Here is a 144,179-nt window from a genome sequence, read left to right as displayed (position 1 = left end):
CCCTGGTGTTCTGTACCAGGGGTCCTCTCTAAATGCTTGGGCAATACTTGCTGCCTGCAGACATCACATGCTAATGGCACACACATGATGCTTTGCCACCCAGCTGACTGGGCATGGGCAGACATCACCTTGAAGAAGAGTCTAAGAGTTCTTGGACATCACTGGCAGCTTGCCCCTTTGCTACCTCCTGAGAAAAGCCCCTAAGGCTGACCATGTGGATGGTCTTCAAACATAACAACATAACAGTCCAAGTGCAGGGTCCTGCATCTGGGTTGAGGCAATCCCAAGCACAAATCCAGGCTGGGCAGGGTCTGGCTGGAGAGCAGCCCTGAGGAGAGGGACTTGGGGGTGCTGGGGGATGAGAAGCTCAGCAGGAGCCAGCAGTGAGCACTTGCAGCCCAGAAAGCCAAGCAGAGCCTGGGCTGCAGCAGGAGAAGTGTGGCCAGCAGGGCCAGGGAGGGGATTCTCCCCCTCTGCTCCACTCTGCTGAGACCACACCTGGAGTACTGCATCCAGTTCTGGAGCCTCTGTTTCAAGAGGGCTATGGACATGCTGGAAGGTGTCCAGAGAAGGGCCACCAGGATGAGCAGAGGGCTGGAGCTGCTCTCCTATGAGGACAAACTGAGAGAGTTGGGGTTGTGCAGTATGGAGAAGAGAAGGCTCTGAGGTGACCTTCTGGTGGCCTTCCAGGATCTGAAGGGCACTACAAGAAAGCTGGGGAGGGACTTTTTAGGCTATCAGGGAGTGACAGGACTGGGGGGAATGGAATAAAGCTGGAAGTGGGGAGATTCAGACTGGATGTGAGGAAGAAGTTCTTCCCCATGAGAGTGGTGAGAGCCTGGAATGGGTTGTCCAGGGAGGTGGTTGAGGCCCCATCCCTGGAAGGTGTTTAAGGCCAGGCTGGATGAGGCTCTGGCCAGCCTGATGTAGTGTGAGGTGTCCCTGCCCATGGCAGGGGCGTTGGAACTGGATGATCCTTGTGGTCCCTTCCAACCCTGACTGATTCTATGATTCTAAGTCCAAGTGTCTGCTGAGGTCAGTTGGTAGCAATTGCCACACCTGTGAATGCTGGAACTCTTCCAGGTTTGGCACAGCAGGTGCACTGAACAGCAGCACACACCAGGAGAAACAGCTTAAAACCCATCGCCTGGAGCCTGTGCAGCTGGGCACAGACTGTGGCTGTGCTTGGGAGAAGGTCAGACACTGGAAACACTCCTGTGGACAGCTTCTCCTCAAGATCCCACAGCCTTTGCCTGTGCTGATGACAGAGGAAAAGACTTGGAGACAGAATCACAGAATCACTATGGTTAGAAAAGACCTTTCAGATCATAGAATCACAGATACATTTGAGTTGGAAAAGACCTTTTAGATCATAGAATCACAGATCCATTTGGGTTGGAAAAGACCTTTCAGATCATAGAATCACTGATCCATTTGGGTTGGAAAAGACCTTTTAGATCATAGAATCACAGATCCATTTGGGTTGGAAAAGACCTTTCAGATCATAGAATCACAGATCCTTTTGGGTTGGAAAAGACCTTTCAGATCATAGAATCACAGATCCATTTGGGTTGGAAAAGACCTTTCAGATCATAGAATCACAGATCCTTTTGGGTTGGAAAAGACCTTTTAGATCATAGAATCACAGATCCATTTGAGTTGGAAAAGACCTTTCAGATCACAGAATCACAGATCCATTTGGGTTGGAAAAGACCTTTTAGATCATAGAATCACAGATCCTTTTGGGTTGGAAAAGACCTTTCAGATCATAGAATCACAGATCCATTTGGGTTGGAAAAGACCTTTCAGATCATAGAATCACAGATCCATTTGGGTTGGAAAAGACCTTTCAGATCATAGAATCACAGATCTATTTGGGTTGGAAAAGACCTTTCAGATCACAGAATCACAGATCCATTTGGGTTGGAAAAGACCTTTCAGATCACAGAATCAGATCCATTTGGGTTGGAAAAGACCTTTCAGAACATAGAATCACAGATCCATTTGGGTTGGAAAAGACCTTTCAGATCATAGAATCACAGATCCATTTGGGTTGGAAAAGACCTTTCAGATCACAGAATCACAGATCCATTTGGGTTGGAAAAGACCTTTCAGATCACAGAATCAGATCCATTTGGGTTGGAAAAGACCTTTCAGAGCATAGAATCACAGATCCATTTGGGTTGGAAAAGACCTTTCAGATCACAGAATCATAGATCCATTTGGGTTGGAAAAGACCTTTCAGATCATAGAATCAGATCCATTTGGGTTGGAAAAGACCTTTCAGATCATCAGGGGAGAGGAGACCTCTTTGCCCTCTACAACTCCCTCAAGGGAGGTTGGAGTGAGGAGCAGGCAGCCTCTTTTTTGTGAGAAGTGACAAGACTGGAGGAAATGTTTTCAACCTGTGCCAGGGGAGGTTCAGGCTGGATATTAGGAAATATTTCTTCCCTGAAAGGGTTCTCAGGCATTGGAATGGTCTGCCCAGGGCAGTGGTGGAGTCACCATCCCTGGGGGTGTTCAAGCAGCTGTGGACCTGGTGCTTAGAGACATGGTTCAGTGTTGACCCTTCAGTGCTGGGTCAAGGGTTGGACTGGATGAGCTTGGAGGTCCCTTCCAACCAGATACAGTCTGTGATTCTGTGATTCTGTGACCAGGTCCAACCATTACCTAACTCTACCTTTGGCTTCAGAGCCCTGACATCTAGATTCAAGAGGTTTACTTCTTCCAAGGAGCTCAGCTGCTTTATGAAGCACACTTCAAATGCCTAACCTCAGTTCTGGGCACAAGGACTCAGAGTGCATCATCTTGTCATTTGAATAATTTACCTCTGCTTATCCTGACTTCTCCTTGCAGCACAACATTGCAGCTTTGTTTTCGTGCCTTAGTTTGACTGAGTAGCAGCAGGAACAGCAGAAAAATGAAAGAGATCTCATTTTCTAACAGAAATTAGTTGCTACCAATTAGCAACAGCAGCTCCTGCTTCTCTTAGGAGACTGGTTTGCACCTGGATTTTGACAGAAGCTCTGAGGGTCATGGAGAGAATGTTCTGAGGGACTACCTGAGATGATAAATGGAAGAAAACATCCTAAAACACAGTGTAATTCCTCCTGCAAAATACTTAATGTGAGCTACTGCTTGCTGTGAAGTGCCTTTGGAAGTGTCCACTTTCATCCTCTTTATTTCACCACCTATCTTTTTAAAGCAAATTTTATTCTTAACACAAATGTTTCTCCCACAGTCTCTTTGAATTTATGTTAGCAGGGTCACATTGCATGGAGCACACCAGCACCATCTCTGCTGCAGCATCTCTGGCTATTTATATCAACAATTGTCTGAGACAGCTTCCAGGCCACCTGAGGCCACCTCTTATTATGCAGACCAAGACTTCTGGAGGTGGTTAAAAGAGGCAGAGATGTGGTGCTGAAGAACATGGTTTAGCACCAGGCTTGGCAGAGCCAGAGGGTGGTTGGACTCCATTATCTTCTTCCAGTACCTGAAAGTTGGGGAGGGACTTTAGTGATAGGATGAGGGACAATGGATTGAAGCTGGAAGAGGGGAGATTGAGACTGGAGATTAGGAAGAAATTCTTTCCAGTGAGGGTGGTGAGACACTGGAACAGGTTGCCCAGGGAGGTTGTGGATACCCCCTGCCTGGAGGTGTTCAAGGCCAGGTTGGATGAGGCCTTGAGCAAGCTGGGCTGGGGGAAGGTGTCCCTGCCTAAGGCAGGGGGTTGGAGCAAGATGGTCTTTGAGGCCCTTTGCAACCTGAACCATTCTATGAATCTATGACCCAGAGGTCTTTTCCAACCAGAATGATTCTATGATTTTGGTATTAAGGGATCCAACCCCATCCAGAAGTTTTTCCAACTCCCTTGCACTCTGCTTCTCACTGCTGTAAGAAGCATAACCACCCTAACCCTCCAAGAGCACTTAATCCCTGAGTCATTCCCAGTGGAGATACTTCACATGCTTCATTTGTCACACAGCCATAGTATCATTAAAAAGAAAGGGCTAATGCAAGTGTCTAGCAGCTCATTATTGGTAAGATCCTAGAATCATAGAATTGGTTTGGTTGGACAAGAACTAACACCACCATGGTGATAGAACGAGAGGAAATGGCCTGAAATTGTGCCAGGGGAGGGTTAGGTTGGAGATGAGGAAAATTTTCTTGACTGAAAGAGTGGACAGGGATTGGAACAGGCTGCCCAGGGAGGTGGTGGAGTCCCCATCCCTGGAGGTGTTCAAGAAACCTGTGGCCATGGCACTTGGGGACATGGTCATGGTGGTGGGTTGAGATTTTGACTCAGTCTTTGAGGTTGTTTCCAGCTGAAATTGTTTCTATGTTTGAGGATTCAACCTGTAGAAAAAAGGTAAAATAAAGAGTGGACAACTTCAAAGAGAGTCCTGCAAGAAGAAAAAAGACCAATCTCCCCCCACCCCCTCTAAAAACCAAAACAAAGCTCCAAACACACAAAGCAATTTTTCTAACTGGGGAGGAAATGAAATCGTTTTGCTTTGGCCTTTTCCTCACCACTCAGACACAAGAGCAAGAGCTGCTGTACATAAACCTCAGATGCTCTTCAGCTGCACTCAACCAAAGGGTATTTATCTGAACTCAAGAGTCCAGTGGTGAAAGAAGCTGGGGGATGATATGTCAGTTGCACAGGGATAAATTAATCTATGGATCGCTTCCCTAAGGAATGGCTCAGATGCAGGGGGATCCAGAGGGACTTTTTGCCCTCCTTTGCTACAGCTCCCTCCGTGCTGTTTGCTGGGCTTCTTCAAAGTGAGAAGTTTGGAGGACACTGTGATGGCTTTAAGACTGTCTTTAATTTTTCTTCTCACAAAGTTTGAGCAGAGAAAATGCAAGAATGTAAATAAATCCCTATGGGGTGTAAGAAAGCAAAATACTGATTATTCTGCATAGTTCCATTGGAGAGAGAGAAATGTTTAAGAATCACTACTCAAAACAAAGTCACTCAGTCCCAGCTTGCTTGGCTTCTGTCTGCTGCTTCTCTCTCCTGGCTGAAGATAACACCCTGACCTTGACAAGCTAACAGCCTCTCAGCTTCTTGGCTCTCTTTGCCTTCTGCCAGGGGGCTCTGGGAGTGGGGAGGAAAAGAAGCACACCCTCTCCTTTCCCACTCTCTCTTTTGGGGGGCCCAGGGGGCTTGGTTGTGTTTTTCTGTGGATTGTACATATTGTAAAAGCTGTGAATAGTCTATTTGTACATATTCATTGCCTTTCATCATAGATTGTAGCTTTGCCTGTAAATACAGCTTGCATTTGCTTCCAGACTGGGCTAGCCTGGTCATTGGCAGTGTGGGAAGGGGATTTCAGCTCTCACACTCTCACAGACACAAAGCTTTATTCTCCCATTTTCAGTCTTGAGGCTAGAGAGGCTTCTGTATTTATGCCCCAGCAATGCTTGCCTCCAGTAACTCTGAAGTGTGCTGGGCAGCTGTGGAAGGAGGGAGGGGAAACAACAGAGCCCTTGTGTCTGAACCATTTGTGTTTGTGTGCATCCTGCCCTTGCAGCTGGTCTGACTCAGCTCCGAGGAGATGCTGTGCAGCTGTTTCTCTGGAGAGAGGGCTCTGGGCAAACAGCAGCAGAGTCCAACATCTCTGTGCATCTTCTTGATCTCCAGAGTTCATTTGCTCCCTACTCTGTCATCTCTAATCACCAAGCATCAGGCTGCTTCTTGCTGGGTATTCATGTGCATGTGTTCAGAACTCACAGGTCCAATCGACCATTGTCTCTCTTCTCCTACTGATGAATTTGGGTTTTTGTTGGTTTTTTTTTTTTTTTTTTTCTTCTTTGCAAATCAGAGCCCAGGGACTTGCCACAAGCCCAAATTCCAGCTTTTCAGAATTGATTACTTCTTTGCTGGGACACTGTTTACTGCAGTTGTCTAAGACTGGGATCAGCTGGTGCAAAACAACTTCATCTGAAGCTAAGGCAGGATGTAGTACAGCTCTAGACACCCAGGGCAGATGAGATGCCCTCCTCTGGGGCAATTCTGCTGCTGCTGCCTAGAAAAGTGTCCCCAGGTCCAAAGCAGGCAGCAGCAGCTTGAAGAAGCTCAGAGAAGGAGGCTCTAGAGACTAAACCATCTCATTCCAGCTCTGATGAGCTCATTCAGCTGGAAAGGCAGGGAATAAAGCAAAGCAAAACAAAATGAGCATGCATTCTAGTCTGAAATGGGAACACTAGGCAGCTGGGCACTGAGATTCCAGGCAAATGGAAATAATTAGGCACTGGGACAGGAGAGTGGAGATATCACTGGAGTTTCCAAAGGGATTTTTTGAGGAAAAATGGATGAATCACAGAATCATAGAATCACAGAATGGTTTGGGGGTTTGGGTTGGAAAGGACCTTAAAGATCATCCAGTTCCAACCCCTCTGCTGTGGGCAGAGACAACTTCCACAAGCCCAGGTTGCTCAAGGCCTCATCCAACCTGGCCTTGAACACCTCTAGGGATGGGGCATCCACAAATTGCCTGGGCATCCTGTTCCATTGTCTCCCCACCCTCACTGGAAAGAATTTCTTCCTCATCTCCAGCCTAAATCTACCCTCCTCAAACTTAAACCCTATGCCCCTCATCCTATCACTACAAGCCCTTGTAAATCTCCAATGCTCTGAGATTTGCTGTTCCAAAGTGAAGCAACAATCCCCACAGAACAGCTAGGGCTAATCCTAAGTAAAGTGGGATAATGGCAGAGTATTTCTCATGCTAGAAGGTTCCAAAGTGTGTAAGGTGATCAATTCTGAAATGGTTTGAGTGCCTTATGGTAAATGAACCTTGGGAGGAAGAGCAGCAGAACCCAATTTCCTCCATGGTAGTAGGAGCCAGCTGTGACCACTCTTCAAGCTGAAAGCTCAGAAATAAGTGGAAATAAATGACCAAGTCATTAGGACCCCAGTGGGTCAGGCAGCAATCTCAAGTGGCAGCTGATCTCCCATGGCTCTACTCATTGCTAGGAAGAGGAAAATCCAACAGCTGTGCAAAGTTGTGCATCTCTCTGTGTGTTTCACATGTGTGTGCCAACATAGAGCCCATCACTGTGAACTAGCAGAGATACTGTGAGTGAGTCCCAGAGCTTTTTATGGAGATATTGTGAGTCCCAGAGCTGTTTATGGAGATTCATAACAAAAGGGAAGTAGGGATGGAACATCAAATGAAGGTCATGGCTGTGAGTGGGTGGAGAAGAGAGGCTGGGAGCTCTGCTTGCCAGGCACACCTGCAGAAAGCCTCTGACTCTCCTCACACAATCATAGAATCATAAAGGTTGGAAAGGACCTCTGAGATCAAGTCCACCTCTCAACCCAACACCACCATACCCACTAAACCATGTCCCCACGTGCCATGTCTACACATTTTTTGAACACCTCCATGAATGGTGGCTCCACCACTTCCCTGGGCAGCCTGTTCAATGTTTCAGAACCCTTTCAGTGAAGGATTTTCTCCTAATTTCCAACCTAAACCTCTCCTGGTACAACTTGAGGCCATTTCATCTTGTCTTATCACTTGTTCCTTGGGAGAAGAGACCAACACCCACCTCACTGCAACCTCCTTTCAGGGACTTACAAAGAGCAATGAGGTCTCCCCTCAGCCATCTCTTCTCCAGACTGAACAATCCCATGTTTGTCAGCTGCTCCTCACCAGCCCTGTTCTCCAGACCCTTCCCCAGCTTTGTTGCCCTTCTCTGGACCTGCTTCAGCCTCTCAATGTCCTTCTTGGAGTGAGGGGCCCAGAACTGAACCCAGTACCTCAAGGTGTGGCCTCAATCCCATCCCTGGTCCTGCTGGTCACACTATTGTTGACCCGGGCCAGGATGCTGGTGACCTTCTTTGCCACCTAAGCACACACTGCCTTGTGTTCCAGCACCCCCAGGTCTTTCTCTGCTGGGCAGTTTCCAGCCACTCTGCCCCAATCCTGGAGCATTCATGAGGTTGTTGTGACCCAAGTGCTGGACCCAGCACTTGGCCTTGTTGGACTTGATACAATTGACCTCATCCCATCAAGCCAACCTGGCCAGGTCCATCACACATGGCAAAGTGAGAGACAAATAATAAAAGCTCTTTTCACCTTTCAAAATCCTCTCGTGATAGCTTCTTTAGCTGGATTATGCCACAGCCTTTGCACTTGTCAGGATTTCTTTTCTAAGGAGGCAAGGAAGGTCAGCAGAAATGAAGAGCCAAGATAAGAGTTATCAGGCAGATATAAATAAAGCAGCTTATAATGTCTGCAGTGTCCCACACTGTTTGTTCAACATCTTTATCAATGACCTGTCTGAGGGCATTGAGTGCACCCTCAGCAAGTTCTGATGATCCCAAACTGGGGGGGTTGGCTGACACCCCTCAGGCTGTGCTGCCATCCAACATGAGCTGGACAGGCTGAGAGCTGGCTGCAGACAAACCTCATGGAGTTCAATAAGGACAAGTGCAGGGTCCTGCATCTGGGGAGGAATAACAACAGCACCAGGACAGGTTAGAGGCTGCCCTGCTGGAAAGCAGCTCCACAGAGACAGACCTTGGAGTGCTGGTGGGCAGCAAGTTCTGCATGGAACAGCAATGTGCTCTGGTGGCCAAGAGAGCCAATGGGATCCTGGGATGGATCAAGAAAGGTGTCCAGCAGGGCTGGGGAAGTTCTTCTACCCCTCTGCTCTGTCCTGCTGAGACCACAGCTGCAATCCTGTGTCCACTTTTGGGCTCCCCAATTCAAGAGAGACAGAGACCTGCTGGAGAGAATCCAACAGAGAGCCAGGAGGATGCTTAGGGGACTTGAACATCTCCCCTGTGAAGAGAGACTGAGAGCCCTGGGGCTGTTTAGTCTGGAGAAGAGAAGGCTGAGAGGGATCTGATCAATGTCTATCAATAGCTGAGGGGTGGGGGTCAAGTGGAGGGGGCCAGGTTCTTTTGGGTGATTCACAGAGATAAGACAAGGAACAGTGGGTTCAAAGTTGGACAGAGAAGATTTCAGCTCAACATGAGGAGAAACTTCCTCACAGTGAGGATGACAGAGCACTGAAACAGGATGCCCAGGGGGGGTTGTGGAGTCTCCTTCTCTGGAGCCTTTCCAAACCCAGCTGGATGCATTCCTGTGCAGACTACCCTAAGTGATGCTGCTCTGGCAGGGGGGTTGGACCTGATGATCTCTTGGGGTCCCTTCCAACCTCTGATAGACTGTGATACAATCTGCAACAGATAGAGGAGGCTGAAGCCAAAGGAGAGTTTAAAAGGAAGCTGATGCTGGCAACATTTACACTCTGAAGTTCTCTTTGTAAGCAGATGTCTGGGCCATAGTTGTCCCTGCTGAAGCCACTGTCACCACTGAAGCTTAGAGTAAGGCCACCACTCTCCCAGCATGTGGCTCAGCCTCTCCTATCCATGGCTCAGAGGTGATCCACAACCCTACAGCTACGTCCTCATACAGCAGGGACCACGTTTTAACCCCATGATACCCCAGTGCCAGCAGCCCCTGGGTAAGTGGCACACCACAGGGGTCTCCTTGCCCACACTGTTGCTTTCCTGTTCTTTCCATGGCCCTTCTTTGTTTTAACTCTGCAGGCAGCTGCATCACTCCTCCTTTGACTTTCTAACTATCCTGACACTTAGATTCCTAGATTCCTGGTTTAATTTGGAAGAGATTTTGAGGATGATCCACTTCCAAACCCCCTGCCATAGGCAAGGACACCTTCCACTAGCCCAAGTTGCTCAAAGCCTCATCCAAACTGGCCTTGAACATCCCCAGGGAGAAGGCATCCACCACCTTCCTGGGCAACCTGTTCCAGTGTCTCACCACCCTCACTGTCAAGAATTTCTTCCTAATCTCCAGTGTAAATCTACACTTCTCAAGCTTCAATCCATTCCCTCTCATTCTGTAACTCCCAGCCCTTGTGAAAAGTCCCTCCCCAGGTCTCCTGTAGCCTCCTTCAGGTACTAGAAGGCTGCTCTAAGGTTTCCCTTGGAGCCTTCTCTCCTCCAGACTGACCAGCCCCAATTCTTTCAGCCTGTCTTCATAGCAGAGGTGCTCTAGCCCTCTGATCATCCTTGTGGCCCTCCTCTGGAGCTGCTCCAGCAGGTCCATCTCTCTTTGTTGGGATTCCCAGAGCTGGATGTAGTACTCCAGATGAGGTCTCCCCAGAGCAGGGCAGAGGGGCAGGATCCTCTCTCTCCATCTCTGGCCACACTGCTTTGGATGCAGCCCAGGCTGCCATTGGCCTTCTGTGCTGCAGGTGTCCATTGCTAGGCTCATGTCCAGCTTCTCATCCACCAGCACCCCCAAGTCCTTTTCTGCAGGGCTGCTCTCAACCTCATCATGCCCCAGTCTGTGTTGATATCCAGGACTGCCCTGACCTAGGTGCAGGACCTTGCACTTGGCCTGACTGAACCTCAGGAGATTCTCCTCAGCTCACCTCTCTAGCATGCCCAGGTCCCTCTGGATGGCACCCATCCCATCCCTCAGACTTACCAACCATACCACTCAGTTTGTTGCCATCTGGAGACTTGCTGAGGGTGCCCCAGCCTTGCTGTCTGTATCACTGATGAAGATATTGAGCAGCACTGCTCCCAGTACAGCCCCCTGAGGGACATCACTTGTCACCCATCTCTATGTTGGCATCAAGCCATTGACCACAACCCTGCTCAATGCTTTGTTCTTTATATTTTAGTCCTGAGCTTTAGTATCCTCAAAAGCTTCCAGTGACCACAGGATGCCTTTTTTTCTTTTTTTTTTTTTTTAACAGATAATTTATTTAATGTGAGATACATCAGAACACAAGTGGGAAGCAGGAAATTAGGGATTATTTCAGAGGGTATTTTTCCAGTAGATTATTCCAAATGTTACAAATGGAAATGTTCAGTCCTCTAACATTAGTCCTGATACATGGTGGCTAAGCATTTTAACAATAAGCAGTTTTGTGGAAAAAAAAAATAAAGGAACAAAAAAAAAAAAAATCCATGTTCATTGCTTGCTTTACCTTATTTGTCCTAAGTGACAGACTGCAACAGTATGACTTAGATCACATCACAAATAGCTCAGTCTCTATTTGCATCTTGCCAGTTCAGTAAGTCCTTGAGAAGCTTCAAGATACACACAGGTTGATCAGAGACACAGAAAAGCTGTGCACGGTGCTTCCACCTTGGAAAGCAAAGTTCCCAAGGTGAAGGCTCACGTTTTATGTAGGTTGCAAATATCTGGATGGTGTAAAAATATCCTGAATGTGGCACACAGTCTCACAGTCTCACAGTATATCAGAGGATGGAAGGAACCTCCAGAGATCATCAGGTCCAACCCCCCCTGCCAGAGCAGCATCACTTAGGGTAGTCTGCACAGGAATGCATCCAGCTGGGTTTGGAAAGGCTCCAGAGAAGGAGACTCCACAACCCCCTGGGCAGCTGTTCCAGGGCTCTGTCACCCTCACTGTACAGAAGTTTCTCCTCGTGTTGAGCTGAAATCTTCTATGTTCAAGTTTGAACTCATTGTTCCTTGTCTTACCACTGTGCACCACCCAAAAGAGCCTGGCCCCCTCCACTTGACCCCCACCCCTCAGCTATTGATAGACATTGATCAGATCCCCTCTCAGCCTTCTCTTCTCCAGACTAAACAGCCCCAGGGCTCTCAGTCTCTCTTCACAGGGGAGATGCTCAAGTCCCCTAAGCATCCTCGTGGCTCTCTGTTGGACTCTCTCCAGCAGGTCTCTGGCTGCAGCCAAAAGCTTGCAAACTGCTCTGCCACCAAACAGTAGAAAAGGTGGGAACTGAAGGCCACCTAGCTCTCTAAGCAGAGAGGGTGGCAATTATTCTCATTAACAAGCAGCAACAGAAGCACATTTTGCAAAGCTCCTGTGCACGTGACAAGCCTAAGCTCCACATCAGATGAGTCTTGCTCCTGCTTCCATGGAATAAAATGAAGGATGCAGCTCCCAAATACTTCAACAGGAGAAGGGTTATGATGACAACTCAAATGCTGCAGGGATTTCTTTTTCCATTTATTTATTTATTTATTTATTTATTAATCTCCTGAGAATGGAATTGAGCTGAGAAGCTCCTCCAGAGTTCATGCAACCCAAAAAGGTGTTCGTGTGCCTCAGTGGTGTTATCTTCCAGCCTTTCTTTTCTGAATCCCAGGAATCAATGTTTGTTGAAGTGCAAATACAGCATGGCAACCATGCCACCATGGAGGAGGGAGACACTTTATCCATGGGCTTTTTAGGACCCTAGTCTGGCAGACCTCCTGTGAGATCCATCCACCACCATAAATTCTTTCCAGTGAGGGTGGTGAGACTCTGGAACAGGTTGTGCAAGGAGGTTGTGGATGTCCCCTCCCTGGAGGTGTTCAAATCCAGGTTGGATGAGTCCTTGAGCAACCTGGGCTGGTGGGAAGTGTCCCTGCCCATGGCAGAGGGGTTGGATCCTCACGATCTTTAAGGTCCCTTCCAGCCCAAACCATTCTAGGATTCTATGAACAAAACATTCAACATGTCCCACCCTGGCCAATAAATACTTTAAGGGGACACCAAGGTATGTTTTGAGACACAGTTTAGATGCTCAAGGCCTTTAGAACATAGATCTCACTCAAGCAACATTAAAGTAGACATTTTAAAAACACATAAAAACAAAACCAGTTCCAATCAAGACAAAGATCAGGCTAGTTGTTATTTAACCAAGTGTGACTCTTGTACAGTGATGGCAGCACTGCACCACAACTTTGAGAAGCACACAGCCCTGTAGGTCAAAGCTAAATCCAGTCCTAAGGGATGCTCAAGAGTGACATTGCCTCACACGAACAGTGATCTCTTGTGGTGGGCCAGAACCAGCTGTGATGACAGCCACCCCAAAGGGTTTATTTTAGGGTGGCTCAGAAACCTGAAGTTGAAATCAATCTCCTTCCAGAATTAGGTATCCTGCTGAAAGACTATGCTAATGGAAAAACCACAGGAAGTGCATGGAAGAAAGCCATCAGGAGCCAAAAAGCTATGGTAGAAACAATCCTGAGCTCAGTGACAAAGTCCTCCATGAGCCTGGGTTTGTGGGAGCAGGAGCAGACCTACTACATCTTGCTTTCCTGGTGATGCCCAAGGCATGGCAACATCCTTCACTCTCTAGTGCTCTTCATTTTAGCTTCCCTTCTGTCTCCTCATCTTTGCAGGAGTCTCAGTACCTCACCTCCAATATTCTCCTCAAGTGAGGAGCTCTTCTGGGGCTGGTTCTGAGTATCTCCCACATTGCATTGGTACAGATAGTTGCAAGGAAAAGGAAAAAACCAAAATCCTCCTAAGTGAGGTGGCTGCTGCTGCTCTGCTCATGTTCTGCTCACCTTAGCAGCAGAATCAGCCTGGCTGAGGGAAAATATGCACCAAGCCATTTGTGTAAAGGACCCTTAAGCACAAAACAAATCAGAGCTTATTTGAATAACACAGTACCATGCAAAATTCACAAATGCAGAGCTTTTAAGGAGTGCCTTGGAATAAAATAATAAAATAAAGTAAAATAAAATAAAATAGAATAGAATAAAATAAAAGTAAAATAAAATAAAATAAAAGTAAAATAAAGTAAAATAAAGTAAAATAAAATAAAATAGAATAAAATAAAATAAAGTAAAATAAAATAGAATAAAATAAAATAAAGTAAAATAAAATAGAATAGAATAAAATAAAATAAAGTAAAATAAAATAGAATAGAATAAAATAAAATAAAATAAAGTAAAATAAAATAGAATAGAATAAAATAAAATAAAATAAAATAAAGTAAAATAAAATAGAATAAAATAAAATAAAATAAAATAAAGTAAAATAAAATAAAATAAAATAGAATAACATAAAATAAAATAAAGTAAAATAAAATAAAGTAAAACAAAATAAAATAAAATAAATTAAAATAAAATAAAATAAAATAAATTTTTTGAAAAGCAAACCTTTGCTTAAAAATCCACCAGTGCTACGTAGATTACTCTTTGCTTTGCCTGTTTAAGCCATGCAAAAGCTTTAATCAAAGTGTCCCTTTAACAAATACAGCATTTGAAGGAATAAAGAAGAAAAAAAAAAAAAGGGGGGTGAAGCCAGAACAAATGCTTAGACAAAAAGAAAACCCAACAACCCACAAGTCTGGATCTTTCTCACTGAGTCTACTCAGCACAGTATTTATCCACCTGAGCAGAGGTACGCAAGGGTCTGAACACCACACCTGTGTTGCCCTTCCCTGGGAGGCTTAGTCCTTGGTGTGGGATAAGCTCTTATCTGCAGTTTGACATTGTCCCTTGCAGGTCCCCAAGCACGCTCATGCCCTTGGACTGTGACCCTGTGTGAGGACACAGCCAAGGACAAGTGTCAGCTCGTCTCTGGCTCCACTCTGCGATGCTGCAAGGGGGATGTGATGTGCAGCGTGGCTGGAGGCAGGGAGGGCTCACAGGCTGGCAGTGGGGCTGGCACTGGGTCACCCCAGGAGAGCTCTGTCCTGTGTATGCCACATGCTGTGCCTGGGGGGCTGAAGGGCAGAGATCATGGTCCAACTGTAAATGCATGAAGGAGGCATGAATCCCCTGCTTGCCACAGGGAGCCTGTGCCACACTCTTAACAGTGTTGAAGGCAAGAAGGGAGCCTAGAAGAAGGCTGGAGAGGAAAAAAACAAACCCCTTTTCCTAAGGGTACCCAGCGATAGGACAGGGGGGAATGGTTTGAAGCTGAGGAAGAGTAGGTTTAGACTGGATCTTAGGAAGAAGTTCTTCAGTACAAGGGTGGTAGGACGCTGGAATAGGCTGCCCAGGGAGACTGGGGATGTCCCCTGCCTTGGGATGTTCAAGGCCAGGTTGGATGAGGAGCAATCCAGTCTAGCTGAGACGCAACCCTGCCCTTGGCAGGGAGGTTGGAGTAGAGGATCTCTGAGGTCCCTTCCAACCTGAGCCATTCTATGAAAACAGGAAAATGAGTGTGGCAGGACATCCTGGGGCTACAAGGTGCTGAAAGCTGGGGGTAGAAGAACTGCCTCTGGACCACAGTGCACAGATTTGGGTGTAGCAGTGGTTTATGACCTAATTAGAAGCATCTAATTCCCTGTAACAAAGATTGCATGTAGAGGATGTCAAAGAGCAGACAAGGTTTTCACAGCCCATAGTCAGGACTAAAATTTTTTCCCTCTTATTACTGAACAGGCAGAAGTAGCTTTTCAATTCCAAAAAAAGCCCCCAAAAAAGCGACACAATTACAGTAACAATGCCAGGCTCCTGCCTGCTCTGCAGCTGCATGCTGGAAAACTCAAAGCCACACGGATCAGAGACAAAAGCAGTAAGTCAATAACAGAGCAGAAGTGTTCTGCTGGGGCCATTCTGTCAAAACACTTCTAAAAGGGCAAGACTGATCACTGAGCATCTTCCATGTTCCCTTCCCCTTCCAAAGCCCTGCAAGTGCTTGCATCTTTTCCTAACAGCAGCTAAAGAAACCTTTGCCAGAGGTGTAATTAAGACTCTAAGAACATTGGAAGAAGCACAGATCCTGTTCAAACAGGCACCAGTGACAACAACAAAAAAACCAAGCCAGAAGCAGTCATATTCTTATCATGTTATAAAAAATGTTTCCCAATCAGTGTTTCAATACAGTTAAAAGTTAAAACCCCTCTACATTACTAATAAATTAAAAAAAATCATACCTCCAACCATCTTGTAAGAAAGGTTAAGTGATTTAAACCTTTAGTTCACAGAAATTAGCACAGAAAGGTGTGGATCTGAACAAGTGCACTGAAAACAGATATGCCTTCTTTTCTTCTGATAGCTCTTATCAGAGTTGTTAAGTAACAGGAGAGCCTTTCCATTCTTTGCATGACCTTGAGAGTCTGCTAACACAGAACTGGTCAACAGTCAAACCCCAGGAGAATGTTTCACCAGATAGACAATGACAGGAGGGAGCACGAAGGTGCAGTCAAATGCTTTTAGAGCAGGCTTCAACATTCCATTTCTCACATTTACTCTCAGGAAGGGATGAAGGAAATTTACTTAGGCTGCAAATCAGGAGTGAAATCTGATGGGCTGAAGGAATTTGGTGATTTTATTTTCAACCTAGCACGGGGCATTTTTTTTTTTTCAGAGGTAGTTTGCAAGGCAGCAGTGATGTACAGGAGTGGCAACAACACTCCTGTGCTTGTCTGGGGAGAAAACTCTTTAAATACTGTTGGTGCTGTCCCTGCACCTCATGAAGAACACTTAATGGATGAGATGTTCTAATCAGAGCTGACAACAGCCAATTAAGTGTCAGAAGAACAATCTGATAAGTAGGTCTTGGTGTCTATAGGCATTTCCTGGTACGTCTTAACTGTCAATCTGAATGTTCCACATCTCTATCTTCATCTCATTATTGACTGATTTTATTAAAGGAGAATGCTTTCACCTCTTTTTTTTTTTTTTTATTTGGGGGGAAAAAATGGGAAGGAAAATACTAGGAACAGCTCCTAATTTGGAGTAACAGATGGGGAATCCTAATTATAGCCAAGTCCTAATCTTCCAACTGAGTCAGAAGTATGGTTTGGTGACACCACTACCACACAGCTGCCCACACCATACCTTTTAAGAGCTGGCAGAAGCTCAGTTTAGAGGAGATCTGTTTCTTTAATAGGTGGAAGGACATCTGTGGACGTGCTAGCAGGCTGCTCTCTGCTTTCAGTGCTTCTTGCTAGTCATACAGAAGACAACACCTCGCTGGATGGATCTCTTCCCTTCTTGTCCTCACCCCTGTCAATATCAATCACATGAACTAGGCCAGGCTTGAGGATCAGGTCCTCAGTCTCCACGTGGCTCCTGCTGTCATCCACCTCGATGTACTTCCCTTTGGATGGCTGAGTGGCCTTGCTGAAGACGTCTTTGAAGCGGCGCTTCAGCTCCACGTCCGGGCAGTAGACGTACTCGTAGAGAGCACCAGCAAGGACTGCTCCTATGATTGGTCCCACCCAATACACCTGCAAATAAAGACAAGCAGCAAGCTCCAGAGCAAAGGAATTAACCAGAGGAAAGCATGGCACCACAGACCTCGCTGGTGAGGTCACACCTTGAGGATTGGGTCCAGGTTTGGGCACCTCGATACGAGAGAGATGTGGAGGTGCTGGAGCCAGTGCAGAGGAGGGCAGGGAAGCTGAGGAAGAGCCTGGAGAATAAATCTGATGAAGAGAGACTGAAGGAGCTGGGGATGGTTAGTGTGAAACAGAGGAGGAGGCTGAGGGAGACCTCATTGCTGCCTACAACTACCTGAAAGGAGGTTGTGGAGAGGTTGGTGCTGGTCTCTTCTCACAGGTAAGAGAACAAGAGGGAATGGGCTCAATCTGCAACTGGGTAGGTTTAGACTGGACAGTAGGAAGAAGTTCTTCACAGTAAGAGTGGTCAGGGATTGGAATGTGCTGCCCAGGGAGATGGTGGAGTCCCCAACCCTGGAGGTGTTTAAAGGTGGTTTGGATGTGGTGCTTGGGGCTATGGTTTAGGGGTGACCCTTGTAGAGTAGGGTTCTGGGTTGGACTTGGTGATCCTGAGGGGCTTTTCCAACCTGAATGTTTCTGTGATTCTGTGACTTCATCCAGAAAAGCTTCTGCAGAATGCCCTGGCCCAGTTGTCAAAACCAGCTCTCCAGTAATGCACGGTCACATAAATTCCAGGCTGGCATGAATTGGCACTGGGACTGGGAAAAGAAGTAAATTCCACATTCCCATTGTGAGAAGAACTGTTAGAGTAAGTACCTACCCCTAGACTCCTCCCTGCTGCAAGACAAGTAACTCTTTACTACAGCCTTCTGCAGGTTGTGGTGTGCTTCTGGTGAAAGGCTTGGCACCCACCCAGCTGGGTGGGGCTGGCTGAGGTGGAGATCATTTTCTTCATAAAACCCCATCTGAAATGAGGTTACAGTGTTGGGTGATCAGGGGAGAGAAACTGGAGGCATCTGCCTGGACTTGTGTAAAGCACTGAACGCTGTCCCCCATGACATCCTTGTGTCTGAAGTGGAGAGACATGGATTTGGTGGGTAAGGAACTGGCTGGCTGGTTGCACTCACAGAATTGTGCTCAGTGGCTGGATGTCCAAGTGGAGCCCAACGATGAGCAGTGGTCCTCAGTGGTCAGTACTGGGACCAGTGCTGTTTAACAGCTGTCAGTGCTGTGGACAGTGGGATCAAGGCACTCTCAGTAGGTTTGTCAATGATGCCAAGCTGTGTGGTGTGGTTGATGTGCTGGAGGGAAGAGATGTCACCCAGAGGGACCTGGACAGGCTGGAGAGGTGGCCCAGGGCCAGCCTCATGAAGTTCAAAAAGGCCAAGTGCAGGCTCCTGCACCTGGGTCAGGGCAATCCCAAGCATAAATCCAGGCTGGGTGGAGAATGGACAGAGAGCAGTGCTGAGAAGGACCTGGAGGTGCTGGGTGCTGCGAAGCTCAACATCAGCCAGCACTGTGCACTCCCAGCCCAGACCCAGCTGTGTCCTGGGCTGATCCCCAGCAGAGTGGGCAGCAGGTGGAGGGAGGGGATCCTGCCCCTCTGCTCCACTCTGCTGAGACAACATCTGCAGTGCTGGGGCCAGCTCTGGAGTCCAAAACACAGGAAGAACATGGACCTGTTAGAGCAGGTGCAGAGGAGACCACCAAGATGATCAAAGGGCTAGAGCACCTCTGCTATGAAGACAAGCTGAGAGAGTTGGGGCTGTTCAGTCTGGAGAAGGCTCCAGGGAGACCTCAGAGCAGCCTTCCAGGACCTGAAAGAGGCTACAGGAGAGCTGGGGAGGGACTTTTCACAAGGGCTGGGAGTTACAGAATGAGAGGGAATGGATTGAAGCTTGAGAAGTGTAGATTTACACTGGAGATTAGGAAGAAATTCTTGACAGTGAGGGTGGTGAGACACTGGAACAGGTTGCCCAGGGAGGCTGTGGAAGAAATTCTCTGGTCTAAGGGTGGTGAGGCACTGCTCCTGGTAAAACAAAGAAGTTTCCCCCCTCCATCTTTACAGGAGATTTAGCTATTTGGTTTTTAAACCGTGTCCAGTAAGACCAAAGCACAGGTCCATCATCCTTACTTGGATCAACCATAGCTATAGCTCTTGAGACCAAAAAGGCCACAGATCCTGGCAAAGTCCCTTGTGACCACTCAAACACAGCTCTGTAGGCACACGTAACATCTAGCTGCTTTGGTACAGCTTTGCTTTTAGCAGGGGGAAGGTGATGGAGAAGCATTTCCAACAGAAATAGTTTGGTCAAGTTTTATTGATTCACCTCAAAATTTTCATTGCTCACTGCCAGCTGGTAGACAACCCCAGAATCACAGAATGTTAGGGGTTGGAAGGGACCTCCAGAGATCACTGGGTCAAGAGACTGTTTGCAAGATGACCCACAAGAGACCCAGTAGTGCAGGAAACTGATTTTCTGTCTGCATTTTCATCCTCAGTGACAATGAAGTCAGAAGCAAACCTTTCCTAGCGAACACACAGACAGTTCCACTTTGGTGTTTCAGAGTCACATTTCCAAAACAATCCAAATTTGGCTTCTGATCCCACAGAATCCAACAGGCATGCAGCCAGATGAGCATCTAATAAGCAAATATAAGTGAAGTACACAACTGTGCAGGGTACCTACTGCAGCAGGACAGGCACCAGATCTGTAATGTCAGTAGGTGCAGAAGCCCACTGGCTCCTGGCAATGCCAATGTCACTGCTCTGGAGGAAAAGGATGTCTCAAGTGACCAGAACAGTAGCTAAGCTTCTCCCTCATGTTTCTCCATGGTGCATTTGTTTATGGTTTATAGCTTTAGTTACAAATTACAGGCTCCCTTGGAGTATGGATAATTAACCTCCTGACAAACGACAGCAGTTTGGGGCAGGAACAAGCCAGCCCCTGATAAGTGGGGAAAAAAAGATCTGCCTCAATAGGATAACTCTTGGGAACCAAGTTACACATGGTATGATGTTTGCAGAATTGGAGCCTTAGGGCCTGATGACAGTGCTGCTTCTGCTGGTAGCTGCAGTGAGAGCAACGTGGGATTCAGGCTTTCAAAGTCAAGGAAATCCTTACATGCACTGCACTACGCAGCTCCTCGTTAGCAAGTGTCCCTAGAAGTGCTTTCCCTGCCTGTAATTACAGATTCACAGATTGCATTGGGTTGGAAGAGACCCTCAAAGGTCATTTTGTCCAACCCCACTGCACCTCAGCAGGGACACCTCCAACTAGATCAGGCTGCCCAGGGCCACATCCAGTCTGATCTTGAATGTCTCCAGGGATGGGGCCTCAAGCACATCTCTGGATATCCTGTTCCAGTATTTCACCACTCTCATTGTGCAAAACTTCCTCCTGATGTCCAACCTAAATCTCCCCTTGTGTTTCAAAGCACTGCCCCTTGTCCCACCACCACAGGCCTTCTAAACAGTCCCTCCCCAGCCTTCCTGTATGTCCCCTTCAGATATTAAAATGCAGGCTCAAGGTCTCCCTGGAGCCTCCAGGCTGACAGCCCCAACTCCCTCAGCCTGCCTTCACAAGAGAGGTGATCCAGCCCTCTGATCATCTTTGTGGCCCTCCTCTGGACCCACTCCATCAGGTCCACATGTCTCTTGCACTGGGGTTCCCAGAGCACTCCAGGTGAGGTCTCACCAGAGCAGAGTGGCACAATCAGCTCTCTCAACCTGCTGGCCATGCTTCTTTTGATGCAGCCCCAGGTGGGGATCCAGAGCTGCAGTCCATCCTTCCTCTTTAAAATGTGAATTGTTCTTTCATCAGTTTCATAGAGGGATGCCACAACAAATGACTGCATCATTCCCAATCTGTTCATCCAGTTTGTTTCCTGCACAAATACTCCTAGTTAAGCTGAGGCTTTCAAATTGGAGCAGGTAACATCTGGTCTGGTCTGCAAAGACCAGACTGCAACCCCCTTCATCTCTTACTGCAGGCATTTGCTGAGGCAGGTTCTCCCCTGGGAAGCAGATCACAGAGGGTCTCTGCTCTCATTTCCTAGGCTTGCCCCAGTTTGCTGCAGAACCAGGTGAAACGTGAAGCTGACAGAATTACTTCCACAGCTCCTCACCAGCATGACTGGGGGGCTGCAATCTGCCTCAGAGGATTTTTCTTTCTAGCAGTTCAAGTCTCTCAGTCTCTCTGGATTGCTCTTTTTGGTTTGAACTTTTTGTATGATTTCCTTTCCACCCCAGCTACAACTTCCACAAAACACCAAAATGCTGTTCCAATGTGCTGGAAACTGTACTGCAGTCCTTGGCAAGGAGCTTTATACCAAGGTTTTGGCAGGCCAGTGCTTTTCCTCCCCTGTGATGGCCTCTATCACACAATCTTAGCATCATTAAGGCTGGAAAAGACTTCCCAAGATCATGAAGTCCAACCATTAACCTAGCACCACCCGGTCACCACTAAGCCATGTTCCTCAGCACCACATGGAATCACATAATGGTAGGGGTTGGAAGGCACCTCTGGAAATCAAGTACAACCCCCATGCCAAAGCAGGATCACCCAGGGCAGGCCACACAGGAATGCATCCAGGTGAGTCTTGAAAGTCTCCAGAGAAGGAGACTCCACAACCTCTCTGGACAGCCTGCCCCAGGGCTCCAACACCCTCACAATAAAGCTTCTCCTCATGTTGAGGTGAAACTTCCTGGGCTCCAGTTTGTATCCATTGTTCCTTGTACTATCACTGGGCACCACTGCAAAGAACCTGTCCTTGAACCTCCTTCTTGACACCCACCCCTCAGCTATTGATAGACATTGATCAGATCCCTCTCAGCCTTCTCTTCTCCACACTAAACAGCCCCAGGGCTCTTAGCCTTTCTTCATAGAGAGAGATGTTCAAGTCCCCTAAGCATCCTCGTGGCTCTCCCTTGGATTCTCTCCAGCAGGTCTCTGTCTCTCTTGAATTGGGGAGCCCAAAACTGGACACAGGATTGCAGCTGTGGTCTCAGTAGGGCAGAGTAGAGGGGCAGGAGAACCTCCTTAGCCCTGCTGGCCACACTTCAAACACCTCCAGTTTGAACTGATCTGTGGGACATACTGGGACAGACAGCTAGCAGCCAGTGATGTATGCTGTATGATGTATATCACTATGGTGAAGGAAGCATGAAAGCAGAGTTACCCATTGGTTCTCCCATCTGCCCATGATGACAGCAGGTCCAAAGGATCGAGCAGGGTTCATGCTGGCCCCGGTGTAATTGATCTAAAGCAAAGACAAGATGTTACCTCTTATTAGAAGTCTTGGAGATGGTTATTCAATGTCTGCTAGTCCCTGGTTTTGCATGGCTTCTCATCTTGACAGCAAATGTCATCACCCTCCTGGGTCTTCTCACAACATTAACAGAGTCATCACATAAACAGGCAGAAAACCTCTAATGCAACAACCTGCCCAAAGGTTTGGTTACCTAACCTCACCCTTCTGCTACTCTAAAGGGTTTTGGTGAGGATCCATAAAGAATACAGCAGCCATATCCTTCCAGTGTTTGAAGGGGGCTGGAGAAGGACTTTTGACAAAGGCCTGGAGTGACAGAATGAGGGGTGATGGCTTCAAGCTGGAAGAAGCTGGATTTAGATGAGACATGAGGATGAAATCCTTCCCCATGAGGGTGGTGAGGTAGTGGAACAGGAGGACTAGAAAAAAATTGTAGAGGCTCCTTTGGAAAGTGTTCAAAGCCAGGCTGGTTTAGTAGGAGGTGTCCCTGACCATGGCAAGGGGGTTGGAAGTGGATCATCTTTAAGGTCCCTTTCAACCCTAACCACTCTATGACTCTATGATACAGCTATAAAGGCCACAGAAGTTTCCAAGCAGTCATAAAGGGACAAGGGATTCTGTTTTTCCAAGAGAAGCCATTGACTTACAGCAAATAAATGTCCAATTGCAACCGAAAATCCAATCGCTAAAGCTACTGAACCGGTGACATCACTGCGCTTCGAGTCACAGCTGGCAAAAATAGTGAAAACCAGCTGGAATGTAATTATCAACTCCACCAGGAGTCCATGGCCAGCAGAGAGATCCCCATGTACCTGGAAGGAGGGAAATGAAAACACCAGAGATGAACCAAAGGTGATTTGGTAGCTCAGAGAGCCACCCCTGGTACTGTTTGAAGGGGGAGCTTTAGCCTAGTCCCTGACTGCAAAGACTGAAAGGAAAATTATTACCATTGGATACAAAAGAAAAATCATGCTAAGGTCTAGAAAATGCATTGGCTTGCTAATGGGGACATAGAGAAGAGGCATAAACAGTTCTCTCTCTTTTCTTCTTCTGTCACTTCTGCTTGCAACTTCTCTCTTCCACAGCCTTGCCAAGGGATCTCTGTTTCGACTGCTGTGTGAGGTAATGGGAAGGAGGGAGGGAGTAGGGGAGGAGAATGGCCCCCCTGGATCCATCCAGGGGAGTCTGAGGAGTTTGTGTGTTGTATATAAATTGCAGATGTATCTATATTGTCCACATATTGGATATTTTGTACATATTGATTGCATTTCATATTTCTAGATTGTAGTTTGTTTGTACAGAGAGCTTCGTTTGCTTCATCCCAAACTCAGCTGGTCTGGAAATTTATTTTGGGGGTAGTTCTCCAAATGATTTGGGGAGGTGTGTGTAATTTCAACCCACCACACACCACCTACATCAACTATGCTTCAGTGAAAGCTCTTTCTAAATGGGACATAGTGAAAACCAACAAGGAAATATAGGTCCCCCCCAAACTTTTCTCCCCTCTTTTTTTCAGATTTTTTTTTTTTAATCTATTTTGAGATCCATGGAAAATTACCTCTGGACTGAGACCAGAAGACTCCACAGTACCATCCAGCAAGAACTTCAAAGTTAGACTGCAGAAGTCTTAGCTTATATTTACACAAGGATTTGCAAATGCTGCACTTCCCCTTCACCATTTTATCATTTATTTCCCCCCACCCCTTATTCTTGGGAGCACTGTGATTTACTATTCAATTATAAATTCATTAATTAGCCCTGACTTAATTAATTTAAATTTCAATTAAAAATTAAGCAGTGTGCAGCTCAAGTGCATTTTTAATAAGTCCTGCAACAGGGCTAACTGATGGCATTCCTTCATGAGTTTGGAACAAAGCTGAAATCTAAGCCACAATCTATTTCAAAAGTATGTCATTTTAAATGGATGTTTTTTTCAACCCCCAACATAATGACCAGAGAATTAATTTCCTCCTCCCCAGCCCACAGAAAAATGGCATTTCACCCATGTGTTATTTAAATGTTGGGATGCAAATGAACACTACCTGCTGACATCAGAGCTGGGGAAGTCCTAGGAAAGAGAACTTCTATAGAAAAGCAGCCACAGATGCTACACTGCATAAACCCATCCTAAGGAGAGCTTTAAGCCTTGCCTGGATAAACCAGCAAGCTGTTAAAAAATCTCTGTTTGAGCTCTCTCTGACACTCATTACATTTGCTTAGGCTCTAAGCTAGTCCAGTGCAAGAGCTGGAGGAGGAGTGATTACCGCAGTGACTCCCAGCCCTCCCACCACGCTGGGTGGTGTGACCAGGTAAAGGATGCCAGCACCCACGATGGCTCCCAGGCACTGGGCAACGATGTAGAAGACGGACTTGGCAAGGCTGATCTTCCTCGTGCAGACCATGGCCACGGTCACAGCAGGGTTAATGTGGCCTCCACTGATGTGTCCGAAGCACTGCACCATGGTCGCGATGCTCAGTCCAAAGCAGAGGGAGATAAGGACCATGTCCACGGGCAGGGGTTTCTCTGCTCCACCCCAGTTGATCGTGGAGCCGAGGCTGAGCAGGACAAAGATGAGCATGGCCAAAAATTCGGCCGAAACAGCCTTCCAGAAGGGCTGAGTCCAGACTCCTTTGAAGGCCACCATGATGCTCTCACACTGACACAGACGTCCACACTTACTGAAATGGAAAACAAAGCTTCGTGAGATGTCACCAGACAAGCCTTGTGCTCTCCTGTTAGGGAACTGCTATCATCCAGCAGACTTTGGAGAGAAGGCAGCAATGCTGAGGATCCAAGGGCTGGGACAACCACAGAGCAGAGTGCCCTTAAAGCATGAGCAGTGTTGGAGCGCCTGCAGGACACAGGGTCACCAATCACCCCCTGCAGTAAGTCTGTCTGTATAGCCTCAGCTCACAAAAAGCAGCCTCTCTGGCTGTTGTGGCATGGAAATAAGTCTGTCCTACACTTCTTGACTTCTGCCTGACTTAGAGCCTGTGCAGCCCTACCACTTCCAGCAGCCTGCTGACCTTCAGAGAATCATAGAATCGTTCTGGTTGGAAAAGACCTTTAAGAGCATTGAGTCCAACCATTCTCCAGCTCTACCAGGGCTGGGGCTAAACCATGGCTCTCAGCACCACATCTCTGCCTCTTTGAAAACACCTCCAGGGGTGGGAATTCAACCACCTCCCTGGGCAGCCTGTTCCAGTGTTTGAGAACCCTTTCAGGGGAGGTTCTTGCTGCTCATTGAATCACTGGGTATCCTCTTGCTGTAATCCAATCTGTACTTCTCACACAGCAGGCATGATAACTCAATAAAAGGCCTATTTTCAGTCAAATCCTAATGGTTTTGGTAACAGTGTAGTACTGGGAGTTTGCCCTAGGAGCTGTAAGAGAAAGTCTATTTGTTTGAACACTCCCAGAGACCAATACTCCAATTTGTATGTATGCAAAGAGCAGTTTCTTCAGCGTGGATGTAGGGCAAAAATTGAATTCAGCCAGGAGAACAGCTGCAATCCTAAATCCTGACCTTTACATCCATCACACAATCAATCAAGTGCATTATTTTGGGCTAAGGGGGCCAAGTAAGCTGTGGAATAGAGCAATGTTTTCTGTAGGTGTGGTGTGGAGACCTCTGTGTGGCAAAGAAAGAAAAGTGCTTTGCTTTTCCTCTCTGTCTGGAGATGCTATTTATTAGTCTACACTGCCTTCCTGATGAGCTGCAATTTTGCTTGCTGTTCAGATACCTATGAAAGTGGGTCACCAAAGAAAAAGTTATTTGTGGTATTAATAAATTAGGAGAATAAGCCAAAAGGGAAGCATTTTAATGAGTTTCTAAGGAATGCTAGCAAGACTCTTCTCTACAAACAAAAGCAAAAAAAAAAAAAAAAGCCCACAAAAAAACACCAAACAAAAACCACAACCAAAACTCCAACCCCTCCAAAAAGTAGAAAACAAAAGAGAGCATTCAGCTGCTACGTTTGGGAACAGAATTTTAAGTGGAAGATGGATGAATTTATGCTCAGTTATCTAAGGTAGCTGAGCTACAATGCATATTTAATACCACTTGCATCAGAAAGCAGAAGAGGCATGTCTGCCCTTTTCAAGTTCTTGCAAGAGGAATGGCCCATGAATTTCTCAAGAGTTACAGTGAGTTAGGGAAAGGCAATTTAAGCCTCTGACTGGAGCAAAAATTTGTTTCTCTGCCTCATTTCTTATGCTAATTTACTGTGTGTTTTGCACAGGTCATTTGAGCTCTATCTTAGCTCTCCAGACTCTCAGATGAGAACAGAAATGACATTATCTCCTGCAAATGGCTGTTGTAAAGTGCTTGGGAAGTGATCACAGAGATTTGGGTGGGACTTAGAATTATAAAATCATAGATGGCTCAGGTTAGAAGGGACCTTAGAGATCATCTACTCCAACCTCCCTGCCATGGGCAGAGATGCCTCCCAACTTGACTTGGTTGCTCAAGGTCTTATTCAATTTGGTTTTGAACACCTCCAGGGAGGGGGGGTCCACAGCCTCTCTAGGCAACCTGTTCCAGTGTCTCACCATCCTGATAGTGAAGAACTTCCTAAGCTCCAGCCTAACCCTGCACTCCCTCAGTTTCAAACTATTCCTCCTAGTCCCATTGCTAGACATCCTCATGAAAAGTCCTTCCGCAGCCTTCTGCAGGATTCCTTCAGGTACTGGAAGGCAGCTCTAAGGTCCAACTGGAGTCTTCTCCAAGCTGAACAACCCCAACTCCCTCAGCTTGTCCTCATAGCAGAGGTGCTCCAGCCCTTGGATCATCTTTGTGGTCGAGAACCCTTTCATGGAAGAAGCTTCTACTAAACCTCCTCTGGTGCAACTTGAGGCCAATTGCTTTCATCCTGTCACTTGCTACTAGGGAGAAGAGACCAAAACCCACCTGGCTCCAACCTCTTTTCAGGGTAGTTGTAGAGAGTGAGAAGGTCTCCCCTCAGCCTCCTTTTCTCCAGACCAAACTACCCCAGCTCCCTCACACCAGCAAGAGCTACAGTACAAAAGCCAGATGGTATTTCTAAAACTCTAATTTCTAACTGTGATTTGCAGGAGCCTGGCCGTGGGCTGGCAACCAGCCCCTGCACAGGACCGCACGGCGGCACAGCAGCTGGGTGCGTGCGGCAGCTTTTTCCAGGGGCTGCTATTGGCAGCGGCACCCTCGCAGCGCACCAGGGCACCCCCGATCTGTGCTGGCACCGCCGCCGCGGCTCAAATGGGCTTTGGGCACCCACCTGCCAGCGCTGGGGGGAGGAGGGGGCCAGGCTGCGGCTGCAAAACAAATTCACTGTCGCAGGGCTCGTTTGAACCGTTTTGCCCCATTCCCCAGCGCGCTGTAGGTGGTTACCTGCGGGAGGTGGGGAGGGGGGACTGGGCAGTCCAGTCCCGACGCTTTTTGGCAGTGGGAGAGCTGGGCTTGCCGCACACACGGCTCTCTCCCCGTCGCCAAGTGGCGAAGGTAACAAAGTTTTAGGGTCCGGAGAAGCACTGTGTGCGGGGGGGCTGTTTGCAACTCTCTGCCCCACTCCGGTGTCACAACACAAGGGCGACCGAAAGGCTCTGCTACAGCCGTCGGGGAGGGGGGAGCCCGCCGCCCCGGGAGCAAAAAACGGGGGTGAAAACCCCAGGCCCAAACCCCCGCTGTGGCAGAGAAGGCTGCCCGGCTGCGCTCTCCTCCCGGCTTTGGACAACTTTGGATGCGGGGTCCCGGTCCCCGCGGGCGCGGAAAAGGGGCCGCCGCGCACCCACCTCACGCACTCCCCTGGTCCTCCGGTCCCTTCAGCTTCCCCATAGAGTCAGCTTGGGTTTGGGTGAGTCACCCCTGGGCCACCCCCTCTCCTCCTCCCTCTCTGCTTCCCACCTTCTCACTCACCCGCGGCGCGGAGCGGCCGCTCCGTCGCTCATTCCTCCCCGGCGGGCGCGGAGCCGCGGCGGGCGAGCGGCGCTGGCCGGGGTGGACCCGGGGCGCGGGGCGGGGGGGCGGCGGCGCGGCGGAGCCCGACCATGCGGCTGCCGGCACGACGCTGCCCGACCTGCTGCTGCCGGCGGGCCCGGGACACTGGCGGGGCCAGGGCTGCGGTCATGTGGGTATGCAGATGGACTGGGGGCTCTGGGCTGGCTGGAGAGGGGCGGCCGGGCTGCAGCGAGCCCCGCTGTGCCTCGGGGTGGGGGGGGTGCCAGGGCAGGTTAGGTTTGACATTAGAAGAAACTTTTCCCCTGAAATGGTTCTGAAATACTGGAACAGGCTGCTCAGGCAGGTGGTTGAATCCCCGTCCCTCGAGGTGCTTAAAACCGCAGAGACGTGGTGCTGAGGGACATGGTTTAGCAGCAGCCTTGCTAGAGTTAGAGAATGGCTGGGCTCAATGAGCTTAAAGAGCTTTTCCATCCAAAACAGTTCTACGATTCTGCAGCATGGGCTACACACTGTTGAGAAAGGCTCAAGAGGTTCTCAGTTTCTTCTTTGCCACTTGTTGTATTAAAGTAAGAAAAAGTCTAAGCAACTCTGAAGCCAGGGACCTTTTTTGCATATAAAACCCACCAGTACCTACAAGAACTCTACTGGTTACAAAAGAGGCAAAGTTGTGGAGTCACCTCTTGAGACTAAAAAAACATCTGAATGTTCCTGTGCAACCTGATCTAGGCAACTCTGCTTTAGCAGGGGGTTTGGACTAGATGATCTACAGAAGTCCCTTCCAACCCCCACCATTCTATGCTGCTGGAAGCTACCAAATTCAACAAAGCTTCGCCTGGTGTGGAAAGCCTGTGAAGGTCACTGAGGCTAACTGTTGAAATTAGACCATAATGCTGCTGAGGAAGTTCAGATGATCCTCACTTTGTGAAGGACCCATTGAATCTACAGCATGAATGGACAACCCAATGGACAGAGAGCCCTTGACATAATAAGAATAAAATAAGCATCACCTAGGTTGCCAGGTATGCTTATTTTGTTAGAGAACTCATTAATACCTTCACTCAAAGGAGGAGGGGGTGAAAACAGAGCAAAGTATCTAGAAAATTCTTTATTCCTCTCCCCCCCACTGCCCCCTCACCCCCCCCCAGTAACTTCACCGGAATCACAGGATGTTAGGGGTTGGAAGGGTCCTCCAAAGATCCTTGAGTCCAACCCCCCCTGCCAGAGCAGGACCAGGACTCCAGGTCTAAGCAGGACTCGGACCTTTGCATGCAGTAAAAGAATCTGTGCTTAAGCTCTGTACAAAACATTTTAAGGGACAGGTTGTTCAAGTGTTAAATCAGGTTAAAATGACATGTGTGGGGGGAAAGTACGTTTACTGCCCAGGCATCCCTGCAGCCACAGAGAAAGGATCAAAATTTGGCATGTACTGGACACACTGGACCAGATAATCTTTCTGAATATGAGAAAACAGTACAAAAGCTGAAGATCTTCTTTGGGAGTAGAAGCCATGGGCAGAAAGCAATTTCTTAGTATTTGCTAGGAGGTTGTAGGTAATAATTGACACCAGTGGAAAGCAGGTATAATGTGTAACACTACCAATTCAGGGGGTGCTGGGCACTTCTGTACACACAGCAATCAGAGAAGTCATGCCTGTGTGCTGAATACTCACTGAGCACAGTGTGTGGCAAATGCAAGGTGATCCTGGAGTACAAGTGTAGGTGTTTCTCTCACGTTTGCCTGCTCTCCCCCTAAAGACATGTCATAAAGAGGCATTCACAGCTTGAGGGCAAAAGAAAAGATGATCAGAGGGCTGCAGCACCTCGGCTGAGAAGAAAGGCTGAGAGAGTTGGTGTTGTTCAGCCTGGAGAAGAGAAGGCTCCAGGGAGACCTTCGAGCAGGCTTCCAGAACCTGAAGGGGGCTACAGGAGAGCTGGGGAGGGACTTTCAACAAAGGAATGGAGTAACAGGAGAGGGGGTAATGGCTTAAAACTGGAAGAAGCTGGGTTTAGATGAGCCATTAGGAAGAAATTCTTCTCCATGAGGGTGGTGCTCAGAAAATTTGTGGGGGCTGAAATCTTGGAAGTGTTGAAAGCCAGGTTGCATAGATCCTTGAGCAACTTGGTCTAGTAAGAGGTGATAGAACTAGGTGATTGTTAAGATCCCTTCCAAACCAAACCACTCTATGATTCTGTGATGCTATGATTCTCCATTTCTGTTATTCTTTGTTTGCTTTTCTTGTTCTCAGGCGTTGCTTTATTTGCTTATATGTTAAGCATAGTCTAGAGTTGGTGCAGTCATCATTACACAGCTCTGCTCTTTCCTGTGGTGTGTTTGGTTTCTCAGTTTATTCCCTTCACAACCTGCTGTGGTGATGCCAGAAGCTTCAAGTCCTGACACTGTCACACTGATGCTTAACACCCACCCTACACTTCCTATACTCACCACCTGGCTTTTTATGTTGAGGCTGCAGGAGGAGTTCCTCACAGTGAAAAGATTTCAGTTAGGATGTTCCTCTGCAGAAGATCTTTTGTTCTCCTGTTTACTTCCCCCCCCCCTTTTCAGTGCTCTTTTTCAAACACCTGTGGCCTCCCTCTATGTGACTGCAGTGTGCCACATCTTTCCTCACCTGCAGCTGGCAAAATCCTTGTCTGCTTATTTCAGCCTTTTACACCAGGGCCACTTCTGTCACATGAATCCTTTCCTCTGTTGTTCCAACAGCTATAAAAGGCACCTGTATAAGCCTCAAATTTACATTCCACTTTTGGATCTGGCTGCTTCAAATCAGGGCTGACTTTGCTTTTATAGCTTTGCCCTGACAACGCACTTGTTCTTTGGCACCTTGTGGACCCTGCTCCTGCTGCCTGTTTGTTTGCTCACAAACAAAATCCACGTAGCAAAACCAATCATGGCTTTCCCCCTTTGCTTGCAGATAGCATGCATCTGCTCTTTTTGATCTGCAGAGCAGATCAACTGCCACATGGAGAAGCCAGAACATTAATAGCTTCTGTCACTGCTACCATTCTCGCTGCGATAGATCTTCTGGAGGATTAGACAAAGGTTGTGGCCACATAAACAGAGGAAGGCAATGCCTTGGGCAGAAACCTGGAGCAAACTGCACTGTGCCAGCTCTGATCAAACAGACAGACTATGTTCTGTTGAAAGCACAGAAGGCAAGGAAAACATCCCTTGAGATGGCACTGAAGAACAGAGGAAAGCTGCCCCAGTTTGTCCAGGAGTAAATTTGTCAGCGTTGGGAGTTGAGGCAACATCAGTTCTTTTTTTTTTTTGCCTTTCTTCTTTCTTTTCTTTTCTTCTTCTTCTCCCCCCCCCCCCCCGCCTTTTTTTTTTTTCCTTCCCCCCCCCCCCCTTTTTTTTTCTTTTTTCTTTTTTTTTTTCTTATGTATTTTCCTCTTTATAAAACCCAGGACGACTCATTTTGGATTTCTGCTCAAGGGTGAAATACTCCTTCTCAACACAGTTTAAGAAATAAATTACAGAAGAATAGATATGAACATTTTATAAATGGTGTCAAAGCTCAGTCCATGTTTTTTTTTTTTGGGGGGGGACACAAAAATGTGCAGTGGAATCTTGCTGTGCCTTTACTTCTCCTTCACTGAGCATCAAATCTGAGTTTCTACAGTCATTTTTAGGGCATCATGAATTAAAGATCTCCATAGGAACATAAGCCATGGAGAGGAGATGCCTCAACACGTAAGGCACATCCCTGTGCTGAACAAGGGCTGCCCAGACAGCTGACACGTGCTGGGGCTGGGATTTCATTTTGGTCTGCTATGGAGGAGAGGGCACACTGCCAAAGTCGGGGAGGAATGTGCAAACTGCTAATTCCAGCTGAAATAATATGAGGGAGAGAGGCAGAAAAACTCCCAGCGCTGGATTCTGTCACCTCACTGAGCAGCAGTGTGGGGAGGGTCTCTTTGCTCCTGTGGTGAGCCTCATAAATACCAGTCCTGGGCAACTCTGTCAGACCATGGGGTTTGTCAGACAGGACTGAAGCAGAGAAGAGAAAGACCAAACCCCCCCACAAAGGACATCATTTAGAACCTCTGTGTGTTTTCTCAGTGCCACTGTACCCACTGGATGTGGACTGTTCTCCTTCATGTTACTGTTAAGCTCCTCAGCTCACTTGGTTTCTCTCTCAGCACCACCTCAGGCTTTTAGTTCCCAAAAGCAATGAGGCTTACATGCATGTGCTCTGTCTCCCTCCTCTCTTTCTCTGGGAATGTCTGTCCTTTCCAACAGATCTTGGACCCCACCAGCCCGTTTCAGCTACAGCTAGTGGAGGATCAGAAGTCCCAAACCAGTTGAAGCTCCTGGAAGCCCATGAGCGGCTGCAGGTAAGGGCAGTGAAGGAGACACTCGCTGGTGCTGGCAGAAGAAGGCTCCAGGATTTTTAGAAGTGCCTGAGTGATGGGGAGACTTAGCTGCTGTTTTCAAAGTGGTGCAGACTCCTAGGAGACTAAATTCCTTTGACCTTCCTTGGCCCCTGTCAACAAGAGCATTTGAGAGCAGGCTGTAAGCCTTTCAGAAACCATCGATGCTTGCAGAAACTCAAGACTTTTCTTTTCTGACTGATTGAAAGCTTCATTCTGCTGCCACTAATAAATCCCTCTCCCTGCACCAATTTATGTTTTATAAGTTGGGTTTGAGCTTTGTCTACTAAAAGGATCTTACATAAACCCTCCCCACTTACTGCAATGTGATCTTTGCACATTTCTCAAGTTTTAATTTTCCTGCAGTGTAATCTTGTTACTTAGGTCATTCATTTTGTCACGCCTTGGTATCACTCTGGTCCAGGTTTGGCTGCAGGGCTATGTTCTCCCTGACATTTAGAGCAAGAATTCCCTGGGAAATCAGTCAAGAGATTTGACATTGCTGCTGGCCAAGCTCCAGCGGGTTTAGTTTTACTCTCCTTCTCTATTTATTGTGGAATCTGTCTGTCCAAAGCTGCACATTGAGTTCTGTGCTGGAGAAGGAGAACTGAAAGGGACAAAATGGCCTTTCATTTAGGGGGGCTTCATTCAGGCTTTTCAGAAGGCTTTTACAAGAAGCTAAGTGCTCAGATGACTGCTGAGCTTCCTTAGCCCTGCTCTGTTCCCTCCCTCAACTGGGATTGACTGCTTTTTTCTTTGCTCTCTTCTCCCACCTCAATAGGCAGCAATTACAGCTGGAAAAGCAAAATTAAGATATAGGGAGTGCAGGCACCATCTGGAGGCTTTATGTCTTTAGAAGCAGGGTCATTGCAACATGCAGGGAGAGGCTCCTTGCTGGTAACATGGGAAAAAACATCAGATTCTCTACCTACCTGCCCCATACTGCCACAACTCCCATTGCAAAAAGCTGCCTTGCTGGCAGAGGCAGCCAGGATTTGATGAACTGCAGGGGAGGAGCAGTGGGAGCAGCCCTGAGCATTCATGGGGCTCCAGGAGAGTCAGGGGAAGGATCCCAGGTCAACTGGGAATGAGGGAAGTTGTCTTGCGAGTCAGAGAGTGGAATCATAGAATTGTCAGGGTTGGAAGAGACCTTAAAGATCATCCAGTTCCAACCCCACTGCCATGGGCAGGGACACCTCACACTAGATCAGGCTGCTCAAGGCCCTGTCCAGCCTGGCCTTGAACGTGTCCAGGGAAGAGGGGAAATGACATGCAGCAGAGCATAGGGAAGGGTCTGGAGAACAGGGCTGGGGGGGAGCAGCTGAGTGATCTGGGGGTGTTTAGTCTGGAGATGAGGAGGCTGAGGGGAGACCTCATTGCTCTCTGCAGCTCCCTGAATGGAGGTTGGAGCCAGGTGGATGCTGACTTCTTCTTCCTAGTGTCAAGTGATAGGAGGAGAGGAAATGGCCTGAAATTGTGCCAGGGGAGGTTTAGGTTGGATATTGGGAAAACCTTTGCTGCAGGAGTGGTCAGGGATTGGAAAAGGCTGTCCAGGGAGGTGGTGGAGGCACCATCCTTAGAAGTGTTCAAGAAACCTGTGGCCATGGCACTCTGGGACATAGTTTAGTGGCCATGGTGGTGTTGGGTCAATGATTGGACTAGATGATCTTAGAGGTCTTTTCCAACCAAAACAATTCTGTGACTCTATAAATATATTTTACAAAGAGAATCCTTCTTGATTTGAAAACTCAAGGGATAGCAAACCCGCTTGTTCCCTTGGTACCTTATTCCCAAGACTAATCATTTTCATCACCAAAAATGGTCTTTGTCTCTAAACTGAGTTTGTATGAATTCAGCTGCCACAGAGTGCTTCTTATTATGCTGTTCTCTCCCTGATTGAAAAGCCTCTTCTACTTCTACTGTCTCCCCTTGAGGATAGTTACATAATGTGAGCAAGTCATCTCTTCATCATCCTTTTGATAAGCCAAGCAGAATGAGCTCTCAAAGTCTCTCACTCCAAAGAACTCTCCCTAACATTCTTTTTCAGCCCCTGTTTGTGCCTTCACCACTTTTCCAACATGCTTTTGGAAATGCATTTTTAATATCAGACTCCCAGCAGGCATATTCTGAAGTAAAAACCATTTTTTGGTAGCACATCTAGGAACTGAAGTAGGCCTTCTCCCAGCAGCATCACACTGAGGAGACATTCTTCCTTGCATCTCCACCACAGCTCCTCAGACCTTCTCAGGATATAGTCCTCCTTCTGGAGATAGGTTTGTTTCACTCAGGACATGATGTTATGGAGATGTTCTGTCTGATCAAGGATCACACTAGAGAACAGTCCAGTCTGCTGTGCTTCATATATCAGCTGGACTTAGAATCATAGAATCAGCCAGCAGTGTGCCCAGGTGGTCAGCAGAGCCAATGGCATCCTGGCCTGGATCAGGAATAGTGTGGCCAGCAGGACAAGGGAGGTTATTCTTGCCCTGTACTCAGCACTGGTCAGGCCACACCTTGAGTCCTGTGTCCAGTTCTGAGCTCCTCAGTTCAAGAGAGATGTTGAGGTGCTGGAAGGTGTCCAGAAAAGGGCAGCAAGGCTGGGGAGGGGTCTGGAGCACAGCCCTGTGAGGAGAGGCTGAGGGAGCTGGGGGTGTTTAGCCTGGAGAAGAGGAGGCTCAGGGCAGACCTCATTGCTCTCTACAACTACCTGAAGGGAGGTTGTAGCCAGGTGGGGGTTGGGCTCTTCTCCCAGGCAAGCAGCACCAGAACAAGAGGACACAGTCTCAAGCTGTGCCAGGGGAGGTCTAGGCTGGGTGCTAGGAGGAAGTTCTTCACAGAGAGAGAGATTTGCCATTGGAATGTGCTGCCCAGGGAGGTGGTGGAGTCCCCATCCCTGGAGATGTTCAAGAGGAGCCTGGATGAGGCACTTAGTGCCATGGTCTGGGTGATTGGATAGGGCTGGGTGCTAGGTTGGACTGGAGGATCTTGGAGGTCTCTTCCAACCTGGTTGATTCTATGATTCTAAGTCCAACTGATATGAAGCACAGCAGACTGGACTGTTCTCTAGTGTTATCCTTGATCAGACAGAACATCTCCATAACACCAGGCCAGAGAAGTGAAGATGATTTCTGTTTCTGTGTGAAGGTTCACCTTGCATCGAGAAGCCCTGGGGATATTTACAAGGCCAAGCTCTGTTGTCCATAAGCTTCTAAAAAGAAACAAAAAAAGAAAAATAAATCTGTCTGCATGTTTTGCTTGAAATGCTTTGTAGAACACCAGGTTCATTTCTGACAGTTTATTGAGTTTGCAGCTTGAAAACAAAATGAATACATGAAGCCTAATAGCTAACAACTTGTGATAGAGGTGCCACGATTTTACTGGGCTAGGAGAAAGGTTTGAAACTTGGAGGTGACAACTGGAGTTACTCAGACTCCTTTGTGACAGAAGCTGTGCTGCTTGGGAGATTTTTGAAGTGGAGATTAGGAAGAAATTCTTTACAGTGAGGCTGGTGAGGCACTGGAACAGGTTGCCCAGGGAGGTTGTGGATGCCCCCTGCCTGGAGATGGTCAAGTCCAGGTTGGATGAGGCCTTGAGCAAGCTGAGCTGGTGGGAGGTGTCCCTGCCCATGGCAGGGGGTTGGAACTAAATGATCTTTAAGGTCCTTTCCAACCCAAACCATTCTGTGATTTCATGATTCTATGGTTCTTGTGCTGGCTCAGTTGTCAACAAAACTATTAATTCCAATTAATTCCAAGAAACCAACCCCTCTTGCTGCCATGCTCAGCTTTACTGATGCCAGCTGATAGCTCCATCATGAAGGGATGGAGGGTTGGTTGCTGAACTTGTGAGAACTGACCAGTGGACAAAGTTTTGTCTTCAGCTACACAACTCCAGTGAAATTGCTCTGGGAGCACACGCAGCTGTAAAAAAGTCTTCTGAAACTCATAGCTCCAGTCCTATATTTGCCCATACTGGCACCCCACAGGGATGGAGGGTGAGTGGGGGGTGGATTGCCACATATTAACTGGATTATTAAGATTATATATGGTGGTTGGATGCAGTTATTGGGTATACCGGTGCCCATACGGCATGGGCGCTTTGTTAGGTGTGGTACTCCGGTTCTGTCGGGTGTGGGCATACGGCCTTATGGCATGGTTTTGGCAGTGGTGCACGGGTTACGGCGGGGGGGGGGGAGTGGGGACGGGGGTGGGGAGGGGGGGGGGGGGGAGGGGAGAGAGGGGATAAGGGAGAAGGCAGGGAAAGGAAGGGAGACAGGAAGGGAAAGGAAGGGAGCAAGGAAGGGAAAGGAAGGGAGAAAGGGACAGGAAAGGAAAGGACAGGAAAGGAAAGGCCGGAACGGAAAGGAACGGACAGGAAAGGAAGGAAAGGAAAGGAACGGAAAGGCAGGCAAGGCAAGGAACGGACAAGGAAAGGAACGGCACGGCCAGGAACGGCAAGGAAAGGAAAGGACAGGAAAGGAAAGGAAGGCAAGGACAGGAACGGACAGGACTGGACACGGCAACGGCAAGGCACAGGAAAGGACGGCCAGGTACGGCACAAGGCACCGGACATGGCAAGTGCCACGGTACCAGGACAGGCCGGTCAGGACACGGCCCTGGCCCTGGCCCGGTCCCGGACCTGTCCCGGCACCGGACCTGTCCCTTCCCTTCCCTTCCCTTCACCTGCCCTTCCCTTCCCTTCCCTTCCCTTCCCTTCCCTTCCCTTCCCTTCCCTTCCCTTCCCTTCCCTTCCCTTCCCTTCCCTTCCCTTCCCTTCCCTTCCCTTCTCCCTTCCCTTCTCCTTCCCTTTCCCTTCCCTTCCCTTCCCTTCCCTTCCCTTCCCTTCCCTTCCCTTCCCTTCCCTTCCCTTCCCTTCCCTTCCCTTCCCTTCCCTTCCCTTCCCTTCCCTTCCCTTCCCTTCCTTCCCTTCCCTTTCCCTTCCCTTCCCTTCCCTTCCCTTCCCTTCCCTTCCCTTCCCTTCCTTCCCTTCCCTTCCCTTCCCTTCCCTTCCCTTCCCTTCCCTTCCCTTCCCTTCCCTTCCCTTCCCTTCCCTTCCCTTCCCTTCCCTTCCCTTCCCTTCCCTTCCCTTCCCTTCCCTTCCCTTTCTCCCTTCCCTTCCCTTCTCTTCCCTTCCCTTCCCTTCCCTTCCCTTCCCTTCCCTTCCCTTCCCTTCCCTTCCCTTCCCTTCCCTTCCCTTCCCTTCCCTTCCCTTCCCTTCCCTTCCCTTCCCTTCCCTTCCCTTCCCTTCCCTTCCCTTCCCTTCCCTTCCCTTCCCTTCCCTTCCCTTCCCTTCCCTTTTTTGCCTTGCCTTTCCCTTTTATTTTATTCTTTCATTTTATCCTCTTTTGTTTTATCCCATTTATTTTATTTTCTTTTAATTGTATATATTTATTTATTTAACTATGTTTTTACTTTGTTGGTTTTTGTTTTTTTTTTTACTCCAGCAGGGCTGCTGAAGTGGAACAAAGTTCAAGTGTTGGGGAAGGTAAACCTTAATTTAGAGGCAAGTTTAATTTATTGGAGAATATAGGCCACGTACAGGAGAAATAAAAGTGAATGCAGAGCAACAGGCATCATAGTGCAGCCCAAACAGCAAACAATTAGACAAATATGTCAGAGATTTCTATTGTGACCCAGAGGAAGGAATTTTTAGCCAGGGTTCTGTCATGATTAAATGATGAATAAATCAAATACGCATTGTCCCCCACTGTGTCTTTGTGTGTAGAAGCTTACTGAAAGTCCTAGACCATTTCAGAAGGTTGGGCACACCATTGATTCCCTTGGGTTTTGTGACAAAGCCAAGAAGAGAAAAATAAATTTAAAAAAAAGAGCCTGGGAAACCCTATAACTGTCCAGTCTCAATGGTTTTGTTCCTGTGCCAAAATAGGAGGTCAGGGCATAATAGCACCAGCAAAGCTGCCTTGCTGGAGATTTTACATAACGAGTTCCCAGCTTCTTTCATTCAGCCTGTGCCTTGTTCTGCGACCAGGACTGCACAGAGAGCAGAATTCAGCTATAAAGATGCCAGTGGGAGGACTTGCTTGCTTTTGGTAAACTGCAAGAAGTTGAAGAAATGCCCTGGGTGTTTGCAGGAGGAGGAGGGTGGAAAAGCAAAACCGAAAATGCTAATCTCTCAAAATGTCCTGAGTTACACACAGAATCAATAAGGTTGGAAAAGACCTCAAGGATCATCCAAGTCCAACCTGTCACCCAAGACCTCATGACTACTAAACCATGGCACCAAGTGCCACGTCCAATCCCCTCTTGAACACCTCCAGGGATGGTGACTCCACCACCTCCCTGGGCAGCCCATTCCAATGGCCAACCACTCTCTCTGTGAAGAACTTTCTCCTTACCTCGAGCCTAAACCTCCCCTGGCACAGCTTGAGACTGTGTCCTCTTGTTCTGGTGCTGGTTGCCTGGGAGAAGAGACCAACCCCCTCCTGGCTACAACCTCCCTTCAGGTAGTTGTAGACAGCAATGAGGTCACCCCTGAGTGTCCTTCTCAGGAAGGTATGGGTTGGGCAAAGTAGCCTCAGTGCTGCCAGTTAAAGTCTGGTTAGAGAGATCATTTTATCCTAGGAAGCTGTTAGGGACAGTTTGCTAAGACTGAGGTTCTCCAGCCACGCTCAGGAGTCACCCTTAGGGCCACCTGCTCTTCAGAGGTGGCTCTGGCAGCTCCTGTTGGTGTGCCTGGCAGCAACAGTTTGCTCAGCCCTGGAAAGGTTTGCCTGCTTCCTCCAGCGGCTGGCTTGAGGACTGGGTAGCCTAATGTGTAGCAGCTTCAGCTGGAAAGTTCAGTCTTAGCATCACTTTCAAGTGAATCAAGGCAGAAAATGGAGAGCCACATTCTGCCTGGCAGCAGCGTTTCCATTAGGGCAGCTTCTGTGGGCAGAGGCAGGGCAGTGTCCTGGACCTGAGCAGCCACTTGGCTGGAGAAAGCTGAAAACAGCCAGGGAGAGGGGGGAGAAGGGAATTTGCTGGCAGCATGGCTGAGGCAGAATCATTCTGTCTAACTTTGGTTCTGTGGTTGTGGTTTTCCTGCTTTTCAGGATGACCTGCAGGGATCATGAGGAGTTTGAGAACCACCATCCTCCCTTGGAGCTGAGCTTTTGTTGTGTTGCACTCTTAGTGTTACTTACATCAGAGAGACAACAGCAAAACAGCAATTTTGTCTTGTGCACTGTCACCTCCAGCCACAATTAACATTTCCCCTTCTCATTAGAGGTTTTCCTTCTGGCTCTTTTTTGGTTTACTTTGTTTAGGAGCATAGCAGAAGTCAGAGCAAAGGGGGCAGCTGGTGTCTATGGCTTGGAGTGCAGTCTAGGTGGTAACATCACAACTTCCTTCAAAGCAGAGATGCTGCAAACCCTTGCCCACTTCTCCCTCCCTACCAAGTTTACCAGGGAACCTTCCCCTAAGACTTGTAGCTATAGCAGGTGCAGCTTCCCAACCTGCAGACCTATGGACCTGGAAGCACCCTGTCCCAGGCAAGCTAAAGAAGGGGAAAGGAAACTTGTGCAAGAGGTAAACTTCCAGTCCCTGCAAGCAGCTTGGGTTCACCTGGAATGACACTGTGGCTCAGCAAGATGCTGCTGGAGTGCTGAGGCATCCATATAGATGATAGCCTCTGCATGGACAAGGCTACCATGTAGCCAGAGGTGAAAACGGAGTTAATCTGAGTTCTGTCTGTACATGCTGAGCAATGGGAACTCTGGATTTCTAGAAAGTCTGTATCATAGAGTCATTAGGGTTGGAAAAGCCCTCTAAGATCAACTGCTGACCTTACACCACCATGGCCACTAAACCATGTCCCAAAGTGCCATATCTACATGTTTCTTGAACACCTCCAGGCATGGTGACTCCAACACTTCCCTGGGCAGCCCATTCCAGATCATAGAATCTTCAGATTGTTTTGGTTGGAAAAGCCTTCTAAGATCATTGAGTCCAACTGCTGACCTTACACCACCATGGCCATTGAATCATGTCCCAAAAGTTCCATGTCTACATGTTTCTTGAACACCTCCAGGGATGGTGACTCCAACACTTCCCTGGGCAGCTCATTCCAGATCATCAAATCTTCAGATTGTTTTGGTTGGGAAAGATCACTGAGTTCAGGCACTGAGCTAACACCAACATGGCACACAAGTCTTATGAGGAGCAGCTGAGGGAACTGGGGTTGTTTAGCCTGGAGAAGAGGAGGCTGAGGGGAGACCTCGTTGCTCTCTACAGCTCACTGAAAGGAGGCTGGATTGAAGTGGGGCTTGGTCTCTTCTCCCTAGTCTAAGGTGATAGAAGGAGAGGAAATGGCCTGGAATTGTGCCAGGGGAGGTTAGGGAAGTTTTCTTTGCTGCAAGAGTGGCCAGGGATTGGAACAGGCTGCCCAGGAAGGTGATGGAGTCCCCATCCCTGGAGGTGTTCAAGAAACCTGTGGCCATGGCACTTTGGGACATGGTTTAATGGCCATGGTGGTGACAGAATGAGAGGAGCTGGCCACGGGTTGGGCAAAGGGAGGTTTTTGTTGGAGATGAATGCACATTTAAGATCTTGAAAGGCAAACGCAGAACTTAATTAATTAACTACCATTGTTGAGAACCATGTGGCTGGATGCTGTGAGACTCACATGTATATATTGAGGGTGTGCACATAGAAAACATCTGCTGCATTCAAACCTGCCTTTGTGCTGGTTTGCTGTGGCATTGAACTCAGCTCTCTGAACACACACTCTCTCAGATGAATTGTAGCTCATTTTCACAACCAGCAGGTCCAGGGAGGGAATTCTGCCCATCTGCTCTACTGAGACCCCAACTGCAGTGCTGGGTCCAGGTCTGGAGGCCCCAACACAAGAAGGGCATAGAACTGTTAGAGCAGGTCCACAGAAAGCCACAAAGATGATCTGAGGGCTGGAGCAACTTGGCTGTGAGAACACACTGAGAGAATTGAGGTTATTCAGCCTGGAGAAATGAATGCCCTGGGGAGACCTTAGAGCAGCCTTCCAGTACCTGAAGGGGGCTACAGGAGACATGGAGAGGGACTTTTGACAAAGGCTTGGAGTGACAGGATGAGTAACATCTTCAAACTGGAAGAAGTTGGATTTAAATGAGATATTAGAAAGAGATTCTTCCCCATGAGGGTGGTGAGGCACTGGAACAGGTTGCCCAGAGAAGCTGTGGAGGCTGCAACCCTGGAAGTCTTACAAGCTTGTAAGATTCTCACCCTGCCTCTGTCTGCTCTTCTCTGTACAAAAGGAACTGCAGGGACACTTTTCCCTGGTCAGACAACCTGGCACTGGTTTCATGCTGAAGCAGTGCCTGGACAGGCTGGAGAGTGCTTTGAGACAGAGCTTGCATTCTTAAGGCTGCCAAGTGCCCAGAACAGAGCTGAATGATGCACTTTTTGACTGGAACAAAGCTGGGAAGTCCCTGGCTTCCTCCAAGCCACTGGAAACAGAACATAAATGAACATCCAAGGAGTAAAATTCCATACTAATACCTAATTTCTAACCTCAACTGTTTATTCATAGAGCTCAGTGGTTTTAGGAGGACTCACATCCACTTGCAGAACTTTACCAGTGGTGAAACTCAGACAGAGAACAGTTCACATTTGTCCAACACGTCCATGAAGTTACAGAACTTGGAGAAAGATCCAAATCTCTCAAGTCCAAGCCACAAGCAGAGCCACATCTAACACACAAGAAATCTGTGGGACTCACTGCAGCTTGCTACAACACCAAGAGCTCAGCAGTGCTCCCCAAAAGAGATATTTCCATGAAGACCAAGTTTCATTTAAGACAATCTCATCAAGCTAAATAATGTGACTGCTTCCTCCACCCAGCCAGCCACATGTACACATTGCAGAAGGCAAATCAATCCCAGTTACCTGGCAGATTATTGGCAGATATCAGTTATTGGCAGATTCCTTTTGCTGAGTCAGTTAATATCCAGGTTTTGCTGGATCCCAGGCCAGCCATGAGCTGCAGGACATCAGCAGCTCTGAGTCAACAAGGAGCTGACTGGAGGTGGCTGCTGGTGTGACCCAGGCCATCAGCATCACACTCAGTATAAAGGGGAGGGAATGAGGGTAGAGGAGCTTCCTGCTTGGGCTTTCTCCCTTCCTTTCTCCTTAGGACTGCTGTACATTTGCTGGGCTGTGTAGACTTTAATATCCTTCATATTGACATTGGGAACAGTTTTGTGGTTACATTAAATTTGTTTTCATTTCAGACTTTGGGTCTCCTTGCATTTTCCCAGTCCCCCTTCTCTGCTGGGGAAGGGTCACTGGGTAATGCTCTTGTACTCAGCTCTGGGGAGGCTACACCTCGACTGTTGTGTCCAGTTTTGGGCACCTCAATCCAAGAGAGATGTAGAGGTGCTGGAGCCAGTGCAGAGGAGGGCAAGGAAGCTGTGAAGGGTCTGGAGAATAAATCTGACGGAGAGCAACTGAAGAAGCTGGGGATGGTTAGTGTGAAACAGAGGAGGCTGAGGGGGAGACCTCGTGGCTGTCTGTAGAGCTACCTGAAAGGAGGTTGTGGAGAGGTTGGTGCTGGTCTCTTCTCACAGAGAACAAGTCTCTTCTCACAGTGACAGAACAAGAGGGAACAGCCTCAAGCTGCAGCAGGGCAGGGTCAGACTGGACAGGAGGAAGAATTGTTCCCCACCAAGAGTGGTCAGGGATGGAATGTGCTGGGCAGGGAGATGGTGGAGTCACCAACTCTGGAGGTGTTTAAAGGTGGTTTGGATGTGATGCTTGGGGCTATGGTTTAGGGGTGACCCTTGTGGAGTAGGGTTAATGGTTGGACTTGGTGATCCTGAGGGTCTCTTCCAACCTGAATGGTTCTGTGTTTCTGTAATAGAGCAACTGCTAGAGTTTAGCCCCAGCTATGGCTAGACATAGCCAACCAGTTACACCTCCCAGTTCCTGCCCTCTGAACTCTCCATGACTTGGCTGATCTAGGGCAGGCACATGCTTTATTTGTTTATTTATTTATTAATTTGCCCTTCAGGTTCTGAGGCTGAATTATTTGGGTTCTGAAAGCATCACAGCAGGTTATCCAGCTGACAAACTGGTATTAAGAATTCCAGTTAAGGAGCCTTATCTGATGCACTCCTAGCCTGAAGGCACCCATGACAAAGACTTTCCTCTATAACCTACATCCACAGCACAAAGCTTCAGTCAACTCTTTCCCTCTCAGCCTTCTGCAGAGTGCCACAGTGTAATTTTCATTTAAATTTCAGCTACAGTTACAATTAAAGCAGCCCTCTCCAATGACACATCACCAGGATAGAACAGCCCCAGGCCAGAGCAGCTCCAATAAATCTGGCCTTTTGGGGGAGTTACACCAGAGGACATCTCAAGATGAAGTGTCATGGTTGATTGTGTGGTGGCTGCACACCTCTGACTTCCAGCAAGCAACAGTTTGCTAGCAGTGGTAGAAGAGGGAAGTGGAATGGCTGAGTCTGAGCTCTGCCAGCCAAGTCCTACCTGGAAGAATGAAGCTGCCTTACCTTGGTAAATGTGTCAGGACCTCAGGGTGCATCTCTCTTCTCTTTTATTTATATAATTGATATTTATAGTGGCTGAGGGAGCTGGAGTTGTTCATCCTGGAGAAAAGGAGGCTAAAGAGAGACCTTCTCAGCCTCTACAACTCCCTGAAAGGAGGTCAGAGCCAGGCAGGGGTTGGTCTCTTCTCCCAAGGAGAAAAGGATAGGACAAGAGGAAATGGCTTCAAGTTGTACCAGGGGAGGTTTAGTTTGGGGATTGGATTGGAACAGGCTGCCCAGGGAGGTGGTGGAGTCGCCATCCTTGGAGGTGTTCAAGAATGGCACTTGGGGACATGGTGGTGTTGGGTTATGGTTGGGCTTGATCTTAGAGGTCTTACCCAACCTTAATGATTCTATGATTCCCTGAAAGGGTTTGGAAGCACTGGCACAGGCTGTCCAGGGAGGTGGTTGAATCCCTGGCCCTGGATGTTTCCAAGAGGCAGAGATGTGGTGCTGAGGGCCATGGTTTAGCACCAGCCTTGGTAGAGTTAGAGAATGGTTGGACTCAATGACCTTAAAGGTCTTTTCCAAGCAAAATGCTTCCACAATTCTATTTGCCTTTCATTGATATTTTATTTAATTTATTCAGCAATTCAATTCTTTTTTTACTTTATGGTTGAATAAATTACTTTTATTTTCTTTTTTGAATTATTGACAATGTTGAAGTAAACCAATCTGGCTTTATTTAATACCAATTCATGGCAGATGTTCCTAAAATATGGAACATTCTTGAGGAAAATAAGAAACATTTTAGAGAGCCATAAGGAAAATATGGAATATTTTAAAGGAAAAGAAGGAACATTTTAAGAGAAAATAAGGAACATTTTAAGGGAAAATAAGGAACATTTTAGAGGAAAATAAGGAACATTTTAAGGGAAAATAAGGAACATTTTAGAGGAAAATATGGAACATTTTAGAGGAAAATATGGAACATTTTAAGAGAAAATAAGGAACATTTTAGAGGAAAATATGGAACATAGTAAGGGAAAATAAGGAACATTTTAAGGGAAAATATGGAACATAGTAAGGGAAAATAAGGAACATTTTAAGGGAAAATATGGAACATTCTAAGGGAAAATATGGAACATTTCAGAGGAAAATATGGAACATTCTAAGGGAAAATAAGGAACATTTTAGGGAAAAATAAGGAATATTTTAGAGAAAAATATGGAACATTTTATGGGAAAATATGGAACATTTTAAGGAAAAATAAAGAATATTTTAGAGGAAAATATGGAACATTCTAAGGGAAAATATGGAACATTTTAAGGGAAAATATGGAACATTTTAGAGGAAAATAAGGAACATTTTAGAGGAAAATATGGAACATTTTAAGGAAAAATATGGAATATTTTAGAGGAAAATATGGAACATAGTAAGGGAAAATAAGGAACATTTTAAGGGAAAATATGGAACATTCTAAGGGAAAATAAGGAACATTTTAGAGCAAAATATGGAACATTTTAGAGGAAAATAAGGAACATTTTAAGGGAAAATAAGGAACATTTTAAAGGAAAACATGGAACTTTTTAAAGGAAAATATGGAACATTCTAAGGGAAAATAAGGAACATTTTAGAGGAAAATATGGAATGTTTTAAGGGAAAATATGGAACATTGTAGAGCAAAGCATGGAACATTAGTTTCCACACATCTCCTTTTTGTTTCAGGAGGGAAGCACAACTGTCTGGTGTTAGGAAGAGAGAAAGAGGTGAGCTAAGGGAGCCCTCTCCTCCTGCTCCAGCCCTCCTGTGGCTCTCCATGATGCCTCCCCAGCACTTTTGACTCACCCTGGCAACTGACCTGCATCGGAGAAGTGCTCAGAGATCTTCAGATGAAGAATGATTCATGAGCCCAAAGCCCTTTACTGTAATGAGTGCCCTTCAAAGAGGCTCTGCATGCCTCAGCTGACCTCCAGTAGATGTGTCATTGCACCAAATTCTGTGGGGGGCATTTTCATTCCACTTTCCATGCCATTTTCCAAGTCCAACAAACATCTGGTGGAGTTGGGACTTTGCATCATCAGATAGGGGAAGACCTGCAGTGTTTGTTTGGTTGGTTTGTGCCTTTTGTTTGTTTTTTGTTTGGTTTTTTTTTTTTTTGCCTAACAGCCTCACAAAAATATAAACCAAGTTCTAACCCAGCCTGCCTCACACTTTGACCTTTCCTAAGTTACTTTTCAAAATAGAGGTTATCTTTGATGCTGCAAATTATGCTTTTATCTCTTCTAATCCCCCAAGTCAGATACCACGGTCCCACTTCAATTATGCTAAACTCTTATGTTAATTTTAAATCATGCAACTTAATTCCTGGCAAAGCAGGCTGGTGATTTTCCAAATGTGGTTAATGAGGCAAAGGACAATCTAGGTTCTGCTACTGAGCTCCTCTGAATCCCTGAGGTGGCTGAAGATGACTATGGAGAGGCTCTTCTTTACAAAAGCCTGGGTTAGGTTTTCCAAAAATCTGCATTTTTTTTTAAGTGCAGTTAGAGGTGACGAAATTGAAAGTTGAGTGTACAAAGGAATGAATTCAGAGCCTTTCAGAGACAGACAACAACAATGGGGCTAAAACAATGATGCCTCAGTGCACATGCAAGCTCTGAAGGCCTTAAGTAGTGTCCTCCCCTTTGCAAGCTGTGCCAGCTTTCCAGGATGGCAATCCAGGGACTCCATGTCTGTGTCCAGGGGTGCAGGCAAATCAATGTCATTTCCCCTCCCATTTGCAGAAGCCAAATGTTTGCTAATAGCTTTCACCCCAATCCCCTTGACTCAGACAATAGCTTTATCTGAGCATCAGGAAGAAGTTCTTTACTATGAGGGTGGTGGAACACTGGAACAGGTTGCCCGGGGAGGTTGTGGAGGCTTCAACTTTGGAGACATTCAGGACCAGGCTTGCTGGGGCTCTGAGCAGCTTGATCTAGTTGGGACATGTCCTTGCTTGTTGCAGGGCTGTTGAACTAGATGACCTCTAAAGGTTCCTTCCAAAGCAAGCTATCTGAGACCAGAGAGCAGATGAAATCTTGGGAGCCTGTTCAGCTTTTTCAACACAGTTGCCTCCCCCACACCTTGAATCTCTGTCATTCCCTGAGCAGATGGGCTGCAAGTTTGTCACCAAAGCAAGCCTAAGATCAAAGCTTAAGTATTCTGGGGTGCAGCAAGAAGAATGTGGCCAGCAGGATGAGAGAGGTTCTCCTCCCCTTCTACTCTGCCCTGGTGAGACCACATCTGGAGTATTGTGTTCAGTTCTGGGCTCCCCAGTTCAACAGAGAGGGAGATACTGAGAGGAGATCTTCTCAGTGCTATCAGTAGCTAAAGGATGGATGGCAAGAAGATGGAGCTGGGCTCTTTTCATTGTTTCCCAGTGATAAGACAAGGGGGAACAGGCACAAAGTAGAACACAGGAGGTTTTGCTTGAACTTAAGGAGAAACTTCTTTGCTGAGAGGGTGCCAGAGCACTGAACCAGGCTGGCCAGAGGGGTTGTGGAGTCTCCTTCTCTGGAGGTTTTCAAACCCCCATGGATATTTTGATCCTGGACAACCTGATCTAGATGAACCTGCTCTGAGATGGAAGTTGGACTGCATGATCTGGGGTTGGAGTGCAGCCAGGCAGAAAGGGACCTGGGGGTACTGGTTGACAGCAGCTGAACATGAGCCAGCAGTGTGCCCAGGTGGCCAAGAGAGCCAATGGCATCCTGGCCTGCATCAGGAACAGTGTGGCCAGCAGGAGCAGGGAAGTCATTCTGACCCTGTGCTCAGCTCTGCTTAAGCCACTCCTTGAGTGCTGTGTCCAGTTCTGGGCCCCTCAGTTTAAGAAGGACATTGAGAGACTTGAATGTGTCCAGAGACATCTCAAGCACAGCCCTGTGAGGAGAGGCTGAGGGAGCTGGGGGTGTTTAGCCTGGAGAAGAGGAGGCTCAGGGCAGACCTCATTGCTCTCTACAACTACCTGAAGGGAGGTTGTAGCCAGGAGGGGGTTGGGCTCTTCTCCCAGGCAACCAGCAAGTCTCAAGCTGTGCCAGGGGAGATTTAGGCTGGAGGTGAGGAGAAAGTTCTTCACAGAAAGAGTAATTGGCCATGGAATGTGCTGCCCAGGGAGGTGGTGGAATCATCATCCCTGGAGGTGTTCAAAAAAGGATTGGATGTGGCACTTGGAGCCATGGGTTAGTTGTCATGAGGTGCTGGGTGATAGGTTGGACTCGATGATCTCTGAGGTCTTTTCCAACCTGGTTGATTCTATGATTCTATGATCTCCAAAGGTCCCTTTCAACCCTGATCATTCTGTGACCCTGTTACTGAGTTCTTCAGGGACTTTGCCACTTACTAACATTTATTTCTTTGGATGGAAGGATCAACACAAAACTCAGGTGTAACTTGGCCTCCATTCTTTATTAACATATTCAACTTTTTTCCCCCTCTCTCTTTCTTTTATTTTTATTTAAAGAATTGATACACAAGGCCTTTTTTTGGTCTGTAAATAAACAATTCACACACATCCACAACAGATAAGACAAAGCAAATATGGAGACATCCAAAGGGTGATGCACATTTATTTTGTTTAACATCTTCAGTGGCCTCCCAACAAGGCAAGAGATGTTCACTCAGGACTTGAGGTGGGAGGTAAGACTTAGAAGAGCAAAGGATGTAGAGAGCTGCTCTGCCACCATGGAAATGTTCTTTTTACACCAAGGTCAAAACCAAGTGAAACCTAAGGCAGTTTCCACATGAGTTTGGTGGTTGGATGACAAAATTTAAACTGTGGCAGGAGCTGCTCTTTAATGTCCTAATGCATAGTCCCACTTGGGAGCATCATTCATGACAGTGCATGGCTGTGGGAGAAAAAGAACTGGGTAAAGAAGTGAGTAAGAGCCCTTAGCTGGCGTGGTGCACAGCAAGGCAGAAGCTGCAAGGAACCACTTCTCCAGCATGGTGCCCTGGGAGCCCTCAACCATGGAGCAGCTGCACTCCCCATGGTGCCCTGGGCAGAGTGGTGCAGCTCCAGCACTCCCTGCTCTAGGAAGGAGCCTGCTGGAAAACCAGGAGGGATTTCTGCAGGGGAAGGTGGGAGTCAAATAACATCTTGAGGCGAAAAGGGCAGATTTAGGGACACAGTAACCTGAAGAGAAGCAGTTCTCAAACACTTCTGCTGTGGGTTTATTTAGGCACCACAACATCTCACAGGAGCAACAGTGTGTGCAGGAGCAGGTCACAAGTGGTGCTCCCCAGAGCTCAGTGCTGGGGCCACTCCTGGTTGACATCTTTGTCAATGGTTTTGATGGGGAGGTTGAATCCATCCTCAGTAAGTTTGCAGATGACACTCAGATGGGTGGGACTGTTGATCTGCTGGAGGGTAGGAAGGCTCTGCAGAGGGATATGGACAGGGTGGGTTGATGGGTCAAGGTCAGTTGTGTGAGGTTCAACAAGGCCAAGTGCTGGGTCCTGCACTTGGTCCACAGCAGCCCCATGAACCATCCAGGCTTGGGGCAGAGTCGTTGGAAACTGCCCAGCAGAGAAAGCTGGTCAAGAGTGGATGAAAATGAGCCAGGGTGTGCCCAGCTGGCCCAGGAGCCCACCAGCATCCTGGCCTGGATCAGCCATGGTGTGACCAGCAGGACCATAGAAGTGGTTGCCCCCTGTAGTCAGCACTGGTGAGGCCACACCTTGAGGACTTGGTTCAGCTTTGGGCCCCTGACTCCAAGAAGGACATTGAGGAGCTGGAGTAGGTCCAGAGAAGGGCAACACAGCTGGGGAAGGGTCTGGAGAACAGGGCTGGTGAGGAGCAGCTGAGGGACCTGGGGTTGCTTAGTCTGGAGAAGAGGAGGCTGAGGGGAGACCTTCTCACTCTCTACAACTCCTTGAAAGCAGTTTGTAAAGAGATGGAAGTTAGTCTCTTCTCACAAGTCACATCTAATAGGACAAGAGGAAATGACATCAAGTTATGCCAGGAGAGATTTAGGTTGGACATTAGGAAAAAAATTCTACACCAAAAGGGCTCTCAAAGACTGGAACAGGCTGCTCAGGGAAGTAGTTGAATCCCCATCCCTGGATGCATTTAAAGCCATCTAGCTATGGTGCTCAAGGATATGGTGTAGTAGTGGCCCTGGTAGAGTTAGATGCTGAAAAGAGAGATCATTTCTTATGCACTGCCACTGCTTGTTTCTCCCTCATTTCTCACACAGAGTCACCATGGTTGGAAAAGACCTCTAGGATCATCCAGTCCAACCTTCTAGCCAACACCTCCATGTCCACTAAACCATGTCTCAAAGTTCCATGCCTACATGTTTTTTTGAATACCTCTGGGGATGGGGACTCCACCACCTCCTTGGGCAGCCTGTTCCAATCCCTGCCACTCTTGCAGCAAAGAAATTTTTCCTAATCACAGAATTGTCAGGGGTGTAAGGGACCCCAAGGGTCATCTAATTCCAACTTCCCTGCCATGGGCAGGGACACCTTCCACTAGATCAGGTTGCCCAGCCTAAACCTCTCATGGTGCAACCTGAGGCCTTTTCCTCTTGTCCTGTCATTAGTTAATTGGGCCAAGAGGCCACCACCTCTTCCCAGATGACAAGCTTACCCAAATTTACTCTGCTCAACACCTGAGCTGCTCTTTGTTGTAGTTTTCTGCATTTGTATTCAAGAACATCCTCCAGTAAGAACCAGTCAGGTCTAAGCCCAGCTGCATTCTGGTGCCCATCAAACAGTGGAGCCCTGCAACTGAGAACATTTTAGAGAACAAGCCAATGCCTCTTTATCAATAAGGGGCAGTAAAAAAAAGTGAAAAATTACATTCAAAAGTAGTTTCCAAAACGATTTCTAAAGCAGGCACACCAGGAAAAAAAAAAAAAGAAAAAAAAACCCCAAAGAATCATGCTACTCTGAATGCTTTTTCCTTCAACCATTAAAAGAATATCAGGTAGGCTAATGCATGGTGAAGAAGTTCTTCCCCATGAGAGTGGTGAGAGCCTGGAATGGGTTGTCCAGGGAGGTGGTTGAGGCCTCATCCCTGGAGGTGTTTGCAGCCAGGCTGGATGAGGCTCTGGCCAGCCTGCTGTAGTGTGAGGTGTCCCTGCCCATGGCAGGGGGGTTGGAACTGGCTGATCCTTGCGGTCCCTTCCAACCCTGACTGATTCTATGATTCTATGAACAGCTGGCTGAGACATCACTCCCACAGTCTAATCCATCATGGGGAAAAGCAAGTTTTTTTTTCTTTTTGCTTTCCCAGGCATTTTAGTGCAATTTGTGCTGTTTACAGGTCTTTTTATTTGTGTGTGTGTGTGTGTGCATTCCCCCATACTTTAATGTCAATTGATGTCACTTTAGCTTGCAAAATCTCCCCATGAAGTCAAGACAATCCCACTTAGCAGCAGCTTCCTTTCCTTTCAGGGCTGCTGGCAAAGTGGTTGGTTGTTTCTGGATCCCAACATGGTAAACATGTTCTACAGTCTAGAACAGCAGAACAGTTCTGGCTGTTCTACTTCAGTCAGAACAAGCCTGAAGCCTGTTCTGGTGCTATACAACTGGTGAGGTATAATTGAACATTAAGTAATCCAAGTAATAGAAGTCATAGGTCAGCTGCCTCTCCTCCTTAGACAATTCCTTTAGGTACTGCCTCACCACTTCTGTGCTGGTTCTCTCATCAGAGGAATGTCTGTCCTTGAACTTAGGAAACTTCAGCTCGGCTGGAGCCCCTACCAGCTGCAGAAAGTAATTGGCATCTTCTTCCAGGGTTTCAAACTTCCCTATGAAATCATAGCTGATGAGGCAGGGGTGGCAGAGCTTACTGACCTGCTCCCAGTGAATGTCCATTCCTACTGGGCGGTGGGAATCTAGCAGATATTGGATGAACTCCTTGAACTTCACTCCCGATCCTGTCCGCAGTGCCTCTTCCTTTGCCTCGTGTCTGTACTTCCTAATTATTGCCTTCCCAAATACTGGGTGGTAGTAGCTGTTGGGGTGTTCAAACTTGTCCCTGAAGGCAGACACCAGCCTCTCCATGGGATCACGGACAAATATGGTCTTGGTGTAGGTGTTCAAGCGTGTGGATATCCCTTCCAGGTCGTAACTGTCCAGTCTCCTCAGATGCTTTCCGTAGTGCACGTCGTCGTGGGAGATGTTGTGCGCTGAAGCTGCCAGTCCGTTGAGCACCATGAGGACCCTCTTCCAGTTGGAGCAGCCTGCTTTGGGCACTTCACAGTACAGGACCTTGTGCCTGTCCTCCACGTAAATTCTTGACACCAGGTGCAGGAGGTGGGTGTGCAGCTTCTTTCTGCTGTGGTGTTTCTGGCAGAAGGCGTGCAGGAAGGACCTGCGCTTCTCCTGGGTGCTGCCCACGGCCTGCCACCTGCCTCCCTTGACTAGTGTCTTGTTTAAAGGGTGCAGTGCAGGAGGTAAATACACCCCTCTGAACCAGCTGGAAGGTGACTCACTCATCTTCTGCTGGTCAGAGAGCTGGCTCACCAGGGAGGCAGCCACCACACCAAAAAGGTCAGCCCTGCCCTGCCAGCGCCTGCTGCCCAAGAGGGTCATCTCGTGCTTCCTGATGTCAGGAACGCTCCTGCTCCACGCTGTTCTCCTCCTCTTCCCCAGAGGTGGGAGTGTGAAATCCTGCAAGCATAGAAAGGAGCAGAGCTTACAACACAGCAACAGCCTGTTCACATTGCAACAGCAGCATGAGGGCAGTGCACGCTGGTGACCAAACCACACTCGGCCCTGCAAAGTCTCTTTTGAACCATTTGATGTCGTTTAGCAGCACATCTCATTTAGCAGCACATCTCATTTAGCAGCACATCTCATTTAGCAGCACCTCTCATTAACAGCACATCTCATTAACAGCACATCTCATTTAGCAACAAGCTGAATTATTGAAGCACATGGTTCTGAAGCTTACCTGCTAGCACACAGTAGGTCTTCCTACAAAAATTAATGGCTTAAGCCACACCTTTTAGGAAGTCAGAAGTGGTCCACACAAGGAGGTGATGCAGTGCATCCTGGCCTGTGTCAGCAATAGTGTGGCCAGCAGGAGCAGGGAAGTCATTCTGCCCCTATACTCAGCACTGGTTAGGTCACACCTTGAGGACTGTGTCCAGTTCTGGGTTCCTCAATTCAAGAAGGACATTGAGATACTTGAATGTGTGCAGAGAAGGGCAACAAAGCTGGGGGAAGGTCTGGATCACAGCCCTGTGAGGAGAGGCTGAGGGAGCTGGGGGTGTTTAGCCTGGAGAAGAGAAGGCTCAGGGCAGACCTCATTGCTGTCTACAACTACCTGAAGGGAGGTTGTAGCCAGGAGGGGGTTGGGCTCTTCTCCCAGGCAAGCAGCACCAGAACAAGAGGACACAGTCTCAAGCTGTGCCAGGGGAAGTTTAGGCTGGAGGTGAGGAGAAAGTTCTTCCCAGAAAGAGTAATTGGCCATGGAATGTGCTGCCCTGGAGGTGTTCAAAAAAGGATTGGATGTGGCACTTGGAGCCATGGGTTAGTTGTTAGGTGGTCTTAGGTAATAGGTTGGACTTGATGATCTCTGAGGTCTTTTCCAGCCTGGTTGATTCTGTGATTCTGTGCTGGTCCTGGTAAGGGTGGCCTGGTGCTCTTCTCTGCCTAATCCATTTTCTCCCATTACAGCAGTGGTTGAGGGGCTTGGCCACTCTCCAGAGCAGATTGTCACAGTCTGGATCTGCTTCCACCACAGTGACATGGATCAGGCCTTGTCCCTAGTGGTGGCAGGGGGCAAACCTAAGGCTCATAAGTAACTGGCATCTGTGGGTTTGAGCTGTATGTAGTGACAGATGAAGCTGTCCTTTCAAACAGGTCCTACTCCAGTTCCCCTCCAGATGGACCATGGAGGTGGGCAGCATTGGGCTGGTGTTTGCAGCACAGACACCTGCACCTGAGCCAGCTGCTGTCACAGCTGATGAGGAAGAGAGCTGCCTGTAGAGCCTCTTCCATCTGACTTACTGAAACATCACCATCAATGACAACCTGAAATCCAAAATGAACTCAAACTAAGCACACAGCACTCATTTTATGAAGAAAAATACAAACAGCCTCTCAAGTTCCACTGCTTGATAGGTTTACTCTATGTGTAGAGGGAGTTGAAACCTGAAGGTGGCAATTCCAGGTAATCTCTGTATATTACATTTTGGTCTCTTGTTTGAGTTGATTAAATAATGCTAAGGTGCCTGCTTTTTTTTCATAATTTAAAGCACAGAAGCAAGTCAAATCACCTAAAGAGAAATGCAGTTCTCAAAGTTGTTACTCCCAAGTGCATGGTAATTCATAAACACAGGCATTTGATGAAGGAGAAAATAAAGAATGCCTCTTGCACCTTCACAGCTCAAGCCAGGAAGCATTTCTGAGCACACTTCATCTTTTAAATGACATTAGATGTAGACTGGATGTTAGGAACAAGTTCTTTACCTTGAGGGTAGTGGAACACTGGAACAGGTTGCCCAGGGAGGTGGTTGAGGCTCCTTCCCTGGAGATATTCAAGGTGAAGCTCAAGAGGGTTCTGAGCAACCTGATCTAGTTGAGGATGCTCCTGCAGAGGGGGTTGGACTATGTGGTAGTTTTAGGTTGTGCCAGGAAAAGCTTTCCAAAGGTTTCAACCCACCATAGTCTAGATGATCTTTGGAGGTCCCTTCCAACCCAGACCATTCTATGATTCTGTGATCTGTCTTCCTTAAGCTGATGCCTGAAGCTGGAGGCCAACAATAGCAGAGGTACTAGGGACCATGTCTTGGCACTTGCTGATCAACACCCACCCTGCACAGGGGAGATTTGGTCCCCAGTGCCCCATCTGCTTGAGCAGACATATTTCCAGAGAGGGTGATCTGATGTCTGGGCACCTGTAATGCAAAGCTCTGCTTCTGCAAACACAGCAGGATTTCTCACATTAGTGGCTGGGGTAGGATCTACAGGGATTGATTTGTTTTGTTTTGGGGTTTTTTTATTGTTTTTTTTTTATTGTTTTTTTGTTTGTTTGGTTGGTTTGGTTTGGTTTGGTTTGCTTTTGCTGATAAAGAGAATCCATTTCTATCCTGTCTGCAGGTAAGCACACTCATCTTCCAGCACAAACAAATCATCCTGCTCTTTAGAAACAGTAAGAAAAATTTCAAATGGGGAATATTAATGTATATTCAGGCATGAAGAATTCAATTTCCCCCAAAATTGCTCTGGAAGAGACAGGAAGATCTCTAGAGGTCTGAAAGCATTCTCCCCTCGATCACAATTAGCATTTCATTCAAATGAGATGACTTTATTGGTAAATAAAGAATAGATAGAAATAGATCAGGCAATCTAGGTCAGCAATTATCTGGGATCTGTGCTTGCCTGCACTTCTACACTTTGAAACAAATGCCTGTGTTCAATTTTATATTAAAAGCATTAATATTTGAGATGTGATTGTGTTCATAATTGGCTGTGGGACAAAACAGGCTGGTGAAGGGTCTGGAGAACAAGTGCTGTGAAGAGCAGCTGAGAGACCTGGGGTTGTTTAGTCTGGAGAAGAGGAGGCTGAGGGGACACCTCATTGCTCTCTGAAACTCCTGAAAGGAGGTTGCAGTGAGGTGGGGCTTGGTCTCTTCTCCCTAGTATCAGGTGATAGAAGGAGAGGGAATGTCCTGAAACTGTGGCAGGGGAGGTTTAGGTTGGAGATGAGGAAAAATTTCTTTGCTGCAAGAGTGGTCAGGCTGTCCAGGGAGGTGATGGAGTCCCCATGCCTGGAGGTGTTCAAGAAATGTGTGGCCATGTCACCTGGGACATGGTTTAATGGCCATGGTGGTGTTGGGTTGATGGTTGGACTTGAGGATCTTACAGGTCTTTTCCACCCAAAAAAATGATATGATTCTATAATATCTGTCTTCACAAAGAGAATTGTCTCCATAAAAGCCACAAAATCCACCACAAACAGCAATTTCCAGCAATTATCTGGGCACACTCCCTCCTCACACTGTACCCTGTTTGCCCTGGATGAGGGCATCACCATCTTCACTAAGCAGCCATTTAAAAGCAAATATCTACCATTCGTCCCCAGATCCACTTTTTACAGCTTTATTTAGCTACATCCTCCATGCATCAAGACAATTTCCCTGTAAAATTAAATGTTCTGAAGTTAACTGCAGTGAGACAGAGCAGGTGAGCAATGCAAGGAGGGCAAGGCAGTGCCCTGCAGGAAAAGACCAAGATTGGCCACGCAAAATACATCACCTAACCCACCTTTTGCAGCCTTTGTCTCACAAATTACTCTTCTTCAGAGAAGAGCAATATCATGCAGAGAGCTGATTTTGTCACCCAGAAAAGCTTGCAGAAGTAGGTCTGCAATGAGCCATTCACAGCCCTGGCAAAGTAGCCTGAAGTTGGGTTTTAAAAATACAACTGCCCCCTCTTCTGGCCAATAAAGCCTCCCGAAAAGGGCTTTCCCAAGCCATCTCAGGCTAAATTTACAATGCAATTTAGTTTAGAAAAGTTAATTAGACTTCTCCAAGGCTATAAACTCCTCAGCAAAGGACAGAACTGCCATTAAGATTCAAAATTTTTCTCTTGGTATTTAGGAAAAGTGAAGGTTTTCCTTTCCTTGTGCAATGCATGAAGTTCAACGAGAGCAAGTGCAGGGTCCTGCACCTGGGGAGGAAAAACCTCCTGCACCAGGACAGGTGAGGGGTGACCTGCTGGGGAGCAGCACCGTGGAGAAGGACCTGGAAGTGCTGGTGGACAAGTTCACCATGAGGCAGAAATGTGCCCTCATGGCCAGGAAGGCCAATGGTGTCCTGGGGAAGAGTGTGGCCAGCAGATAGGGGAAGGTTCTCTGCTCTGCCCTAGTGAGGCCACATCTGGAGTATTGTGTCCAGTTCTGGGCTCCCCAGTTCAAGAGAGACAGGAAGTTCAAGAGAGTCCAGTGAAGGCTACAAAGATGCTGAGGGTCCTGGAGCATCTCTGTGTAGAGCAAAGGCTGAGAGACCTGGGGATGTTTAGCATGGAGAAGAGAACACTGAGAGGGAATCTTAATGCTGGTAAACAGCTAAAGGGTGGGGGCAAGAGGATGGGGCTGGGATCTTTTAAGTGGTGCCCAGTGACAGGACAAGGGGTGATGGGTACAAACTAGAACACAGAAGGTTTCACTTGAACTTAAGGAGAAGCTTCTTTGAGAGTGCTGGAGCACTGGACCAACCCCCACCTCACTCCAAACGCCTTTCAGGGAGTTTTACAAAGTGAGAAGGTCTCCCCCTTCTGCATCCTTTTCTCCACACTAAACAACCCCAGTTCCCTCAGCTGCTCCTCACCAGCCCTGCTCTCCAGACCCTCTTTTCCATTCAGAAGAGCATGTCATTTAGGAAAGCAAACTCTAGGTTTCCTCCTTGTCTCTGTCTAGTTCCTATATCCTTTTCCTGATGCTGAAATGCTGAATTGCAATATATAAAGGGACTTGGGGCTTCTGGTTTTGTTGTTGTTTTTGTTTGTTGGTTTGCTCTGAATGATTACTCCTGATGCAGCAATAAGGACAAGACAGAATACAACCCCATAAACAATGTCACAGTTTAGTGGAACCTCAGTGAAATCTCATTGCAGAATAAAAAGGTAAACAACATTAAAAGGCAGCCCTGATACATGTGCTGGGCACACACTTCATACCAACAGCTTTCTGGGTTTTAAAAGGAATGCTACCAAATATACCTATAATAGACCTCACCATCAACACATTCAAAATTAGATGGGGGAAAAGATTAAATGGCAAAAACCAGGTTTAAATTAAAGTTGTGGCTGTGCTTGTGAATTGGGCACCTCTGCAGATCCAGGCAGCTGGCTGAGATGTGCTCCTTAGCACACTCTACAGTGAGCAGCATCCTGTCCTGTCAAGTCCTCCCCCTCTCGAGTTGTCCCCCTGCTGCAATTCTTCTCCATGAAAAAAAGAAAAAAAAAAAGTGAAGCAACAAAAAAAATGGAAGTGTCATTTACCTGATTAATTATCTGTGGTTGCAATTTTTCTCCAGACTCTGAAAGGGAAAGGAAATAATTAGTTGGTGCATATATAAGTATATAAAAAGAAATATGGTCATGTACATATAGATTACAACCCAGCAAGTTCAGCAAAAAAAATTAATATTATCAAACAGATATATTATTAATAAAGAATTTTAATATTATTAAGATATATAAAATGCATTATATATAATAACATCTATAAAACATGTAGTATTATTATTAACATAGATAAAACATAATATTATTAACATAGATATAGTAACATAGATAAAAACCTATATGTTATTAAGAATGTTATTAGTATGATTAACATAGATAATATATATATAATATATAATAACATACAAGAAACATATCTGCTATTAAAAATATTATTGTTAACATAGATAAAACATATATATAATAACATATAAAACCCTATGTGTTATTAAGAATATTAGTAGTATGATTAACATATATAGAACATATATAACAACATAAAAACCCCCATACATATTATTAAGAATATTATTATTATTAACATAGATAAAATTTGTATATAATAACATATAAAACTATATATATTAAGAGTAATATTAATATGATTAACATATATATATAATACTATATATTATCTTATATATATATATATTTATATTATTTATCTATATATATATTTATATATATATATATATTATATATATATTTATTTATAATATATATTATTATTATTAAATTATTAACAGAGATAAAACTTATAATATATAATAACATGTAAACCCATATATATTATTAAAATAGTATTAATAGATAAAACATATACAATATACAATAACACATATACAATATATATATTATTAAGAATACTAGAAATATGATATTATATTATTATTAATAAGACTATATTATTATTCATGTGGTTATATTATTAATATGATTATATTATTAATATGATTATATGATATATTAAGGATATTATTAATATGATTAACATATATAAAACACATATATTATTAATATTATTGTCATAGATAAACATATAATATATATAATAACATATAAAACCATATATATTATTAAGAATATTATTAATATGATTAACATACATACAACATACATTATATATATATAATAACATATAAAAGCCATATATATTATTAAGAATATTATGAATATTATTCAGAAATAGCATTTGACATGTCCAAATGACTTGGAACTTCAAAATGGAAATCCACCTAAAACAGAAGAAATTCAAAGCTCCTCTCAATCAAGATGTGATAAAATGCAGAGTAGGCTATGGGGCCAATCCTGCTAACCTGAAAACACAACATTCCTAATGAGGAGTCCTCTGCTCCCAAAATAAGGACATGGAACTGTTAGAGTAGCTGCAGAGGAGACCATGAAGACAATCAGAGGGCTGGAGAACCTCTGCTATGAAGACAAGCTGAGAGACTTGGGACTGAAGGCTCCAGGGATACCTTAGAGCAGCCTTCCAGTACCTGAAGGGGGCTGGAGAGGGACTTTTGACAAAGGCATGGAGTGACAGGCCAAGGGGTAATGGCTTCAAACTGCAACCAACTGGATTTACATGAGATATTAGGAAGCAATTCTTCCCCACGAGGGCGGGGGAGACACTGTAACAGGTTTCCCAGAGAAGTTGTGGAGGCTCCAAGCCTGGAAGTGTTCATGGCAAGGTTCAATGAGGGCCTGAGCAACCTGGTTTAGTAGGAGGTGTCCCTACCCATGCCAGGGGGTTGGAACTCAATGACCTTTAAGGTCCCTTCCAACCCAAAGGAATTCTGCAGTTCTGTCTTTCTATGGAGGTAACAAATGTCTGATATGTGCTATGAATAATCTTAACACTGTGAGGTGTCCTGCTGCAGGTACATGTGCCTGAAGAGATGTAGCATCCAGGTCAGGATTTGATCATTGGAGGGGAAAAGCAGCTTCTGCCATTACCCTGAAATAAAATTACGTGCCTGTGTCAGCACTGAGGTTAGGCACCAGCTGGATCAAGGGGGAAATTCTATCCTGATAATATCCATAAAGTAGCAAGGTGGATTATGGTCATAGAATCACAGAAGGGTGTGGGTTGGGAGGGACCTCCAAAGGTCATCCAGTCCAACCCCCCTGCAGTCAGCAGGGATATCCTCCACTAGATCAGGTTGCACAGAGCCTTGGCAAGCCTGACCTTGAATATCTCCAGGGATGGGGCCTTGATTACCTCCCTGGGCAGCTTGTTGCACTCTTCCCCTACCCTCCTGGTGCAGAACTTCCCTCATTTCAAACCACTGCTTCTTGTCCTATCACTGCAGGCCTTTGGAAACAGTCCCTCTGCAGTTTCCTATCCCCCTTCAGGTACTGGGAGGCTGCTCTTAAGTCTCCCTGGAGATTTCTCTTCTTCAGGCTGAACACCCCCAGCTCCCTCAGCCTGTCACAGAATCAATAAGCTTGGAAAAGACCTCAAGGATCATCAAAGTCCAGCCTGTCACCCTACACCTCATGACTACTAAACCATGGCACCAAGTGCCACGTCCAATCCCCTCTTGAACACCTCCAGGGATGGGGACTCCACCACCTCCCTGGGCAGCACATTCCAATGTCTAACAACTCTCTCCATGAAGAACTTTCTCCTCACCTCCAGCCTAAACCTCCCCTGGTGCATCTTGAGACTGTGTCCTCTTGTTCTGGTGCTGCTTGCCTGGGAGCAGAGCCCAACCCCCTCCTGGCTACAACCTCCCTTCAGGTAGTTGTAGAGAGCAATGAGGTCTGCCCTGAGCCTCCTCTTCTCCAGGCTAAACAACCCCAACTCCTTCAGCCTCTCCTCATAGGGCTTGTGTCCGAGGCCTCTCACCAGCCTCGTTGCTGTCCTTGTAGGAGAGGTGTTCCAGCCCCCCACTCATCCTCATGTTTCCTTATTCCTTCTTTAGGGTCCTTCAGTGTGCTCCTGGAGATATGATCAAAGCCCAGACCGAGAATTTTTTTCCTACAGCCATCTGGGACCCTAGCAACAATGACACCTCAAGCCTGTTCTTTCCCTTTAGATCCAAGGGGACAGTAAATTTGCCTCATCTGCTGTTCCCAGGCACAAGCTGTCAAAAGGGCAGCTGGTATCAATTACCCTGCCTTCACTGCTGGAGACCATCCACATGGACTGGGGGAAGTCAGGAATGTCACACTTCCTTCTCCAGCTAGGATACATGTACCCAGAAGGGTTTGGGAATTAAGAATGATAGGACACAGTTTGCAGCCTAGCAGTGTCACCATTCACTGGCAGGGGAGCCTGCCCAGCAGAGGTGGCTGCCACCCCCACCACTGGGAGTGATACTCCCTCCCAACAGAAATTTTTCATCCTGCTGTGTGTGGCACAAGACAGAAGCTGCAAAATGAGGTGGCAATATTTTAAGTGTCAAAATAAATGTAAAGGCTTCACTAACTAAAGGATTTTCCCTACTCAGGGAACTACAGAGACACCAGTGCTGGAAAAGACCTCCAAGATCACCAAGTCCAGCCCTCAACCCAACACCGCCGTGCCCACTAAACCATGACCCAAAGTGCCATGTCTGGATGGTTTTTGGACACCTCCAGGGATGGTGACTCCACCACCTCCCCAGGCAGCCTGCTGCAGTGCCTGACCACTCTTGCAGCAAAGACGTTTTTCCTAATCTCCAGCCTAAACTTTCCCTGGTGCAACTTGAGGCCATTTTCTTTTGCCTTATTGCTTGTTCCTTGGGAGAAGAGACTGACACCCACCTGGCTCCAACCTCCTTTCAGGGAGTTTTAGAGAGCAATGAGGTCTCCCTTAGCCACCTCTTCTCAAGACTAAACCACCCCAGTTCCCTCAGTCACTTGTTTCTGAGAATACTCCTCAATGAAAGCATTATAGATGATTCAGACAAAGAGAACCACTTCAGGCTATAAGATTGTCTCCTGATAACGATTTCCTGCTTGCTTCTGTTGTGTTTTTATTTATTTCTGGCTAAAAACACCCAACCCAAACTATCATTTAGGGGAGATTTTCTCCAAATGTGTGTCTCTGTTCAACAAGTTCATCTTTGGGAGCACCCAAACTTATTCTTGTAAATAGGATTTTAAAGCAAACGGTTTATTGGCAAGAGAAGATTAAAGCAGTGCTTTTAAACTGGTTTGAAAGTGTTTGCAGCATTCTCTAATGATATACAAGTTGCTGGGAAAGCAGAGTGTTTGAAATCTCTGGTTAGATCAACACTGTTTTTTGCTCAGAGCTTTGTGGACTTTGAATACTGATGCTTTCCTGTTTCCCAGTACATTTGTTTTTAGGCTATTTTGATTCACTTTAAAGGAATTTTAATAACTTTCTGTTGACAGCATGGACAGCTGGTCTTGAGAATTAGTGAAAATTCACTTGCTGACTGAGGAAGGAAGTGACATCAATGAGTTTCTAAAGTCAGCCCTGGAGGGAAAGCACACTCTGCCAGAGTAGCCTTTCATGCCATTGTATTTCCAGTGATGCCTCCAGATGCACATTGCATTATCAATCAAACTTGGGGTTTCTACCTCAGACAAATATATATATATATATATATGAATATAAAATGAACAGAAAGACTGGGAAAGACCTTTGTGGCCATTCCTGACATTGTTAAGGAAAAGGTGAAGTAGAATTTATGGTGATCCTTTCCTTTTCCACTCTTATTTGTTCAGAAAATCACAGAAACATTCAGGTTGGAAAAGCCCCTCAGGATCACCAAGTCCAACCATTAACCCTACTCTACAAGGGTCACCCCTAAACCATAGCCCCAAGCACCACATCCAAACCACCTTTAAACACCTCCAAGCTTGATGACTCCACCATCTCCCTGCCCAGCACATTCCAATCCCTGACCACTCTTGCTGGGAAAAAAAATGTCTCCTAATGTCCAGTCTAAACCTACCCAGTCACAGCTTGAGGCCATTCCCTCTTGTTCTATCCCTAATTACCTGTGAGAAGAGACCAGCACCAACCTCTCCACAAGGTCCTTTCAGGTAGTTGTAGACAATGATGAGGTCTCCCCTCAGCCTCCTCTGTTTCACACTAACCATCCCCAGCTCCCTCAGTTGCTCTTCATCAGATTTATTCTCCAGGCCCTTCCTGAGCTTTGTTGCCCTCCTCTGCACTCAACATCTCTCTTGTATTGAGGTGCTCAAGACTGAACCCAATACTCAAGCTGTGGCCTCACCAGAGCTGAGTAAAAGGAGACAATCCCCTCCCTGCTCCTGCTGGACACAGCATTTCTAACCCAAGCCAGGATGCCATTGGCTTTCTTGGCCACCTGGGCACACTGCTGGCTCATATTCAGCTGCTTTTAACAATTCATATTCTTACTTTTCCCAGTTCAGAAGGAATAGGCATTTGCAGAAGTGCCTGTGTGCTACACCAGTAATGATGACATGGGTTAAGCAGGACAGAGATTGACTAGGCTGTTAAAGATAGGAGAGAGATCAAATTCAAGGTCACCAGCAAACTGAATACTGTGCTCTCCATTTATTCACAAGACGATCCCAGGGCAACTATGTGAGTTTGGCACAGTCAGCAGCTGTGCTCAGAAGAGGCCAAGGTCTGCAATCACAGAAACACCACAAATTAGGGTGGAAATAGCTTGGCACCAGTACCTGGGGAAGGCTGCACAGTCCTGGTGTGTACTGTGCTCCTGTTTTAGGAGAAAAGCTACAAAAAGCAGTGAAAAGACATGAAGAACACCTACAGTGCTGAAAGGGAGCTCAGTTTCCAGGCAGTGGTTAGCAGCAGGGCAGTAGAAGGCTTGAAAGTAGCCAAAAAGGTTTGTCCTGCTGGATTTATTTATTCCATAAATCCCCAGAATTGTGACTAATCACCAATCCATGTTCTGTTTACAACACCCTCAATTTCAAGAATGTTTCTATTTAGCAGACTTGTGATGGTGACCATCAGCATTCACTAGAAGCTTCACTAGACAGAGTGCTCCAAATTCAGAGGACATTTGGGCAATGGGACACTGCTGCAGCTGTTCAAGGGAGGCTTTTCTCCCCCTCTGCTCTGTGCTGGTGAGGCCACATCTGGGGTATTGTTCTTGGGCTTCCCATGGGGTTCAGGAGGGACAGGGAACTGCTGGAGAGAGTCCAGAAGAAGATACAAGGATGCTGAGGGGAGTGGAGCATCTCTGTGAGGAGGAGGAGGAGGAAAGGCTGAGAAACCTGGGGCTGTTTAGCTTGAAGAAGAGCAACCTGAGAGGAGATCTTCTCAATGCTGATCAATATCTAAAGGGTGGAGGTCAAGAAGATGGTGTTGGGCTCTTTTAAGTGGTGCCCAGTGACAGGACAAGAGGCAATGGGTGCAAACTGGAACACAGGAGGTTTCATGTGAACTTAAGGAGAAACTTCTTTACTTTGAAGGTGATGAAGCCCTGGAGCAGGCTGCCCAGAGAGGTTATGGATTCTCCTTCTCTGGAGAATTTGAAAACCCACCTGGACAGTGTGATGCTGGACAGCCTGCTCTGGCTGACCCTGCTTTAGCAGAGATCCAGAGACCCTTTCCAACCCCTACCATGCTGTGATTCTGTAATTGCAGACAACTCCACTTCACTGGTACTTTGGGACAAAAGATGCATTCACCAGTGCAGACTCTGATTTTTACTTGCTGAGACTCTGCTCTCCTGCTGCTCTAACTGGTGCTAAACTGGTGCAGCAGGATCCCAGTGATGCTTTTGGAGAGACAGACCTTTTCCCAAGTCCTTTTTAGTGATTTCCTTTTGTCTCTCCAGCTGCACAAAGTTCCAGGGATGGTTGGATGGCTGAGATAAATGGCCTTTGCAGGCTGACCTCAAGCTATATCACTTTAGAGAAACTAAAGAAATTACAGCAAACATTCTTTACACGCTTCCTCTGTATTTTCATACACTAATTAGTTTACTAATTCCTGTTTCCAGGGCAAGTTGGGTTTTTCAGTTTATGGAGGTTTTGGTGGTTTGGTTTTGGGGGGTTTTTTTCTGGGCTTTTTGCTTGCTTGTTTCTATTACAAGGAAGATTCCCTCACTGAGAGGAAAATTGGATGTTTGCTAATCCAACTGACCACTGCTGTACCATAATTGATGCTGTCACGAGGAACTGCAACACTGACTCCTCAACCTTATGCACACAACCTACACAGGGAACAACACATAATTATCCACACTGAGCCCTGCTTACCTCTGTGCAAAGGAATGTGATATTTGTGCAGGTTTACAGATTAAGCTGCTATAATTCCCTTTTATGTTAAACTACTTCCAGCTCAAATATAATTAAGAGCAGCAGGGACAAAAAGATTCGGATTGAAAATCTGAGTACACTCCAGCAGAACAAATAACAGCTTGATGCTGTTTCTTATGTTCAAATAGTTGGATACATTAAGGAGTTTGACAGCATGTTTGTTCCCTAAGTATGGAACAGGAGGGGGGAAGGAAAAAAAAAGGTTTCATTTCAAAAGGCAAAAGACCACTACTGCATTTAATTAGAGTGTGCAATCCCTTAAATACACAGATCTGCCAACTTATGTGATGTGAGTGCTACAAGTCCTGGCAACAAAGGATTTCTTTTTTCCTTCTTTGCTTTTTTCCTAAAAATCCAATCTGAATTTATGCTTTAAGCAACCATAGAATGATAGAACTGGTTTGGATGGAAAAGAACTTTAAGATGATTGAGTTCAAGCGTTAACCCAACACGACCAAGGCTGGTGCTAAACTCTGTTCCTCAGCACCACATCTCTGCCTCTTTTTAACACCTCCAGGCACAGGGATTCAACCACCTCCCTGGGCAGCCTGTGCCAGGGTTGAGAGCCCTTTAAGGGAAGAAGTTCCTTCTGACATCCAAACTAAAGCTTCTCTGGTGCAACCTGAGGCCATTTACTCTCATCCTATCACTTGTTACTTGGCAGAAGCAACCAACATCCACCTGGACCCAGCCTCCTTTCAGGGAGTTGTAGAGAGCAATGAGGTCTCCCCTCAGCCTCCTTTTCTCCACACTAAACAACCCCAGGTCCCTCAGTTGCTCCTCACCAGCCCCGTTCTCCAGACTCTTCACCAGATTTGTTGCTGCTCTTCAGACCTGCTCCAGCTCCTCAGTGTCCTTCTTCTAGTGAGGACCCCAAAGCTGAATCCATCACTCAAAGTGTGGTCTCACCAGTGCTGAGTCCAGGGGGCCAATCCCTTCCCTGGTGCTGCTGGCCACACTATTATTGATCCAGGCCAGGATGCTGTTGCCTTTCTTGGCCACCTGGGCACACTGCTGGCTCATGTTCAGCTGGCTGATGTCCAAAACCCCAATGTCCTTCTCTGCTGGGCAGCTTTCCAGCCACTCTGCCCCAGTCAATAGCAAGACAATGAAGGCTTTGGGATAAAAAGTTTGCTTCCTAAAGTCTCTAGGAAATTCTCCACATAATTGTGGCAAGGCAGTGAGGCAGGGGCTGAACCAAAATTCTGGGTCTGCCTCCCTGTTCCCAAGTGATTGAGGGTTTCCAAGCAGTCTGTGAAAAGTGGGGAAAATCCCAGGGGGCAAAGGGGAGCCTCAGCCTTGCTGTGAAACAGCCAAATTCTCTTAACTGCAAGTGGGAATGGCACTACTAAGAAATCTCTTTTGAAGAAGGAATTTGATATTGTCACACATTGCTTTTGCAGTCTGTGACAGGAACACTCTCAGCTCTAGATTTTACTTTTCAGAGAGCTAAACAAACACATATGCAACTTATTGGGCTGTGATCCACCCCACTTTCATTGCTGGTTTCCTAATCTACCACAGCAGATTCTGAGAAGCCAAAGGAAACCAAAACCTTTGTTCATGACAAACTTCTGCAGCAATTTCCCATGGCACCAGAGCCTGAGGAAGAAACACTCAGATTTGCTTTTCAGACTTCTAACGGAGAAGGTGTGACAGTAACAGATTATCTCCTGTGCAAGCCTCTAACTTGGCACACAAAGATTCAAATATTTAGGACAGAACCACACATTCCCTGTAAATTATCCCCAGAATCTCCAAGACCTGTAAGCAGCAGAGCTCCCGCAGATGCGCCTAGAATTTCCTCCTCCTACTAACAAGGAGCTCAGAAAACTGGAAGTGCTCATTTTTAGCCTTGCCTCCCGAACCTGCCTCAGCTTCCTTTTGCACCTCTGTGGTAATTATGCAGCTGAATATGATTACAGTGGCCAAAAATACATTAATCACATCTTCATGGTATTGCATAATCCTCCTCAGCTGTCACGACGCCAACTCATGAGCTGCCCCGGCAGTAGGAAACATAAAAAGAAACTCAAGTTGATGCTGATTGAAGCAAATGAAGGAAAGTTGGCCATCTCAGAGCACTGAAACTCTCACAGCATTCCAAGGTCTCCCTAGTTAATTTTTGGTGATTACCTCTGATATGAAAACAGACCTTTAATTGTCAGTCTCTAACAAGGATGCAGAACTGTTCCCCGGGAGGTTCAAAGGACCCTGGGAAAGGAAGCATTCATGAAGGCTCCAAGTAGCCAAATGTCTTGTGCTGATTAACATACACCATGGAGTTTCCACCTAACAGAGTCATAACAAGAAGAAACTCCAAAGGAAAACAAAACAAAACAAAAAAAAAAAAAAAGTCAAAAGGAAAGAGTCTTAATAGGACTGGGGGCCCTCATTCATTAATTCTGTGTCAAAAGGAAGTGGGAGTGTAGCTCAAATCCATGCCTGGACCAAATCCTGCCTTGACTGACATTGTGCAACTGGACTTACAGCAAGGGGATGTTAAAATATAAGTTAATTAAAAATGGGAAGTTTTACTTGCCCTCTTCCTCATCAGTACTGATAAATGTTTTCAAAGTGCCAGGATGCCCACTAACAGAATCAGGAGGCAGCCTCACCTGCCAGTTTTCCATTAGGAAAAATGTCTTCCCTGAAAGAACCCTCAAGCACTGGCACAGGCTGCCCATGGAGGTGGTTGAATCCCTATCCCTGGAGCTGTTGAGAAGAGGCAGAGATGTGGTGCTGAGGGACAAAGTTTAGCACCATTAGCTGTGCTGGGTTAATGGTTGGGATCTTTGAGCTGAAAGCTTTTCTCCAGCCTCAATGGTTCTATGACTCCATGATTTTCTGCTGGAAGGTTGTGCTTGGTATAGCTGGGAAAAGGGAAAACAAAAATTGCTCACCATTTTCCTTTCGGGTTGGAAGATTTGAGATAACGGAAAGCTGCCAGGCAGTGTGTTTGGTTTTAGCAGCAGCACAACATTGCTCTCATGGGTTGGATGGTGGCCAGCTGAACGTGGTGTGTATTTTCAGTGCCTCTTTGGCATTCATCCTGTATCTAACAACAAGAGTAGTTTGTTTCAGTTTTGGTTTACAGCTCACCATGCAACAGTTTTGAAATGCTTTTTCCTTTTACCCAGCTGCTTCACAACTTTCTCAGATTCCTGCTTTCTAAGGAACTGAAAGGAGCAAATCCTGGATTGCTGCTCACCTTCATTTAGGCAGGCAGAGATCAGCTGATTATAGCTTAGCAGATGCATTTCCTCAGACTCCATCACAATGTGATCCAAATCCTGAGGTAGAAAACTGCCTCAGATCTCACACCACAGGGGCCATTGGTTTTTCATTTCACACAGGCCACCAACCTCCACTTTCATGTTTCTTGTTATGTGTGGTGCTTTATGGAGCTTTATATTATGGTTGTCTAGAGAATAGGTCACATAAACTGTTAAAATGCCTTTTTGACTGCACTTCAGTGTCAAGCTCAATTGCTAATGCAGTTACCTTCCACAAAATAGGTTTCTGGGCTTCGATGGTTTCCACCCATCAGCTGCTCCTTTGCAGTTTCCTGCATCAAGGTTCTTAGTATGTGTTGAATAAGAGATGGTTGATCCTGATTTTTTTTTTTCCACTGAATGAAAACTATCTGCTGTTTAAGAACAGCACAGTAAGAGCTGTCATGCTGGAAAAGACCATGGAGAGCAGCTAGGGCTTGAATCTGTATACTCAGAGCCCACACTGAAATAAAGCTGTGGCCTTCCAGCTACCTTTTTAGTCTAACCTGTTATGGTCTTAGGCAGCTGAAGCTTTTCATTGCACTCACAGTAGGGCTGAAACATTGCAGTAGTTTGGCTTTGGATTTGGTTCCTCCTCATTTTCTGTCCATATTAAGAACATATGATTGCCCCCACCCAGATGAAGAATGTGACTGCAGCAGGATTTTGCAGACTAACCATACTGAGGCAAAGCCATCTGAAGTCAAGAGCATCTAATCTGGTATATCCTGAAGAAGGGCAGCTGCTGGCTTTCTGCTTGTAGTGAAGATGAGTTGATATTCATCTCTGAAGCACACTACCATCCTCATTAGAATGCCCTAGAGATGGCATATGAAGATGAAGGCACCAGTACCGTTGGGAAGCAGCACACAAGCTCCTTCAGGGTTATGCCCACAGAAGCTTATTTGACTCAGCACCACATCTCTGCCTCTTTGTAACATCCAGGCATGGGGATTCAACCTCCTTCCTGGGAAGCCTGCTCCAGTTCTTGGGAAGCCTTTCAGGGAAGAAATTTTTTCCTAATGTCCAACCTAAACCTCCTCTGGTGCAATCTGAGGCCATTTACTTTCTCCTATCACTTGTTACTAGGGAGAAGAGACCAAGCCCTACCTCTATGCAACCTCCTTTCAGGGAGCTGTAGAGAGCAATGAGGTCTGCCCTCAGCCTCAACAACCCTCAACTACTTCCCTCAGCTGCTCCCCACCAGCCCTGCTCTCCAGACCCTTCCCCAGCTTTGTTGCTCTTCTCTGGACCTGCTCCAGCATCTCAATGTCCTTCTTGGAGTGAGGGGCCTAAAACTGAACCCAGGACTCAGAGTGTGTTCTCACCAGTGCTGAGCCCAGGGGGCCAATCCCTTATGCCCACAGAAGCTTATTTGACTCACCTGCAGGGACAACTGCACCACAAACAGCTGAGTGTGAATCAGAAGCAGCGGTGTGTGCAAGAAGAGCACACAGCAAGCCCAAACAGGGGTGGAAAAATCCAGCTCCTTGGCACTAATCACAAAGTGGAGTCCCACAGCAAAGTCTCCGTGGGAAGCCTTAGTCTACAGTTTCTGTGTTTCAGAAATAAAAAGGAGAGGAATTGTCTATACAACATAAGGGCAGGAAGTGACCAGTGGTGATGAGAGGAAATGTTCTTTCAATTTACTGCCCATCCTGCATAAATAAACTGTGCTTGTTTGAATCTGCCATGTTGCTTTGTTTAAGGTCTAAATGTGCCCCTCTAAGGCATGCTCTTAGCACACTGGCCTCAGATGACTTCCTTGGAATGATTCCATCTGGAAGTGAAATGTTCCTCGATGAGAATGTGACACTTGGAGAAAGACAGCACTCACGTTTACAGGGAAGGTTACACGCAGGAGAATCTGGGATTAATCCACCAGTACAGAGGGAAAGAGGAAAAGGTGAAATAGGAGCCCTTGAAAATGGAACATTTACACCTGGAAAACTCAAAAAAATTCTCTGAACAGGCTAATTTTTGAGTGAGAGTAAGCTAGGAGAAAGGCAAAGCCAAAGCCAGAGCATAACCTTTCCTAATGCATGGCTCTGAAGTGAGACCGGTCAGCTGCATCCCAAAAACCTCCAGCAAGCAGTTGCTGCAGGGAGTACAAATTTATCTACGTTTTGTATAACTAGAGTATGACCTTTAGCAACCAACTCCTGTGCCTGAATTCAGCTGCAGTTATTGGAAGTCATTTGTAAAAGGTCACCCATGGCTGAGAACATAACACGAATCCGAGGTGCACCAGGGTTCAGGGTTGTGCTGCTCGAAGGAAACTGGAGAGAGAGGGAGGGAGGGAGTGGGAAGTTCAACCCCTGGAGCTGAGAACTGCTCCATTGAGTCAGTTCTCAAATGGATTTGGGTAGTTTGAGAAGAGCATTTAATTGAAGTAGTCAATTTGTGATACATGAATGGGAACTGTTAGGGAATCCACATGTTTCCTGGTTTATGTTTTGGCTGTGTTACTGAAACGTTACCAAATCAAGCTGCTTGTTTGTTTGTTGTGATCTGAGTCAATTTTTGATGACTAGAGCACCATAAGACCCTCTTCTTCCCACTGTTCCTACACTCTAAGAAAAGATCCTGGATGTTTAGTTTTTACTGTTAATAAAGACATAAGGTTCTCAGGTAAAGAATTACAGATTCATAGAGAGGTTTCGGTTGGAAGGGATCTTTAAGGTCATCCAGTTCCAACCCCCCTGGGCAGGGACACCTCCCATTAGCCCAGCTTGCTCAAGGCCTCATCCAGTCTGGCCTTGAACACCTCCAGGGAGGGGACATCCACAGCCTCCCTGGGCAACCTGTTCCAGTGTCTCCCCACCCTCACTGGAAAGAATTTCTTCCTAATCTGCAGTCTAAATCTCCCCTCCTCAGGCTTAAATCCATCCCCCTTGCCCTGTCACAGCAGCTTATATCTATACCTGACTTTCTGCATACACATCTTTGGTACAGCTTGATTGATTAATTGATTGATTGATGTTCAAGGCCAGGGAGACCTTGAGCAACCTGGACTAGTGGAAGATGTCCCTGCCCATGGCAGAGGGGTTGGAACTGGATGATCTTTAAGATCCCTTCCAACCCAAACCATTCTATGATCCTGCGATGCTAAATGGGTGGTATTTTAAGGAACTCCCTACAAGGAGAGCCTATGATGATGCACAAGCAATCCTCAGCAAGAAATGTTCAAGAGGTACCTAAAACCATTGTAGTCATGTTCTCAGAAACTGTGCTCAGAACATCAGAAACTTCAAACTATCTCCTCCATCCTGATAATGAAAAAATAAAAAAGGATACAATGACTGCTGGGTCAAAGTAAAAGAAAATTCATCTAAAAGAGAACTGCCAGCAGTCACTTAATCAAGATCTGGAGGTGTTTGCAGCCAGGCTGGATGAGGCTCTGGCCAGCCTGCTGTAGTGTGAGGTGTCCCTGCCCATGGCAGGGGGTTGGAACTGGCTGATCTTTGTGGTCCCTTCCAACTCTGACTGATTCTATGATTCTATGATTCTATGATTCTATGATTCTGTGAAAGGGTTCTCCAGCCCTGGCACAGGCTGTCCAGGAAGGTGGTGGAGTCACCATCCCTGGAGGTGTTCAAGAGGGGATTGGACGTGGCACTTGGTGCCATGGTTTAGATAGGCATGAGGTTTAGGGTGACAGGTTGGACTCGATGATCCTTGAGGTCTTTTCCAGCCTTCTTGATTCTATGATTCTATGATCTGACTGACTACCTCCCCCCAAACTAATTCTGCAGGCCAGTGCTTAAAGGATTCACCACCACTATAAGAGAGCACAACTAAGCTTTAGCAAAACAAAATACCCAAGATCTTGTATGTTTTTAATGTCTTTAAAGCCAAACCTGTAGCTCAAGCTTGCAATCTGCCCTTCCACTACCTCTGTTTAGCAGAGCAGCAGCTGAGTGCGCATTGAATGCTCTGTGGCTAATTGCAGCTCCCTCCTTTCCAGCAGGTGAAGCCCCAGGATGCTCCAAGCCTCACAAACAGCACCACACTCTGCTTTGGCAGGAGCCTTTTGCTTACTCCAGAAGTGCCCATTGTGCCTGCCTCTGTGTGCCATCCCCTCAGTGCCAACTTGGATTTTGGCAGTGCTCAAAAGTGGAAAGCGGCAGGGGGGATGGAGTGGCTTCAGCAGGAGAAATCATGATGAGAACTGAACTCACATAGATCACTGAGCCCATGGTGAAGTCTTTCCTTTTAATTAAACAAAGACTGAAAAGAACAGCAGTGAGGTGGTACCCAGTGCCCAGAAACTGCAAAGCATCCCAGCATCAAAAACATAAGTGAAGCACTGCATCAATTTGATCACCCAGGCAGAGTCCAAGTAGATGATCTCAGGTAGAACCCCTCTTGCATGCACAGACCATAAACTGCCAAATGGGCTTTAAAACCACACCTGCAGCTTTTGGAGACACAAAGAATTTTCTGCCCACAAAATATGCTGCTGCTGCTTTCAAAGGACCATGTGTACCCACCTAAAGCTGGTACCTAGGTACAATTTGCATCCACTAAAGGTGCAGATGCAGTTTTATGGAGACCTGCAAGAAGAAGGTGACCATACAGCACACAACCACTACACAGCAGCCTTCAGGCAGCAAGCTAAGTGATCTTCCCACTGGATGTGCCATGCCAGGCCTAGCATGGGGAGGCAGAACTTACAGCTGAAAGAGCAGCCATGTTCCTGACTGGAAGACTGGTTTAAGAGGGGAGTCCACCCACTGCCAGTTTGCAAATTATAGATGTGTACTAATACTGGTGTCAATGACAGCACTCCCAAGTAAGTAAGGGTAAGATTCATGTGTCTTCTGCAAAGGTGTAAAAGGAATTCTGAGGGAATCATAGAGAATTCCAGCATTGAGGCTGGAATAGACCTCTGAGATGATCAAGCCCAGCCTATGACCTAGCACCACCACATCAAACAGACCACATCACTAAGTGCCACATCCAATCTTTCCTTAAAGACCTCCAGGGACAGCGACTTCACCACCTCCCTGGGCAGTCCCTCCCAGTGCCTGATTATCCTTTCCATCAGGAAGTGCTTCCTAACATCCAACCACAACCTCCTCTGGCACAGCTTCAGGCCATGCCCTCTTGTCCTGTCACAAGCTGCCTGGGAGAAGAGCCTGCCCCCCACCTTGCTACAACTTCCCTTCAGGTAGCTGTAGAGAGCACCACGTGGTTCAAAATATTATTTTTAGAACTGAAAACCTCACCTTGTTTCGTCTTCCTCAGAATTTAGTCTTTTGCAGGCATTAAAAAGAATCCTTAGTGCCTGACACAAATCAGTATGAGAATCACTGACCAGGTTAGCTTCAGCAAGTACTAAGTGAGATAGTCATCATCTGGTGCCTTTATTCACATAGAATGGTCCAGGCCAGAAGGGAGCTCCGAAGCTCATCCAGCCTGACCTCCCTGCAGTCAGCAGGGACATCCCCAACTGGATCAGGCTGCCCAGGGCCCCACCTTGAATATCTCCAGAGATGGAGGCTCAACCACCTCCCTGAACAACCTGTTCCAGTGTTCCACCACCCTCATAGTGAAGAACTTCTTCCAGATACCCAATCTCAATCTGACCCTCTCTAGTTTGAAGCCGTTGTCCCTCATCCTGTCCCTGCAGGGCTTTGCAAACAGTCTCTCTCTATCCTTCTCATATCTCCCATCAGGTCCTGGCAGGCTGCTCTAAGGTCTCCCTGGAGCCTCCTCTTCTCCAGGCTGAACACCCCCAGCTCCCTCAGCCTGTCCTCATAGCTCCAACCCTCTGATCATTTTCATGGCCCTCCTCTGGACCCTCTCCATCAGGTCCATGTCCTTCCTATATTGAGGGCTCCATGTAAATGACTAATTTCTCATGAATTGAGCACTCAGGATGAGACACTTCTCTTTTATTCTGGCAGGAGAACACAGTCCAGATTGTGTCTGATTAGGAAACAAAACTTTCTACTGGCTTCTTGCTAGCTGCAGGGCAAGGTCTTCACTTATTTCCACAGCTAAAGGAAAAAGGCAGATTTCTGTTTGGTTTATTATTAGTATTTAGTCATAATGGACACAGTTCTTTATCTGACATTTAATTGAAGGAAATGAAAAGAGCCCACAAAGGAAATGTGGAAAAAAATCTCTTCAGATTAGAAAGTATTTTGGACTAAAGCCACACCAATTGCTGTTACTTAAATAATTAGTGAGTAAAAAAAAAAAACAAATTGACAGGACTGAATTTCCTGCCTTCTGAGGGGACCTAACAAAGGAAATGTGATAATTGAGCAAGCACCACACACACAGCTTTTGGGCATCACTCAGATATTGGCCTCTTGCTGTAATTAAAGTGATCTGTGCACTTTGGGATTGTTAAAGGCTAGGCCTAAATATTGCAAGAGCATGAGAAGCAAATCTTCAGAAAAAAATCATTTCACATCTTGCTATTGCTGGCAGGGAGTGAAAGAAGTGGCCAAGTGGATGGGTAATGAGATGTAGGGCCAGAGAGTCAGGAGTAGCAGAGTTGCAAACAGGGGGTGTTTAGCCTGAGGAAGAGGAGGCTGAGAGGAGACCTTGTTGGTCTCTGCTGCTCCCTGAAAGGAGGTTGAAGTGAAACCAGTCTTAACCTCTTCTCCCAAGTAACTAATGACAGGCAAGAGGCCTCAAGTTGTGTCAGGGAAAGTTCAGATTGGATATTAGGAAGATTTTTTTTTGCCTGCAAGAGTGGTCAGGCATTGGAACAGGCTGCCAAGGGAGGTGGTGGAGTCACCATCCCTGGAGGTGTTCAAAAAACAAGATGTGTTTACTTTGGGACATGGTCTAGTGGTCATGGAACTGCTGGGTAGAAGGTCGGACTTGATGATCTTAGAGTTCTTTTCCAACCTTAATGATTCTAGGAAACAGATTTCTTCTGTTGATACAGGCAGTTCAACAACAGACTTTGTCCCCTGGCTGGCTGCTAACTAGCTCCCAGGAATGCAGCAAAGAAATGAAAACACTGCTGGTTGCTGCTGTATGGCACCACACTTAAATTAAACACAGTACCAAAACCCCCACTGGAAAAATGGAAGTTGGGCTTATTGATCACAGGAGAAAGGCACACAGGCACAAAGAGAAGAAGTCATAAAAGAAATCCTTCCATTCTGAATTCTCATTTCTCAGAAGACAGCAGAAGATGTTCAATTCATGCAGCATGGATTCCTGTTTCTCTGCTGGAAAATAAATGGCATCATGCAACCACTCACTCATGCTCAGCACCCAAATAATCTTAGCTAGAAGTTGCCACTTCAGACAAGCTACAGTTTTTCAGAATCTGGATCCTTCTCCTCATGTGCAGAACAAAAGAGAAGAACAAAAGAGGTGAGGTGTTGGGCTGAAAACATAGCCTGGCTCACGAGGAGCAACAGCTTGAAACCTGGCAAAGCAAAGATCCAGAGGAGAGCTGAGAGAGATTTGTAAAATCAGCAGGGCCAGGGAGAGGATTCTCCCTCTCTGCTCAGCTCTGGTGAGACCCCACCTGGAGTACTGCATCCAGTTCTGGAGCCTCTGTTTCAAGAGGGCTATGGACATGCTGGAAGGTGTCCAGAGAAGGGCCACCAGGATGAGCAGAGGGCTGGAGCTGCTCTGCTATGAGGACAGACTGAGAGAGTTGGGGCTGTGCAGTGTGGAGAAGAGAAGGCTCCAAGGAGACCTTCTTGTGGCCTTCCAGTATCTGAAGGGGGCTACAAGAGAGCTGGGGAGGGACTTTTTAGGCTATCAGGTAGTGACAGGACTGGGGGGAATGGAATAAAGCTGGAAGTGGGGAGATTCAGGCTGGATGTGAGGAAGAAGGTCTTCCCCATGGGAGTGGTGAGAGCCTGGAATGGGTTGTCCAGGGAGGTGGTTGAGGTCCCATCCCTGGAGGTGTTTAAGGCCAGGCTGGATGAGGCTCTGGTCAGCCTGCTGTAGTGTGAAGTGTCCCTGCCCATGGCAGGGGGGTTGGAACTGGCTGATCCTTGTGGTCCCTTCCAACCCTGACTGATTCTATGATTCTGTGAAAATCCTCAGTGACCTGGAAAGGGTGAATCACAACTGGCTGTTTGCTGCCTCTTCTAACACGAGGCTGGGAGCATCAGATGAAGCAGGCAGATGGCAGGTTCAAAACAAACAGGAGGAAGCAGCTCTCCATGCAGCTGGGAAAGGAAACTCAGGAACTCTTTGCTGGGGGATGTTATGGCTGCTAAAACTTTACATGGATTCAGGGGACAAGCAAACAAGCTGAGAAGAGTGGAAATCCTTCGGGGCTTGATGAGCAAACAGAAACCACCTCTGGTGCAGGAAGTCTCTGCAACACAAGCTGCTGGAGTTTGGGGAAGACAGGTGAGGAGGTTTCACTCTGCTGCTAGGGTGCTGAGAAAGACAGAGCTCTGTCCTCATCCACTGCTGCTACTGTTGTGTGCAACCACACAAGATACTGAAATGAAAAAGCCCCAGTTTAAAATACTTCAGGGTCTGGACACCCTCAGCAAGTATCTCCACCACAGCTTGCTAACATGGTCTGCAGGTGGCAAGCAGGCAAGGGAGGAGTAGAGCTGTGTTCTTTATCTCACACTACTTTGAACAGCAAGGGTTCATCAGAGAACCAGTGAAATCATTGAATCATAGAATGCTGGGGTTTGGAAGGTACCTCTGGAGATCACCCAGTCCATCTCCCCTGCTGGAGCAGGATCACCTAGGATCACACAGGAACATGTTCAGGGAGGTTTTGAAAGTTTCCAGGGGAGGTTCAGATTGGACATAAGAAAATTCTTCCCTGAAAGGGTATTCAGACATTGCAGCAGGCTGCCCAGGGAGATGGTTGAATCCCCATCCCTAGTGGCATTTAAAAGGTGCTATGGGACATGGTTTAGCCACAGCCTTGGCAGAGTTAGAGAATGGTTGGACTCAATGATCTTGAAGGTCTTTTCCAACCCAGATGATTCTGTGGCTCTATGGAAAAGGATGCTCCTTTCCTTTCCTGTTGAGCTGATACACACACCTCCACTACACTAGTGAGAGAGCCAATGGGATCCTGGGATGCATGAAGAAAGGTGTCCAGCAGGGCTAGGGAAGTTCTTCTACCTCTCTACTCTGCCCTGATGAGACCACAGCTGCAATCCTGTGTCCACTTTTGGGCTCCTCAGTTCAAGAGAGACAGAGACCTGCTGGAGAGAGTCCAACAGAGAGCCATGAGGATGCTTAGGGGACTTGAGCATCTCCCCTGTGAAGAGAGACTGAGAGCCCTGGGGCTGTTTATCTGGAGAAGAGAAGGCTGAGAGGGGATCTGATCAATGTCTATCAATAGCTGAGGGGTGGGTGTCAAGTGGAGGGGGCCAGGCTCTGCTGGGTGGTTCACAGTGATAGGACAAGGAACAATGGGTTCAAACTTCAACATAGAAGATTTCAGCTCAACATGAGGAGAAACTTCTTTACAGTGAGGGTGACAGAGCCCTGGAACAGGCTGCCCAGGGGGGTTGTGGAGTCTCCTTCTCTGCAGACTTTCCAACCCCACCTGGATGCATTCCTGTGCAGACTACCCTAAGTGATGCTGCTCTGGCAGGGGGCTTGGACCTGATGAGCTCTTGAGGTCCCTTCCAGACTCTGATAGACTGTGAGACTGTGAGCCTGTGGTACACTAGGCACTGATCAGTGCTTAGATAAATTTCCAAGGAAAAGGAGGAACAGACTTAAGTCTGTTATTATAATCTGTGTGCAGTAAAAAAAAAAAAAACAAACCTAAAACCAAGCACAATGATCTCAGTGAGTTCCAAAGTTACTAGAAAGTGCACTGAGAGGCAGGGATTGACCTGCAGTACCCTTAGCCACATGCTACCACCAGACCACCCTTCCATGCCAAAGGTTGGAAACACCAAGTGGTTAGGAGCTATTACAGGGATTTTTTTTTTTACCACCTGTCACTTTGCTGTTCTGCTGGTTTTGTTCCCTCAGAAGTGCCCAAAAATCACCAAAGAAAAACCACAGAGCCTTGGTGAGAACTGAGCTATGCTGAGGTTTGTTTTTGTTCCTAAAGCAAATATTCCTTTAAAGAACACAAACAGCTCAGCAGACGTTAAAAGGAATGCTTAAGCACTGCCTCTAATTATACTACATTGATTAAATGTGATTAAGGTTTAATTAAGCTTTGTTCATAGGATTCTCCTTTGGTATTTCTCCTTCTAGAGGAGGAACTTCACTAAGGACCATGGCTTAGCACCAGACTTACTAGCACTAGATAATGGTTGGACTTAAAGGTTGGACTTGATGGTCTTAAAAAGCTTTTCCAACCAAAACAATTCTATGATTCTAGGAAATGAAGTTCTTCTTCAGGAGATTTCTTCTCCTGGCAAATAATGCTTATGGCTTCATTGATTTTAAAAGTGAAGCCCCAAATCTGGGGCACTAAATATCTCAGTTATGTTAGGCAAAATCAGCTGCTCAGCTTTCAAGTTCAGCTGCATGCAGAACCCCCCCACAGGATCACAGGATTCCCAGGATCAGAGGATGTTAGGGGTTGGAAGGGACCTCTGGAGATCATTGAATCCAACGCCCCTGCCAGAGCAGGACCAGAGAATCCAGCACAGGTCACACAGGAACACATCCAGATGGGGCTTGAAAGTCTCCAGAGAAGGAGACTCCACAACCTCTCTGGGCAGCCTGCTCCAGGGCTCTGGGACCCTCACAGTGAAGAAGTTCCTCCTCATGTTGAGGTGGAACCTCCTGTGCTGGAGTTTCCATCCATTGCCCCTTGTCCTATCCCAGGGTGCAGCTGAGCAGAGCCTGTCCCCTCCCTCCTGACCCCCAGCACTCAGATATTTAGAAACATTGATTAAATCCCTTCTCAGTTTTCTATTCTCCAGACTAAGCAGCCCCAGGGCTCTCAGCCTCTCCTCACCAGGCAGTGCTCCAGTCCTTCAATCATCCTGGTAGCTCTCCATTGGACTGTCTCAGGTAGATCCCCAAGTCAATGCCTGCACCATTTTCATTGCTTATTCTTCAGTCCTACAAGAAGGTTCACTTTTAGCAGCCCAGCTGCAATTGCTGAGCTGTGCTAACAGATTGTGTGAGTGTTCCCAGTCTATTTTGATGTAAAATCAGGTTACCTACACCAGCCAAGTGGTAGAAGGCCCAGCATGGAGAAAATATCCTGAATGTTTGCACCTACTGCCCTCTACCTGCTTTGATTAAAACACCTAAGCAGCAAAACCAGAGAAAACTTCACTTTCCAACGTTCTAAACCCTCAGTCTTAAGCTGGCCAAGCCCACCCTGATTTTAACCAATTTCTAATCTATTTCATTTCAATTACAAGAAGTGTTGTTCACCTCTAGGCTACAAACTCTCCAAGGAAATACCATTATAAGCTGCACAGATATTTATTTCCTGCATTCATTTTGTCCTGTTTTCCTAAAACCTGCTTTTAAATTTCCCTTAACAGCATTCAGTGGGACTGTGGGTTCAGATGTCCCCCTTATCTTTCCAGGAAATCTGGTGGGAGCAGCCCTCCAGTGAAGCTCATCATGACAGCCAGAGATAAAATAATTTCCAGCTTGTAAATCTTTGCCTTGCAATAGGATCCATGCAGTGAAACACTACTAAAGGCCATCTGAGTAGCTGGCATATGCTGCAGAAGGGCAGAGCTTGATGCCTGCACAGATGTGCTGCAGAAGGGCAGAGCTTGATGCCTGCACAGATAAAACTGCACCATAAAGGACAAGGTTCCTCTAGGCCAGAGCAGATAGCTAGAACCATGAATGAGGGCTCAAAAACTGTTTGCCTCAGTAGTCTTGGCCTGCCATCCAGCCTAAGCAATGCTGCTATGGGCACAGAATGAATCACAGAATGAATCACAGAATGCACTGGGCTGGAAGGGATCTCCAGAGGTCATCGAGCCCAATCCCACTGCAGTCAGCAGGAACATCCCCAATTAGAACAGGCTGCTCAGAGACCCATCAGACCTGACCTGGAGTGTCTTGAGGGATGGGGCTTCCACCACCCTGGGCAACTTGTTCCAGTGTTCCACCCCCCTCACAGTAAAAAACTTCTTCCCACTGTCCAACCTAAATCTAGCCTGTTCTAGTTTCAAACCATTGCCCACTGGCCCATTGCTACAAGCCCTTGTAAAAAGTCCCTCCCCACCTCTCCTGTGGCCACCTTCAGGTACTGGAAGGCTGCTCGAAGGTCTCCCTGGAGCCTTCTCTTCTCCAGGCTGAACAACTCCAACTCTCTCAGGCTGTCTTCACAGGAGAGGTGCTCCAGCTCTCTGATCATCTTTGTGGCCCTCCTTTGGACCTACTCCATCAGGTCCACATCTTTCCTGTGTTGAGGGCTTCAGAGCTGGACAAAGTACTCCAGGTGAGGTCTGAGCAGAGAGGAGTAATCCACAGTCTGACTTGAATTTTAAATTCTCAGTTCTGCTCTAGAGAATTGTTTGAAATTCCTCAGCTGTAGAGAATCAACAGGAAACCTGTTCTCTTGGGGTTCTTTTTTTTGTTGGAGGGTACACATGCACACTAGCTTCTGGCCTTTTATGCTGCTTCCCTCTGAGCTACAGAACAGAAAATATTGCTGTGTCCATTTGTAAAGGGACAAAAGCCATGCAGGGAGCCAGACCTGACCTCAATTCCATGAATGCAAAGGCAGTGCTGTGAGTATACATGTCCATTAATCATGAGCAGTGGTTCTAATGCAGAAAAGATGCAGGAAACCACAGCAAGCTGGGACAATTTATTGGGCTGCCTGCAGGTCTTCCAAAAGGCACCACAGCAGCATTCCCTCCACGTCAAGCAGGAGATACAGGGAAATAGAAAGAAATACCTGCTTGGATACCTAGCTACTTGAACCATGTTTGCAAAACTTCACTTTCCAAGCTTCAAAACACTTCCAACAAAGAACTGATCTGAGGCAATTCAGTTAAAAAACAAAACAAAACAAAACAAAACAAAACAAAACAAAAAAAAAAAAAAAAAAAAAACAACAGGAAGAGATTCTTTCCAGGGATGGTGGTGAGACACTGGAACAGGTTGCCCAGGGAAGTTTTGGATGCTCCCCCCCTGGATATGTTCAAGGCCAGGTTGAATGAAGCCTTGAGCAAGCTGGGCTGGTGGGAGGTGTCCCTGCCCATGGCAGGAGGGTTGGAACTGGCTGATCTATAAGGTCCCTTTCAATCCAAAGCAGTCTATGATTCTATGAAGCCAGATGCTTGCAACTGCTTCCTCTTCTTCCCCAGCTCTGTCACCAGTAGCCTATCCCTTCCCATTCCCAGACTCATTCATGTTCACACCTGGAATATTCACCCATCTCCACCCTCTCCCAACAGCTGATGAATTTGGTGATTAAACTGTCAGGCTGCCCACAGAACTGAAAAAACCACCACCCCAAGCACCACTGGACTGGGGCTGTCTGTGGAATCTTTGGTCAGAAGAGGGCAAGGCTGACAGGCAGGCTGTGAGTGCATGCCAGGCTTGCTGGGCTTGTGTGTAAACTAATCCTTGCATTCTGCAGGGTTCAGCATGAAGCTGGCCTGGCAGACACAGCCCTCAAGTGCCTTCTGCACTCCCTGTGATTGGCAGCAACAGCTCTCCCCTCCCCACCCCAAAAAATCCAGCAAACCACAGGCACTTGGGACACCTCTTGGTTCACTCTTCAGCCTGCTGTTTATCCATCATGGGAAAAAAAAAAAGAAGTCCCAAGGCCAATTCTCATGGCCAGTAGGTAAAATGAAATATTTCTCAGCACTAAGCCAGGTTTGCAGGTGTGCTGGGAGCTGAAATATGTCCTTGTGTGGCTGATGGTGAAGATGAAGCATCCCCATCAGAACATGCCAGGGTTACAGGGGGTCTGGCAAAAAAAAGTGCAAGTATCAGGCCTGTATCAGGAAGAGTGTGGCCAGTGGGACCAGGGCAGGGATTGTCCCCCTGGGCTCAGCACTGGTGAGGTCACACCTTGAGTCCTGGGTGGAGTTTTGGGTCTCTCACTCCAAGAAGGACATTGTGGGTCTGGAGCACGTCCGGAGAAGAGCAACAAAGTTGGTGAAGGGGCTGCAGAACAGGGCTGGTGAGGAGCAGCTGAGGGAGCTGGGGGTGTTTAGTCTGGAGAAGAGGAGGCTGAGGGGAGACCTTCTCCTTCTCTATAACTCCCTGAAAGGAGGTTGGAGCCAGGAGGGGGTTGGTCTCTTTCTCCCAAGTAACCAGCCATAGGATGAGAGGAAATGGCCTCGAGCTGCTGCAGGAGAGGGTTAGGTTGGAGATTAGGAAAAATTTATTTGCTGCAAGAGTGGTCAGGGATTGGCACAGGCTGCCCAGGGAGGTGGTGGAGTCCCCATCCCTAGAGGTGTTCAAGAAACCTGTGGCCATGGCACCTGGGGACAGGGTTTAATGGCCATGGGTCAACAGTTGGACTCAGAAGGCTTTTCCAACTGAAATGATTCTCTGATTCTATAATAATTGAATCTAGAGGGTACACAACGAAGAGCCAAGTGTTTAAAACCCTTCCTCACCAGTGCAAACAGGAGCTAAGGTCTGGTTAGCTTTTAAGAAGAGGACTTTGTGCATTTGTGGAACTATTAGCAGAAGGATTTAGACACTCCAGAAATGTATCTGCGTTTGTGATTATTTCCCTCCCTGCTGCTAAATGCCATAATTTGTTCCACTTCAGGTTTTATTAATTAAATTAATACTAATTGAGCAGCCCTTTGGTGTATTTTTAGCCTGACTGGGTTTTGTGCTAAATCCTTGTAGCCTTTCCTCAGCCTTCTCCCTTTCATCCCCTGATATGGCTGAACATATAGGGTCCACTCCTTAATCAATAATAAGAAAAGCAATATATCAGCAGCTATTTTTTAGCAGCTATTTTAAGGAAAGAAGCCTTTCCAAACAAACCCCCAGCCCAAACACAGCTAATTTTGTGTGACTAAGTGCCCTCTAGTGACAAAGTCCAACTCCAAGTAACTTTCACAGCCACATCCACAGGTTTGGCTCTCAGTGGCTCAAATAGCTTTGGTTTGGTTGCTTGTGTAAAGAAGGCAAGCAAACCACACAAGCAAACTATCACAAAAGCAGAAAAGACAATAAAAGAAAATACAATTGAATAAAATACAATACAATAAAACAAACAAGCAAACCCTAAACCAAAATAAAATATAATCAACCAAAAGAAACTAAACCGTAGTTTAGTGGCCATGGACTGACAGCTGGACTTGATGACCTTGGAGGTTTTTTCCAAGCTTAATGATTCTATGATTCCATATCTAAAGGATGAAGGTGTAGCTGCTTCTGCTCAGTTATCTTCTCCAAAGATGTAAGTGGAAAACATGTACTTAGAGAAGCTTGGCTTACAAATGAGTTCTTAGAAAACAAAAATACCTCCAAAAGCACAAATTCTAAAATTTGCTCCCCCCCCCGACAGTTGTAATTTGTGAAATTAGGGAAATTCCAGATCATATACAAGTGTCTTGACTTTGTACTGTTGCTCTTTAAGGAGAAATGTGAAAAGCCAAAAACTACCACTCCTGCCCCTCTTCTCTGCTCTGGTGAGGGCACATCTGGAATATTGTGTCCAGTTCTGGGCCCTTCAGTTCAAGAAGGACCTCTGGGAACTGTGTGAAAGAGTCCAGCACAAAGCTACAAAGATGATTCAGGGAGTGGAACATCTTCCTCATGAGGAGAGACTGAGGGAGTTGTACCTTGGAGCAGAGGAGCCTGAGAGGTGACCTCATTGCTGTTGATAAAGATGTGCAGGGGGAGTGCCCAGAGGCTGGAGCCAGGCTCTGCTGGGTGATGCCCAATGCCAGCACAAGGGGCAGTGGTGGAAGCTGAGCCATAGGAAGTTCCATGGAAACAGGAGGAAGAATTTTTTCACTGTGAGGATGACAGAAGACTGGAACAGGCTGCCCAGGGGGGTTGTGGAGTCTCCCTCTCTGGAGATATTCAACACCTGCCTGGCTGTGTTCCTGTGTGAGCTGCTGTGGGTGCTCCTGCTCTGGCAGGGAGGTTGGACTGGATGAGCTTTGGAGGTCCCTTCCAGCCCCTCACATTCTGTGATTCTGTGAGCACCAGAAGAAAACTGTATTAGGACACACACACACACTACAGATCCATGATCAAATCTATTCAGTGCTCTTCTGTAAATAGAAATTCCCCGTTTTATTTATTTATTTGGTTATTTAGTTATTTATATCTTGTCTTTGACTTCTTCACATGGAGAATCTCACCCTGACAAGCACACTTCAGGCTGTAAAACAGCTCGGGGTCCTATTTTTAGAAGCCTAACAATGACTAATTCACTTTACAGTGTTGTGTGCTATGTTTTTCTGTGTGTTTTGGGGGGGTTTTGTTTTTTTTTTTTTGTTTTTTGTGTTTTTTTTTAAGAGGATGTCTCTTCAGTGAAAACGTGGTGTTTCTTTTTTGTCTCCACGCTTAATGAGCATGAATTATATTTTCCAGTTTTTCTAATGAAGTAATAACCTTACCACATTAATTTTCTTTGCTGCACTCACTCTCCCTGCACTGTTAACAGTCAGTGATGCTTGCCTGAAAAGCAGTTTGCCTTGGTGCTTGCAAGAAAAACTGAGGGTTTAGTCAAAACCACTCCTGTATTCCTCCAGAATGTTAAATTGAAGGCTTAACACACAGCTTTTCAGTAATCAATTTCTTACAGAAGATAAAGAAACAAACAAATGAAAAAAATAAAAGAAAATAAAAGACATGGCAAAAGAGACAAATTGTTGAAGTGCAGACAGCATGAAAAAAGGAAGGAAGGAAGTTCAACTCTCATAAGGAAATTTTGCTTCGTTAAAGACAACAAACACCAAGACTGAGAGGCTCTAAACTGCAGTTTGGCTCTTCCTATTGCTGTCAAATAAAAGGTGCAGTTTTGTTGCTGGTTGCTGTTTTCATGGTTCAGGAGAATCCTTAGGTTGCTGTGTCTTTGTTAGTGCTCAAGATTGGCTAATATCTACAGAGAAGGACCTGGGGGAGAAGCTGGGCATGAGCCAACAGTGTGCACTTGCAGGCCAGAAGGCCAACGGCAGCCTGGGCTGCATCCAAAGAAGCGTGGCCAGCAGATGGACAGAGATGATTCTGCCACTCTGGCTCTAGCTATGGGGTCCCCAGCACAAGAATGACATGGCTGGAGCAGGCCATGAAGGTGATCAGAGGTCTGGAGCACCTTTGCTATAAAGACAGGGTGAGAGGCTTGGGGTTGTTCAGAAGATAAGGCTCTGGGAAGACCTTAGAGCAGCCTTCCAGTACCTGAAGGGGGCTGCAGGAGGGCTGAGGAGAGACTTTTGACAAAGGCTTGGGATAGGGTGAGGGCAATGGTTTGAAACTAGAGCAGAGCAGAGTTAGGTTGGACATTAAGAGGAAGTTCTTTACTATGTGGTGCAGGAAGATAGCAACCTTTAACTTCTGAGAAGGCTATGTTTTGTCTTTGAGCTGGAAAGAGTGTAAACACCTTGTAACTGAAGGGAAAGACTAGGCAGAAGCTGACTGGCTATGCTGAGAACCTTGCTTGTCAGTATTAACCTACTATGTGCTTTGCTTGGACCCATGGCAGTGAAAGGGTGGCCAATTGGGATGTGACAGCTCCTGATTAGAAAAGTATCTAAGCTGACTATGTGACACAGTAGTAACCTTTTGCTTAGGTTTAGGTTTTGCTTTTTTGCTTGTGCTTAGTGCTTGGCAAAGATGCTTTAGGCAATAAATGCTTTTGCCTTTCGCAATGAGAGTCTTCTTGTCTTGTCCTCACCTGGAAACATCTTAAGAAGAATAGTACATGAGACCATTATAATGGGGGAGGTGAAATACTGCATCCCTGGAGACATTCAAGGTCCAACTTGATGGGGCCTTGAGCAACCTGATGTGGTTGGAGGTGTCCCTGCTGACTTGCAGGGGGGGTTGGAGAAGATGAGCTTTGAGGGTCACTTCCAACCCGATGTAATCTGTGATTCTTTGTAAGATTGGTTGGAACTGACATCCAACAGCCAGGGCTGTAAGCACAGAATATCTACACAAGGAATGCATAAAGCATTCTTTAGTGCTTCCTCAGTCATGACAGAAAAAACCCAGTGCCTTCTGAAGGCTAATAAGTGGAGACAAGAAACATGCTGCTCTTACACTTGGGTGAGACACAAAGCTCTGCAGTTCAGCACGCATGGAAAGTTCTTCTGAACATGTTACAGTGATCTTTGTAGCTCTACAGAAACCCTGCCCCTAAAGCACACAAAGCTAGGGCAGGTAAAATGAATACATCATAAAGAAAAGATGCTCCTCAGTGGGTATTAAGTGACAGGTCTCAGCAGCTCCAGGGCCACGCAGACGTTCACAAAGCAGCAGGAGCACAGCAATTCATTAAACCCACTCAAGTGTGCCAGCTCTTCCTGGCATTATTCATAATTGAAACATTTCAATTTTAGTTAACAGAAGAAAAAAACACCCAAACAAAACCAAAGACAACAACCCAAACCAACAAAACAAACCCCACCACAACACAAACCCCACCACAACACAAACCCCACCATAACACAAACCCCACAACAACACAAACCCCACAACAACAAAAACCCCACCACAACACAAACCCCACCACAACACAAACCCCACCACAACACAAACCCCACCACAACACAAACCCCACCACAGAACAAACCCCACCACAACACAAACCCCACCACAACACAAACCCCACCACAACACAAACCCCACCACAACACAAACCCCATCACAGAACAAACCCCACCACCAAACAAAACAAACCCCACCACAACACAAACCCCACCACAACACAAACCCCACCACCAAACAAAACAAACCCCACCACAACACAAACCCCACCACAACACAAACCCCACAACAACACAAACCCCACCACAACACAAACCCCACCACAACACAAACCCCACCACCAAACAAAACAAACCCCACCACCAAACAAAACAAACCCCACCACAACACAAACCCCACCACCAAACAAAACAAACCCCACCACAACACAAACCCCACCACCAAACAAAACAAACCCCACCACAACACAAACCCCACCACCAAACAAAACAAACCCCACCACAACACAAACCCCACCACCAAACAAAACAAACCCCACCACAACACAAACCCCACCACAACACAAACCCCACCACAACACAAACCCCACCACAACACAAACCCCACCACAACACAAACCCCACCACCAAACAAAACAAACCCCACCACAACACAAACTCCACCTCAAAACAAAACAAACCCCACCACAAAACAAACCTCACCTCAAAACAAACCAAACCCCACCACAAAACAAACTCCACCCCAAAACAAAACAAACCCCACCACAAACCAAACCCCACCACAGAACAAACCCCACCACCGAACAAAACAAACCCCACCACAAAACTCCACCCCAAAACAAACCAAACCCCACCACAAAACAAACCCCACCACAAAACAAACCAAACCCCACCACAAACCAAACCAAACCCCACCACAAAACAAACCAAACCCCACCACAAAACAAACCCCACCCCAAAACAAACCAAACCCCACCACAAACCAAACCAAACCCCACCACAAAACAAACCAAACCCCACCACAAAACAAACCAAACCCCACCACAAAACTCCACCCCAAAACAAAACCAACCCCACCACAAAACAAAACCCCACCACTAAACAAACTCCACCACAAAACAAACCCCACCACAACACAAAACCCACCACAAAACAACCAAGCAACCTCATTTAAAAGTCAAACAAGGAAATGAGCTCAGTGTGTCTGGATTACAATCCCACAGTGCTTCCCACTAGCCATGTTTGGCCTCAGGGGGGCTAATTAAAAAAATAAAATAAAATTGGGTTTTAGTTTTTTTTTTTTCTTAGAAGGAGGCAATGTAGTCCTTTCAAACAGAAACCTCTGCAGACACAGATCTCCTCAATATTTTCTCTAGTGTGCCATACAATGCCAGGCAGAAAAAGAAAGGATTAATTTCTTTATTGAAAGAGGCTGCCCAGGGAGGTGGTAGAGTCACCACCCCTGGAGGTGTTCAAGAAATGTGTGGCCATGGCACTTTGGGACATGGTTTAACAGCCATGGTGGTGGTAGGCTGAAGGTTAGATGCAATGATCTTAGGGAGTTTTTCCACCTGAAACAATTCTGTGGTTCTCTGAATCTAAAATAAAATACAAGTTGAGATTTTACCTAAAAGTGGGGTTGTAACAACACTTAATCTCACCCATCATATGAGACCAGAGGGGGGAAAAAAACCTCTCCAGTTACCAGGTTGAAGAATTCCAGCTTTTCAGGTTTGGAAAATTAACTCTTCTTCTCAGCCCTTAATTCATCAATAACAGTAAACCTTTACCAAATTCACAGATTCATAGAATCATAGAATGGCTTGAGTTGGAAGGGACCCTAAAGATTATCTAGTTCTAACCCCTCTGCCATGTACAGGGACACCTTCCACTAGACCAGCTTGCTCAAAACCACATCCAGCTGTCCATTTCCATCCTCAAGACAGGATTCCCTCACCAGCCTGGTTTTAAACCCTTCACCTATCTAAAAGCCATCTGAAATGCCCACAAGCCTTTTTGATTTTCCAATCAGAACAACTAACTGGGAAAAATAAGAACAAACCCAAAACCAACCAAAACCAAACCAATTAAAAGAATAATGTAAATAGCTCCCACCACAAATGAAAAGATGCTGACAGCTCTACACATGTCCAAGGTCCACAGCTGAAAGTTTCTATTCGTTGAATAGGTGCACGATGTTAAAAAAAAAAAAAAAAAAAAAAAAAAAAGGAGGCAAAAACTTCTACTCTTCAATTTTGCTCTGCCTAACCATAAAATCACCCTTCTGAATTCAAATAGCAAGCAGCTCACCCCTGGAAAGCCAGGCAAGTGTCCAAGTGCCATGACTGCAAGACACCAGCAAGGGGAGTAGTAACACTTTGAGAACTTCTCCCTTCAGCCAGAGTAAACGATCCGAAAATGTAATAACGTCTGGAATGTCGATGCTGGGCTGTGTGGGCACTGGGAGGGACATTTATTCTACTGAGAGACTGAGGAAATTAAACAAGCAAGCAAACAAACAGAGTCTTGCGAGGTTACTTGGCTTTGAACAGCAGGTGGACGCACACAAAACAGTCTCAGGGCAGCCCCCGTGTGCCACCCAGTGTAAGACCCAGGGCAGCAAGGGGAAACCCTCTCACATCTCAGATCAGGGCAGGTTTACACTGGAGATCAGGAAGAAATTCTTTCTAGTGAGGGTGGTGAGACACTGCCCAGGGAAGTTGTGGATGTCCTCTCCCTGGAGGTGTTCAAGGCCAGGTGGGATGAGGTCTTGAGCAACCTGGGCTGGTGGGAGGTGTCCTGCCCATCACAGCAGGGTTGGAACTTGATCTTTACAGTTGCTTCCAACCCAAAGCATTCTGTAATTCCCTGATGATTCTAGGATCTGAGACTGCCATTTCTGATGTGGTTTTTTCCCTTTTAAACAGCAATGACCACACAGTTCTATGGGCAGGAGAGGCACTTTCTAGCTTCTAAGAAAAGAAATGTGTGGCAACCCTGGGGCATTCTCAAGCCTGGATTGCAACCCCTGCTAAGGAAAGGAGAAGGTGAAAGCAGGCATTGACTTGGAATCATGGAATCATAGAATGATCCAGGCTGGAAGGGACCTCCAAAGGTCATCCAGTCCAACCTCTGCAGTCAGCAGGGACATCCCCAACTAGATCAGGCTGCCCAGGTCCTCGTTGAGCCTCACCTTGAATATTTCCATGGAAGCAGCCCCAACCACCACCCTGGGCAACCTGTTCCAGTGTTCCACCACCCTCATAGTGAAGAACTTCTTCCAGATATCCAATCTCAATCTGCTCTTCTCTAGTTTGAAGCCATTGCCCCTGGTCCTGTCCCTGCAGGCCTTTGCAAACAGTCTCTCTCCATCCTTCCTGTAGCCCCCTTCAGGTACTGGCAGGCTGCTATCTGTTCTCCCTGGAGCCTCCTGGATTTCTTGATTAGGGACAGGTAACTGAACTGGCACATAGACAGAAGAGGACATTTTCTAACTGATGGCAGACTGAACTTTTAAATGCTTGTGCCTGCAGCACTGCCCCAGACCTGCCCAGGTGGTGGTATGAGAGGAAGGCTTGGACATACCTGAGTTCCCACCACAGCAGGAGGAGCAAAGGGAGCATGGACACAGCCTCTTCACTGCACCATGCCCACTCTTCCCTAGCTTCCTTAGACTACCCCAAGCTGTAAATACCTCTGAGCAATGGCATTGCCCAACACAACTGCAGCCCAGACAGAGGACCTCAGGTCTCAAGGAGAGAAATGCAAAGCTGAGAAGAGAAGCTGCTGCCTGCACCTTAGTTCATCACTGCAGCCAAGGTTCCCATATCTGTACCTTCTCTACAGCACTGTCAGAGTTTTGGGAAGGAACAAGACCCTCTCTCCTTCCACAATGCTGCAAGTTTGTCACAACTGCCACCCAAGGAGGTAACCAAGCTAATCAACTTGTAAATACCCAAGTGTGAAGACATCCAAAGTACTAAGCATGAAATTACTATGCATGACAAAACTCAGGATAGTGTTTTGCTCTAGTTGTGCATAATTTGACTCAAAAAAGCAAGAGGAGTTATATCTGGATATGGAAGAAAGAGGTCAGCTTGATGAGGGGGGAAAAGTGTTTTCGTTATTACTAGTCTGAGAGAGAGTTCTTCACCTACTGCAAGAATTTTAGGATGTTGCTTCTCCAGTGTGATGCCAGGGGAACAAATCATCACCAAGGGGGCTTCTAATAGAAGAATTGGTGTTCCAGACCCATGGTTTTAACAAAAGAAATCCATCTCTGTTGCCTTCAAGTACATTTACAAACTGCTGTTTGAGTCATTAGAGGCAGACAGAGACCTGTGTGCTATAATCCCTAAGTACAGATGTTACAACAGAGCTTTGTCAGGTTTTCCTTCCTTCTGATAGGAAGGAATGGAAATACTAAGTAAACTCCCTCCAGATGGTCTCAGCAATTTCCCAATGATTTCCTCACTTTTCTGGACAATGGTTTCAGCAAATTTCCTATTTTTGAGCTTGTAATTGTTTGTTGGTGAGATCAACTGCACGCCTGGCTTGGACAATTTCTTGTTTTTCTCTAAAGGAAAAGATGTGGGACATTGGTGGCATCCATCCTTGACACCATGCAGCTGAGTTGGAAGTGGTGAACTACTGAGAGCCTCCCAGGTGCAGGTTTTGAGCTACACAGAGTCTCTTCTGGCCTCTGAATTGCAAGGCCAGATGAAGGGATGTGTAGGCAGAGGAGTCTGAAGGTATGCCCATCCCTGTCAGGTGAGCTTCTGTCCTCCTAAGCTCTCTTAACAGGGCACCAGCCATGAAGAAGAGTCATAGGCCTCCTCCTGCAGTGCTCAAATGCAGACCTTGCCCCTCCTTTTGTACCCTTCCCTTCGTGGCATCAACCCCCCAAAATTACATCTAACTCCTTTACCTGGCAGAAAGCCAGCAGAGAAAAATGGGCTGGGGACCAACCTCGGGACCTGTGTGACAGAGAAGGAAGAGAAACCTCAGTGTGAAGTGCTCTCCACCAAGAAGAGCTTGCTCCATTGCACAGGTCTGAGCAGCCTCTCTGACACTATGCCCCAAGGACTAATATCCTCAGGATAATTTCTGGGCCATAAGTAGGAAGAATAGGAGAAAATTGCTGCCCTACTCTCAGGACTAAGTGCCTTTTGCAAGTAACTACACTCAAAAAGGGTGCCAGGGAGCACAGAAGCTGTTACAAGAAGCTGTCTTGATGCTAATGCAAATGGGTCCTGGTTTCTTCCAAACAGGCTCTAGCACTTGACCTTTAAAGCAAAGGTTTCCAAGAAAACATTCTTATTAAATCACAATCAAAATTCCTTTAGCTTTATTTGACATAAGACAGGTAAATTGCATTAGCATAAAGGAAGCTCCATCTTAAGAGGCAGACTTCTTGATAAGGAGCTAGCAGTGTGCATTTGCAGCCCAGAAAACCAAGCACATCCTGGGCTGCAGCAAGAGAAGCACAGCCTGCAGGGGGAGGGAGGTGATTCTCCCCCTCACTCTGCTCTGGTGAGACCCCACCTGGGGCACTGTGTCCAATTCTGGAGCCTCTATTATAAGAAGGATCTGGAGGTGCTGGAAGGTGTCCAGAGAAGCTCCACGAGGATGAGCAGAGGGCTGGACCTGCTCTCCTCTGGAGTCAGCCTGAGAGAGTTGGGGTTGTTGCAGTCTGGAGAAGAGAAGGCTCCCAGGAGACCTTCTTGTGGCCTTCAAGGATCTGAAAGGGGCTACAAGAAAGCTGGTGAGGAACTTTTTAGGGTGTCAGGGAGTGATAGGACTGGGGGGAATGGAAAAAAATAGAAATGGGGAGATTCAGATTGGATGTTAGGAAGAAATTCTTCCCCATGAGGGTGGTGAGAGCCTGGCACAGGTTGCCCAGGGAGGTGGTGGAAGCCTCATCCCTGGAGGTTTTTGCAGCCAGGCTGGATGTGGCTGTGAGCAACCTGCTGTGGTGTGAGGTGTCCCTGCCCATGGCAGAGGGGTTGGAACTGGATGATCCTTGAGGTCCCTTCCAACCCTGACAATTCTGTGATGTACATGCCTCACCTTCCTCCTTCCTCTTTAAGGCAGCAGAATAGTTTCTTTCTACTGTCCTCACAGACAAAAATCCACCTTCAATGCCTTTATATATATATATATATATATATAAAATATTACGAAGAAAATTCTTAATTATCAGCTACCTTGAGAGCTAAGAAACACTTTTCCTATCCTGGGAAAATATTTGTGTTCCCCTCCCCCCCCCCGACTTTTCTGCTCCAAATCAGGGAGAAGAGTTTAACATTACAATGATTTCATAACACCAAAAAAACCCCAAACCCCTCACATTCAACTAACTGAAGCTTCCAAGTAATTTCAAAACATTGTGTCCTGTTTCTCAGCCTGCAGAGTGACAGATTCAGAATAACTATAAAAGGATCCTTTTATTCAGGAGATGTCAAAACAATCATGCTAACAGTTCTCTGCAGAAATGAATTTAAACAGAGAATTCACTTGAAACTTTCTTCCCCCCACAGTCTCTCACAGCTGCACTGGATCAGCATTTCTTTCTGAAGGAGAATATTCTCTCAGGAAGATCCCTGGCTTAGAATCATAGAGTCATAGAATTGTCAGGGTTGGAAGGGACCTCAAGGATCAGCCAGTTCCAACCCCACTGCCGTGGGCAGGGACACCTCACACCACAGCAGGTTGCTCACAGCCACATCCAGCCTGGCTGCAAAAACCTCCAGGGATGAGGCTTCCACCACCTCCCTGGGCAACCTGTGCCAGTCTCTCACCACCCTCATGGGGAAGAAGTTCTTCCTAACATCCAATCTGAATCTACCCATTTCTAGTTTGCTTGCTCTAGGGCCATGTGAGGTAAGAAAGGCCAAACTGAAGGTGGAGGGATGGATATTGAGCTGGATGCTGCTCAGTGGACTCAAGAGGAAAAAGACTGACACAGAAAGGTGAAAAGTACTTTGATCTTGACAGGCTTTGAGAGCTGAACCAATGCTGACCTCATGAAGTCCAACAAAGTCAAATGTGAGGTTCTGCACTTAGGTTGGGGCAATCCCAAGCACAAACCCAGGCTGGGCAGAGCAGTGCTGATGAGAAGGGCTTGAGGGTGCTGGGTGCTGAGAAGCTCAACATGAGCTGGCAGTGAGGACTTCCAGCACAGAAGCCAACCCTGTTCCGGGCTGCATCTACAGCAGCATGGGCAGCAGGTGGATGGAGGGGATTCTGCCCTTCTGCTCTGCTCTGTGAGATCCCACCTGCAGTGCTGGATCCAGCCCCCAGCAGAAGGACATCTAGGTCTAGAGGAGAACATAAATATGATGAGAGGGCTGGAGAACCTACACTGTGCAAACAGGCTGAGAGACTTGGGGCTGTTCACCCTGGAGAGGAGAAGGCTGGGGGTAGAACTTAGAGTAGCCTTGCAGTGTTTCAATTCAGTATTTCAACAGGAGAGCTGGAAAGGGACTTTTGACAAAGGATGGATGAAGGTAATGGCTTCAGATTGGAAGAAACTGGATTGAGATTAGACATGAGGAAGAAATGCTTCACCATGAGGGTGGTGAGGCACTGGAACAGGTTGCCCAGAGTTGTGGAGGCTCCAAGTCTGGAATTGTTGAAAGCCAGGTTGGATGGGGCCTTGAGCAAGCTGGTCTGGTAGGAAGTGTCCCTGTTCATGGCAGGGGGTGTTGGAACCAACACACTGCAGCACCTAATTTGCAAGAGACTGGAGTCATTTTCTGCTGAAACCAAAAGCATTCAAGGGTAAGACATACAATAGGACCACATCAGTTCCACTCTGCCGTTGAGAGTGGATGATAATTGCCTTAATATCCATGACAAATAAAGCAAAATGCTCGTGCTAATTGATTGGATTAGACACCAACTTGTTTGCTTTACAAAGTCATCGAGCAACTGCTTCTGAGGGTGCCAAAGCAAATCATCACCAAACAAATCATTTGCTTCACAACTGAAACTGCAGCAGTGCACAGTGCCACCAGATCTCCTTGGAACACAGAGCAGTTGTCACTGGCTGCCACTCTTTCAAACTCATTATTTCCTTTCCTGGTGGCATTACAGTGATGAATATTCTATCTGCAATTCACATCTTCTGCTCTTCTAATTGTATGTCCTGCCTTTTCCCAATGCAGATTGGGCACACCACTGAAGCCATATTTTCCCAGCTGATTAATTTCAGCACCATCGACGTTAGGTCTGCTCCAACTCCACCTAAAAAAAGAGGTGGAGGCAAACAGGTTTGGTTTTCTTTTAGCTTAGATTTAGATTTAAGACGACAAGCAGCAGCAGCAGCATGAGACACATATAATAGGGCTTAATTACATCTCATACAGGCTTCATTACAAGAAGTTGCAGAAAGAACCTGCTGGAGAAAAGTTATCAACCCTGTTTCCCAAACTTTTAGTAGAGAAGTGCTTGCTGCCTGCATGCAGGGTTGGTATTTGCTGTGCAGGCTGACACACATAGCCCAGCTGCCCCAAGAAATTGTGATGAATTTCACAATAAGAATCCCAGAATTTCCTCCAGATGCTCAGGGAATTGAAAGCCTGCACTTTAAAAGCTCAGATTTTGGCAGCAATTGGCTTTGCCCTTTTTTCTTCCCTCCCCCTTTCTTAAATCTGCTATAAAATATTGCTATTGTTATGCCCTTTAATGTCCTTGTTTAATTCCCAGAGCAGAGACAAGATGTTCTATAGGCCAGCTTCAGTCAAACAGTTATTTCAGTTGTTTCAGTTGAAACACACCATTTCATCCCCAGGGAAACTGGGGGGAAATCAAAGCAAAAAAATTTTCCATGAGACTATTTAAAGAAATTCTTTATTGCCAGTTTCAATTTCCCACTATTTCCTGACACTCCAACTGCAGTTGCACACTTTTGGGTGCAAGTTGTCAAGGGTCAGGGGCTAGACTGGGCACTGCCTGAGTGACAGGGGCTCTCTGTGAACCCCTCTGCCTTCCCAAAGGGAGGAGAAAGAGGATAAGGGAGAGAGACTTATTAATTGCTAAAGAAAACTAAAGCTAGTGAAGAGAATAACAATAACATAAAATATATATAAAGAGATATCAACCTCAACCCTCTGATGGCAACTAGTCACCATCACCACTGGTGTTGTGGCAGAAGTCCCAGACTGGGCTCAGCAACAGATGAGAACTGATTCAGGAGCTGGAATCTAGAATTCAGGAGCTCATGGATCAGGACTGAAGGCAAAATGGACAGGCACCAGCCATTAAGGAAGAGAAAAGTGAAGAAGAGATGAAAGCTTGACCCTGCCTATCCCTCAGCTTTACACTGAAGATGACATCCATGGGCTGCAGTCCCTTGTTGGTCAGTTCAGGAACACCTGTCCTGTTCACTCCTCCCTGTAGGTGCAACCTTTTACTTCCTACACCCCAGTGTGGAACACAAGATGTAGTAGTGCCCTTGGTCTGCAGCCCAACCCTTGGTGCTCACTCTCCCCATCACCTTCTCACTGCTAGCAGCAGCCCCTGGCTGGGCAAACCTGCCCTGAGCTGCAGAAAGTGCTGGCCCTGGGCAGAGACTGAGCTGGGAAGGGACAGCACTGAGCAGAACCAGTTCTAAATCAACCCAGGACAAAGTTCTAACCTTTCATAACAACTCAGGAGGGACAGATTTGGGGAGGGGGGAAGCCAGTTCTGTGTTGATTCTCCTCTCACTGGCAGATTTACATAGGCATTTGTAGCACCCACCACTGTGTGTTCACTTCATGCTATTTATAAGGGAATTATTAGCTGTTGCCTAATAATATTTTGAAGACACAAACAAGTTCCAGGAAGAAAAAAAAAAATCAAATCATTATTTCATCACTCAGTGGCAACCTGTCAACCATCCTCTCCCCCATCCCCCCAACTTTTCCAGCAGTGCTGATTTTACCAAGAGCAGAAGTCTTCACTGAAAATAATCCAGCAAAAGAACACTTCTGCCTCTTTTGATGGTGTTTAGTACTGGATGGTTTGGTGACATCCTGCTCTCTGAGTGTTGTTAACATCTTTGGAGCAGCAGCACTCCAAAAGTGGTTGTGCAGCCTAAGCTGTTCCCTGGTCATTCTTGCAAGCTTCTGCTGTGCTGCAGGGAGTGTGAATGAAATGCTGGCTGTGTGCTGACATTTTCAGTTTCACTCCATGTCTTCTAGAAAGAAGGTGTAAACACCAGGGGAAGAGCACCAAATATCTGACTCTGCTATAGGGTTCCACACTCAGTGGCATCAGGGTTGAGAATCATAGAATGGTAGGGGTTGGACAGGACCTCTAAAGATTGTAGAGTCCAATCGTCCTGCCAGAGCAGGATCATCTATGGCAGGTCACACAGGAATACATCCAGACAGGTTCTTGAAAGTCTCCAGAGAAGGAGACTCCACAACCTCTTTGGGCTCCAGCACCCTCACAGTAAAGATTTTCCTCATGTTGAGGTGGAACTTCCTGGGTTCCAGTTTGTGTCCATTGCCCCTTGTCCTATCACAGGACACCACTGCAAAGAGCCTGCCCCCTTCTTCTTGACACCCACCCTGCAGATATTTGTAGCCATTAATAAGATCTCCTCTCAGTCTTCTCTTCTCCAGGCTGAACTGCCCCAGGTCTTTCAGCCTTTCCTCCTCAGACAGGTGTTCCAATCCCTTCACCATCCTCATAGCCCTCTGTTGGACACTCTCTAGTACATCCCTAACAGATGTGGTGCTGAGGGACACGGTTAAGCACCAGTCTTGGTAGAGTTAGAGAATGGTTGAACTTGATGATCTTAAAGCTTTTTCCAGCTGAAGTGATTCTGTAAGTCTATGACAAGATCTTTTGGGGTGGGAGCTGGGTTGGGGGCAGCACTTGCTATACAGGACACCACTGTCCAGCTACCTGGGTGTGAGACCTGTAGACAAAGGCTATAGACAGAAGATATTCTGCTCCATTTGCCTTCACTCAGCACATCTCACTGCTTTTTTTTTTTTTTTTCTCCAGTGTGGAATGAGATTCTCAAGCAGTAAAACTTCCAATAACTTTCTTTAGGAAGATGTTCAATAACTTGTGACACATCACTGGTAGGAAACTAAACTCAATTGAGTTTAAGGATTCTGGAAACCCAGCTGAACACTGCTGCTACACCTCAGTCACCCAGTCATTTATTCCTCACCTGGAGTGATGCATCCCCCAAAACAAGAAGGACATGGAACTGTTGGAGTGCAGGAGGCCACCAAGATGATCAGAGGGCTGGAACACATTCCCTATGGAAACAGGCTGTGAGAGTTGGGGTTCAGCCTGGAGAAGAGAAGGCTCTGGGGAAACCTTAGAGTAGCCTTCCAGTACCTGAAGGGGGATACGGGAGAGCTGGGGAGGGACTTTTTACAGGGGCTTGTGGTGATAGGACAATTGAAGCTTGAGGAAGATTTAGACTGGAGATGAGGAAGAAATTCTTTAGAGTGAGGGTGGTGAGACACTGGAACAATTTGCCCAGGGAGGTTGTGGATGCCCTCTCCCTGGAGGTGTTCAAGGCCAAGTTGGATAAGACCTGGAGCAGCCTGAGCTAGTGGGAGGTGTCCCTGCCAATGACAGAGGAGTTGGATCTAGATGGTCTTTAAGGTCCCTTCCAACCCAAAGTAGTCTATGATTCTGTGATTTTTAATAAATACTTCTGCTCAGGGCTAATCCCTGGCCAATAGTTCACCCATCTGCCTTGGTGGTGTTTTGGACAAGGGGGGCAATCAACAGCATGCTGAAGAGATGCTGGAATTAAGATGTTAAAGAACAAGAACAACTTGAGCTTAAATCCTGACTCCTGCAGAGCCTCATTAGTGGAATCCAACCTGTTTCAATCCATCAGCATTGCTCACTGCTCATTATTTGCAGTCCTTCAACTCCTCTGCAGTCTGTGTGTCCTTGTTTCTATCCAAGCCAGCATATATTGGTTATTTGTGTACTCTTTGGTGAGGCAGTATCAAAAGGTTTACTAAAATGCACACATTATATCACTTGCCTTTCATCTGCTTATTTTGTAATCTTATCAGAAAGGTAGAGAGCAATCTGGCTTGGATTTATCCTTTTTAAGCCTATTTGTTTTATTGCTTATGTTTCCATTATTAAAGCTGAGGAAAATAATCTTCTTTAGTCCACCTCTCAAAGCATTCATCATTTGCCTGCTTTTTATGGTACTAATTTCACTGGCTCTCCCAGTTGTAGTCACAAAACACTCTCAGAAATGGAGCCTGCCATGGGAAAAGAAGCATCTGCACCCCGGGGATAAGGTTCATGGAAAGGAGCCCAGAAACAGAAGCCAAGGTGTAGCAAATTTTGCTCCTAAATCTGCCTCCACTGACATTAATAAGATGTGTGTGCTAAAAACTCAGCTCTGCAGCAAGGAGCACAAATCAGCCAGCACTTCAGCACTCCCTTAGCTTTAACCACATGAAAAGTCCCTCTTGACTTCAGGGGTCCACTCAAGTGTCACAAAGCTTCCTTCACAGAAGGAAAACATCAACTAGAGTAAATCACAGGCTTCATTTATTCACTCCAAGGCCCTACCTTCTGCAGATGAAGGAAAGAAGAGTACAGAGCATGGATGCTGGTGCTGCTGAGGTGCACTGAGCTCTGCACAAGCACATTCTTCTTGTGCCTTTTCCTGCTGTGCCTCCTGTCAAGCATTCATCCCTACTCCTCAACCTCTTTATTTATCACAGAATGGTTTGGGTTGGAGGGGACCTCTAGACATCATCTAGTCCAACCCCCCTGCAGTCAGCAGGGACATAGAATCATAGAATCATAGAATCACAGAATCATAGAATCACAGAATCATAGAATCACAGAATCATAGAATCATAGAATCACAGAATCACAGAATCATAGAATCATAGAATCACAGAATCATAGAATCACAGAATCATAGAATCATAGAATCATAGAATCACAGAATCATAGAATCATAGAATCACAGAATCATAGAATCATAGAATCATAGAATCACAGAATCATAGAATCATAGAATCACAGAATCAGAATCATAGAATCATAGAATCATATAATCACAGAATCATAGAATCACAGAATCATAGAATCATAGAATCATAGAATCATAGAATCACAGAATCACAGAATCATAGAATCATAGAATCACAGAATCATAGAATCATAGAATCATAGAATCATAGAATCACAGAATCACAGAATCACAGAATCATAGAATCACAGAATCATAGAATCATAGAATCATAGAATCATAGAATCACAGAATCACAGAATCACAGAATCATAGAATCACAGAATCATAGAATCATAGAATCATAGAACCATAGAATCACAGAATCACAGAATCACAGAATCATAGAATCATAGAATCACAGAATCACAGAATCATAGAATCACAGAATCATAGAATCATAGAATCATAGAATCACAGAATCACAGAATCACAGAATCATAGAATCACAGAATCATAGAATCATAGAATCATAGAATCACAGAATCACAGAATCATAGAATCATAGAATCACAGAATCATAGAATCATAGAATCACAGAATCACAGAATCATAGAATCACAGAATCATAGAATCATAGAATCACAGAATCACAGAATCATAGAATCACAGAATCATAGAATCATAGAATCATAGAATCACAGAATCATAGAATCATAGAATCACAGAATCACAGAATCATAGAATCATAGAATCATAGAATCACAGAATCATAGAATCATAGAATCACAGAATCACAGAATCATAGAATCACAGAATCATAGAATCACAGAATCATAGAATCATAGAATCACAGAATCATAGAATCACAGAATCATAGAATCATAGAATCACAGAATCATAGAATCATAGAATCACAGAATCACAGAATCACAGAATCATAGAATCATAGAATCACAGAATCATAGAATCATAGAATCACAGAATCATAGAATCATAGAATCATAGAACCATAGAATCACAGAATCATAGAATCACAGAATCATAGAATCATAGAATCATAGAATCACAGAATCATAGAATCACAGAATCATAGAATCATAGAATCATAGAATCATAGAATCACAGAATCACAGAATCACAGAATCATAGAATCACAGAATCATAGAATCATAGAATCACAGAATCACAGAATCATAGAATCACAGAATCATAGAATCACAGAATCATAGAATCATAGAATCATAGAATCACAGAATCATAGAATCACAGAATCATAGAATCATAGAATCACAGAATCATAGAATCACAGAATCACAGAATCATAGAATCACAGAATCATAGAATCATAGAATCATAGAATCACAGAATCATAGAATCACAGAATCATAGAATCATAGAATCACAGAATCATAGAATCACAGAATCACAGAATCATAGAATCACAGAATCACAGAATCATAGAATCACAGAATCATAGAATCACAGAATCATAGAATCATAGAATCACAGAATCATAGAATCATAGAATCATAGAATCATAGAATCACAGAATCATAGAATCACAGAATCATAGAATCACAGAATCATAGAATCACAGAATCATAGAATCACAGAACCATAGAATCACAGAATCATAGAATCATAGAATCATAGAATCATAGAATCACAGAATCATAGAATCATAGAATCATAGAATCATAGAATCACAGAATCATAGAATCATAGAATCACAGAATCATAGAATCATAGAATCACAGAATCATATAATCACAGAATCATATAATCATAGAATCATAGAATCACAGAATCATAGAATCAGAGAATCACAGAATCATAGAATCACAGAATCATAGAATCATAGAATTATAGAATCACAGAATCACAGAAACACAGAATCACAGAATCATAGAATCATAGAATCAGTCAGGGTTGGAAGGGACCACAAGGATCATCTAGTTCCAAACCCCCTGCCATGGGCAGGGACACCTCACATGCCCAGCTAGATCAGGCTGCTCAGAGCCCAGTCAAGCCTGACTTTGAATGTCTCCAGGGATGGGGCTTCCACCACCTCCCTGGGCAACCCATTGCAGTATTCTTGAGCTGTGTTTTTGCATCCCTCAGGAGCATCCATTGTGCAATTCCTCTTTCATTAGCAAAAATTCACAGAATCAACCAGGTTGGAAAAGATCTTTGAGATCATCAAGTCCAACCTATAACCCAACACCATCTAATCAACTAAACCATGGCATGAAGTTCCTCATCCAGTCTGTTTTTAAACACTTTCAGGTATGTTGATCCCATCATCTCCCTGAGCAGCACATTCCAATGGCCAATCTCTCCTTCTGTGAAGAATTTCTTCCTAACATCCAGCCTAAACTTCCTTTGATGAAGCTTGAGACTGTCATAGGTTGCCTGGGAGAAGAGCCCAACCCCCTCCTGGCTGCAACCTCCCTTCAGGTAGTTGTAGAGAGCAATGAGGTCTGCCCTGAGCCTCCTCTTCTCCAGGCTAAACACCCCCAGCTCCCTCAGTCACCCCTCATAGGGCTTGGGGGAGCATAGAACTTAATTACAGTCTGTTTCATTGATGATTCTTGCATCCACCTATTCCAATACAATGGGTTGTGGAGAAGAGCTGCACAGAAACATTTTCATGCCTGGTGTTAGTCAGTTTGAAGCTATACATATATATTTTTTTTCTTTAAACATGAGTAATTTCTGATTTCAGAACTGTTTTGCTTATTCAGGCATCCTGTATTTCAGAGCTGCATTAGACAACAAACTCTCAGGCATCTGCAAAATTGCGTTGCACTGCTGTTTGTTACTTACATTCCATCTTAGAACTGACTGGTTGGAAAATGAAGTTGGTCTGAAGGCAATCACTTCTGGTCTCATTGAAGGTTACAGAACCCTCTGTGAATGCTTCTCTTTGAGCTGAAAATGTGATTCACCAGCAAAATAAACCCTACCCTGAACCTGCAGTCCAGAAAGAAAGGAGGATTCCAGAAAGAAAAGGGAAATTCACAGAACCACAGAGTTAGAAAGGACCTCAAGGCTCAGCCAGTTCCAACCCCCCTGCCACGGCCAGGGACACCTCACACTACAGCAGGTTGCTCACAGACACATCCAGCCTGGCTGCAAAAACCTCCAGGGGTGAGGCTTCCACCACCTCCCTGGGCAACCTGTGCCAGTGTCTCACCACCCTCATGGGGAAGAATTTCTTCCTAACATCCAATCTGAATCTACCCACTTCTAGTTTTGCTCCATTCCTCCCAGTCCTATAATTAGGACACCCTAAAATGTCCCATCTCAGGTTTCTTGTAGCCCCCTTCAGATCCTGGAAGGCCACAAGAAGGTCTTCTGGGAGCCTTCTCTTCTCCAGACTGCACAACCCCAACTCTCAGTCTGTCTCCACAGGAGGATCTGCCCCTCACCTGTACTGATCCAGGGGGTATCCTTTCCCTTTGAAAGACCAGCACAACAACCATATTTTGACTTGAAGCTACCAACTATGAAGGAAAAAAGGACATTTGCTATTCAGTGCAGGAAACCTTCCCTCTCTCTTTCACCAACAAAACCTGGAATCCCACCAGGCACTAAAGAATTAAACTGTGTAAAGGGGAAAAAAAGCTGAAATGATTGCTGGGAGGTGTTAGATGCATCAAGACAGTGATGAGGAGCACAGCCACCAGCTAACCTCTCACAGCACTGTCCCCACAACTCCTGGAACACACCAGAAGGCTGAGCAGCAAATAGAAACAGACCCCACCTGATGAACTGGAGAAGCCATCTCTACTGATTTCACCCAGAATAAAGTGCACCATCAATTTAATTAAGTAATTTGAAAAGAGAGCAAGGAGGTTCTGCAGGGTTTGAAGCAGAGGGCAGGAATCTGTGCTTCTGCATGGTAATAGGTTATTTCTCCTCTAAAGGCAAATGTTGATGATTTTATGCCAGTCCATGGGATTGTCTCAAGATAACTAGATCTTCTCCATTCAGCACACAAATACATTACTCCATTTTATTCCTATCCAAACAGCAATTTCCCACTATTACCAATTGAGCACACAATGAATCCCATATTCACCCTGCTCCCACAGTGCCTCTTCTATATGCAGAATGAATATAAAACGAGAAAGAATTAAGCTTTGTGGGGCCAGCTCATATTCTAACATCTTCTGAATGTTAGGGGCTGGAAGGGACCTCCAAAGCTCATCCACCCCAACCCCCCTGCCAGAGCAGGAGCACCTAGAGCAGATCACACAGGAACACATCCAGGTGGGTCTTGAATATCTTCAGAGAAGGAGACTCCACAACCCCCCTGGGCAGCCTGTTCCAGTGTTCTGTCATCCTCACAGGGAAAAAACTTTTTTCCTCTTGTTTCCATGGAACTTCCTATGCTTCAACTTCCACCACTGCCCCTTGTGCTGGCATTGGGCATCACTCAGCAGAGCCTGGCTCCAGCCTCTGGGCACTCCCCCTGCACATCTTTATAAACATCAATGAGGTCAGCCCTTCTCCAAGCTCCTCTTCTCCAAGCTAAAGAGCCCTCAGCTCCCTCAGTCTCTCCTCTTATGGAAGATGTTATAAATATGAATGAGGTCAAAATACCTCTAGTATTTTACAACTATAGAAATTTCAAACATTCCAGGTGGGGGTTGGTCTACTCTCCCAGGCAACCAGCACCAGAACAAGAGGACACAGTCTCAAGCTGCACCAGGGGAGGTTTAGGCTGGAGGTGAGGAGAAAGTTCTTCACAGAGAGAGTGGTTGGCCATTGGAATGTGCTGCCCAGGGAGGTGGTGGAGTCCCCATCCCTGGAGGTGTTCAAGAGGGGATTGGACGTGGCACTTGGTGCCATGGTTTAGTAGTCATGAGGTCTTGGGTTACAGGTTGGACTTTGATGATCCTTGAGGTCTTTTCCTACCTTATTGATTCTGTGATTCTGTTACCTACAGACATGACTGAGATTTATTTTTGCAGACAGTCACACAAAGTTTTAAGGAAAAGCTGAATAATGTAGTGCCATTGAAGACAGAATGTCCATTGCATCTTCCCTATGAGGAGAGGCTGAGGGAGCTGGGGCTGTTTAGCCTGGAGAAGAGGAGGCTCAGGGGAGACCTCATGGCTGTCTACAACTACCTGAAGGGAGGTTGTAGCCAGGAGGGGGTTGGGCTCTTCTCCCAGGCAACCAGCAGCAGAACAAGAGGACACAGTCTCAAGCTGTGCCAGGGGAGGTTTAGGCTGGAGGTGAGGAGAAAGTTCTTCCCAGAAAGAGAGATTGGAATGTGCTGCCCAGGGAGGTGGTGGAGTCATCATCCCTGGAGGTGTTCGAAAAAGGATTGGATGTGGCACTTGGAGCCATGGGTTAGTTGTCATGAGGTGCTGGGTGATAGGTTGGACTCGATGATCTCTGAGGTCTTTTCCAACCTGGTTGATTCTATGATTCTATGATTCCATGCTTCCCCTTCTTTCCTCTGCTAGCAAACTTCACGTATAGACTGAATGCCACATCCAATGCTTTGCATAAATTTGAAGCACAGCACTCAGTACAAAAGTCCATTTCAGACCCCCAAACACTGCTGTGATGCTGCAAAGCCATTAGCTGGATATTAAATTATCCTACATTTCATTTATACTGCGTTTCAGTCTAGCTGTGATGGCCCAGTAATTACTACTGATTGTTTCTGATCTCTCACATATGACAAAGCATGGCTAGTAAATTAGTAATGATAACCAGTAATGAGAAGCTAGTGCATCTATACTTTCCTAGAACACCATTTAATTGTTATTAAACAAATCCATTATACTCCATAATGCTGATCCAACCCATTACAGTATATCTTTTATTTTCTCTCCTGTCTGGGTTGGTTTTTTTTTCCCTAACAATGATCACAAGATATTATGATATTACCTTTTTCTCTCTCACTGCACTGCCAAGCTCTGGCCAAGCAATTGTGAATTTGCTTTTACTTTCAGACATTTATCTGCATACACTTAGGTGGAAGGTATTATTAATCATATCCTGTTGCTAGGCTACCTGGAGATGTTCATTTAAGCTTAATGTTTCTCTTTGTTCCAAAGTGCCACGAGGAACACATAGATTTGAGACAAGAAAACTATTTTGCTTTAAAAAAATAATATATAAAACAATCAAGACTCTCATAACAAAATATTCATTAACAAGAAAAATCATTTATAAAGCCCAACATAGTCTAGAGTTTGCATAGCACAGCTTCATTTGGGATGGGGACCTTCTGGGGGATGCAAAATAAGAATCAAAACTAAATCACAGAAACATTCAGGTTGGGAAAGCCCCTCAGGAGCTCCAAGTCCAACCCAGAGCTCTACTCTACAAGGGTCACCCCTAAACCATAGCCCCAAGCACCACATCCAAACCACCTTTAAACACATCCAGGGTTGGGGACTCCACCACCTCCCTGCCCAGCACATTCCAATCCCTGACCACTCTTGCCCTGAAAAAATATTTCCTAATGTCCAGTCTAAACCTCCCCAGTGGCAGCTTGAGGCCATTCACTCTTGTTCTATCACCAATTACCTGTGAGAAGAGACCAGCACCAACCTCTCCACAAGGTCCTTTCAGGTAGTTGTAGGCAGCAATGAGGTCTCCCTCAGCCTCCTCTGTTTCACACTAACCATCCCCAGCTCCTTCAGTCTCTCTCCATCAGATTTATTCTCCAGGCCCTTCCCAGCTTCCTTGCCCTCCTCTGCCCTGGCTCCAGCACCTCCACATCTCTCTTGCATTGAGGTGCCCCAAACTGGACACAACACTCCAGGTGTGACCTCCCCAGAGCTGAGTCCCAGGGGACAATCCCCTCCCTGCTCCTGCTGGACACAGCATTGCTGATCCCAGCCAGGATGCCTTTGGCTTTCTTGGCCACCTGGGCACACTGCTGGCTCCTCTTCAGCTGCTTGTCCATTAGCACCCCCAGGTCCCTTTCTGCCAGCAGCTTTCTGGCCACACTGCCCCAAACCTGTAGTGCTGCTTGGGGTTGTTGTGACCCAAGAGCAGGACCTGGCAGTTGGCCTTGTTGAAGCTCCTGCTGGTAACATTGGCCATGGATCCAATCTATCCAAGTGCCTCTGCAGAGCCTCCCTGCCCTGGTGCAGATCAACACTGACACCTGACTTGGTGTCATCTGCAAACTTACTGACACACTCTATGTCTTCATTAAGGTCACCAATAAAGATGTCAAACAGAAGTGGTCCCAACACCGAGCCCTGAGGGACACCTCTTGTGACCAGCCACCTACTGGTTCAGTGTTCAGCCTCAGAGCTCCTGGAGGAGCTTTAAAGACACCACAATGTCTTTATCAGAAACAATTCAGCAATGAAAGCTTTATCTAACATCTAATGAAATGAACAGAGGGAGATTTACTACTTATAAGTTGAAGAGAAATCCCTCACATGCCTTGGTAAATTAGCATAATGTTTATAAGCTTCTTGGTCCAAGCTTGTGTGAGGACTTACACCCCTGCACACAAATCCATAGTCATTCTCTGCCTTTACTACCTTGTACACAAGATACTTTGATCCCACCTCAAATACTGCATCCAGTTCTGGTGTCCCCAGCATGAGAAGGACACAGAGCTATTGGAGGGAGTCCAAAGGAGGCCACAGAGATGATCCAAGGGCTGGAGCAGCTCTGCTGTGAGGACAGGCTGAAGGAGCTGGGGGTGTTCACCCTGGAGAAGAGAAGACTTATGGGAGACCTTGTAGCTGCCTTCCAATACCTGAAGGGATCCTACAGGAAGGCTGGAGAGGGAAATTTCATAAGGGTGTCTAAAGACTCTTTTTAAACTTCTTTTACTTAATGTTTTGGTGCAACCACAAGCAGTCCTCTCTCAGTTCTTCACGTGAAAATGGATGCAAAACACTTCTGGGAGGCATTCCTGCAGTGCATTCATGTCTGGCAGAAAATCAGAACCAAAGCAATGTCTGTAGTGTTGACAAGGAAGTGATGTTCCAGTTTCCTTTTTCCAACAGAAATGATTTCTAATTAACTTTCACGTCTGCCCTAAAATTATAAGGCATGGAGAAGTTCTTCCCCATGAGAGTGGTGAGAGCCTGGAATGGGTTGTCCAGGGAGGTGGTTGAGGTCCCATCCCTGGAGGTGTTTAAGGCCAGGCTGGATGAGGCTCTGGCCAGCCTGATGTAGTGTGAGGTGTCCCTGCCCATGGCAGGGGGGTTGGAACTGGCTGATCCTTGTGGTCCCTTCCAACCCTGACTGATTCTATGATTCTAAGTTTGCATTCAGCATTTTCAGAAGCACAAAGCACTGAATTCTTCAGTGCCTAACTAGTAGAGAGATTTTTTTTTTTTTAAGTTAGGTTTATGTGGTTTGGGCTTTGAAGTGTCTACTGGTTGGTTTGAACAGGCTTTGTAGGGATCAATATGAAATTCCATTTATTCTTCATGGGAAAAGACAAGACATCACTGTGGTCTAAATTGAACCTAAAAGCCTGCAGGCAGGTTTCTGCCACCAACTCTGCTCCTAGAGTCCTAACTGCAGTCATGTTCTCCTTTGAGAAGGCTGAGATGAAGCCAAAGAGGCTTCATGCTGGGGACTGAGCCAGCTCTGGTGATGTCATCATAAGACTTCTGATTGTCTGATCAAGGACAAATTCCTTCATGCCTTCAAGAGCAGCAAATCTGAGGACAAAAGCCAGCTGAGAACTTGTTGTAATAGCAGCTTTTTCACACTTTGTGTTTGGACAAGTCCAAAACACGACTGCAGCTGCTCTTGCAGAATAAGCAGAACCATAGTGAACAAAGCTGAAGGAATGTCCTGGACATAGCTGTGTAGTCTAAGAGGAAGAGAGCTTTAGAAACCTTGGCCAGTTTTCAGACATGCAAACCCAGCATTAAAAGCACAAGGCTGGTATCTTGGTCACAGCATCTCCATCTGCTTTCCTAGGCTGTGTTCAGTGCCTAATGTTAGAGAGGTATTTACATCAGAGAGGGGGTTGGACTTGATCTCTGGAGGTCCCTTCCAACCCCTAACATCCTGTGATCCCTCCATGACCAGAATCTCAGCTGTAAAGAGCAGGAAAAACACAGGAGGAGGCAATGTTTCTCCTGTGGATGCTGACGTTCAGAAATGTGTGCAGAAAGCTAAGACTGCCTGGAGCAAATTGTGAGGAGCTGCTTCTCTTCCACACTTCAGCAGTGGCCTGAGGGACAGAAGGCAGGTCACGTTAGGGAAGGAGATCAAATCATAGAATCATAGAATCATAAAATCAGTCAGGGTTGGAAGGGACCACAAGGATCATCCAGTTCCAACCCCCCTGCCATGGGCAGGGACACCTCACACTACATCAGGCTGGCCAGAGCCTCATCCAGCCTGGCCTTAAACACCTCCAGGGATGGGACCTCAACCACCTCCCTGGACAACCCATTCCAGGCTCTCACCACTCTCATGGGGAAGAACTTCTTCCTTACATCCAGCCTGAATCTCCCCACTTCCAGCTTTATTCCATTCCCCCCAGTCCTGTCATTCCCTGATAGCCTAAAAAGTCCCTCCCCAGCTTTCTTGTAGCCCTCTTCAGACACTGGAAGGCCACAAGAAGGTCACCTTGGAGCCTTCTCTTCTCCAGACTGCACAACCCCAACTCTCTCAGTCTGTCCTCACAGCAGAGCAGCTCCAGCCCTCTGCTCATCCTGGTGGCCCTTCTCTGGACACCTTCCAGCATGTCCATAGCCCTCTTGGAACAGAGGCTCCAGACCTGGATGCAGTACTCCAGGTGGGGTCTCAGCAGAGTGGAGCAGAGGGGGAGAATCCCCTCCCTGGCTCTGCTGGCCACACTTCTCCTGATGCAGCCCAGGATCTGGTTGGCTTTCTGGGCTGCAAGTGCACATTGACAGCTCCTGTTGAGCTTCTCCTCCACCCTGCCCTGATGCCACGTTTAATTTTTTAGGCTAAGATAAAGAGGGTGCAACACAGGTTTGACAACCTACGACACACTGGCTGTCTCAATCAGAGGAAAAAAGTTGTGGTAGCTCAAAAATACTCCAAAATGAAGCAGCAATTTCAAAAGACTGAAGTTCTACTGGCTCCAAAGATCAGGCCTCAAGATACTGCATTTGGGCTCTGATGGCCATGTCCATACCAGAATAACTGCAGCCTGAGCTGGTGCTTGCAATGCAAGCTACAAATATCTGCTCTGAAGAGGATTGTAATAGTTCTCTTCCACACAGTAGAATAAAAGCAAACTGATTTTTCTCTCCCAAGTGCTCCACGAGCATACATAATTTAGGGCATGCTTTGAAACATCCTTTTGATCCAATTATTGTTAATTGCAAACCACAAAGGTCGTGGGATGGGCTACACAGCTTCAAATTGTTTATTAAAGTACCACTGATCACTAACTTCGTTTGCCCTATCTGCAGTGCTGTTTTTCTCCCTTCTCTCCACAGCTTTGCAGATTTACAGCAGATTTATTTTTTTTCCCCCAGCACTCCTCTGTAGGAATTGTCTAATTCAGCAGGAGAAATGACAATGCAGCAAGAGCAAAGGGGTTTCATTTTTTTCTGGGAAGTGCTGGGCTATAATATCCAGCCATCAGAGTAGCTATGAAGTGGAAAAATATCAAAAGAGGACTCAGCCTGATTAAAAGTACCTTTTTAAGCAATTTTCAGGAATCAGCATCTACTCTGATGCTGATGAATACCTGCCTCAAGGTAATGCTTGAAACTCTGCTGAAAATCAGATATGCCAGTTGTAGGTAGGTGTTATCACCAAACTCCTCTCATGCCCTGCAGCTTCTTCCAAACCAAGAGTTTTTACTTCTAATAGGGAAAAATATAGAAATATCTAGAAGAAGAAGAAGAAGAAAAAAAAAAAAAAAGCTCTGCAAAATAAAGTCTTGCAAAATGGCAACTATAAAAAACATTGCATTTAGATTAGAAACAAATTTGCAGGTAGTCCTGCACAGACTATGGAAGCCATGCCAATAAGGAAGGTGGGAGGGATAGAATCATAGAATTGTTTTGTTTGGAAGAGACCTAAAGGTTGAGTCCAACCTTCAACCTAACACCACCATGCCCACTCAAGTGTGTCCTGAAGTGCCATGGCTGCATGTTTCTTATAGCTTATAGATATAAGGCTTTAGAGCTGCCTTCCAATACCTGAAGGGGTCCTGCAAGAAGGCTGAAGAGGGATTTTTCATAAGGGTGTCTAGAGATAGGACAAAAGAGAATGGGTTTGAGATGAGGAGAGTAGGTTTAGACTGGATTTTAGGAAGAAGTTCTTCAGTTTGAGGGTGGTGAGGGTCTGGAATAGGCTGCCCAGGGAGGTTGTGGATGCCTCCTCCCCGGGGGTGTTCAAGGCCAGGCTGGGTGAGACCTTGAGCAATCAAGTCTAGTTGAGAGGTGTCCCTACCCATGGCAGGGAGGTTGGAGGAGATGATCTCTCTTCCAACCTAACCCATTCTATGATTCTTGAACACCTCCAAGGATGGTGACTCCACCACCTCCCTGGGCAAAGGAAGGGAGGAACAAAGAAAAACCAAGTAGCTGAACAGCAAGAAAGGCATCTTTTAGAGGTTCCCCAGAAAGGGAAATGAGTGTGCCACCATCTTCTAAAGGAAAGAAAGGAGGAGACTAGAAACCCCATTTGTATTCTGAAGTTTCAACATCCAGCAAGGAACTCAGTGATCTCTTCCATCTATTGGAAACCACAAATTTTGTCATGTTTTGCCTCTCAGCTTTCTTTTAAACTTAGGGATATTTTCTCTTAAAATTAGTTAGCTCTAAAATGCCTTGGAAAGCTTGAATCACCACTGAGATGTTCTACCCAAATGACATGCTTGTAAGGTGCCAAAATATGGAGTGCATGGAGGGACAAAAAGAAGAACAACAGCACTCCAATTGCTTTGTTCCTGTCCACCCTCACGCTCCTGTGAAGCTGCAGAGAAGCTCAGTAACCCATGAAGAATGCAGGATAATGTGACAAAGCATCTGTGAGTAACTCCATCCCCAGGTTGGGCTGTTTGCTTTTGTAAGTAGTCACAAAAAAACCCTTCACACTTCATTCTGTGAGCAAAGTGCACTCTGCTTGTGTCAGCCAACCCACCACTAACCTACCAGAAGTTTAGTTTTTTACTGTTCAGAGTGTCTCCTTGCATTCATTCCTCTTGCTCCATAAAGCAAGGGTGTGGGAGAAGACACTCTGCAATTATCAGCCAGAAGGAACAAAGCAACCTTTTGTCTGCCTGCCTTGCATCACTTCCAATACTTCATAAGTTCTGGGGTTTATGTAAAGCTAAAAGCAAGGCTGAGGCCATCTAGCTCTTGATGAGGAATAAATACTTTATTTCAGTAAGCAGGGCAAAAAAAAAGACATAGACCTGATGGGAAGGATCCAGAGGAGGCCCACAAAAATGATCAGAGGGCTGGAGCACCTCTCCTCCAAAGACAGGTTGAGAGAGTTGGGGTTCTTCAACCTGGAGAGGAGAAGGCTCTGGGGAGAACTTAAAGCAGCCTTCCAGTATCTGAAGCTGGGGAGGGACCATTTACAAAGGCCTGCAGTAATAAGCCAAGGGGCAATGGTTTGAAAGTAGAGAAGGGTAGGTTTAGGTTGGACATCAGGAAGAAGTTCTTCACTATGAGGGTGGTGGAACACGGGAACACGTTGCCAAGGGAGATGGTGGAGGGCCCATCCCTGGAGACATCCAAGGCCAGGCTTGATGAGGCTTTGAGCCACCTGATGTAGTTGGGGATGTCCCTGCTGACTGCAAGAGGGATGGACTAGATGACCTCTAAAGGTCCCTTCTAACCCAGTGCGTTCTGATTTTATGAACTGTACTCCCTTGTGCACAAAACAGCAGAAATGAAATAAATCATTGAAGAGCTTTAAGTCATGAATGCATTAGAGCAGCAAGAGAAAAAAAAAAAACAAACAAAACCCAAACATTTTGCACTAGGCTCATGCTGCTCTGGGAAGAAAAGTCCATCAGGCTGGAAAGGCAAAAGAAAAGTTATCTATATCTCACCTACTTGCAAAAAAGATACTCTCTTCCCAACATCCCTAGATCCTACTGCATACACAGTTTAAAGGGACAAGAAACAGTCTATAGATATGTAATATATATTGGGTGTATATATATTTAAAAATCTGAGAAAAACACATGCCAGAGATTTTTATTGTCCACCACACTTACGTAATGGGAGGAGGCAGTTTGAGGCTCTTGGGTGCAGATAAGAATGGCCAAGGAAGTTGATGTGCTTAAAGTACCTTTACCTTTATTATTTCCTTTTGGTTCTGAATGTTTTTCTTCTCCTGCTTTAACAGGCCTTATTATATATTGCTGCTCAGCCTCTATTAGAGCTTCATCTACCTGCTGGTTAGATGTTTAAATAATAACATTAACCCCTGGCTCCAAAATAAACACTCATACAGTGTAAAAGAAGAATTACAGGCTCACAGAAAGAAAAGACCTTGAAGATTATCCAGTCCAACCATTATCTAACTCTACCAAGACACAGTAGAGTTAGGTAACAGAGGTTAGCACCAAGCCTGGGGCTAAACCATGTCCCTCAGCACCACATCACTGTCTCTTCAGTACATTCAGGGATGGGGATTCAACCACTTGCCTGGGCAGCCTGTTCCAGTCTTTGAGAACCCTTTCAGTCAAGAAGTTTCTTCTGATATCCAACCTAAGGTTCCCTGATGCAACTTGAGGCATTTGCTCTTGTCCTATCACTTTGTTACAAGGGAGAAGAGACCAACCCCCACCTGGCTCCAACCAAATTCCAGGGAGCTGTAGAGAGCAATGAGGTCTCCCCTCAGCCTCCTCTTCTCCTGACTAAACACCCCCAAGTCCTTCAGCTGCTCCTCACCAGCCCTGTTCTCCAGACTCTTCCCCAGCTTCATTGCCCTTCTCTGGACCCACTCCACCACTTCACTGTCCTTGTAGTGAGGAGCCCAAAACTAAACACAGGGTTATGGAACAAGTCTTGGTTAGACCACTGTGATCAATATGAATAGCTGGAATACCAACAGCACCAAAACATCTCCTACCACCACTCCTTGGGAGAGAATGGATCCTGAAATACAAGACTGTAACCTTTATAAGTGGTTTTAATTGAAATGGTTAGTGAACTATAAATTGTATCTTTCCTCTTCTTTTGGCTCTTAAATTTACAAACACTCAAGCTTCACACAACTACTCACAGGTACTGCCATAATATTTACTGAATGCCTAACTGTGGATTTATTAGGCTTAAGTGTTTTAATTTCATATGGTTTATTTATTTTTTCTTTTTTAGTTAAATATTTAATATAGTTAATATTTTAAACAAAACAAAAGTCCACAATATATTTGCTGAGGGTGGCTTTTGATTGATTTCTTTATTTTGCATTGTTGTACCAAGTATGAATAGAATCATAGAATCAGTCAGGGTTGGAAGGGACCACAAGGATCAGCCAGTTCCAACCCCCCTGCCATGGGCAGGGACACCTCACACTACATCAGGCTGGCCAGAGCCTCATCCAGCCTGGCCTTAAACACCTCCAGGGATGGAGCCTCAACCACCTCCCTGGACAACCCATTCCAGGCTCTCACCACTCTCATGGGGAAGAACATCTTCCTCATGTCCAGTCTGAATCTCCCCACTTCCAGCTTTGTTCCATTCCCCCCAGTCCTATCACTACCTGATAGCCTAAAAAGTCCCTCCCCAGCTTTCTTGGAGCCCCCTTCAGATCCTGGAAGGCCACAAGAAGGTCACCTTGGAGCCTTCTTTTCTCCAGACTGAACAGCCCCAACTCTCTCAGTCTGTCCTCATAGCAGAGCAGCTCCAGCCCTCTGCTCATCCTGGTGGCCCTTCTCTGGACACCTTCCAGCATGTCCATAGCCCTCTTGGAACAGAGGCTCCAGAACTGGATGCAGTACTCCAGGTGTGGTCTCAGCAGAGCAGAGCAGAGGGGGAAAATCCCCTCCCTGGCCCTGCTGGCCACACTTCTGCTGCAGCCCAGGCTCTGCTTGGCTCTCTGGGCTGCAAGTGCTCACTGCTGGCTCCTGCTGAGCTTCTCATCCCCCAGCACCCCCAAGTCCCTCTCCTCAGGGCTGCTCTCCAGCCAGTCCCTGCCCAGCCTGGATTTGTGCTTGGAATTGCCTCGACCCAGCTGCAGGACCCTGCCCTTGGTCTTGTTGAGCCTCATGAGGTTGGCTTGTGCCCAGCTCTGCAGCCTGTCCATGTCCCCCTGGATGGATTCCTTCCCTCCAGCTGTCTGCTGCACCACACAGCTTGGTGTCATCAGCAGACTTGCTGAGGGTGCACTCAGTGCCTCTGTCCATGGCACCAACAAAGATGTTGAACAAGCCTGGTCCCAGGACTGACCCCTGAGGGACTCTGCTTGTCCCTGGCCTCCCCTGGGACATGGAGCCATTGACAGCCACTCTTTGAGTGCAGCCATCAAGCCAGTTCTTTATCCATCTCGTGGTCCCCCCATCAAACCCACGTGTCACCAGTTTGGAGACCAGGGTGTGTTGCAGAACAATGTTGAAGGCTTTCCTCAGGTCCAGGTAAATGACATCAGTTGCTCACATCTAAAACCAGAAACTTTGGTGCAGTGAACAAAACTGGCTTCTAAATGCAGTAAACTAACTATTCATACTGGCATCCCAGCTACTGACAGTTCCTAAACCAGGGTAAATAAATATTCATTCTGCTCAGATCTTATACCCCCCCTTGTCCACTTTGCAACCACAGCTTCTGAGCTGCCCTTATCATCCACCAGCAATCATTTCACCTGACTGGCAAATACAATTGGAGGAGAGAAATTAATAGCTCCTAAGAAGTTTGTAAGCAATGAGAGCAGAGAATGAATTGAGGAATGGCAAAGTCTTGTCTTAGGATTCAGTTCATAATGAGCCAGATTGTCAGAGCTGCTAAGAAGAATAAACAGAATTTCATCTTTTTGTTAAGGAAATGCTCTCCTGCCTTTGTAAAGAAGAGTCTTAAAGCACAACAAACATGAACACCCCCCCCCCACCACCTCTGTTTAACCAAAGGTGGTCTGCCTCTGTTACTATAGGATCCAAATACCAGAGGAAACCTGCAAAGCAGGACCTGACACCAACCCTGCTTTGTAGGCAGAGAACTGGGGCTTAAAAGTTTTCTGCCTTGCTGTTTCTGAAGGAACCTGCAGCAAGTTCAGACAGAATGTGTTATCTTCCAACTTATCCAGGACCTCAGCTAAAAGATCATCCTCCCTCCCACAGGAAAAGGGAGTCAACAAAAGAGTTTGATGCCATAGATCTCTGGGCTTGGTGTTCATCAGGTAAGAACATCACAGCAAGCAGAAGCCAGCTACATTTGTGCAACAGAAAGAAGCTTTCTGACCATGTAATGGCAGAAAGAGAGGACAGCACACCACATAACCCTTCTCCTTGCAGCATTTCATGCTGCAGATCTATTTTTCATTCTTTTTCTCCTCCTAGAAAGGATATCTGTAATGCATAAAGAAGAATCATAGAATCACAGAATCATTTCAGTTGGAAAAAAGCCTTTAAGAGCATTGAGCCCAACCATTCTCCAGCTCTACCAAGGCTGGTGCCAAACCACATCTCTCAGCACCACATCTCTGCCTCTCAAACAGCTCCAGGGATAGAGATTCAAACACCTCCTTGGGCAGCCTGGTCCAGACTTTGAGAACCCTTTCAGGGAAGAAGTTTCTTCTAATGTGCAGCCTAAACCCAACACCCAGAGGATCACCCACACTTTGTTGATTGAACTGATCTCTCAGAAAGATCTTAAAAATACTACCTTGAGCTATACAGCACGCAAAGAGTTAACCAAGATGAATAACCATGGGAGAACCTGGCAAACCTTTGCAGTTTTATATAACCTAGCAACATGAAACCCCTTTCTATTCTTGGCTAGGTTTCCTCTGCACACCCCCTTTAAAAGGTTTCTTGCAGAGAGAAGACAAACTGTAGTACCTCTAAGGGGTGTTCACAAGGCTCATTTTAGGCAGAGGAAAGCAGGACTTTCTAGGACTTTCTGCCTCAAGTCCCTGCAAAGACAGGGACTTCTGAACAGAGGATGTTCAGAAACAGAGAATTAAACTGGATTTGTGATTACAACCAGTAAAAGGACTCAAACAACAGCAACAACCCCCCAAATGACAACAAACCCCCAAAACAACAAACCCCCAAAACAACAAACCCCCAAAACAACCACAAGCCCCCACTGAAACAAACCAAAACAAAGAAACAAAACCCAACCAAACAAGCAAACCAAACCCAAAGAAATAGAAACCCAATAAAAAACAAAACAAAACCAAACAAACCTTCCATTGTTATTTTGAAGCTTCAAACCAGGAACTCAGAGAATCACAGAAGGGTAGGAGTTGGAAAGGACCTCTGGAGATCATCTAGCCCAACCTCCCCCCTGCTAATGCATTTCCACCTAGAGCAGGTTGCTGATCCAGGCCAGGATGCTGTTGGCCTTCTTGACCACCTGGGCACACACTGGCTCCTGCTCAGTACCATGTGGGGAAGGTGTTCCAACACCTTTACTGCCCCAATCCAAACCACCTCAAACTTTTCAGCCAAAAAGTGAGCTATGAAAGTGGTCTCCCTTGCTTAAAGCATGAAGAGCATAACACTGAAGTGAGCTGACATTTCCCTCATCTCCATAAAGCACTGCAGCTCCTGACTGACATTCTGCAATTGAAGCAAGAGAGGACTCAAATCTATAGTGGCATTTCTCCTGTCAGGCAAAAAAAGATGAAGCATTCATAAACCTGCAGCCCTGTCTGGGCTTGTCACTGTATCAGTGGAAAGCAAGTGCTTATGTCACACTCTCCCATCCATTTGCATCACACATACAGGAGGCAGCACGCTCTGTATCTTCTCAAATCCTGGTTTATATTCATTTACTCTTCAGTACAGCACCCAGGCTGTTAGAGAGGTTGGAAGTCAGCCTCAAAAATAGTTGCTTAGGTAGTGTCTAGACTCTCTCTCTTTTTAATTGAAGTGTTTGAACATCCTCAGCAGATATCTAGACTCTCTCTTTTTAACTGCAGTGTTTGAACATCTTCAGCAGATATCTAGACTCTCTCTTTTTAACTGCAGTGTTTGAACATCTTCAGCAGATATCTAGACTCTCTCTCTTTTTAACTGAAGTGTTTGAACATCCTCAGCAGATATCTAGACTCTCTCTTTTTAACTGCAGTGTTTGAACATCTTCAGCAGATATCTAGACTCTCTCTCTTTTTAACTGCAGTGTTTGAACATCCTCAGCAGATATCTAGACTCTCTCTCTAACTGCAGTGTTTGAACATCTTCAGCAGATATCTAGAATCTCTCTCTTTTTAACTGCAGTGTTTGAACATCCTCAGCAGATATCTAGACTCTCTCTCTAACTGCAGTGTTTGAACATCTTCAGCAGATATCTAAGCTCTCTCTCTTTTCCTGGAACATGTCTCTTAAAAGAATTAAAACGTATCTTAAAAGAATTAAAAGGAAAACAAAGAATCCCACAAGTTCAATGAGGACAGAACAAAACTGATTTTTCCCTCAGACCTTCCAGCTTTGGCTTCAAGCAAGCTGCATAGACAAAAATTCTGAGGTCCCTTCATCTCCAATCAAAGCTTAAATCGATTGCTGTGGCAGGGTCTTCCCATTGGAAATCTTTCCTTAGAGGACAGACCACTCAATATTTGCTGGGAGTCTATCAAGTCCTGTAGCTAATTAGTTTTGTTCAATATCTTTATCAATGACCTGTCTGAGGGCATTGAGAGTACCCTCAGCAAGTTCCTGATGATCTCAAACTCGGGGGGTCTGCTGACACCCCTCAGGCTGTGCTGCCATCCAAGGTGAGCTGGACAGGCTGAGAGCTGGCTGCAGGCAAACCTCATGGAGGTCAATAAGGACAAGTGCAGGGTCCTGTACCTGGGGAGGAATAACAGCAGGCACCAGGACAGGTTAGAGGCTGCCCTGCTGGAAAGCAGCTCCACACAGAAAGACCTTGGAGTGCTGGTGGGCAGCAAGTTCTGCATGGAACAGCAATGTGCTCTGGTGGCCTAGAGAGCCAATGGGATCCTGGGATGGATCAAGAAAGGTGTCCAGCAGGGCTAGGGAAGTTCTGCTACCCCTCTGCTCTGCCCTGCTGAGACCACAGCTGCAATCCTGTGTCCAGTTTTGGGCTCCTCAGTTCAAGAGAGGCAGAGACCTGCTGGAGAGAATCCAACAGAGAGCCACAAGGATGCTTAGGGGACTTGAGCATCTCCCCTGGGAAGAGAGACTGAGAGCCCTGGGGCTGTTTAGTCTGGAGAAGAGAAGGCTGAGAGGGATCTGATCAATGTCTATCAATAGCTGAGGGGTGGGGGTCAAGTGGAGGGGGCCAGGCTCTTTTGGGTGGTGCACAGTGATAGGACAAGGAACAATGGGTTCAAACTTGAACAGAGAAGATTTCAGCTCAACATGAGGAGAAACTTCTTTACAGTGAGGGTGACAGAGCTCTGGAACAGGCTGCCCAGGGGGGTTGTGGAGTCTCCTTCTCTGGAGCCTTTCCAAACCCACCTGGATGCATTCCTGTGCAGACTACCCTAAGTGATGCTGCTCTGGCAGGGGGGTTGGACCTAATGATCTCTTGAGGTTCCTTCCAACTTCTGATATCCTGTGAGACTGCGAGACTGTGCTAAATAAAGTGCATTTGTCAAATGAATTGCAGTGATATATCATCAATTTGCCTCTCACTCCTCAATTCAAACACAGCTTCTCCAATAGATCAGCACAGGTTTAAAGGGCCTTTGTTACAGCCAGTAAAAACCTCAATTACTCTTCTGAAGGCAAGTTTGACATTCTAATTTCTTTTCCATTTTTACCAGGACACTGAATTTCAGCTGTGCATCACTTTTTGCTTTGAATCAAACAACTCCAGAGAAAGCAAACTCAGAGGTTAAATAATTGGATTTTCATTTTTATTACATTCTTTTTTTTTCCTTTGAAATAAACAAGAAAAGGCCTCTATTGCTTTTCTTTTCTTAAATTTATATTTAGTTTCTACTTTGATAAATCAGTTTCTACTTTGATAAATCAGTTTCTACTTTGATAAATTAATTTCTACTTTGATAATTTGATAAATTAGTTTCTCCTCTGATAAATTTCCAGTAAAAACCATTCTGAAAGAGTTTCAAATAACCTTAACCTGAATTTATTTGATCACTGTTCTCCTCAGACACAAAAAAACCCATATCCTTACCAAATTCTAGGAGCCTTTATAATTTCATTTTCCAAATTTTTTTTTTTTCAAGTGTAAACTCTTGTCAGGAAAATAAGTGAAAACTCTTATGAAAGTTGATGTTGCTACTTGCATCTATCTAAGGATAATTTCTCTTAGACCCTCCTAGGCTTGTGGACTTTTTTTCCTCTCTTTGTGGTTATTGGTGGTTAGCTAAATTGCTTCCAATTAGTAAATTACTCTTTCCCATTCATGCATCACAGAATATCTTTGCTTGGAGGAAACCTTTAAGATCATTCAGGATGTTGGGTAGTGATAGGACTGGGGGGGATGGAATAAAACTAGAAGTGGGGAGATTCAGATTGGATGTTAGGAAGAAATTCTTCTCCATGAGGGTGGTGAGAGCCTGGCACAGGTTGCCCAGGGAGGTGGTGGAAGCCTCATCCCTGGAGGTTGTTGCAGCCAGGCTGGATGTGGCTGTGAGCAACCTGCTGTAGTGTGAGGTGTCCCTGCCCATGGCAGGGGGGTTGGGACTGGCTGAGCCTTGAGGTCCCTTCCAACCCTGACAATTCTATGATCATCTAATCCAACCTTCAACCCATCACTGCAAGGACACCACTAAACCACATCCCTCACATCTGAACATTTTCACCCAACAGTGACCATCAGGCTTTGCTGTCACCTTTCTCATTATCAGTCAGCTGAGAGAAAAAACCTGATTTTTCCTGTGCTGAAGGTTTTTTTTTTTTCTCCCTGTGCAGCACTTTCACACCCTCAGCTGCTGTCAGATGCTCAGTTTCCCTAAGCTGAAGAAGTGAACTGGCACACCTACAGCCACCAGTGACTGACAGCTCTTCTGACACCACATGGCAGCAGGTCAGCTCCTCCAAGCAGTTGAAAGGGCGATGGCAACAGCCTCACAAACACTCTTTAATCATTATTCTGTTCCCAAAGGTGTTGCAGCTGATTGATACACTAAAATTTCATTCTAGATGGTGATAAAAAAAAAAAACAAAACAAACAAAAAAAGAACCTCAGCTACCCTACTGTTCTATTTGCTATCCACACCCAGCCAATGTTTTGCCTAGCTCAGAACGTCAGCTTCACTTCCAATCACTGTACAAGCAACATTAATCCAGTGTGGCACCCAGAACACTTGATGTTTGATATAAAAAGAACCTAAAGTCACATAAATCCTCACTTATTACTCTTCCTTTCAATCTTGGGCACTAAAAGATGTGTGTTTGGCCAAAAGCATAGAAAAAAAAATTAGCCATCTAATCAAAAAGTAATCTTCATTTCAGTCACAGCATCACAGATCACAGGATGTTAGGGGTTGGAAGGGACCTCCTGAGATCTTCAAGTCCAACCCCCTGCCAGAGCAGGGCTTTAGAATGCAGCACAGGTCACACAGGAACACATCCAGATGGGGTTTGAAAGTCTCCAGAGAAGGAGACTCCACAACCTCTCTGGGCAGCCTGTTCAAGTGCTCTGGGACCCTCACAGTGAAGAAGTTCCTCCTCATGTTGGGCTGGAACCTCCTGTGCTGGAGTTTCCATCCACTGCCCCTTGTCCTATCCCAGGGTTCAAGTGAGCAGAGCCTGTCCCCTCCCTCCTGACCCCCAGCCCTCAGATATTTAGAAACATTGATTAAATCCCCTCTCAGTCTTCTGAGTGGAGGGGATGAAGGATCCAATCCAATCCAATCCAATCCAATCCAATTCAGTCCAATCCAATCCAATCCAATCCAATCCAATCCAATCCAATCCAATCCATAACACCTGCTCTTATCGAAATTTGTCTTCTTAAAAGACATTTTATTTACACTTGTGGGAAGTCCATCCCAGAGGTGTCACAAGTACAGGCAAATTGGTATCACCCTTCTTGTTCAAAGAAATCATTTGGAGGCCAACACTGTCCAAGCTAGTACCAACTCTGTGGCAAGTAGAAAGATACAAAGAGTCATCCTGACCTACAGCTTTGCTAGAGCAAAGCACAGAGAAGTATCCTGCTCTGGCAGGGGGGTTGGACCTGATGATCTCTGGAGGTCCCTTCCAACCTCTGATATACTGTGAGACTGTGTGATGAAGAACATGAAAAGGATGTTCTGCTGAGCCCATCACCCATCAGTCATCTCTTAGTTTTTCTGATCAGTAAATTCCACTCTTTTTGGCACAGAAGGTGGAAAGTCTCCCTCCCACCATTCCTCATCCCCCAGCTCACAGCACCACCACAAGCCACTGCCTCCACAAACTCACTGTTCCTTTCCACTGGATGTTTAGACATCAGATTAGGCTTCCTTCTCCCCCCTGCCCAACAAATATTTGGTTTTATTAGTCACTGGAAAGCACACCTAGGTAGATGCAGTTTCAAGTGAACATTTTTTGATGACAGAGTACTTGCCACCACATGAACTGCAAACAGGATTATTTGCTCAGTTTTGTTGCTATTTATTTCTGAATAACATGTGGCTGTCTTTAGCACTAGGGCCACCTGAGCATCACCTCCAAGCCAGCAGGACTTGTGGCACAAGAGCACTCTCACACCAGAGGAAAACAACAAAGAAAATTTAAAAAGAAAACAAGAACAGACTCTTAGGTATCATAGAATGGTTTGGGTTGGAAAGGACCTTAAAGATCATCCAACCCCCCTGCCATGAGCAGGGCTTTAGAATGCAGCACAGGTCACACAGGAACACATCCAGATGGGGCTTGAAAGTCTCCAGAGAAGGAGACTCCACAACCTCTCTGGGCAGCCTGCTCCAGGGCTCTGGGACCCTCACAGTGAAGAAGTTCCTCCTCATGTTGAGGTGGAACCTCCTGTGCTGAAGTTTCTATCCATTGCCTCTTGTCCTAGGCAGAGACAGCTTCCACCAGTCCAGCTTGCTCAAAGCCCTGTCAGACCTGGCCTGGAACACCTCCAGGGAGGGGACATCCACAACCTCCCTGGGCAACCTGCTCCAGAGTCTCACCACCCTCACTCCAAAGAGTTTCTTTCTAATCTGTGTATTTCTAACAAAGCCAGCAAGATGCTGTGCTGCTAGCTCTGCACTTAGATATCCTTGCAGTCCTCTTTCTCCCAGAGGAAATTTCCTTTCCTCCCAGAGGAAAAACCTGGTCTTCAGGCACAAATGAATGCTGAAAGGATAGCAAAAAAAATGTGCAAAATAAAGAGATCACATACTGGGACAGGCTGCCCAGGGCTGTGCTTGAGGCCTCATCCCTGGAGACATTTAAGATCAGACTTGATGCTGCCCTGGGCAGCCTGATCTAGTTGGAGGTGTCCCTGCTGAGTGCAGCGGGGTTGGACAAGATGACCTTTGAGGGTGCCTTCCAATCTGGTGCAACCTGTGAATCTGTGAGCATGACTGCCTTGAGTGGATACCAGTCCACCTGGATCAGACCATTTAAAAGACTAAAATTCACCTCTAATATTTAAGAAAGTCAATTATTTCTTTGTAGTGTGGCACTGGTCACCACAGTCTAGTCCTGCCTTAAACAGACTCCCACCTCTCCTTCAGCTGTGTTTTATCCTTCTCCCAAATAACTAGGGCTAGAACAAGAGGAAATGGCCTCAAGTTGCACCTCAAGAGGTTTAGGTTGGAGATTAGGAAAAATGTCTTTGCTTCAGGAGTGGCCAGGGGTGGGAACAGGCTGCCCAGGGAGGTGGTGGAGTCCCCATGCCTGAAAGTGTTCAACACTGGCACTCTGGGGCATGGTTTAATGGCCATGGTGTTGGGTTGATGGTTGCACTTGATGACCTCAGAGACTTTTTCCAACCAAAATGATTCTACTTACACATGACAATAAGCACCCTTTGGTATCTAGAGAGACAAGGCTGACTCTACTTGCCTACAATACCTTGTTGTCAGTCACAACATCCGGCAGCTTTATCTGGGTTATATTTATACATCCATCAATCCCACACTTGATGCCAGCAGAGTTTTGTTATATTGCATGATCAATCATAACTTAAGAGGTAGCACACCTCAGCTATCTGCAGATTAGTTCTGCTCAAAGGTTAAATAAATCATAAAATATTTATACCTCACTGCAACTGCCTCAGCCTACATAAGCCCAGTCTCATCATCCTCTTCATCTTCAAAACAGAGACACTGAAGTGAAAAATTGTGACTGAAAAGGAGGAGGAGGAAATTAATTTTGCCATCTGTAAAAGGATAAAGCAAATCTAAAAACCAAAATGTCCAAGAAGTACAACAATCATGCCTATATTATTTCTTATATTTCACATATCACAGAGTCACAGAAACATTCAGGTTGGAAAGCCCCTCAGGATCACCAAGTCCAACCATTAACCCTACTCTACAAGGGTCACCCCTAAACCATAGCCCCAGGCACCACATCCAAACCACCTTTAAACACCTCCAGGGTTGGGAACTCCACCACCTCCCTGCCCAGCACATTCCAATTCCTGACCACTCTTGCTGGGAAAAAATGTTTCCTACTGACCAGTCTGAACCTACCCAGTTGTAGCTTGAGGCCATTCCCTCTTGTTCTATCACTAATTACCTGTGAGAAGAGACCAGCACCAAACTCTCCACAATGTCCTTTCAGGTAGTTGTAGGCAGCAATGAGGTCTCCCCCAGCCTCCTCTGTTTCACACTAACCATCCCCAGCTCCTTCAGTCTCTCTCCATCAGATTTATTCTCCAGGCCCTTCCCAGCTTCCTTGCCCTCCTCTGCCCTGGCTCCAGCACCTCCACATCTCTCTTGCATTGAGGTGCCCAAATCTGGACACAACACTCCAGGTGTGACCTCCCCAGAGCTGAGTCCCAGGGGACAATCCCCTCCCTGCTCCTGCTGGACACAGCATTTCTAATCCCAGCCAGGATGCCTTTGGCTTTCTTGGCCACCTGGGCACACTGCTGGCTCCTCTTCAGCTGCTTGTCCATTAGCACTCCCAGGTCCCTTTCTGCCAGCAGCTTTCTGGCCACACTGCCTCAAGCCTGTAGTGCTGCTTGGGGTTGCTTGGGGAAGTGTCTGTGTTGTCCCCTCCCCAGTCCAATGAAACCAATGTGAAAGTCAGGGGCAAAACCAGTTTTTGAGGGTTTTTGAGAGATGTTTGTCATCTCCTTCTCTCTGCCATCAGTTCCAAATCTGCAATAGCCTAAGATCATGCACAGGAGGAAGAAAAATCCTCAAATAATTCTTGTACAAGCACGTTTGGTTTACATTCTGTTGCTTCAGTGGATATCATTTAATCAGGGGCCAGTCAGCCAACTCTCCCTCTAATGATTTTGCTCCTACAAGTAATTTCTTTAGTGATTAGGAGTCTATTCATATCAAATGGACTTTATTATTGCATTAATAATTCAGAAACTCCAACAGCAAAAGAGGAAAAAAATAAATAAAAAAGAAGGGAAAACCACAGCCAAGTAAATTCCAGACCCTCCACCAACCTGCCTGCCAGGTTGCTTCCACTCCCATCACAGCATTATTTCTTCTCTGGTGTGACAATTTTTGCATCTTTGATGACCTCTTAGAGGGCTGTTAATAGGCAGAGAAGGTTAAACACCTTGAGCATCTTAGATTCCTACTGAAACCTCAGGTTCCATGGAAAATAAATTTCTGCTGCCTTTATTAATCACTGTTCCTTGGAGCTACTCAGCTTAAGTGTTTCTAAATAGCTTATAAATCAAGGCAGAGCTCATGAAGAGTCTTGATTCCTTGGCCCTGCATCAGGAGCAAAGCTGCAGATCTTTCTGGAATGTGTTCCACAATTCCTCAACCAAGTGACAGAATCATCTTCAAGCAGCAACACTTCCTGAATGATGTACAGGACATGTTTCAGGCAAGGGGCTGCAGCTTACAGATGTCAGGACCTGTGTTAACAGATTGGAGCCCATTAGTTCTCAGGAGTGGACAAGGCATGCTGTGCATTAATGCATCTTTAATGAGAGCAATAAAGAGCCAGAAACAAAGGCAAAAAAAAAAAAAGTAATTAAAGCATCTAAAGTGTTTTCTGCATTTATCTTGCCATGCTTCACTTGGAAAGAGTACTGTAATCCTTTACTGTTCATGGAGTCACAGAATGGTTTGAGGAGGAAGGGACCCTAAAGATTATCTAGTTCTAACCCCTCTGCCATGTACAGGGACACCTTCCACTAGACCAGCTTGCTCAAAACCACATCCAGCTGTCCATTTCCATCCTCAAGACAGGATTCTCTCACCAGCCTGGTTTTAAACCCTTCACCTATCTAAAATTCCTCTGAAATGTCCACAAGCCTTTTTGATTTTCCAATCAGAACAACTAACTGGGAAAACCAAAACCAACCAAAACCAAACCAGTTAAAAGAATGATTTAAATAGCTCCCACCACAAATGAGAAGATGCTGACAGCTCAAGATGCTCAAGGTCTCATCCAACCTGGCCTTGAACGCTTCCAGGGAGGAGTCATCCACAACCTCCCTGGGCAACCTGTTCCAGTGCCTCACCATCCTCACTGGAAAGAATTTCTTCCTCAAGTCCAGTCTAGATCTGCCCTCCTCAAGCTTCAATCTATTCCTTTTTATCCCATCACAACAAGTCCTTGTAAAAAGTCTCTCCCCAGCTTTCCTGTAGACCCCTTTCAGGTCCTGGAAGGTCTCTGCAGGGTCTCCCTGTAGGCTTCTTTTCTCCAGGCTGAACAGCCCCAACTCTTGCAGCCTCCATCATGTCATTTTGAATACAATAACAACATTACAACCCAGATTCCTCTGACAAAACTAAATATTTTCCCAGGAAGAAAGAAATAATATTGCGTAGATTAGCAGAGCAAAAAGTGAAATCCTATTGATCCAGCTTCGTTAAGCTTTTGCCAACTGAAACCTCTCCTTTGACTGCTGTGAGGCCAAAGTCAGGAGGAATCAGTTTGACAAGCAACAGGGCTCAAAGATATTTGGTGGAATAAAGCAAATCTTTGGTGGAAGAAAACAAAAGCTTCCATGACCCCTAGCCTTTGATGAATGATGATTTTGTGATTTTTCTCACTCCACTGCTATCTCCAAAACCTTCTACAAAGGACAAACCAGTGGCCCTTCTACTCCCAGTCCCCATCAACCACAGCTTTTTGTCACTCCATCATTTGTGTCCTTCATGAGCATGGTCTTGACGTCTGAACCCCCTCCAGTGGTGCAGCTAACCCTTCCATGAAGTTTGCACAGTGGGCAGCCTGCTCTGTTTTCATTCCCACTGAAATATTGCCAACAGAGGCCACAGCAGGCAGGATCACATTCAGGCTCCCAGGATGTCAGGGCTTGGAAGGGACCTCCTGAGATCATCGAGTCCAACCCCCCCTGCCAGAGCAGGACCATAGAATCCAGCACAGGTCACACAGGAACACATCCAGATGGGTTTTGAAAGTCTCCAGAGAAGGAGACTCCACAACCTCTCTGGGCAGCCTGTTCCAGTGCTCTGAGACCCTCACAGTGAAGAAGTTCCTCCTCATGTTGAGCTGGAACCTCCTGTGCTGGAGTTTCCATCCATTGCCCCTTGTCCTATCCCAGGGTGCAAGTGAGCAGAGCCTTTCCCTTCCCTCCTGAGCCCCAGCACTCAGATATTGATAAACATTGATTAAATCCCCTCTCAGCCTTCTCTTCTCCAGACTAACCAGCCATAGCACTTTGGGCCATGTTTCAATGGCCATGGTGGTTGATGGTTGGACTTGATGATCTTAGAGGTCTTTTCCAACCTTAGTGATACTATGATTCAGGACCAGCTGTGTTTCCTTCTCTTCCCAGGGTTTGTCTGCTCCTTTTAAGTTTAAGCAGGAGTACCAAGTATGATCAAAACTCAGAGAGCAAATGCCCTTTGTACCCAGTGTTTACCGCACTTATCATCTCCTATTAGTCACATCTTCTCTCTTTAACAGAGTTATTTTGTGGATGAATGGTGAAGCATCAAGCACTGATATTTTCCCATTTCTATATAATACAACTGAGTGCTTCCAGCTGCAGCTAACAGAAGTCACACACCACACTTCTCTAGCTGAGCAGAACCAAAAGCAAAAATTCCCAAACCCTCTGTTCTCTCCCAAATCATTTACCAAGAGGCAAAGACACACACAGAGCACAACTGCATGACTTTAAATAACCCCCAGGTTGACCTGAGCTGTTTCCAAGTGTCAAGCTTAGATGATGTATCTGTAGCAGAAAGGATTGCAAACCTTTGACATCTCCCTCCTCCATCCATGCCCTTACACACATCTGTCCAGCTGGGCAAGTTCTTCTGGTGCTAGATTATAATTGGTCTTGAAATGACCTGCTCCATTCCAATCACATTAAACATAAAATCAATTAACACCTCCTCTTCCTTCACCTGGCCTTGGCTCACAGTGAAATTTCATACTGATTCTGATTATTCTTAACCTTAGGCTGCTGATCTTCAGTTACTTTTCTGGATGTTACCCAGTGTCCATGACAGGCAGAAGCTGTCCCCCAAGGTGCATGTCAAATTTTGTGGCTATTAGGCCATCTTCCATTACATTCCAGGGCAATGAAATTCTTTGCCAGGAGACAAATCCTGCTTTGCTATCTCTGTTTCTCAAGAAAGTCACATTTTCCAAAGCCAATGACTTTCTTGGAGTTCAGTGCTGCCCCCACACCTGCTTGGCTCACAGCAGGTTTTGTGGATGCGAGCTGAACTCCTCATGACCACTGCCTCAACACCAGACACCACATATCCCACCTCTGCCATAGACTGGCTTAGGTTGGAAGGGACCTTAAAAATCATCTGTTCCAGACTCTCTCCCATGGGTGCCATGGGCAGGAATCCCTCTCAGCTAGACTTGACTGCTCATGGCTTCATTCATCCTGGCTTTGAACACCCTGAGGGAGGGGAGGTATCCACAGCATCCCTGGGCAACCTGTTCCAGTGTCTCTCCACCTTCCTACTGAAGAACTTCCCAAAATCCAGTCCAAACCTACTTTCTCTGCAGATAAATGCAGCTTTAAATGTTAGCTGTTACCACACGAAATCACAGGATATTAAGAGTTGGAAGGGACCTCTGGAGATCATCAAGTCCAACCCCCCCTGTCAGAGCAGGACCAGAGAATCCAGCACAGGTCACACAGGAACACATCCAGATGGGGCTTGAATGTCTCCAGAGAAGGAGACTCCACAACCTCTCTGGGCAGCCTGTCCCAGTGCTCTGGGACCCTCACAGTGAGAGAAGTTCCTCCTCATCTTGAACTTTTAACTCCTTTTTCTCAAAGCTTCTGGTTTTTGTGACTGCTGATGATAGGATGAGACTGTACACTCACTATCTCTGAAAACCATCATTTCTTATATTTAACTTGGGTTTAGTTCTTTATAGTTTGCCAAAGCATCAGGCTCTACCTGTCCCTAATAGAATTCTTCATGCAAAGCCAATTGTTTGCTCCCTGTAGCTTACATCCACTCAAAAGAGGGAAAAAAAAAAAGGGGGGGGAGAAGGAGGGGGTGGTGAGAAATCAATTTTCTGTTATATGGTGAAATCCACCTAATAAAATCTTGGAGTATTTCTGAGACTTCAACAACTCTATCACTTCTCACCAAGCAGCATTTACTGATCCTATTGAATTTCTTCTGTGCTTCAATCCAATGATGAGGTAGATTTTCAAGCAAACCAACGAAACAAACCCACTTTGCACAGGGAAGAAAGCTTATTCTGACTGGAAGTGTAAAACCTGACCACACACAGCATCCTTAGAGCAGCCTCAGCAGGAGCTGGGCATTGTAAGCCAGGAAGATTTGTTTGTCCTACCAGGAAAGTTAGCAAAACTCCCATAAATGATTCTATGATTCTATAAACTACCCAAGATTTTGACAGCAGAAATATTTCCTGGTTACTGAAAGAACTAAATTATTCATGGTTAATAACCACTGCTGAGCAGTGTCCTTTTCTCCTTTATTTACAAAAGTGGTGTCTACAAATTCATTAGGTTAATGCACTTAATGGAGACTGTCTGGGAAAACTATGGAAAGAGTTGCCACTGCAATTCATCCTGAGGTGTCCTTTAAGCCACACCACAGAATCAGGTTGGAAGGGACCCCCTTGAAGGTCATCTTCCCCAAGCCCCCTGCAGTCAGCAAGGACATCCTCAACTGGAATCAGGGTGCTCAGGGCCCCATCAAGTTTGACTTTGAATGCCTCCAGGGATGGAGCTTCCACCACCTCCTTGGGCAACCTGCTCCAGTGTTCCACCACCCTCACTGTAAAGAAATTCTTCCTAATGTCCAGTCATAGAATCATAGAATCAACCAGGGTGGAAGAGACCTCCAAGATCCTCCAGTCCAACCTAGCACCCAGCCCTACCCAATCAACCAGACCATGGCACTAAGTGCCTCATCCAGGCTCCTCTTGAACATCTCCAGTGATGGCAACTCCACCACCTCCCTGGGCAGCACATCCCAATGGCAAATCTCTCTCTGTGAAGAACTTCCTCCTAACATCCAGCCTAGACCTCCCCTGGCACAGCTTGAGACTGTGTCCTCTTGTTCTGCTGCTGCTTGCCTGGGAGAAGAGACCAACCCCCACCTGGCTACAACCTCCCTTCAGGTAGTTGTAGACAGCAATGAGGTCTGCCCTGAGCCTCCTCTTCTCCAGGCTGAACACCCCCAGCTCCCTCAGCCTCTCCTCACAGGGCTGTGCTCCAGACCCCTCCCCAGCCTTGGTGCCCTTCTCTGGACATCTTCCAGTCCCTCAACATCTCTCTTGAACTGAGGAGCCCAGAACTGGACACAGCACTCAAGGTGTGGCCTGACCAGTGCTGAGCACAGGGGAAGAATAACCTCCCTTGTCCTGCTGGCCACGCTATTCCTGATCCAGGCCAGGATGCCTAAGTCTACCCTGTTCTAGTTTCAAACCACTGCCCCTCATCCTATCACTATGAGCCCTTCTGTATAGTCCCTCCCCAGCTTCCTTGTAGCTCCCTTCAGATACTGAAATGCTGATCTAAGGTCTCCCTAGCAGTATTTAAATGCAAGTGTCCAGGATTCAAATTTAAGTGTCCATGATTTAAATACAAGTGTCCAGGATTTAAATGTAAGTGTCCAGGATTTAAATGTAAGTGTCCAGGATTTAAATGCAAGTGTCCAGGATTTAAATGTAAGTGTCCAGGATTTAAACGTAAGTGTCCAGGATTTAATGCATGTCCAGTTAATGTGTCCAGGATTAAAATGCAAGTGTCCAGGATTTAAATGTAAGTGTCCAGGATTAAATGAAGGTCCAGGATTTAAATGTAAGTGTCCAGGATTTAAATGTAAGTGTCCAGGATTAAAATGCAAGGGTCCAGGATTTAAATGTAAGTGTCCAGGATTTAAATGTAAGTGTCCAGGATTTAAATGCAAGTGTCCAGGATTTAAATGTAAGTGTCCAGGATTTAAACGTAAGTGTCCAGGATTTAAATGCAAGTGTCCAGGATTTAAATGTAATGTCCAGATTAAATGCAAGGTCCAGGATTTAAGTGTCCAGGATTTAAATGTAAGTGTCCAGGATTTAAATGCAAGTGTCCAGGATTTAAATGTAAGTGTCCAGGATTTAAATGTAAGTGTCCAGGATTTAAATGCAAGTGTCCAGGATTTAAATGTAAGTGTCCAGGATTAAAATGCAAGGGTCCAGGATTTAAATGTAAGTGTCCAGGATTTAAATGTAAGTGTCCAGGATTAAAATGCAAGGGTCCAGGATTTAAATGCAAGGGTCCAGGATTTAAATGTAAGTGTCCAGGATTAAAATGCAAGGGTCCAGGATTTAAATGCAAGTGTCCAGGATTTAAATGTAAGTGTCCAGGATTAAAATGCAAGGGTCCAGGATTTAAATGCAAGGGTCCAGGATTTAAATGCAAGGGTCCAGGATTTAAATGTAAGTGTCCAGGATTTAAATGCAAGGGTCCAGGATTTAAATGTAAGTGTCCAGGATTAAAATGCAAGGGTCCAGGATTTAAATGCAAGGATCCAGGATTTAAATGTAAGTGTCCAGGATTAAAATGCAAGGGTCCAGGATTTAAATGCAAGGGTCCAGGATTTAAATGTAAGGGTCCAGGATTTAAATGCAAGTGTCCAGGATTAAAATGCAAGGGTCCAGGATTTAAATGCAAGTGTCCAGGATTTAATGCAAGTGTCCTTTGCACCACACCCCTCCCTAATCCATCTGATTCATGGTGTAGAACTCAAAACAACTTTGAAAGACCCAGCAGTCTGCTTCCCCTCTGTAAGCTTACCAGTGTTGGAAGTTCCTAAGCATGTCATAAAGAGTAATTCCTTTTGGATCAGAGCTTTCACTGAAGAATGCAAGTCCCATTGGACTTCCCTGTCAGGTGAAGCTGTAGGACTTAATTCATTGAATTCCTATTGAATTCCTATCAAGCTTCATTGATGTGTGTGAGTTTCTATGCAAGTGAATATATTTATATGTGGGGATCTTGAAGTGCTCCATATATATATATGGAGTGCTCCATATATATATATATATATATATAAAACATTATCAGTGTTGCTGTCAAGGAAGTTTTCAGCCAGATGAAGGCTGTGTGTGTTGGCACTCATGTGGGACTGTTCTCAAGACAAGTTTGTTGTCCATGACTCCACTGAGGTGACTGAAGACACCCAGCAGAAGGGCTCTGTTGCAGAGAAATGAATTTATCATCCTGTCTTTACACACTCCATGCACAGAGCCAACCCAAGGAACTTGCCTCTTGTCTCAGCCTGCTGCTGCTGCTGTAAACCCATCCGTGAGGACCACCAGGCAGTCAGCAGCTGTTTCTTAGCCATCTTTAAATGAAGATTTCCTCTTGTTTTAAGGTATAAGGATGATGAATGTGATGAGAAGCCATCTGAAGAGCCCAAGCACAATGGGAGGGAGCAGAAGACATGGCTGTGCTGAGAGATGCATCCAGCTGCTGAGCCTGTGGGTGCACCTGAAGCATCCAGACAGGATGAAAGATGAGGGAAGCTGTTCCTGTGCTGGTTACATCTGAGTGATGAAGGAAGTTTGCAAAAGTAAGTAAGAAAAAGAAAAAGAAAAAGAAAAAGAAAAAGAAAAAGAAAAAGAAAAAGAAAAAGAAAAAGAAAAAGAAAAAGAAAAAGAAAAAGAAAAAGAAAAAGAAAAAGAAAAAGAAAAAGAAAAGAAAAGAAAAAGAAAAAAGAAAAAGAAAAAGAAAAAGAAAAACAAAAAGAAAAAGAAAAAGAAAAAGAAAAAGAAAAAGAAAAAGAAAAAGAAAAAGAAAAAGAAAAAGAAAAAGAAAAAGAAAAAGCTTGGAGAAGATCAGATCTAGAGGAAATAAGACAAATGAGGGGAATCAACAGCTGAGATCTCAGGTATCTCTAAGCCACAAAGATGCTGAGGGGACTGGAACATCTACCTTAGGAGGAAAGGCTGAGAGCTGAGGCTATTTAGCCTGGAGAAGACTTGAGGGAGTATCTTATTAATGCTGATCAATATCTGAAGGCTGAGTGTCAGGAGGATGGAGCCAGTGGTGTCCAGTGACAGGACAAGAGGCAGCAGACACAAACTGGAACACAGAAGGTGCCAAATAACCACAAACAAAGTCTCAGCTTTGAAGGTGGCAGAGCACTGGATCAGGTTTCCCAGGGAGGTGGTGAACTCTCTTTCTTTAGAAGCACTTAGAACCTGTTTGTACATGTTCCTGTGTGCTTGGCTCTAGGTGATCCTGCTCTAGGAGGGGGGTTGGACTAGATAATCTCCCTGTCAACCCCTACCCTGCAGTGTGATTTTGTGTGTGTCTGAGAAGTGAAGAGCAAATAGAAATAAGAGGAATTAAAAAAAAATAATAAAGAGAGAGAGGGAAATAAGGCAAAGCATGAAAGAAAAAGTGGCATTAGATGTAGTGTGATAAGTTATGAACAGTGGGAAAGACAAAAGGTGGCAATGGGAATGGTATGAAAGTAAATAGTCTGACATTGGTACTGCAGGCAAGCACTAATAAGGCACAGAATTTTACCATACACTTTTCCAGTTCCCCACAAAAACCTGCATCTGGTTGGCAGTCATTAGCCAGGAGAGCTGAGCAAAAAGTATGAGCATTAATAAAACCAAGTGATTGTGGTGTGTAAAGGCTCCAAGTCCAGAGGGATGCAGTGGCAAGCAGCAGCACCTCACTGGTGCAAAACAGATGCTTTCCTCAACTCAAACACAGCCAACTTCCCATCCTTCAGCAACCACAGGCACAGATGCATGTTGTAGGTCTTGAGCAGGGCACTGTGGAAGACAGAAATAGCTCTGCCTACAACACTTCTCTCTCCAGGCTCATGGCATGGCAGTTGGGAAGCACGAGGCGCACTTTCCATTTCTCCCTGGGACCTCAAACCACAAGCTCAGCCACTTGCAGATTAAAAGTAGCTGTGCAACTAGTGGTGTGATTAGAGGAGCACATAAAATCCTTGCAAAGATACTAGGCACTTTGGGATTCTCCAGACACAGCTCAAACTCCAGAGAAGCCACAGTGCACAACACATGACAACACGAAAAACACAGCAGAAGACAACCAGAGAGGGCACAGTGCCCATTGACTAAACTGAGGTTTGTTGTGAACTTGCAAATATGGTTGTATTTGGTGTTGACTCTCCAGCAGCATGCAGAGGAGAAGATTAGAAAGCTGAGCAGCAGAAGGGTTAGAGGAAATACAGGTGCTGGAAATAAAAAAGAATAGCTTTTTTATGTCTTGAGTTGGAAGCAGCAGCAAGAGCAGACATCAAAGAATTATTTCCTCCAAGCTCATTCCAACGTGCATGACCTCACAGCTGTAGAGAAAGCCAAATTTTCTTCTTTGTTTTGGATCTTGCTGAAGTGCTGTCACAACAGCAGTCCAGGGAGATTAAAAGGCACCCAGCACTGGAGTCACACTTGAACCTCACTAAGCATTCTGCTATTCTCTGATAGTTTCTATTTTATTACAGAAATGTTTTCACATGGAAATGGCTTATGTGTGCAAGGAGAAGCTTCTCTCCTGAAGAAGGTTATGGCAATACATCAAAGGAAACCCCAAAGAAAGCATCTGGTTGCCCACTAGAAGATGGTATGTTCTAATTTGCCCTGGTGTTGTGTTTGCTCCTGGGGTTTTTTCATGAGAAAAGGAAGAAGAGGAAAACCTCACTGAGAAATAGCAAGAAGGAGCAGTGCAAGGAAAGCAAAGTTAATTGCAGCACAAGGAAAGATGCAAAGAATGTGAGGAATGTCAGCAAGCAAATAAATTAATAATCTACAGTCATCATCTACATTCCTGAATTACCTTGAAAGCTCTTAACATTCCTGACAACAGTAGAGATTTCCAAGGAAGACTCCCCCAAGCAGCTTCCTTCTGCCAGCACCTTTCTGTTAACAAGGAAACCTTTCTGAAGGAAGCCTGCACTACCTCTTTTAAGTTTTGTTAATACAAGCTTGGACCTTGGACCTCAATACCACACCTTGGACCTCAATACCACACCTTGGACCTCAACACAACACCTTGGACCAGCCCAGAACTATTTACAAGCCAAAATGAATGCTGTGCTCGTTAGCTGAAGAAACCATCAAGCTTATTAGCAAGCAACTGCAGGGATGATCCTATAAAACTAGAAATGGGAAGATTCAGATTGGATGTTAGGAAGAAGTTCTTCCCCATGAGGGTGGTGAGACACTGGCACAGGTTGCCCAGGGAGGTGGTGGAAGCCTCATCCCTGGAGGTTTTTGCAGCCAGGCTGGAGGTGGCTGTGAGCAACCTGCTGTAGTGTGAGGTGTCCCTGCCCATGGCAGGGGGGTTGGGACTGGCTGAGCCTTGAGGTCCCTTCCAACCCTGACAATTCTATGACTCTATAATGAAGCAGGTTCCCCCCTCACCACTGCTCATGTGGAATAAAAGCACAGATCAATAAAACCAGGAATACTAATGTGGGTTTATGTGTGTATTTCTTCACAATGGTATCAGCATGCTATAAAGTAAGACTTTTATGGAGGAACTGGAAGCTGAGCAATACAGACAAGAGGACATAAAAGTCAGGATTTCTTAAACAGTTGGAATTATTCTGTATCCTTAATGGGGGGGAAAAAAGCCTTAAACCCAAAGAAAAAAAAACCACACCAAACAAAACTAAAAAACACACAAAAAAAACCCAAAACAAACAACAAAACACAACAACCACCAAGAAAACCCCAAGCCAACCAACCAAATAAAAAACCCCAAACCAACACACAAAACCCCCAAAGAAACACACAAAACTCCCAAACCTACATACAAACCCCCAAACCAACACACAAAAACCCCAAATCAACATACAAAAAAACCCAAACCTACAGACAAAAGTCCAAACCTACAGACAAAAATCCAAACCTACACACAAAATCCCCAAATCAACACACAAAAACCCAAATCAACACACAAAACCACCAAACCAGCACACAAAAACACCAAACTAGCACACAAAACCCCAAATCTACACACAAAACCCCAAACTTACACACAAAACCCCAAACCAGCACACAAAAACATCAAACCAGCACAAGAAAACACCAAGGCAGCACACAAACCCCCAAACCAGCACACAAAAACCCAAACCAGCACACAAAAAATCCAAACCAACACACAAAAACCCCAAACCAACACACAAAATCCCCAAACCAGCACACAAAAACCCCAAACCAACACACAAACCCCAAACCAACATACTTAAACCCCAACCAACCAACCAACACCACCCAAACCCCCACAAGTATACATCTAAAAATCACAGAATCACAGAATTGTCAGGATTAGAAGGGACCTCAAAGGAATCATCCATTTCCAGCCCCCCTGCCATGGGCAGGGACACCTCACACTACAGCAGGTTGCTCACAACCACATCCAACCTGGCTGCAAAAACCTCCAGGGATGAGGCTTCTACCACCTCCCTGGGCAACCTGATCAGGGATATGGCACAACAGAAGTGAATCTGCTACTAACAGCAGGGTAAGGACCTTACTGACAGCCACACTGAACACATCTCAGAGGGGAGGTTACTTCAGATTAGCCCTGGTCTGATCCTGTGAACAGAGCATCACTAGAGGCTGAGGTGAGCAGCCTGTTTTATAGTTTAATCCAAAGACGACTCTGGATCAGCCTGTGGTGCAAACTGAAGTATGGTGGGTGGGGAACAACAGAAATCCATCTCAGCAGTGTAATCCTGGGCCAATGTCAACCCAGATTCACCCCAAGCTGCAATACAGCTCTGATGCTCGACCTACATTAAAACAAAACAAAACAAAACACAAAACAAAACAAAACGAAACAAAACACAAAACAAAACAAAACACAAAACAAAACAAAACACAAAACAAAACAAAACACAACAAAACAAAACACAACAAAACAAAACACAAAACAAAACACAACAAAACAAAACACAAAACAAAACACAACAAAACACAAAACAAAACACAACAAAACAAAACACAACAAAACACAACAAAACAAGCTTCCAAGACCTATATCTAACTCTGTCTCAGTCAAAAAAAACCCCACCAGGTGGGAGGATTCCAGAGGAGCATTGTCACTTAGAAGCCCACTTTTCTCTACAGGTCACAGCAGTAATTGTCTCCAGACTGCTTTGCCACAAACCGAAGTGCACAAACCCCTCAGAAAAAGCAGAGTGCAGAACTATTTCTAAACTGGGTTGCACAATGTGTTTTTGCCACCCTTGCAAATGGAGCTGATCCAACGAGATTAGGTAGCTGGGGGCATCTTTTCATGTGACTCAAGGAATGTTCTTAGTGCTCCTATGAAGTGTAGCAATTAACACAAGGCTGTTTTCAAGGCCTTTCTGCTGCTGAGACAGGGGACTCCCACCAGCTGTCCACTGTGTGTTTGGACTTCCACAAGCAGCTTTTAACTACTGGAATTGATTACATGAGAAAAGGAAGAGAAAACCTTCTGTACCTGTGTGCTGTTCTTCAATCCAAGTGTGCAGGTATATGAAGAGGAGTAGACCAGCTACTCCAAACAGCAGTAGAGACACAAAGACTTGTCTTAGGTTCATGACCCTAGCAGAGGGCTGCTTTCCAGCTTTAGGAAGGACACATGGCTCACTTTTCTGAAGTTTTCAGTGTGCCTTCATCTTCTTGAGCATCCTCCCCTGAGCCACCAACCTGGAAGAACAAGAGATGGAGCTAGTTCTCATGTCATGGTTTTGTTCTTCAGCAGAGGCTGTGTAAACAGCACACCACGCAGGAGCTGGAGCTCTTACAAGCTATTCCTGTCAGTGCTTGGATTTCTGCTCATGATTTCAACCTTTTTACCTCTGGATAGGTTCCAAGCAAAGGTGTTTCTAAAACTGGCTACAGAGAGTATTTCACCTCCACATCACCAAACATCATCCATTGCCATCATAGAGGGAGGTGACATCCCAAACTAGACACCCAGGTGTCATACCACCACACCATCCTGGAGAAGAGGAGACTCAGAGGAGACCTTATTGCTGTCTACAACTACCTGAAGGGAGGTTGTAGCCAGGTGGGGGTTGGGCTCTTCTCCCAGGCAAGCAGCACCAGAACAAGAGGACACAGTCTCAAGCTGTGCAGGAGCAAGTTTAGGCTTGATCTTAGAAATAAGTTCTACACAGAAAGAGAGATTGGCCTTTGGAATGGGCTGCCCAGAGAGGTGGTGGGGTCAGGATCCCTGGAGGTGTTAAAGAAAAGCCTGGGTGAGGCACTTAGTGCCATGGTCTGGTTGATTAGATGGCATTGGGTGATAGGTTGGACTGGAGGATCTTGGAGGTCTCTTCCAACCTGGTTAATTCCATGATTCTGTGACTGGCCATCAACCATCCCAGCTGAAAACCTACAGCAGCTGCTGGTGGCCAGGTTGCACCCCAGTTCTGCCAGCCCCTCAAGATGGGCAGCCCAGTGCCTCTGCTTCTGGACTGTGTAAGCCTGGGCACCAGATGAAGGATGCTTGCAGTCACCCCTGTAACACAACAGCTCTGCTGTAGTGCCTCACCATGGTTTCAGCCTACACTTTGGGGAGTCAAACTCTGATGTTTGCCCTCACACATGAATCCAAGTTGAGTTTTGCAGGGCTAAGGAAGGTCAGCACAAGATGATCATAGGATCACAGGATGTTAGGGCAAAGATCATTGAGTCCAAACCCCCTGCCAGATCAGGACCATAGAATCCAACACAGGTCACACAGGAATGCATCCAGATGGGGCTTGAAAGTCTCCAGAGAAGGAGACTCCACAACCTCTCTGGGCAGCCTGTTCCAGTGCTCTGGGACCCTCACAGTGAAGAAGTTCCTCCTCATGTTGAGGTGGAACCTCCTGTGCTGGAGTTTCTGTCCAATGCCCCTTGTCTTATCCCAGGGTGCAAGTGAGCAGAGCCTGTCCCCTCCCTCTTGACCCCCAATCCCTCAGATATTTATAGACATTTATTAAATCCCCTCTCAGTTTTCTCTTCTCCAGACTAACCAGCCCCAGGGCTCTCAGCCTCTCCTCACCAGGCAGTGCTCCAGTCCCTTTAGCATCCTGGTAGCTCTCTGTTGGACTCTCTCCAGCAGATCCCTGTCCCTCTTTGAACTGGGGAGCCCAAAACTGGATGCAATATTCCAAATGAGGTCTCACCAGGGCAGAGCAGAGGGGGAGGAGAACCTCCCAGGATTTGCTGAACACCCTAATGCACCCCAGGATCCCATTGGCCTTCTTGGCCACAAGGGCACATTGTTGACCCATGGAGAACTTCTTGTCCACCAGGACTCCCAGGTCCTTCTACATAGTGCAACAGAAAGGGATTTCATAGACTGGCTTGAGTTGGAAAGGATCTTAAAGTCCATCTAGCTCCAAATTCCCTGCCAGGGGCAGGGACACCTCCCAATAGACCAGGTATAATTAACAGATCATCATCTTTTGACTCAGCTGTTTAACCATATGGGAAGGACTTGTCAAGATCCTAATTCTTGCCAGTAAGTTCAACAGAAATGAAATGGAATTTAAAATCTTACAGAAAAAAAAAAAAAAAAAGATTAATCTTGCACAGAGAGCCTGGAAAAAGGAAGCAATTTACCTGATGCCCTGCACCTGCCCCAAAGGGGCCATAAAACTCAGTTTATAACAACTGAAGGTAGAAAACGCTGTGTGTCATAAAAAAAGAAAAAGCCAGCTCCTTAACCTGAATCAGAACACTGGCCTGCTGTGCTGGTTTTGACTGGTTTCAACAGCCCCTTTTCAGCTCCTGGTAACTGTGCTTAGATCTGTACTATCAACACTGTTTTCAACACAAACCCAAACCACAGCCCCTGTGGAGAAAATTAACTCCATCCCAGCCAAAGCCAGCACACCTGCAAAAGGAAAAGTGTCAAGACTTAACACAATGGCCCCCCTTGTGTCATATCTGATAGAAGCATCTGGAGAAGCACAAAGAGCTCAAAGGAAAAAGCTCGAGATTTGCATGGAAAACAGCCTGCTGAAAGAGATTTGAGAGGGAAAACCCATTAAAGGAACAGTGCTTAAGTGGGTGTGCATCCAAATAAACAGCAAATGGCAATGCAGGCATCTAACAGTTCTTCTGAAACCTACAAGCCCTGCATCTTCCCCAAGTTTGTATTTTGAAATACAAACTGAGCTTCTAAAAATACACACCAGGCTTAGCAGGAGCTCCCATTAAAAATAGCAGTTGGATGAATGCTGTCACTAGGCTAGAAAGGGAGAAGAGATTTCAAGAACAACAAAACTGTGCTCAAAACTTTATAGTTTGGTGTTTGTTTCTTTTTTTTCTTTGTTTTTTAGCTTCCCAGCACTGCACTGTTAAAACTCTACACCCCTCGGAAGCACAAACTTGCCTGCAGTAAATGTAAACCAGTGTTTAAATATTAATCATTTTATGAGCAATTGTTCTGTGGAAGGCAGATAGCGAGACACTAACAGAATGGAAATGTTCTGTCTGAAGCTGGTTTTGTGTGGGTCTTGAAGTGCCTGGTTGGAACCTGAAGCACAGAAGAAAGATCCAGCAGGTGCTTTGTTCCATCTAGCTCTTTCTGCCTTGATTCTGCAGAAGTTTCCACCCCACATTTCCATCCTGCATTTTATACACATGTACCTGTTTGCAGCTATTGTGGTGAGGCACAGGAAGCAGTGAAGACTGAGGAAGACCAAAGAAAATGCTTGGGAGAAGTCTCTGTGAAATGCCTTCTCCAAGGGTGTAGGTGGTGGAGCCTCCTTTCAGCAAAGCTCTTCATTAGGTGCTATCACTTGTACCCTTTCCTACAGTGCCCTCATCATTTCTCACTTGCAGTCTGCCTTGTCTACACTAAAAGGTTTACGTAGATCTTTGCACCTAGCTTCAGTCCTGTAGCAAATGCACTGCTTGCATGTCTTCAGAAACCACTCTGCTGATGCCACTGCAGCTCCCCAGCATCAGCAGTGCTTCAAGAACCATCAGTCAAAGGACTGACGAATACAAACCTCTTCTGTTTCCCCCCAGACAAAAGCTGTGTTGTTCATGCAACAGGACATAGCCAGCATCTGGATTAGCAGAGGGGGGGGAAAGAAAAAAAAAGAAGAGAAGCCAAATAAATAAGACATGAAGGTCTGAATGAGTATCTTTGAAAGGAAGAAATTAAAGTGCAGGTACTAGAGAGCAGGAATCAGTTTCATTCGGAAAAGCTATTTGGGATTTGTAGCTCATAATAAAAAAAAAAAAAAAACAAAAAAACAAGCGATCCAGACACACTCCATGAATGGTGGCATGCTTCCAACTAAGCTCACTTGTGTGGTTTTGTCACTTGTCTCCATCTCTGGCTGCACAAAACTCCTCCATTTTCAGCCTTTCTTTCTGGAAACCACTGCCCTGGAGTGGGCAAGAAAAGCTGACAGCAAAGCATCCCACACCACATCTCCATGAACACTTCTGATGTGTGTAGGCTGCCACTGCTGCGCTCCACAGCCACTTGCGCTCATCATCCCTGACTGCCCAGCTCTTGCCACCACCAGCAGGGCTCACACACCTACACAGTAACATTCACAAAGCTTCATACAGCTAAAAATGGCTTCAGAAAGGAGGAATGGAGACCCTACTGCCAAAGGAAGTCAGGGAACACTGGGCTAAGCAACCTACACACTGGCTTGACCAACCTACGCAGCGGCTTGACCAACCTACGCACCGGCTTGACAACCTACGCACCGGCTTGACCAACCTACGCAGCGGCTTGACCAACCTACGCACCGGCTTGACCAACCTACGCACCGGCTTGACAACCTACACACCGACTTGACCAACCTACGCACCGACTTGACAACCTACACACCGACTTGACCAACCTACGCACCGGCTTGACAACCTACACACCGGCTTGACCAACCTACGCACCGACTTGACAACCTACGCACCGGCTTGACCAACCTACGCACCTGCTTGACAACCTACACACCGGCTTGACCAACCTACGCACCGACTTGACAACCTACACACCGACTTGACCAACCTACGCACCGGCTTGACAACCTACACACCGGCTTGACCAACCTACGCACCGACTTGACAACCTACGCACCGGCTTGACCAACCTACGCACCGGCTTGACAACCTACGCACCGGCTTGACCAACCTACGCACCGGCTTGACCAACCTACGCACCGACTTGACAACCTACGCACCGGCTTGACCAACCTACGCACCGACTTGACAACCTACGCACCGGCTTGACCAACCTACGCACCGACTTGACAACCTACACACCGGCTTGACAACCTACACACCGACTTGACCAACCTACACACCGACTTGACCAACCTACACACCGACTTGACAACCTACACACCGGCTTGACCAACCTACACACCGACTTGACAACCTACACACCGGCTTGACAACCTACACACCAACTTGACCAACCTACACACCAGCTTGACGCACTGGCTTGACCAACCTACACACCGACTTGACAACCTACACACCGGCTTGACCAACCTACGCACCGACTTGACAACCTACACACCGACTTGACCAACCTACACACCGACTTGACAACCTACACACCGACTTGACCAACCTACACACCGACTTGACAACCTACACACCGGCTTGACCAACCTACACACCGACTTGACAACCTACACACCGACTTGACCAACCTACACACCGACTTGACCAACCTACACACCGACTTGACCAACCTACACACCGACTTGACAACCTACACACCGGCTTGACCAACCTACACACCGACTTGACAACCTACACACCGGCTTGACAACCTACGCACCGGCTTGACCAACCTACACACCGACTTGACAACCTACACACCGACTTGACCAACCTACGCACCGGCTTGACCAACCTACGCAGCGGCTTGACCAACCTACACACCGGCTTGACCAACCTACACACCGGCTTGACCAACCTACACACCGACTTGACCAACCTACACACCGACTTGACAACCTACACACCGGCTTGACCAACCTACGCACCGACTTGACAACCTACACACCGACTTGACCAACCTACACACCGACTTGACAACCTACACACCAACTTGACAACCTACACACCGGCTTGACCAACCTACTCACCGGTTTGACCAACGTACACACTGTCTTCACCACCCTACGCACCAGCTTAACGAACCTACTCACTGGCTTAATCACCCTACACACCGGCTTGACAACCTACACACCGACTTGACCAACCTACACACCGGCTTAACCAACCTACTCACCGGCTTGACCAACCTACTCACCACCTTGACCAACCTACACACTGACTTGACAACCTACACACCGACTTGACCAACCTATACACCGACTTGACAACCTACACACCGACTTGACAACCTACACACCGACTTGACAACCTACACACCAACTTGACCAACCTACACACCGACTTGACAACCTACACACCGACTTGGCCAACCTACACACCGGCTTGGCCAACCTACACACCAGCTTAACCAACCTACACACCGGCTTGGCCAACCTACACACCAGCTTAACCAACCTACTCACTGGCTTAACCACCCTACACACCGG

The 144,179-nt window shown here is 46.1% G+C and overlaps 2 protein-coding genes across 3 annotated transcripts; both read right to left on the bottom strand.

Moving 5' to 3' along the window:
• Window positions 1–16,669: 16,669 nt before the first annotated feature.
• On the bottom strand, window positions 16,670–28,097 carry AQP4 (aquaporin 4). Of its 2 annotated transcripts, XM_054394605.1 has the most exons (5): window positions 28,066–28,097; window positions 24,436–24,850; window positions 22,819–22,983; window positions 22,082–22,162; window positions 16,670–16,948 (listed from the first exon to the last, which is right to left on the bottom strand). In XM_054394605.1, the coding sequence occupies exons 1-5, from the start codon at window positions 28,095–28,097 to the stop codon at window positions 16,670–16,672; spliced, it is 972 nt and encodes a 323-aa protein (XP_054250580.1). The 2 variants fall into 2 exon arrangements, with proteins under 2 accessions (XP_054250580.1, XP_054250581.1); XM_054394606.1 differs by lacking the exons at window positions 22,082–22,162; window positions 28,066–28,097 and having other exon boundaries at window positions 24,436–24,843.
• A 23,443-nt stretch (window positions 28,098–51,540) lies between these two features.
• On the bottom strand, window positions 51,541–138,209 carry CHST9 (carbohydrate sulfotransferase 9). Its single transcript, XM_054394755.1, has 3 exons — window positions 138,098–138,209; window positions 57,976–58,013; window positions 51,541–52,635 (listed from the first exon to the last, which is right to left on the bottom strand). Exons 1-3 carry the CDS (start codon window positions 138,195–138,197, stop codon window positions 51,541–51,543), a joined length of 1,233 nt encoding a protein of 410 aa, XP_054250730.1. The 5' UTR covers window positions 138,198–138,209.
• Window positions 138,210–144,179: the final 5,970 nt, after the last annotated feature.

Source organism: Indicator indicator, chromosome 31 (assembly GCF_027791375.1).
Source record: "Indicator indicator isolate 239-I01 chromosome 31, UM_Iind_1.1, whole genome shotgun sequence".
Taxonomy (NCBI): domain Eukaryota; kingdom Metazoa; phylum Chordata; class Aves; order Piciformes; family Indicatoridae; genus Indicator; species Indicator indicator.
The sequence above is the reverse complement of the archived record's forward strand: the minus strand, read 5'-3'. Positions and strand labels throughout refer to the sequence as shown.

Coding starts and splice junctions, on each gene's coding strand:
- AQP4 (XM_054394605.1), bottom strand. CDS start 28,097: ATGAGCGACGGAGCGGCCGCTCCGCGCCGCGG. Junction 24,851..28,065: donor GCGGCCGCTCCGCGCCGCGG/GTGAGTGAGAAG, acceptor TTTCCATTTCAG/TAAGTGTGGACGTCTGTGTC. Junction 22,163..22,818: donor CAATTGGACATTTATTTGCT/GTAAGTCAATGG, acceptor TCTTTGCTTTAG/ATCAATTACACCGGGGCCAG.
- CHST9 (XM_054394755.1), bottom strand. CDS start 138,197: ATGAACCTAAGACAAGTCTTTGTGTCTCTACTGCTGTTTGGAGTAGCT. Junction 58,014..138,097: donor GATTGAAGAACAGCACACAG/GTACAGAAGGTT, acceptor TTTCCCTTTCAG/AGTCTGGAGAAAAATTGCAA. Junction 52,636..57,975: donor AACCACAGATAATTAATCAG/GTAAATGACACT, acceptor CTATGCTTGCAG/GATTTCACACTCCCACCTCT.